The following is a 137369-nucleotide window of genomic DNA, read 5'->3' as shown; positions in this document are numbered from 1 at the left end:
CTGATTTCTGTTATCTGCACTCTGTTATAGGGCTTATATCCCTGGCTTCACCTGGAGGCTACTGCGAGGATTTTGGGAGTAAGAAACGCGTTTCGTTCAATTTTCTGTTTCTCCAACCTCAAACATCTCCACAGCCTGACATATAAATGTTTGCCACATTGAACCGATTTGACTTTACATTTTGTTATCCCCACCTTAGTGGTTGATCCCACAGAGGCATTGTCTGCCACGCTCTCTTATCTGAGTCATTCACTTTTACAGTAACTTTCCAAAGACTCAATCAGTTAAACTTGTCTTTATTAGTATTCTGAATATCAGTCACAGAGATGACCCAGTGTTTTGGCCTTTCCAAAAAAAAATGTGGAGGTTCTACTCAGTGGGCAGTTATGTTCAGAGTGACTTAGAAAGATTTCTCACTGGAAAAAATATTTTTTTTCTTGTATCTTTAAGTCAATGCTCTTATATACGTTTCTGTCATTAAGATGCCTTCTGCTCAGTATTGTTGGGAGTCTAATATTTCTATGTAAACAAAGCACATTATGCATAGTGAAGCTCTGGCTAATTTCAAAGCTGAAGGAAAACCTTACATTAAGTTTTAGTTAGTTGATTCAGTGTGGGGTTTTTTTGTTGTAATTTACATGATTTATTTTTGGCACAGATGTCAAACACTGGACTCAGATGCTGATAGGATGTGTGCTTGCTTATTAAATGCCAGAAAAAAGAGGATAGTAATTTCTAGAATCTTGTCATCAATCTCATTAGCACGGCTTTCTGCTCCATGAAATATGTCCAAACTATGTTCATTTAAAGAGATTCAAAGCAGCTTGACACAGTCCTCGTTGATGTTTGCACTCTCTGGTTAAGAGCTGTGATGTTTAAGGAATAAAGTGTCCTGGAATGTTGCTCTCTCCATCTGCAACCCATTTTGAGGTTGTATATCAGATATCCTGCATATCAGATATTACAATATTATTTATAATAGTAGCCAGTTATAGCTATGAAGTAACAGCTAAATAATTTTATGGTTGGGGTCACCATAACATGAGGAACTGTACTTAAGGGTCATAGCATTAGGAAGGTTGAGAATGGCTGGTCCAGATGCACATGGCAGTCTGATTTTGTGAATTCTTACTCTGAAGGCTTGAGGCAGAGTTTCCTCCATTTTTCTTCCATTCGCACTGTACTGCACTTGTCAATGCCCAACTTTGATGGATTGAAAACATCAATGAATAAAATGTGCAGAGATACTAAGAGTTAGTTTGTTTTTACTGTTCTTCCTTGAGCTTCTGTTTTCTTTTGAAATTATTGATGGTATTTCCCTAACATGTGTCTGACCTGGGTATTCAATATCAGGAGGAATCAACTTTATCATGTTGGTTTAATATCAAAAATCCCAATATTTATTTTTACCAGTCTTTTTTTTTAATCTACTAAACACGGTTTCATTCCATTTCACCTTTGGATCTATCAGCGGTCGCTGCATTCCTGTGCGTCTTAAATTACTCAAGAGTCTGGCCCCCTTCTGATGGCCTCCAAACTCTTCCTAACAAATCCTTTTTCATACTCCAGGCCTCATTGTTTCCTGCTCTCATGCATTGCCTTATGGAAGGGGTCAGCATAGCTCCATCCATAGAGTAAATGCTATTTGGAGGGGGGCTGAGGCGTTTTAGCCAAGTCCCTCCCTAGAAGCCAAGACAGCTGCAGATGAGCCCTCCTTGTAGACTTCACTGGCATCTAGCTATGGACGACATCTGCACTGGATTCCCTCCATCCAGGAGACTCTTTCATAAAAGTCCTAGAATCGCCCAGAGACATCTCAAGGATCCTTTGGATCTTAAACAGGATCTAAGACAGCCACCTTGACTATGTCCTAAGTTTATTCATCAGGCTTCCTTCTAATTGCTTTTTTATGGCTACCTTGTTCTCTACTCATCTCCTTTTTTCTCATCAGTTTCTCACTGATCCATTTTGCTTTATTTTTCTTTATCAGGGGAAGTTCAATCCCTACACAATATTGGAAAGGTCCTTGTATGGGTTCAAGCCATGCCAGATCTCATCTGTTTGCCCTTCCAGGATCCCAGCCTACCTGTCAGCTTCAACTTGTTCTCATTCTGTTTCTTGGACTGTAGTCACACCTTGTTTCTGCTAATGAACCAACAACATATTTTAATAACAGCAACTTTGTTTATTGGTGTCAAGTTGTGATATGATTTCTTCATATTCAGAAGTTACACAAAACTATTATTAGCACACACACACACACACACACACACACACACACACACACACACACACACACCATAATGCTTTCTGGTTCTGATCCCTTTTCGGTCTTTTTATCATATGGTACAGGTTAATGAATCATTTTCATGTATTAAATCTGTACCACACTTACTGGACAGCATATCAACAATCCCTTCACTCTGATTTGTGGCTTCATTTTCTAAAAGTAGCTTGCCCCAGTCATGGTCAAACCCCTCTCTAAGATCTGTGCCTGCTTGCTTCCCAGTGGGAACTGAGCCTTATCACCAAATCATTGTAGCAGTGTCTGTCTTCTGAGGTTCCTGTTTACACAAGGAGGACCACTGTTCTAGCCTCAAATCTCAGAGCCACCTTCGATTCTCTTTTTTTTCCAGACTCACAGCTCGACGTTCACTAAATATCACACACTTGAAGTGTGTGAGGAAAAGAACATCAACAAAGATATTGAGGCTACACGTTCCAGTTTAGCGTCTCCTCCTAATCGACTAGGGCTATATGTGGTGTCCAAGTCTATCTACCCACTTCCTTGTTTTCTTTTTGTCTTGACCATAGGTCCTGTCTTCCACCCCTGATTACCACCCCTCTCATAAGCCAGAATATTCTCCAAATACAAAGGGGAATGAGATTCTAGTGAGGGCAGACCTATACCAGACACTGTATTCTCAGTACAAGCCACAGCTTCAGTGTCAACGGTTACCATTTTGAATCCCAACATACTGTGAAGTTAAACCCGAAGTCTCTACGAGAGGAATTGCGACAAGTTCTCCCTTATTTAAAGATGAGGAAACATTACAATCTGCTGAGCTTCCAACCGAACAGAGAATCAGATCGTATACAAAGCTTGGATTTGTTCTTTCTACTTTTCCATCCTCTGACTGGGTGTTTCATGACATTTGTCTGTGTAGTTGTATGTGTCTTTGGTTTGGGTACTGAAATATTGATGGCAGGGTTATTCTCTTTCTTGATCAAGCATAGCTCCTTTGTTCATATAAGTATATTACAAAACTGTTATGGGGTAATGAATGTCTATTTTTGGTTTTTATTGAGCTTATTACCAACATGCATCAGATGGGAGGAAACTATATATTAATAAAGTACAACCGAATACATATGTGGAACTAGAAGAACACATATACTTGTGTACATATATAGAACTTCATCCATAATGTAGAACTCTCTAAGTTCTAAAATTAATGAGTTGTGAGAGACTTAACAAGATGTGTGAGTTTTTGTGTGGATCAGTTATTCCTGTTCATCTGGTTTTGCTGAACACCAATATTGATACGTTTTCAACTCTGATAGAAAAAAAAAAGTGGGTGATATGACTTATTCTGCTTAAATTACGTTTAAATAGAAGACTTTATTAAAGTGAGTTTCTGTTGCTGGCAGAACATTAAGATGTGTCTCGCTCTCTGTAGTGATCTCATTTTGAAACCGAGTATGCAAAATGACTTCTTTAAAACACCGAATACAAAATGGCAGCTTCAATTGGCCAGCTATTGGGAGCTGTTCATGGCCTGTAACTCACCAATGCATGTTGAGGCTCTGCAAAAGCCTTCGTGTGTCTGTGCACTAGCTGAACGGGTTTTCTAATAGTCAAATAAAAAAACCTTCTGAGATCAAATATATCAAACATGGCTATTTATTCCAGTGAATTTAGAATTGAAAACACACCTAATATTATAGTAACTATCTTATAAAACTTACAAGTTGGCTGCCAGACATTTGAGCTGATTTTCTCTTGGTAGATTTCAAAGCGTTTGCATTAGGAATTTGTTTTCTTATTTTTACACGCACTCTCACACTTTAGGAAATATCAATATAATATATGAAGTTTTAAGTTGAAGCTAGAATACAAAGGTATTATTATCCCAATACCACTGGTGTCTAAACTTTAAGAATTTGCTGTCTTAAGGTACTATGTAACTATTTAATAATTACAGTGCATTGGGATAGGTTTAATAAAAACTTAATAAAAATGTGTAGTTTCATAGTCAAAGGATGATAATCAGATTTAAATAGATGGAATCATTATTCAATTGACATCATGCAAATAAAAATAGAAGCTGTCTTCAGATTAATGTGTATTTTGTTTAGATAAATTACAGTGTTACTTTAGTTTTTCAGATCTCAAAAAATTTAAAGTGTAGAATTATTTTAAGTGTCCAAAGAAGAAAGGGACAGAAAGAGGATAATTCAACCAGATATTAAAGTTTGCTCTGAGGTTGTGGTAATTAAAGTGTGATATTAATTCAAACACAGTCCACAGTTCTTGTTAAATACTAGTCTAGTGATGCTGGCTTGTCCTTCATCTATTTCCCTCACCACTCCTACTAGCATTTTCTTTTCCTACTCATATGTAGTCCATTTATTATGAGAAATATAATTAATGATCATTTTGAAATTCATTTTATGGCTAGATTTGTAGTTCAGTGCTTAGAAACTTTTTGCATATTAATGTTTGATTAATATCCAATCAAAAAAGAGACAATGGATATCATCCTATATTTTGAAAATAAAATGTTTAAAATGATGTTACATTCATGATTTTATTTAATGACTGAGCTCATAAATTCCTTTTTTAAGAAATTGGATATTTTATTTACATCTTGAATGCTATCCCCTTTCTTGGTTTCCCCTCTGCAACCTCCCTATCCCATCCCCCCTTACCCTGCTTCTATGAGGGTGCTGCCCCACATACTCACCTCCTCCTCACCACACTAGCATTCCTCTACACTGGGGCATCAAGCCCTCACAGGAACAAGGGCCTCCCGTCCCATTGATGCCAGGTAAGACTCCTACAGATCCTCCAGTCCTTCCCCTAACACTTCATTGAGGTCCCCATGCTCAGTCCTATGGCTGGCTGTAAGCAACCACATCTGTATTGAGGTGCTCTGGGAGAGCCTCTCAGGAGACAGCTCTATCAGGCTCCTATCAGTAAGCTCTTCCTGGCATCAGCAATTGTATCTGGGTTTGGTGTCTGTATATGGGATGGATCCTCAAGTGGGGCAGTCCCTGGATGGCCTTTCCTTCAGTCTCTGCTCCACTCTTTGTCCCTGTATTTCTTTTAGACAGGAGCAATTCTGGGTGAAAACTTTGGAGATGGGTGGGTGGCCCCATCCTTCAATGGGGAGCCTTGCTTATCCTCTGGATATGGTCTCAACAGGTTCTTCCTCCCCTTTGTGGGGTATGCCAGCTAATGTCATCCTAGTGGGATCCTGGGAGGTTCTTGCTTTCTTGGCATTTGGGACTTTCTAGTTGCTACCCCCAGTTTCCCAAGTCCATTGCTACATACCTCTGTTCAATTTTCTGACCCTCTGTACATCTCCTCTATGCCCTGCCATACTTGATTGTGCCTCTCTTTCCCTCCTCCTCCTCCTCTTTTCCTCCCAGGTCCCTCCCACTCTCTAATTTCCTGGATTATTTTGTTCCCCTTCTCAGTAGGACTGAAGCCTCCACTCTTTGGTCTTTCTTCCTTTTGAGTTCAATCCATGCAGTCTGTGAGTTGTATTGAGGGAATTCCCAGCTATTTGCCTAATATCCACTTATCAGTGAATACACACCATGTGTGTTCTTTTTTGACAGAGTTACCTCACTCAGGATGAAGTTTTCTAGATCCATCCATTTGCCTGAAAATTTCATGAAGTCACTGTTTTTAATAGCTGAGTAGTATTCTGTTGTGTAAATGTACACAGGAATACTGTACAATATTTGGATCCATTCTTCTACTGAGGGATATTTGGGTTGTTTCCAGCTTCTGAATATTATAAATATAGTTGCTCTAAACAGAGTGGAGCATGTATCCTTGTTATATGTTGGAGCACCTTTTGGGTATATGCCCAGGAGAGGTATAGCTGTCTCCTCAGGTAGCACTATGTCCAATTTTCTGAGGAACCACCATATTGATTTCCAGAGTTGTTGTACCATCTTGCAATCCCAACAATGGAGGAGTGTTCCTTTTTCTTCACATCCTCACCAGCATCTGCTGTCACCTGAGTTTTTGATCTTAGCCATTCTGACTGGTGTGAGGTGGAATCTCAGGGCTGTTTTGATTTACAATTCCCTGATGATTAAGGATGTTGAACATTTCTTTAGGTGCTTCTCAGCCATTTGAGTTTCCTCAGTTGAGAATTCTCTGGTTAGTTCTATTCCTCATTTTTAAATAGGTCATTAGATTCTCTGGAGTGTAACTTCTTGAGTTCTTTTTATATATTGAATATTAGACCTCTCTCAGATGTAGAATTGGTAAAGTTCTTTCCCCAATCTATTCCTTGCCATTTTGTCCTTTTGAGAGTGTCCTTTGCCTTATAGAAGCTTTGCAATTTTATGAGGTCCCATTTGTCCATTCTTTTTTTTTTCTTTTTCTTTTTTTTCAGAGCTGGGAACCGAACCCAGGGCCTTGCGCTTGCTAGGCAAGTGCTCTACCACTGAGCCAAATCCCCAACCCCCCATTTGTCCATTCTTGAACATTGTTGTTTTGTTCGGGAAATTTTCCCCAGTGCCTATATGTTCAAGACTCTTCCCCACTTTTTCTTGTATTAGTTGGAGTGTATCTGGTTTTATGTGGAGGTCCTTGATCTACTTGGACTTAAGCTTTGTACAGGGCAATAAGAATTGATCAATTTTCATTCTTCTACATGCTGACTGCCAGTGAACCAGCACCAGTTGAAAATGGTATCTTCTTTCCAGAGGAAGGTTTTAGCTTCTATGTCAAGGATAAACTGACCATAGGAGTGTGGGCTCGTTTTTGGGTCCTTGATTCTATTCCATTGATCTACCTGCCTGTCTTTCTATCAATAACATACAGTTTTTATCACTATTGTTCTGTAATACAGCTTGAGGTGAAGGATGGTAATTCCCACAGAAGTTCTTTTATTGTTGAGAATAGTTTCCACTATCCTGAGTTTTTTGTTATTCCAAATGAATTTGAAAATTCTTCTTTCTAACTTTATTGAGTTGGAATTTTGACAGGGATTGCACTGAATCTGTAGATTGCTTTTAGTAAGACGGTCATTCTTACTGCATCAAACCTGCCAATCCATGAGCATGGGAGGTCTTTCCATCCTCTGAGATCTTCTTTGATTTCTTTCTTCAGAGACTTGATGTTCTTGTCATACAGATCTTTCACTTGCTTGGTTAGGGTCATACCAAGGTATTTTATATTATTTGTGATTATTTTGAAGGGTGTCATTTGCCTAATTTCTTTCTCAGTCACTTGATCCTTACTTATACCCAGCTTCTTTGCTGAAGTTGTTTATCAGGATTCGGAGTTCTACAGTGGAATTCTTGGACTCACTTAGGAATACTATCATAGTCTGGCTAAGAGTTTTCTCTCTTGTTGATTTTCTTAAAGAACTATCTCCTGGCTATTTTTTATTCTTTGTATAGTTATTTTTGTTTCTACTTGGTTGATTTCACCTCTGATTTTGATTATTTCCTGCCTTCCACTCCTTTTGGGTGAATTTGCTTCTTTTTTGTTCTAGAGCTTTCAGGTGTGCTGTCAAGATGCTAGTGTGTGCTCTCTCCAGTTTCTTTTTAGAGGCACTCAGAGCTATGAGTTTTCCTCTTAGCACAGCTTTCATTGTGTCCTATAAGTTTGGGTATGCTGTGCCTTCATTTTCATTAAATTCTAAAAAGTCTTAAATTTCTTTATTTCTTCCTTGAGCAAGTTATCATTGAGTAGAGAGTTTTTAAGCTTTCATGTGTATGTGGGCTTTCTGTCATTTTTGTTGTTATTGAAGACCAACCTTAGTCCGCGGTGATCTGATAGGATACATGGGATTATTTCAGTCTTCGTGTATCTGTTGAGGCCTGTTTTGTGACCAATTACATGGTCAGTTTTGCAAACAGTATCATGAGGTGCTGAGAACAAGGTATATTCTTTATTTTGGGATGAAATATTCTATAGATAAATCCATTTGGTTCATAACTTTTGTTAATTTCACTGTGTCTCTGCTTAGTTTCTGTTTCCATGATCTGTCCATTGATGGGAGTAGGGTGTTGAAGTCTCCCATGGTTTGAGGTGCAATGTGTGCTTTTAGCTTTAGTAAAGTTTCTTTTATGAATGTGGGTGCCCTTGAATTTGAAGCATAGACATTCAGAATTGGGAGTTCATCTTGGGGATTTTTCCTTTGATGAGTATGAAGTGTTTTTCCTTACCTATTTTTGATAACTTTTGGTTGAAAGTTGATTTTATTGGATATTAGAATGGCTACTCCAGCTTGCTTTTTCAGACCATTTGCTTACAAAAAAATTTGCCAGCCTTTTGCTCTGAGGTAGTGTCTGTCTTTGTTACTGAGGGGCATTTTCTGTATGCAGCACAATGGTAGGTCCTGTTTACACATCCAGTCTGTTAGTCTATGTCTTTTTATTGGGGAATTGAGTCCATTGACATTAAGAGATATCAAGGAATAGTGATTGTTGCTTCCTGTTATTTTTGTTGTTAGAGGTGGAATTATGTTGTGTGGTTATCTTCTTTTGAGGTAGTTGAACGAAGATTATTTTCTTGCTTTTTCTCAAGTTTAGTGTCCTTCCTTGTGTTGGAGCTTTCCATCTACATCCTTTGTAGGACTGGATTTGTGGAAAAATATTGTGTAAATTTGGTTTTGTGATGGAATATCTTGGTTTCTCCATCTATGGTAATTGAGAGTTTTGCCTCATAAAATAGCCTGGGCTGGCATTTGTGTTCTCTTAGGGTCTGTATGACATCTTCCCAGGATCTTCTGGCTTTCATAGTCTCTGGTGAAAAATCTGGTGTAATTCTAATGTAGGTTTGCCTTTATAGGTCACTTGATCTTTTCCCCTTAACACTTTTAATATTCTTTTTTTGTTGTTTTAACTATTATGTGATGGGAGGAGTTTCTTTTCTGATCCAATCTATTTGAGTTTCTGTATTTTTCTTGTAAGTTTATGGACATCTCTTTCTTTAGGTTAGAAAAGTTTTTTTTTTCTATAATTTTGTTGAAGATATGTACTGGCCCTTTAATATTGGGAATGTTTGCTCTCTTCTATGGCTATTATCCTTAGATTTGGTAATCTCATTGTGTCCTGGATTTCCTGGATGTTTTGGGTTAGGAGATGTCTGCATTTTGCATTTCTTTGACTGTTGTGTCAATGTTTTCAAAGGTATCTTCTGGACCTGAGATTCTCTCTTCTGTCTCTTGTATTCTGTAGGTGATGCTTGCATCTGTGACTCCTGATCTCTTTTCCATTTTTCTATCTCCAGAATTGTCTCCCTTTGTGATTTCTTTACTGTTTCTATTTCCATTTTTATATCCTGGATGGTTTTGTTCAATTTCCTCACCTGTTTGATTGTGTTTTCCTGTAACTCATTAAGCGACTTTTGTGTTTCCTCTTTAAGGACTTCTACCTGTTTACCCATGTTGTCCTGTTATTTATGTCCTTCTTAAAGCCCTCTATCATCATCATGGGATGTGATTTTAAGTCAGATTCTTGCTTTTCTGGTGTGTCTGTGTATCGCGGGCTCGTGTGGTGGGAGAACTGGCTTCTAATGCTTCCAAGTGGCCTTGGTTTCTGTTCTTTATGTTCTTCCTCTTGCCTCTCACCATCTGATCATCTCTGGTGTTAGCTGGCCTTGCTGTCTCTGACAGCGGCTTGTCCCTCCTGTAAGCCTGTGTGTGATCACTCCTGGGAGACCAGCTCTCTCTGGGCAGAATTTGGGTATGGCACAGGGTTATCTCTGGGTGCAGATGGAAACCAGAAGGATCTCCTGCTTGCTTTTTTATTTCTCCTCATTTCCCAGCCCACTCTATTCTTCCCCACCACTGAGATATGTTATCATGCACATTCTACCTTCTGTCATCCTTTTTTCTTAATGGTGCACATAAAATATTCTCCACTTCTAATTCATAGCACAAATCTAGATTTTTAAAAATGTCTTTTTCTTCTTAGTTCAGTATAGTGTTCAAGTGCTCTGAGAGTGCTGATGTTTTCCCTTTAATTTCACAAACTCTGTCTCCCGTTTTCTAAACTTCAATGGAAGAATGCGAATGTCACAGTGAATCTGTTCAAGTTATGTCTTACTGCTGGCTCCGCCCACAGCACTAGAAACTTGGTGACTTATTTCAGAGACAGATTTCAGAGGCAAAAGAAAAGCCAGGGAGCAAACTCAGAGCCATGGGAATGCTGTGAGAGGATAGGATCTGCAGGGTTTGCTCTGTTGATTAGTAGAAATCTGCTTTTCTTGCCAACCAGGTGTGAAATGTGGCTGGCTGGGTACTGTTGAATCCCTGAGAGAATTTATCTTCCCATAATCTAATTTTAGTTTTCTAAGACAAACATAACTAGTGCATTGATACCAGGACATATCAGCTAACAATTATTGCATTTTCTGTTTGTAAAGAATTTCGTTTTTATTTATTTTAAGTGTGTATGTGGGGGGGCCACAAGCCCACAGAGGTCAGAGGAATCACATTGCCCTGGAGTTACTGGCAGTTGTGTGCAACCTAGAATAGGAGCTAAGATTTAAACTGAGGTCTTCTGCAACAACAGTATATACTCTTAGTCACAGAACTCTCTCTAGCCCCTATTATTATTAAAACTTTCATTTAACTTTTATTACTAATTTAAATTTTTATTAAAATCTATTATTATTGTTCTTCATGTTTGGGAACAGTGTTCATAGGTGTGTGCATGTGAGCATGTGTGCAAAGAAAAATACATATATATGTATATGTGTGTGTGTGTGTGTGTGCGCGCTCGCGCCACAGCTTACACGGAGGTCAGAAGACAACTTTTGCGAGTCAATTTCCCCCTCATTGTGGGTTCTAGGAATAGAACTCAGATTTTCAGGCTTCCACTGCAAGGGTCTTTGCCCACAGAGTCATCTTACTTGCCAAGTCATAGTTAATGATAAGAGGTAAGAGACAACTCTCCCGTAGGTAAGGACCTTCTCTTTAGTTTCTATAGCAGTAGTAAGAAGGCGATATACTCCTACTGTACAGCTAAGGACAATGAATTTACAACAAGTCAAGGGAGTGAGTGTCGAATATCCTGTCATACCTAGAGTCAACCTGTGAGCTCAGAGGTGACTATTCTGTGACAATGCTGTACTTACAGCCGTTCCCATTGAATTCATTGATTTTGACCCAAATCTCCTTACCATCATCCTGGCCTTCCTTCCAGCTTCAGGCAAAGCGTCCCACTGGCGGGGTGTGTTTTTATCTTCTGTGACATGCCACTCATCCCAGAGCTGCCGCGAGTTGGAATTCTCAGTTTTCTGGCATTTGAGTTCAACTTTTGGCAAGTGCTGGAAGTCAAGGCCAGCCTTTCACATAATTTTCCTGAGAATATCCATTTGAATAATCATGTCTCTCCCATCTCCAGAAACTCACTCCTATGGCTGATGTGCACATATGGAATGGTCCCAAAGGAAGAAGGAAAGTTGCTGGCAGTTTTGAGAGACTGTGACTCCTAGAAGCTAATAGTGGTCAAAGTTTCTCCTTGGAAAACCTCTGAAGTAACACTGAAGGGATACATCTTGTCTGCAGTCTGCAAATGGGATTCTCAGAAGCCTGTCACTTTGATTACAGAATCTGTCCTTCTGTCCTAGGTCCTAGGATTTCTTCCTATGAGCTTTGTGTATGCTGACCTGTTTTCTTCATGACCGGAGTTAAGAGCACTTCCTTTAAACATCATGTCTTCTCCATAGCATTCAGTTTGGGTACAGTTCCTTCATTCCCTTTTAATCTTCAATGATTTTATTTAAAGACTCACAATACATGTTCACATTATTAGTGAAAGTCCATTTGCCACAATAAGCCTCCTCTGTCTTAAATATTTTAAAGTACATAAAGACACATTAAACAAAAAAATGTCAGGATACTTGTCTAGTCGGATTTTCAATATCAAACCTTTCAGAGAAATTGCATTTAGTCAGTGATTTTATGATTTCTAAAGAAGCAGGCAGTTCCTTGAGGGTTGATGTCATGTCTCATAACTCCTGTTCCCAAAGCTGGAGCTAGTTCTGTGATCAGAACATGCTATTAAATAAACTAGAGTGTGCTAGTCTATTATGTGTAATAATATTTTATTTTCCCGAGGTGATAAATGAACAATTTGTTCTCAAAAAATACTAGTGAAATTATGTCTTGGCAGGAAAAAAATAAAGAATAGTGATGTATCATGGGATAGGGCTGCCTTAGAATGTAGGATGTCAATAGAGAGCTAAATATGAGACTTCATGGTTGGATATCAAACATAAGGATTAATATAGTAAAAATGACCATTTTGCCAATAGCAATCTACAGATTCAATGCAATCCCCATCAAAATTCCAACTCAGTTCTTCATAGAGTTAGAAAGGGCAATTTGCAAATTCATTTGGAATAACAAAAAACCAGGATAGCTAAAACTATCCTCAACAATAAAAGAACTTCTGGGGGAATCACCATCCCTGACCTTAAGCAGCACTATGGAGCAAAAGTCATAAAAACTATATGGTATTGGTACAGAGACAGGCAGATAGACCAGCGGAATAGAATTGAAGACCCAGAAATGAACCCACATGGTCACTCGATCTTTGACAAAGGAGCTAAAATCATCCAATGGAAAAAAGATAGCGTTTTCGACAAATGGTGCTGATTCAATAGCATGTAGAAGAATGCAAAAGGTAGCAAATACATTTTTATCTCTGTGTACCAAGCTTAAGTCCAAGTGGATCAAGGACCTCCACATCAAACCAGACTCAAACTAATAGAAGAAAAAGTGGTGAAGAGTCTTGATCACATGGGCACTGGGGAAAATTTCCTGAACAAAACACCAATGGCTTTTGCTCTAAGATCAAGAATCGACAAATGGGACCTCATAAAACTACAAAGTTTCTGTAAGGCAAAGGATACTGTCGTAAGGACACAATGGCAACCAACAGATTGGGCAAAGATCTCTACCAATCCTACATCTGATAGAGGGCTAATATCCAAAATAACTCAAGAAGTTAGATTCCAGAGAGCCAAATTACTCTTTTAAAAAATGGCATAAAGAGCTAAACAAAGAATTCTCAGCTGAGGATTACTGAATGGCTGAGAAACACCTAAAGAAATGCTCAAAATCAAAACAACTTTGAGATTCCACCTCACACCAGTCAGAATGGCTAAGATCAAAAACACAGGTAACAACAAATGCTGGTGAGGATGTGGAGAAAGAGGAACACTCCTCCATTGTTGGTGGGATTGCAGACTGGTACAACCATTCTGGAAATCAGTCTGGAGGTTCCTCAGAAAATTGAACTTTACACCACACAAGGACCCAGCTATACCTCTCTTGGGCATATACCCAAAAGATGCTCTGACATACAACAAAGACACATGCTCCACTATGTTCATAGCAGCCTTATTTATAATAGCCAAAAACTGGAAAGAACCCAGATGCCCTTCAACAGAGGAATGGATACAGAAAATGTGGTACATCTACACAGCGGAATACTAGTCAGCAATCAAACCAATGACTTCATGAAATTCATAGGCAAATGGAATGAACTAGAAAATATCATCCTGAGTGAGGTAACCTAGCCACAGAAAAACACACTTGGTTTGCACTCACTGATAAGTGGATATTAACCCAAAAGATGGAATTACCCAAGATACAATCCACAGACAACATGAAGCTCAAGAAAAAGGATGACCAAAGTGAGGATGCTTCACTTCTTCTCAAAAATATTCATTGGAGGGATATGGAGGCAAAGTTTAGAGCAGAGACTGAAGGAACAGTCATTCAGAGCCTGCCCTACATGTGATATATATCAGCAAACCATTGAATTGAGGCAGGACCCCTGTTTGAGCAATTAGAGAAAGAATTGAAAGAGCTGAAAGGGCTTGGAACCCCATAAGAACAACAATGCCAACCAACCAGAGCTCCCCGGGACTAAACCACTACCAAAACACTATACATGGTCTGACCCATGGCTCCAACTGTGTATGTAGCAGAGGATGGCCTTGTTGGGCACCAATGGAAGGAGAAGCCCTTGGTCTTGCCAAGCATGGACCACAAGTGTTAGGGTGGCAGGAATGGGGGTATGGATGGGGAGGGTAACACCCTTATAGAAGAAGGGAATGGGGAGGGGATGGGGGCTTATGTTCAGGAGACTGGAATGGAATAACATATGAAATGTAAATTAAAAAATCCAATTAAAAAGGAAAGAAAATGAAATGATAAATCTAAAATATTAACTGATTGACAAAGGAGAGAGCAATGAAGAATATGGGAGCAGGTACATGTGTGCAATAGCAATGGGGACAGAAAGAGAATTGAAGAGGAGGGTATTGAAATGAAACGGTTAATGGAATCTGAGTAAGACTCAATGAACCCAACACGCAGAAAGGTTTGTGGCACAAAGGGGTGTCAAGGGAACAGAGATCATGTTGAAGTAGAAATTCGTGGCTTAGGCAGCTGGACAAACCCTTCATGTAAATACTTACAAGGGAAATTAAGAGACCAGGACTGTGGAGATGGCTGGGTGAGTAAGAGGACCTGTTGCACAAGGATGAGGACCTGAGTTCTGATCTCAGCAACTTTGTAATAACACAGGCTTACTTACATGTACCTACAACACCAGGCTGTTGTGGGTGGAGAGAGAAGGCAGGTTGTTAACCTACGTCCAGGTTCAGTGAGAGACCCTGCCTCAAAGGCATGAGATAGAGAAAGAGGTGGACATCAGTCATATACTTTTGGCCACTATGTATACATAGGCACCTGTGCGCACAGTTAAACATACACACATACATATACACTCTTTCATACGTATATGGAGAGATAACCAAAGGACAGAAAAGAGAATATCTTAGGTGACATTCTATAAAATTCTATAAAATAGAATTGCCCAATGTTCATTAATGAAGATGTACATAAAAGTAACATAATTCTGGCCATGCTGGTTACATTTAGGAATATATGTAACAATTAATGAGAAACATTCATCAAGCATCTAGAGTCTTTCTCCGGACCTACCACATTGTTCTCACAGAGTCTGACGGAGTCTGTTGGCAGCTAGCCCATTACCAGGGCCTTGGAGAACAACCGAAACAGGTTTTTATTTAAGACTATGTAGACATGGCATAGGGATGGAACTCAGTGGGAGAGTGCTTAGCTGGCTTCTATTTCTTAGTATCAGAGGAGAAAAAAAAAGATTATCTAGATCAGGAAGCAAATCTTGTTTGTGTGTCTTAATTTTAAATTGAAATAGAATTCCATCACCAGCCCCTCCCATACACCTCACTCACAAAATTATGGTCTCCTTTTAATTGGCACTTCTATACATATACATGCATATATGTATATATGTATGTTTATACATATATATTTATATAGACACAACTTGTTGAGTTGTCTTTATCATTTGCATATGTCTGGGTCCAGGGTTGACCAGTTTGCATTGGACAACCAATAAGAAGGCTCACCCCTGAGAGAGGTTAACTCTCTTCCCAGCCGTCATTAGTTACCCGTAGTTTTTTGTCTAGGCTGGGAAGAGACACAATTCTCCCTCTTCCACAATAACATGTCCAACGATACCACCCTTGTTCTGGTTTTAGGTAGCCATTTCTAGGAAAGATAGTTTCACAGGAGACCTCGTGGTAAGCCGGCTCTTACAATCTTTCCATCCCCACTTCTATGAGCCATAGGTGCAGGGGCTATGCTATAGATAAACCCATGGAGACTGGGATCCTTGTAGTCTCTTGATCTCTACACTGAGTCCAGTTTGTGATTTTTTTCTGGGAGGTCTCCATTCTCTGAAAAGAGAGACTTCTTTGAAGAGAATTGGAAGCCATACTTATCAGTAGGTATAGTGATAAGATTTAGAGTGTAGTTAGGAATTATGATGGCTCTTGTAAAGTGGTGGTGATATATTAATTTTAGAACAATTTTTCAAAGGCAAACACTCACATCTACTATCTAAACCAGCAACTTCATCCCTCATCCATGTTTGCTCTGTACCCCTTCCTTTTTTTGTTTTTAATAACCATGTTTTTCCAGGAGAGTTTTCTCAAAGCATCTTCTCTTTCTTTCTTTCTTTCTTTCTTTCTTTCTTTCTTTCTTTCTTTCTTTCTTTCTTGCTTGCTTGCTTGCTTGCTTGCTTGCTTGCTTGCTTGCTTTTTCTTCCATTTTTATTAAATTGGGTATTTCTTATTTACATTTCAAATGTTATTCCCTTTCCCAGTTCCCTGTCCATCAGCCCCTAACCCCTCCTTCTCCCCTCCTATATCTAATGCATGACTTTCTTCCTTGCTCCAACTGTTTATAAAGATAAACAGTATTCTGAGAAATCTAGAAGCTACTCTCTAATCTCATCACTATGAGCAGTGGAATGGTACTTTGCCCCCATATACCCTTCTCCATTTTCCTTCTATTCTGCATATATAAGTGTTTGACAGTCCAGTGACTTGCACCTTCTCCTCACTATCTGCCTGTGACATTTTAGCTATGAGGAAATTAAGAAAATTAACATTCCACTGGTAAAATAATCATAGACTGTTGGAGCTGAGAAGGGATTTTAGAGACCACCTAGGCTAGCACATGATGACTCATTTGTTAACAGCTCCAAGGGACTCATCCACAACAAGGAATACAAACAATTAGGGCCCCTTAAAACAATTTCATAGGAAGAAAAATTATAGGATTCCCCCAAGGAAGGAAATGAGGCTAAGTGCACTAATTTGGACAGCTGCTTAAATAGCATCTCCAACACATGCTGATGCAAATGCAGGGCTCTGCTGACTCCATACGGTCGATGGGACTTCAGATGAAATGGGATGTTTATTAAGTGCGCTATCACAATTAAGATATGCTTAAAGAATACAAGAGCCAAATATGTTTCAGAAATATGAGTGGGACTCGTTGCAGCTAGCACTGATGTCCAAAGATGTTTCTCTCCTGAATCTGTGACTTCATAGATTGGGTGCTCAATAGAAAGAAACTACATCGCTGGAGACAGCAGTCAGATGGTGTGGGACATACAGAATTATGGGAATAGGAGACTCCTTACTCCAGTATGTGCAAGTAAACAATTGGGTAGCACTCTTGGATCTTCTATTGTACTTAAGATCCACATTGACAAGGTTAGGATTGTAACGAGGCCTGTCTGAAAGTACCCCAGGCATGAGAGATGGAGAAGTGCTTGATTCAGAAGTCCTACCTTACGTTTCCTTCACTGGGTACACTTAGTTAACTCTGATCCCCAGATTGGTCATGTCACTTTAAAGTCCTTCTCCTTTCCCTTAAAGCTCCCAAGGGCCAGAAGGACAAAGGATCCCCAGAACTACAGCTGTTCCTTCTAGGACATTTCTGGAAATACATGATACAAACCTATTAAAATGGTAGCAGGCTCTGCAGGCATTTAACAGGGAGAAGAAAGTGTTAGTCAATGTTCACAGCATTTATTTACACTATTTTATGTAATGTATAAAGACTTTCTGGAAGTCCAATTAAGGTCCGATTGAAGACTGGCTTCTGAAGAATAGCCTGTAGTCTGTGACAGTGGGAATCACATATCTGAGGCACCAGAACCTGTTTCCTGAAGCACTGTGTAGGTTAGAGTTGTGGCAAGCCTGTTTGTAAAGGCAAGAGTTTTATTATGTCTTCTGCTGTAGTCAGATCTGAGTATTTTGTGCATTATATCATAATGAGTTGATTTTCATTCATCTCTTAATTATTTTACAGTTGGGATTCTTGTATTGACTTTTTCAGGATATATATATATATATATATATATTATATATATTCAAATATAATTCTCAGTTGATTTCAAGACAGAGGAGGGGATATAAAGTATTTATTATAGAAAGTGAGGACACAGTCTGATAGGAATGGGGTGGAAGGAACATGAGCTTTGAGATGAGGATGAGGTTCTAGATTCTTCTCTGTTACTTGACAGTTTGTCAAACCACATTTCCCTTATGTGCAAATGAGGAATAAGAGCAACTCTCACTCCGTGAGCCACTGTGAGGCCTCCTCACACAGGGCAGATTAGTCTCACGTCTTCTACCTTCATTCATTCATCTGGCCAATACTTACTGAGCACCTACTTTGAGCAAGCAGCAAACATTAATTTCGAATCCAGTACTCAAATCGCTGAAGTAAAAAAAATATGATAATAGAGGTTTGGTGTCTAGGAAGTTACCCTCAAGCAGAGAGGAGAGACAGTGGTTTTCCGATATTCCTATTGTTTTGATCACTTCCTATGATATCCAGTTCACGGTATATGACAGTTTGTCTGCACAAACATAGGCTTCTGAAGCGGGTGCCATTCCTGAGACTTGGAACTCAGTACCAGAAGGCACTGTGTAAGCTTCCAAGGGAAGAGGAGCTGTTGGTAGCTCTGCCCAGTTTCTAAGCCCACAGACTACAACACTGATGGCACATCCCCATTGGTGCAGGAGTGGGACTTTCTTCCTGGGGATAACCAGCAGCTGTCTGATCAGACTTAATGGCTGCTCCACAGAAGGGAATTCATGCCTGGTACTGTGACCCTAGCCAACTACCTATGACTAGTGAGATCATGGACCCCAATGGGGAATGTAATGTTTGACTGTATTCTAAATACTTATCTTTATACCCACAGATAAATGAAGCTTTAACTCATTAGAGAAGTTTCTTTTTATGCAACAGCAGAAGGAGACTGTTACAGAGATCCACAAGTGGCCAAAATGCAGAGACAAAGGAACTGTGGTGGCTCTTCCTGGTTGTCAACTTGGCCACATCTAGAACGAACCACTATCCAGAAAAGGAGGGGGATACCTGTGATCCAGATGCTGAGGCTGGAAGACCAGCCTGAACCAGATCTTAACATGGGATAGCACATGCTTTTGATACATACTGCGCATGAAAAGCTTAGACCCAGGCAAGGTAGCACAAGTCTTTAGTCCTAGGAGACTTAGGCAAGCAGATCTCTGAGTTCAAGGCCAGCCTGCAACAGAGCAAGTTCGAAATCCAGGCTTGGTAGTACACATCTACTCCAGCAAGGCCACACCTTCTACTAGTGCAAATCCCTGAGCCGTGCACAGTCAAATCACGGCACAGTGTTCTACCCAACCCCAAGTGGCACATCTGTAAAGCAGTCCTTACAACCAAGTAGAGTAAAATCATGGAGGATGGAGCAGAAAGATTGTATGAGCCAGAGGTCCAAAATGCCTGCTAGAAAGTGTCCCTTTGCTACAACATGGAGAATACATCCCTGAAAGTTCAACAATATAGTTGCCTGACCAAGACCATCAAAATCTCCTCCAGCCCTACACAATTGAAAGATGGCTCATTTGAATTTATTTTCTTCTCATTAAGACAGATTGCATGCTGTAAGTGTGTGTGCACGTGCATGTGTGCACATGTAGGTACATATGTGCATGTTCGATTTTATGATGTTTGTTTCAGAACTTTTAAGATTGTAATCATAAAGAAGGAAATAGTTTACATATATAAAAAACTGTATATATACATATACATATATATGTAATATTTATATGTATATTTGCCATTAGTATTTGCTCTTCATGAAGTTGTATGCAGGATCCTACATTCAATGACATCATTATATGTGATTTCTTCTTTGCATATTTTCCTAATTATGAAGAAATTCCCATGTACCTCTATCTTGGATACATCGTAGCAATGTATGTTGGCCCTTAATATTATTGAGTTTTTGTTTGAACTTCTTGGCAAAACATCATTACAGTTTCTTTAACAGAAAGAGAACCATGCATATGTCTGAAATTTCTTGTTTCAAAATCTCCGTTTTGCATGCAAACTATGAAACAAAGATTCTCCTCCTAGGCTTGCAGCAATTATGACTTTTACATGAAGTTGCAATATATACAATTGCAAATATAAAAATATTTGTAAATATAAAAGTAAATGTATACACACATATGTAGCCAGGTTGGTCTTTAAATATTTCTTTATCATAATGTTTATTTAATATATAAATGCATTCTTCTTCATTTACATGTGATCTCTCTTTTGATACATGCTCATAGTTTTAAGATGTTTGTTTCATTGTATGACTCACTAATACATGGAATATTAAAAGGCCAAGCATATATAAATACAGTTAAGTTATACTTTCCAGAATATTGAGGAGGGAAAGTGAAGAAAAAGCAGATATTATAAAAGCTTTAAAAGTTTCGAGAAAACAGAAGGCATAAATTTTAGAAATCTGTTGCACAAATAATGAATTGTATCTGTCAGAAATCTGGTGAACAGAATTTCCTTGTTCTCAACTTATGCAAAAATAAATATGTGAGATTATAAGTATGCTTATTTTCTTGACCTAATCATTTCATAATGTAAGCTATATAGACATTACCTTGTAATTATACACATTAGTCAATTGAAATCAAGTAAAAGGTATATATTTACATTTTTATTTTGTATACTATGTAGTATATAATATTATTGGTAATATATTTTCTGTGGACACAATTATCACTAGTACTTTGTAATGTCCTTTTTAAAGAAGTTTCTTTTAAAATAACTTTTTGCCAGTTAACTAAGTGTACTAATATAATCAGAAAACTGAATATGACTGCCATCTTAAAGGTCTTTGTCTTTAAATTTACTATTTGATTCTTAGCTGATTAATGTTATACATATTTATTCTTTCATGAGTTCAATTGATACCTGACTTTTCTCTGGTTAATGTTATCATTTAAGATACTAAGTGATAGAAGAACTCATGAATTGCTTCTATCATAACTGATAACATTCATTTATTCATTTGTTCAGTAATCAACAAAGCATACTGTGATGGTTATTCCTGGTCATCAACTTGACTCCATCTGTAATAAAATAAATATTTCTTTACCATAATGCTTATTTAACATATAAATAAATAAAGGACATCCTGTGAGCAATTTGTTTTTCTTAATTAAATCATTTGAAGTGGGAAGATATACCTTTAAACTGGGATGCACCTTCTTTTTTCTTTTTTTATTGGATATTTTATGTATTTACATTTCAAATATTATCCCCTTTCCTGGTTCCTGCACTCTCACATCCCCTCCCCCTGCTTCTATGAGTATGCTCCCCCTCCCACCTACCCACTCCCAAGTCACTGCCCTGGCATTCCCCTACACTGGGGTATCAGGCCTTCACAGGACCAAGGGCCTCTCTTCCCAATGATGCCAGGTAAGGCCATCCTCTGCTACATTTGTGCCTGGAGCCATGGGTCCCTCCAAGTGTGCTTTTTGGTTGGTGGTTTAGTCCCTGGGAGCTCTGGGGGAATCTGGTTGGGTGGTATTAATTTCTTCCTATGGGATTGCAAATCCCTTCAGCTCCTTCAGTCCTTTCTCTAACTCCTCTACTGGGGTTCCCACGCTCAGTTTTATGGTTAGCTACAAGCATCCTCATCTGTATCAGTAAGGCTCTGACAGAGTTTCTCAGGAGACATCCCTATCAGGCTCCTGTCTAAAGCAATAGTGACTGGTGGCTGCATATGGGATGGATCCTCAGATGGGGCAATCTTTGGATGGCCTTTCCTTCAGTCTCTGCTCCACTCCTTGTCCCTGTATTTCCTTTTGATGAGAGTAATTCTGGGTTAAAATTTTGAGAAGGGTGGGTGGCCCCATTCCCCAGCTGGGGACTTTGCCTAACATCTGGATCTTGTCTCCCCAGGTTCTCCCTCCCCCTTGTTGGCTGTTTCAGCTAACCTCATCCCTGTCGGTTCCTGGGAGCTGCTTCTTCTGGCAACCTTTATAAAGGATACAGAAGAATAAAGCATGCTCCCTCTGCCTGCTTGATCTCGCTTCACTAACAAGTGTATTTTTCCACTGGTATTAGAACCTATTTCTTAGGAATTTCAGAGTATAATGAGGAGCAGATGAGACTTCCAGCCTTACGAACTAAACAATTACTGGACTCTCGGGCCTTTCATTGGTAAGCAACCATTTTTGGAATACCACCTGTAATACATCCTAAATCTCTCTCTCTCTCCTTCAGTTCCTCTTTCCCCCTCAACTGTCTGTCTATCTATCAATCTATCAATCTATCAATCTATCCATCTATCTATCCATCCATCCATCCATCCATCCATCCATCCATCTATCTATCTATCTATCTATCTATCTATCTATCTATCTATCTATCTATGATGGTTTGTATATGCTTGACCCAGGGAGTGACATAATTAAGAGGTGTGGCCTTGTTGGAGTAGGTGTGGTACTGTGGGCATGGGTTTAAGACCCTCACCCTAGCTGCCTGGAAGTCAGTCTTCCACTAGCAGCTTTCAGATGAAGATGTAGAACTCTACATCATGCCTGCCTAGATGCTGCCATAGTCCCACTTTGATGATAATGGGCTGAACCTCTGAACCTGTAAGTCAGCCCCAACTTAATGTTTTCCTGTATAGGACTTGGTGTCTGGTCACAGCAGTAAAACTCTAAATAAGACACTGTCATCTGTCTCTCTGTCTGTCTCTCTATCTATCTACCATCTACCTTCTGTCTAATATGTGACTGTTCTATACGTTCTGTTCCTCTAGAAAATTCTGATACATTCATTGAGTGCCTCTTATGTTGCATGAAGAGTATTCAGCGTGCTGCATAGTTCTAAGTGTCTCAACCTCAAAGAGAAACGGACTCTGCTCCTTTATCTCATGGCAGAGATACCAATTCATAATCACACTGTGCCAGACTTCTTGGAACTCTGGGTTTTAGTCATCAACTAACTCAAGAACACAGAAAACATTGAGACTGTTCAGCCCCACATCACATGCGATTCCCATTTTCTGAACTGTTTAATTGTGAAAGCTAAAGCTGCTGTCTTTGATATTCGTTTCTTTTATTCTTAAACCATAACCCTTTCTGTCTGGTGCCTTAAATACTATCAAATTCATCTACTACTTCCTCTGTCAACTGCATCTGTCCTATCGTTTCTTTCCCCAATGCTCCTGGATTCCCTATAGATTTCAGAGGGATCTCAAAACACCCGTTTTCTTCACTTTGCTGTCAGAGTGTTTCAAAAGGAGGTAGGTTGGGGAGGAGGGGATGGAGGGCAGGCTGCAGTTGGAAGATATTGTATGAGAGAAGAATAAAAAATATGACTTGATCTTATCTATGTAAGCTCTGATACTGTCAGTAAAAGACACTTGAACCTCTATCCCTATCAATTCAAAAAACTACACTTCCCATGTACCTTTGCGTTTTACCTTTGCAGGCTTGAACACTATCCTCCACCTGTCTAGTCCCAATGACCTTCTCTGGTGTCTTACAAAGGCCAGGGTTTTACACAGCAATGTTGATGCACATAGGCCTTTCTGTTAGGACCTCTTCCCCAACACTGCTCTATCCAAAAGCCTCCTTCTTCTTAATGTATACTTATGATCACTTGTTATTCTTTGGTGAAATGTTCTCTGATTTCTGTCTCCTCCATGTTAGTCACTGTCCCTTTGTCCCGTAATTAAGCACAGTGAGCTCTTTTTTTCCCTTGTCTGTAGTATTGGATTTGAAAGTATGACTCATTGATCAGTCTCCCATGTGGCAACAGAATGCGAAATGGTTTTGACAGCCATTGCATCACCAGACTCGAACACTGTTCTTAGATACAAGACTTCAGCATATTTTTAATGAGTGCAAAGAATATCTATGACAAGTGTATTAGGAAAAAGCAACAGGGCTCATATAAAAGTTAAATGTAGCTTGCTAATGGCAACGGAAACAAAACTGAAAGAAATTATTGGCTATAAAAACATGGATTGTTGCTCTCTGTTTTGAATATGAAGAAATGAAAGAGAACATAAGTCTGTGGGGAACAATATTTCCCATCAAATAATTTTAAATCACACTTTTATAAACCAGGCCAGGCAATATGGGGGATACCATGGAAGTTATTATGTTTTTGTTGTTGTTTTTTGTTTGTTTGTTTTAACATTGAACCAGCTGACCCTCAGAAACTAGTTCTAAAAGTTGGACCTAATTGCACTTGGCATTGCACTTCATGCTTTGGTTCTCAGAGGGGGAAAAGAAGACAAAATTCACGGAAGAATATTTACATTTTTTTTTCCTATTTGCTATTGTTTAGGAAAAGTGACCATTCAAGACCATGGCAAGATGATGACATGAGATCCCAGGAGCCCAGAGATTAAATGAGCTTGAAATAGTAGGCTAAAGAAGAGAGAGAGGGATGGAAGCAATAGGAAGGGTTAGAAGAGTGTGTGCAAGCCAAAGACAATTAAATAGAAATCGTAGACGCATTGGAAGAAAGAATGGATTTCATACTTGACCCCAGGCACCTTTATCAATGAAAATTCTTAAACAGTGAAGGAAAGACACTTGGGAAAGGTGCTATGAGCTTTTCCTGAGGAATGATGCCAGAAAAACCCAGGATGCTGTTAAAAATCAAAACGATACACTTTACAAAGTATACATGGCCATTCAACAAAGCAGCTTATTTGTGACCTTGGAGAAACCCCGGGTCAGGGCATTTGCCACATGCCACTGCCGTGGTGCAAAGGTGACCAATCACTGGACAGGTGAAGTTTGGAGTCTCAGGGTCAGGTTAGCAGGGTGGCGTTCGGGCAGCGGTAGTCTAGGTTCTTCTGTGTGTTCCCCATTGCTTTGCCTTCTGTGCCGGAAGCATCATTTCAGTTTTGAAGCTGGAAAGATAAAAGTGGGAAAGCTTGGGCCCTCGGATTTGAAAAGATGCTTGCTTTACACTCAGTAAGTAGTGAGAGAAGCCCTTCAGAGAGACCGGCTGCTGCCAGAAAGAAGGCAGGGAGATCCCTACCCTGCTAAGGGGGCACTGAAGCCAATGCCCACAATGCCAAAACCATTTGTTTAAAGGCTCTTAGTGGGGCCTGGGCTCATAGCTACTCTACTAAGCATTAGAAACCTCTATTTCCACCCCATCTTGCCCCCTCCTTCTCTCTCTGTGGCCTCTTTACAAGCCTCCCACTCTCCTCAGCTGCCACAGTATCTACTGAGCACAGTTGTTCTTTTCTAAAGCCCAGAACCTTCTCTCACCTTTCTCTCCGCCAACCCTCAATACCAACACTTTTTGCAAGCTGCCTATTTTCTAGCTTCCTGGCCTCCTTCCTCCTCCCCCTACCTCTTTGTTCAATTCCTTGAATTCTCTGCATGTCTTTGAATTTGAATCTTGGGACTAGGAAGCAATAGTTCCTCTCCATGAGTCAGGAGTGGGCTGGAAGGCCAATCGCTAATGAACAAACTGGTTTATCCATCTATTTATTCTCTAGCGCGCGCTCTCTCTCTCTCTCTCTCTCTCTCTCTCTCTCTCTCTCTCTCTCTGTGTGTGTGTGTGTGTGTGTGTGTGTGTGTGTTGTGTGTTGTGTGTTTGTGCATATTTGGGTACACACATGCCAGGCCATGCATGTAGAGGTCAGAGGACCACTCTTAGGATTTGGTTCTCTTTTGCCACCTTGTGGGATCTGGTGATCTAATTCAGGTTATCGGGTCTGAATGCAAGCTCCCCCTACCCATTGAGCAGCCTTTCAATGTTAACTACACACTAGACTCATTTTCTGGGAACAAAGGAATAAGCAAACTGTTATATTCTCTATCTTCCTAAAGTCTATAGGTCACCGTGAGTGAGACAGACAGAAAAAGGTGGAAAATGGAGCCCCGACAAAGTGCTATGGACAGAAGGAATCCATGAGAAATCCGTCCTTATCACCACGTCTTCCTCTGAGCAAAGAGGAAATTGGCCTTGGATTTGAGACCCAGATAGCAAAACCACCTTGAGACTGCAGAATTGACCTTTACGCAGCCATGGCCTTTGAAAGACTCGTCAAGATCAGAAAATGATACGAAAGCTAAACAGTCCTGGGGTTTACTTAAGTTCAAAAACACATCACGAATAGGATGCTGCTCACGAACAGGCACAGACCTGCCGTCCTGTACATTTGTGTGCCCGTGTGCATATTCATATACTTCGCAATGCGTTCGTGAATAACATTTCCTTCTTATTTTGTCTCCCTCATTCCACAGTCTCATAGCCTCAGGACTCTGGAGGCTCCGAAAAATAAGTTAGACATAGGAACCTAAGACCCGTTACTAATCCCCAGCTAAGGAAAATAATGAGAAGGGAAGAGGAGGGGGAAATCAGGAAGCATATGACTCCAGAGAGAACTCCCAGCAGCACTCGGGTTCAATGGACTTTGGTACCTTCAGCAGATGGCTCTTGAGAGGTCTCAAGACACTTTTAATCACTCTCAAGTCCTTTTGGGTTCTGAGCCTGGGTGACGAGCACGTTGCAGTGTGGGAACAGTACCTCTCAGGCCAGCAGTCTCACAGCCACCAGCACACAGTGTTTGCCTTAGCAGTGTGGTGGCAAAGGCCCATTGATTTTAGCCCTCTAGGGTGGAAGGCCTGTAGGTCTCCGTGAGTTTGAGGTCAGTCTGGTCTACACTGTGTGTTTCAGGATAGCCACGCTATGTGAAGAGACCATGTCTCAAACAAAAAAAACAACAACCAAAAAACAAAACCCCAAACGTAGTTTGTCTGGCTTATTTCCTGGAGTGAACAGAGGGAGATGTCTGAGACATACTCAGAAAGATCAGGGAAGCTTCTCCATGGAGGACAAGTTTCTTTAAAATGAGAAGTCTAACCTTGTGGGTTTTGTTTGTTTGTTTTGTTTTGTTTTTCCTGTTACTGTCTCTTGAATCACAGGGCTGTTTCAGCAGACCTCTTACTTTGCTCTCGTTCTCTAAATTCCCCTGCAGTACTCGTGGTGTTATCAAACCCCTCTCGCCTTTCTCTGAACACAGCCTCACAGTTTCCCCCAAGGTTACTGTGATGTAGAAGACAAACTGTGCGACCTGTGACTCCCTACGCCACAGGATCACTCCCACATCTTTGGTAAGCCCTTCCACATAATGAAAGGGGTGTTGGAAAAGTGGACGGGTCCCATGAAACCAGAGCTCCAATATGCTTCTCCTAATTTCCCCACCGTGCCTTGCAATCAAACCAAGCTGCTCTTCATTTTGAGACTGCGGATGTAATGTTCTGGGAGACAGTGTTCTCGGTCCTGCTCCCAGTGGACGAGCCTCCAAAGATCACAAATAGCACAGCCAACGTTAACAGTTGCTTACTGCCCTGCAGCTTCTGAGACAGCCTGCAACGTTGGCAGGTGAACTCTTGGGCACGGAAGCCGCCTGTTAAATCGTCTTAAAGCTCTAAGGTCCTAGGCGGAACAGTTTTCAGAATTGCCCATGTGTCTTGGCTTTCTGAATGCGAAGTGGGTAGGATCCTATCAAATGCTGGCATGTGAAATACTGCTAAATGGACTAGTTACAAAAATAGACAGATATAACATATGAGCTCTGGGAAAAATCGCAGCCCACATGTTCATGAACATAAACACGCTGAGCCTGGCCAGTTTCCAGGGTTCTTGTGAACTTTCATTCAGTTCCTTCTTGACTTCATTGTTTCCACCTGATATGGGGCTCTTGATACTATGCACCAAACCCCGAAGACAATTTACTGAAGTAAAAAGTGAAACAAAAGAATTCTGCACACAGGGGTTGGGGGTTTAGCTCAGTGGTAGAGCGCTTGCCTAGGAAGCGCAAGGCCCTGGGTTCGGTCCCCAGCTCCAAAAAAAAGAACCAAAAAAAAAAAAAAAAAAAAAAGAATTCTGCACACAAATCACTCACATCCTTTTCCTTTTGTGAATCAACCATGACTTGGTTTTTCTGGAAGGATCTCACCCCCTGTTTCTTAGAACAGGGCTTTCAGGAACCCACTGTTGTCGGATCAAGTACTAGTCAATGTGACCTCCAGAGAAATTACAGAGATTTAATTTGATTTTTCTCCTGTGGCTCTCAAAGCACCCTGAAGAACCGAGTGGTTCGTTAAGTAAGCCAATCGCAGGAATGAATGGAACATTCTCATCCCACCAAAAATTCTCATTTTTCTAAGCAGTTCAGAATCACAGATGACATTAGCAACCTATTTTCCCAACAACTTACTTGATGATTGCTAATCTTGGAAAAGACAAATGTACTAAATGACACTATCTCCCTTTTAATGCTTGCTTTCTCCTTCTTTCAAAAGAATCACACACACACACACACACACACACACACACACACACACACACACACACATGGAGAGATTCTAGCCTGTTCATAAGAGACAGTTTGTAAATCATTACACTGCTTTTCAATTTTCTATGTTGCTGCTTATTCTTAAGATGTTGTTCAGACTCATAGGATAACATATTGATTTGATAAGTGAACAACAGCATGATATGCTGTTGATATGATATGATACCAATTCTTAGACTGAAGACTCAAAGTAATCTTGTCCCCTCCCCACCATGAGGATAGATGCCCTACACTATTGTACTGCTAGTGCAAAGACACTATAAGTAACAATTATGATTAAGAGAGCCGAGTTCCACTTAAAAGTCTTTCTACATTCTAAGTGATCGCCTAAATCCTTGACTCACATGAACATTTAATTTGCACAACCTCTATGAGGCCAAGTCATACTCAGAATGTCAGTAAGGGGCAAAGTGATGTGACTTTGAGTCATCCTACCTCAGCCTTCATAACGGTCTGCCTATCACGACAGGAAGGCAGTGGGACATGTTTTATTTAATCTCTCCCAGGAACAACCCACTATCCCATGTGCCTGGTTTCAAACTTTATTTTTATTGATGGTTCTTAAATGCTTTAACCTCCCTTTTAGCCCACCACCCACCAGAGATAGTGGAAAGGAAAGGTTAGCAGGGCAAAGAAGGAAATGGACCTGTTTAGAAAGGTTCTTTGGAGCAACTCCCATCTGTGTTGTCTGAAAATCAGTAGTTCAGTTCTCAGACAGCTGCAGCTTGATCCACTCACAGACACTTTATGGATATGGATACACCAGCAGTCCAGTTTAGTAGAGTCAAGTTAGCAAGACCTAGCAGAGTCAGCCAGGCCTCAGGCTTGGCTCGAGTCAGCAGGAAGGACCAACAGGTACACGAGGAGAAGTTTTCAGCTGTGCCTCTCTGTTGCATGGCTAGCTGTACCAGCAAGCCAAGCTCTGTCTTGGTCACACCATGGAGTTCTATGTATAACCTCCAAATATCATATGTCCTCCATGTGCCTTGCCTCAGCATGTACATCCAATCAGCCCAGCTCCTTGAAAGTGGTAACAAATTGCAGCACACCGCCAGAAGTGTTTTGGTGTTTCTATGGCGTCCCGACAAATACAGCTCAACTACACAATGAAAGGTGGACCAATACATGTGTGTTGTTAGCAAAGAATCCTTCATCATATGTTCTTTCATGTGCTTGCCTTAGCAGAACTTTGATCGTCTCTCCTGTGTCTGATTCAGCAAAATATTCCTCCAAGTGTCTGCCTTAGCCTTTCACAGCTGTGTCCACTTTAACAAATTTCACATGTTTACCCCAAACACCATCCAACTGATTTTCCAAAGAACCCTTAAGTTCTACTTCAAAAACCCCTATATATTTTATTTCACAATAAAGTTTCCAAATGGCCAAGTTCTAAATAACTATAAACCTTGTATTTTCTTCAAAGCACATGTTTTGCATTATCCACAACTCGGATATGGTGCTTACATGTCTACGTACAGTTAATGCTCATGACAGACAGGGTGAAGGTTCTAGTCACCACCATAGTTTACAGGCTTTCAGTGAGGCTAGCTCTACTCCCCATGCTTTCCCCTTTAATGAACAAGTGGTATAAACACTTCCAAATGCTTTTTAAAACATTCCTGGTTTTGTCTTCTACATCTGTTAGAGCTAATGCCTTATCAAGAAGTAACACAATCCAGGAGCTTTAAAAAAAAATTACATCAAGACACAAACCTTAGTTCTAGATCCTCTGAGAAATAAGCTATGCATAAAAACTCAAGAGCCTTGACTACTTCTTCTCAAGAGTCTTTCTTCCTCTTCACCCTGTGTTGTCGTTTGCCCTGGAGATATCTGTATTTCGATGCTAATTCTGCTGCCTCAAGGACAGCTGCCTACTTAGGACTCACATGACTTCACCTGAACCTTCTCCCCATTTAATTTGTAAAATACAGGTGAGGGCAGGTACAGGATAGAAGGAGGCCTGTCATTGGAAGAGAAGGAAGGATGGGTGGGAGAAAAGTTTGAAGGAAGAGGAGGAGACTGGAATGGAAAGAGGAAGAGAGGAGGGAGAGAAAGAGTATCCTGTAGACAACATGGAAAGTGAAGTTACGATTCCACTCTGTGTATTTACAGCTTGTTGTTAATGTTCTTAAGGGACGAATTGTACTGGGCTTTGTAAGTGGACAATTATATCTTATCAATTGGGTTAAAGGTTATTGTGTTGTGTGTTCTTTTACGTGACAGTTTTAGTGTAGGAAAGTGTGCATCGGCTGGAGACACTGGGCCGCCGCGGAGTTGGGATGTGTTTCCACCAAGATATCTAGCAGATAGATATCTTATGGCACTGTGGTGACAGACTTAGTGGGGATAAAAGACAGCATTTTTATTTTTTATATTTTTACGACAACAACCATGAGGCTTTCTCTGCCTACTTTCTCACCCAATAATAATAATACAAGTGTTTGAGGAGATCAAAACTATGATCAATTCACACCATAATTCTGATCTTTTAAAAGCCACAAAATCCCCATATTTCTCTACAAAAAGCTGGCCTTCTGGTCAAATGAAACTGCACTACTTCTGAATTTGAGTTTTCTAAAGGTGGCTCCCAAGGTTGAAGACAGCAATGGTGTTTGCTCAGCAATGCCTTCATTATCTGTTCTACACTGACAAAGAGAAAAATCATTCCCTACACCATTATTTTCCCTTTAAAATAGACTCACTGGGGAGCTCCAAGTGTGGGCTGATGATCATGAGAGGGAGTTATTGACCCTCTCATGACCCAGAGTGAATAAGGCCAACGTCTAGTTATTTGTTAAAGCCTGTGACCTACTGTGGGCAGTCAGTGACCATTTTATAACTCCTGTGTATTTATATTTATTATATGCTACATATTCTTTAATTTTTAATCCATAATAAGCTTTGATGAATTTTTATAAATACAAGAAAGTCTGATTCTGAAATTGAGTCAATTAATAGCAAGATATGGATGCTAAGCCTAGTAACTCATCTCTACAGAGACTCTTGAGCTGTTGATCATGTTCATGATTATGTCCCTTATGTCAATCCTTAGTATAAAACCACTTCAAACTCCAATCATGTGATAAATATTTCCAACTTAGTCTTTTACTTATTGAAAACTAAGACTGTCCCCCTCACAGTATGTTACTGACTGAAATGTACCTGTAAGTAGGAATCCGAAACCTGTTGATATTTTGAAGCCACAAAATGAAAAATAAAAAATACAAATATCAGATGCATGATATTATCTTGTAATAATTTAGAATAATTGTTTAATGTGTTAAAAGTTTAATGTACATTTTAATATATACTTACTCCTTAAACCTAACACCCCATGCTTAATTTTCATGTTTCTCTTATGAGATTTAAAAGTAAAATGAGTCACCCATGACTTGCATTGGAAGAAAAAACAAGTCAAAATTAATTTGTACTTATTTTGAATATTATTAATGCTCTTCTCCTAGATATCTTCATGATTCATAGAATCATTTGCTTTTGGTCTTCACCCAAAAATCACATTCTCAGCAAGACTCTTACTGGTCAACTAATATTAAAAAAAAAATAAGAAAAATTCTAGCATCATTCCAATTTATCTTCTTTCCATGATTTAGTTTCTTAGCACTTTTTTACTTTTTTGCACATGGTGGATTGTACTTTTATGAATTGTATTCATTATCACAATGAGAACAGAGGTATAGTCTGTCTTAAGGGCTATTATAATAACATTATTTGTAATAGTCTCTAAACCTTGTCAGAGAGAGGTTCACTAAAAAATTTCTGAACAAAAGAATAAGATCATCTTATAATAAATGTTTCAATTGTTCTGACCTAGGTGAAGACATTTTATACTCATATACATTCATGTGCATAGGGGTATGTCCATAGTGCCATTTGCATAGGGATATGAACATGAAGCATTACATAGAGGCACATGATACATACTATCATGGATAGGTTATATTCTTCTTACATTCTAACATTATGCAATGAGAAATGAGGCATTATTTTCATAATATACGAATTAAAGACTGCTTGTACTATGGTTTGTTTGTTTGTTTTTGTTTTTGTTTTTTTTTTTTTCAGAGCTGGGGACCGAACCCAGGGCCTTGTGCTTGCTAGGCAAACACTCTACTACTGAGCTAAATCCCCAACCCCTCTACTATGTTTTTATTATTATATATTTGAATTTTTCTTTTTCTCTTTTACCCTTGTGAAGCTAGCATACAGCTCAAAAAGAGTTCCTGAATGAATAAATGAAATATTCCAGAGGGCAGCTAACACAGATAGTGTGAGAATGAACTCTTGGGACACAGACTATTTCACTACAAATATACTCCATCCAAAGTAATTAGTAAAAGAGGAGACATCCAAGGAGACAAAGCTTAATTAAAGTGGCAATTTTTATACTTATTAAAAAATTTTAAATATATCTGTGGATTACTTTCATGTTACCAGAGGTAGCGCACGTCCATCCATCACTCCTTCGGTATTCCTGCCTGTCCTCATTCATTTTGATGTGATAATCCTAACGTTGGTTAGAGACTTTGTCCATTGTAGAGAGTAGAAGTTGTGGGACTTCTTGGAGGTAGCCATATTAGAGCTTACCGAAAGTATCAATGACACACAAGCAATCATAAGTACAAACACAGGGACTTGAAATGAAAAATGAGAGGACATGCAACAGCTGCTTGTTTACTGGGGCATGAGCCTGGAGTCACATACACAGGACACAGCACAGAGCCTAGAGACACATACACAGGGACACTGCACAGACCCTGGAGTCACATACACAGGACACAGCACAGACCCTGGAGTCACATACACAGGACACAGCACAGAGCCTGGAGACACATACACAATTTGTTCAGTTTGCTCACAAACTGAAGCAACCCCATATCCCACATCTGGGATTAAACTAAAAACATATGCACATAGCATAACTCTCTCCCTACGGGCATATGCATAGGGGCATTTGCATAGGGTTATGTGCATGAAGATCTGCGCACAGGGGCACGTGCATAGTGACATGTGCATAGCACCATTTGCATAGGGGAATGTACATACAGGCATGTACAGATTCTAGCGTGAGGGGAGGAAGTTCACACTCATCTTAAGTCACAGAATTTAACACTGATAGGAATGATGTTAGATGTCACTTTATCCTTGTTATACATTCTAAGCTGCCTGCAACATAATTCCTATTGCTCCCAGAGAAGGAGAAAGGCCTTGTGAGAACACCTAAGCTGGGGCTGTAATAAATTCCAACCTCGTTTCTATTGAAGAACTGAAACAAGAAACTATAAGAGCTGGAAACCAATGACGGTTTTGACAGGAGACTACGGGTCTACCCTGGTTCTTCCTGCCACCACCTCTTTTCCCACCCCAGCAAGACTATAGATCGATTTGAAAATAAAATTTAAGATTCTAGCTTACTATCGGCAATGACCAGATCATTTGTTTGCTGAACCAATCTACAAATCTATTTTTAAAAGGTCTCCTACAACCTGACCATCCTACTCTATCTGCTCCCAACTGGATAGGCTCAAATTCAGAGGGGGTGAATCCTTTTGGCTGCTGTTTGGTTGTTGTTTTGTTTGTAAGCAAACTACATCTCTGGCTGCCTCAGTATAAACAACTTGCATGTACTAAGTTCTCCTCAGAATTCTCCAGGAGCATTGTGAGAGGGTAATTAAAGCAGTCTGTTTCTCCAGCACGTTCTGTCTGTTTTTTTTTTCTTTTCTTTTCATTATTAGATGTGATGACACGTTTGCCTGTGTGGCTTCCCACAGATGGTGGAGGAGTTGCGTGATCAAATGGTTAAGAGTAAACCAACTGTCGCCTCTGATCACAGCTTTGCACGCACTTCCCCCTGTGCAGGAATCTCACTTTAATAAAAACGTTGGCTTCTTTTAAACACTCATTATGTACTCTGCAGAAGACTTTAGAATAAACTGGGAACATTGAAAAGGCAACCAAACATGCCAGTTTCTGGCTAGCTTTAGGCCTGCTGTCCTATGACTTTGATACAAAAGAGAATTGCTTTAAGTAAGCCCACCTTGGAATAAGTAATGAATAAAAAATAATTTAACTCAGCAATTTTGTTCATAAGAAGTAAAAGAAACAAGGATAAGAGTTTAGGGCTTTCTCGAGTGTTTATGAAATGACAAGAGTACTCTATAAACTGCCTTTGGTAGCATTTGACATTGATTCAAAACAGATTTCTATGATTTAGATACCTAAACAGTGTGTGCGCAGTGTGTGTGTGTGTGTGTGTGTGTGTGTGTGTGTGTGTGTGTGTGTGTGTCTTACTGTGTGTGCATTACTAGGGAAATTCATGAAAGTAAGACCTCCTAGAACACATAGAACTTCATCAATGTGACACGTTTTGTACTTATTAAATAAAGGCTAAAAGTGAACTTTGACCCACAGAACTAAAGGTAAGAACTTTCCATATTCATCCTATGGAATGTAGAATAAATAGCTTGAACACCGTGCCATGTTCAATGATGGCATTTGCTGAGTTAAATTATTTCTTAATCATTCCTTATTCCAAGGTGGGCTTATTTAAAGCAATTCTCTTTTGTATCAAAGTCACAGGACAACAGGCCTAAATATGCTTTTATTTTTGCCAAGACCTGACTTAGAGAGGTGAAGTGCAGCAAATAGTTGGGTTGGAATGGGTTGGGCTTGAAAAGGAATAGAAGATAAATAAAAATTTTCAAAAACATAGCTATGGAAGGCACACCAATCCTCATTAGGTAAGTGGAAATCTCAACCACAGTGAGACATCACTTATGCCCACTGGGATAAGTATGATAAAAATGCAGATAATAATAAATGCTGGCAAGACACTACAATCCTTATATACCGCTTATGGGAATATAAGATAATGTATCCACTTTGGAAAACATTTTGACAATTTCTCAAAAGGTTAAAAATAAATGTATATGGTAATCTAGCTGTTCCATTGTGTACCTACTGGAAATAAAGACATATGTCCAAATTTTTTAAAAATGCACATAAATAATATTCCTGTCTGTACCAATACCAATATCCCAAATACGAAAAACAATTTAAATGTTCAACTACTGAAGAATGGGTGAAGAAAATATACTTTGTTGAAGTTCAAAGATTTCTGGTATAGTTAATAAAAAGCAATACATTAAGAGGGATGGGGAGATTTATCAGTGGTTAAGGACACTCATGGGATGGCTCAGAACCATCCATAGCTCCACTGGCAGGAGAGTTTGCTTTCTTTTGACCTTCATGGGCAACAAGAACACATGTAGTACACATACAAACACTCAGGCAAAGCACTCATACACATAAATAAAACGACTAAATCTTTAAAAATTACACTTTGTAATACATTTATAAATAACACAGTTATAGATTTTTAATACATTTATAAATCGTAATTTTATAGATTTTAAATAAATTTACAAACCATAAATTTATAATAAAACATTTATATTGTTATAAGCCACTAGATTGGTGGTAATTCATAGTTTCTGGAGCATGTCATTAGAACATCCTTATTAGCTACAAGAGACTTATAAGAGTTAAATTTCACTAAAGAATTGCTGTGTGTTGAGGAGGACCTCCTTCTCTGGGATACATATGCACATGCATACATGTACACACACATGCTCACCTCTGCTGATTGTGCAGACTAGAGTGATTCCAAGTCACCATTTATTTTATCAGTAGGATACTCTTCTATGTTGAGAGGAATTTATAGATAGCACATAACTTGTAAGGAATTTAAAATGTAGGCTGCTTACAGGATGTTAAAGTAACCATACCTCTAAGCCTTCACAATGTTCCCTCCAGCTGCATTGGTCTTTCTGTTGAATTTTAACTCTCAAAAGCTCTGCCTAACAATATCTGCATCACATAAAATTCCTGTGGCCGTCAGGGTGGGGCTCGGGAGGAACAAGAGTAGCGTTTCTCCAGGAGGAGAAATGGGGACACCTGTGAGTCTTCAGATGGATTCCTTAGTAGCAAAAGCAAAAAAAAAAAAAATTTATTTCTGCTCATGTTTCCCGAAATAGAAGAAGAAAAGTGTCAAGAAGGGAGGAAAAAAATAGACTGGATTAGAGTTCCTTTAGAAAAAAAATTATGTAGACTACCTTGAAAGGACTTATCAGTGGTTCTGGATACAGATAACTAACAGAGTCTTGACAATAGTCTGATTGTCAAGAACTCCAGTTAGGAAGCAGGGGGATGTTATGAAATGCTAAAATTCTTTGTATCGAGTCTACAGGCAATATCCTCCAGAGTCCCCCATTAACAAGAAAATGATCCTCATTTCTCTCAAATCTGTCCTGCGTAGGGCATTTTATAAGCAAATCTGCACAAAATGTAAAGCACACTTAGACTATGTTTAGCAAACTTTTAACTGACAGGAAATCAGTTGTGAATGGGATTTATTCATCTGAAAGGGGGCCAATAAAATCACGTCTCTATAATACCTCCTCTTGATATCAGAAAATAACTGTGGTATTCACAATGATACCTGAAGGAAACTTGTACGAGAGGGATAAGAAGTCTGAGGAGTTTTTAGTCCGTTTACTCAGGATGTGACTTAGCTCTTTCCTTGCCCTGCCCTCGGACACTCCCTTATGGGTAATTAGAAGAACAGTCTCCCTGCAAAGGAGGTCAACAGAACCTTTTTCACATTGCCCATCACACACAGCGCTCACCACCACAATCCTGTCACTGTCTGATGTCTTCTGTTCACTTGGCTATGCCAAAAACTCAAAGAAAAATTACTTGCAGAATTGTAGAAAATATTTTTTATAAATATATGATATTGTTTACAAAGAGTTCTGACTTTTTAGGATGACATGGTTTTTACTTTCAGACAGTCTCCCTGTATTGCCCAGGCTTGTCTCTACGTCCTGAATTCTAGGGACCCTCCTACTTCATCCTCCCAAGTGGAGGGAGGTTATAGACACATATCACTTTCTCCAGAATAAAAAAAAAAACTTATTTTTTTAAAGTAATAAACACCATCCACATTTTTATAATTTTAAATTATACAATTTTCTGTGTTCGGCGTTTCTGTTCCCCTTATCTGTGGTGGACATGATTTATGCTGAGTGACCATCTGATGATGAGGTTTTTCCTGTCTAGCGTGTTGACATTTTTTTTTTTTACTTATTTTTCTTTTCGCAAGCGATTCTCGCGTCTAGTCAAGCCCTCTCTTATGATCACTTTAGACATCACCAAAAGACACTGATATTCCAATTATAAACATTTCTTTTTCTTTCTTCTTTTCTGGCGGCATGGCGTAACTGCGAAATGAATCTATAGATCATCCGCGGAGGGAGGGCGTGTCGTGCCTGCAGAACGAACATCCAAACAGTCCTTTCTGGTAATGGTGGGTTGCTGAGGGCTATGTCACCATGGATGCCGACTGGATAGGAGAACAGGATGGAATGAAACAGTTTCCAAATGAACAGTTGGCTTAAAACTTTTCACTGCGTTTCTATTTTTTTTTCTCTCTTACTTTTTCATTGTGCACCCAAGACTGGTTGTCTGCTGAGATCACAAACATCCAAGATAAAATAACGTTTCCTTCTTCAATCAGTAGCTTTTCCCCGTCATCTCTTTCAAATGTGTGGAGAGATGGGGAGCAGGGAGGGATACTGTTGAATTGAGGTCTTCAATATACTTGGAGATGAGATTTACAAGATAGTCTTGTGAGACCTCAACACCCCTTCGGGACAGCCCCATGGTCGTCCAGTTTCTCCTTTATGTCTGTTTACATCATTCTTCTTCATTTTTCACTTCGTTGTAAGCGTAAAAGGTGACAAGCCCCAGATACAAACTGTCAGGGCAACAAAAAAACTGTGCACAGGAGTACATTGTAAATCAAACATCTGTTCGACTAGAAAGTTTCATCTCTCTCAGAAAGATCTGGAAAGATCCAAATGATGACAGCCATCATTTCCATTCCTTGAATGCTTTCTGTTAGTCTGCTAAGTGCTCTCTACATACTATCCCCTCAACAAGCTCAGGATTCAAGGATGACACCTACCTGTTTTTACAGATTGAGACTCAGAGGCTCAGACAGCTTAAGCAATTCACTCAACGTGGTATGACTGTTGGGTCATCACTGTGTTTCTAACCAGATCTGAATGGGCTTAGCTATCTAGTAACAGAGGTCCCAGTTTCTGCCTTTACCACTAAGGTCTGATACTGCCTTGAATTATTTCAACCTGTGTTGCCATCCACAGTACAGTGCTGAGATTGGATAGGGGAAGAAACCACATCACGCAGCCTGAAGGTATGCTGGGCTCACAGACTTTTGCTCTTGTCATATCGCATGCAATGTATTACTTCTTAAAAAATGTTTCTGAAAAGTGTTTAAAGCATGAGTTTTCATACACACACACACACACACACACACACACACACACACACACACACTGAATTCCTGGCTATTCACTTAAAACTCAGAATTTGAGTCATTCTGTACCCACACCCTCTCAGAGGGAAATGATGGCAGCTAAGTGTCTCCTTTCAGAGCACTGGAGTTTCCCCAGTTCACCATTATTCGTTCCTAGCAGTTTCACTTAAGAGGGCTGTATGTTTGATTCCTATATGCATTTGATTTTCAGCTTCAAGATTAGCAGATTCCTAATAAATTTGCTTTTTATTCCAATGATCCCATATCCACACACAGTACAATCTTAATTTATTTGCAAATTAACTTTCCTATTCCCTAAATTCAGACTTTAATGGAAAATGACTGGTAGTCTCTGTGGACATTTACACAGTAGACCTAGACATAAAATCCATCCTGTATTCCACGGAGGAAATGCAAGATTCATTGTGTGCTAGTTCCTGCTATATGCTATTAAGAGTGCCTCAGAGTTAGACTGGGTGTTCCCAGTTATTTAAGTGAAAGCGAAGAGACTGCAGGAGACATTAGAGCACTGGCACATACTTTCTTATAATAGCAATACTTAAATTTCTACATAGGGAGGGTGTAAATTCATATGCAAATTCCAAATGATGGGACAAGTTGTTTTCTAAGTGAAGCTGTACTTCTGTTTCTCTCTTTGTCCATTGTGATGGCTTGAATGAGAATGGCTCCTGTAGGCTCACATATTTGAATGTTTGGTGGACTATTTAGAAAGGATTAGATGTGGACTTCTTAGAGGAAGTGTATCACTGGGGATGGACCTGAAGGTTTGAAAAGCCCAATCTATTTTTCTTTCTACCCCCAACTTAATTATGGCATAAGCTCTCAGTTACTGCTCCTGTACCATGTCTGCTCGCTTGTTGCCTTGTTCTCTGCCATGACCGTCATGGACTGATCCTTTGAAACTGTAAGCAAGCTTACAACTAACTGGTTTCTTTCATGTTTCCTTAGTCATGGGATTTCTTCACAGCAATAAAACAGTTACTAATACAGCCATAAAGATGACTGTTACTGAATATTCTCATGGAAAAATGTAATAGGATTTATTTCTTTCTTTTAAAAAATATTTCTAACTCTGTTATTTCCCATCTGGTTTCTATTTGAATATAATATATTTTAAGGAGCCAAACTAAGTACTACAATCCCTATCTATCTATCTATCTATCTATCTATCTGTATGTATGTATATATAATTTTATATATCTATATTTATATCTATATATAATTTTTGTGTTCTAGCAGGAAATAAAATTAAATACAAGAAAAAATTGCACCAGGCCAGAGCATTTGACACAACAGTCTTGTTTTCATCATATACAGAAACAAACAGCTTGTTTTAATAATCAAATATGTTTCCTAAGGGTCTTGTTAAATTGTTGAATGTAAATTGCAATTGGAATTGACTATTAAAGATCTTGGTAGAGTAGGTTAAACATCTGCTCAATTTATTACAATTTTATTTGTACTTCAGCTGTAACTGGGGCAATTAAGCCAATCAGAGCAAGCAAATCAAATCTAATTTACACTCTAATGGACTAAAAATGAATGAATAAACACAGTACTACTAGATTCAAATGATTAAACATGTCTCTAAGGATTTTCTTCTATTTTAGTATACAAAATTATAGAGAATTTATACTGTAATTAACCATTTAAGATTCATAGAAATGAGTAGAGTGTCTCTTTGTTTTTTAAATATATCTTAAATAAAATTGCTAACTAAAAACCAATCATATAATAAATTAGTATTCTTAACTGAGATAAGATTGCTCATAAAATTGTTCATTTAATCTAAGTTTATGCTTCATTTAAATGTGGGCATTCAATTGGAACATTCAGACAAAATTTTAAAATACAAATTCCTGGATGTTTTTTTGTTTTAGCCATGAGCTGTAATAAGGAAGATTAATATATTTTTGAATACTGTGAGTTAAAACCTGATCAATTTTTGCAGTGCTCATACAATTTAGGAACGGCAAGTTAACAGTGTAGAGATGAAATGCCCAGCACAGTCTTTAGGTACAACAAGCCAACATCCATCTCATTAGGATCCCAATGTCACTAAAACTACCAGGAAGTTACAAACAGGAATGGAAATCCCAGAGTACAAGTGGAGCATTACTAAGTAAACATTGTTCCAGAAATTCAGACAATCCTGAGATTGCGGGACAGACCACCACTTCGGCCTGCCTCTCTCACATTGATGGTCCAAGAGGAAACTGCATTGTGCCTCTGGATACAGGAATATAGGAGCAGCAGTCAGCAGCGGGAACCTGCTGGGTCTGGCCTGCACCCAGAACTGAACTGAACTGGTCACACAGAGGCCTGCACCCAAATCCCCTGGGGGAGATAACTGGACCCTCAGAAATACAGACACTCTTGAGAACTCAGAGGAGACTATTCAATGCCCACATTCCCGACTCAAGAGGAAATCATCTAGTGCCATATGTACCTAGATATGGGCACAGTGATCTAGGAGCAGTCACAGGCAGGACCTTTCAGGTTTCTGCATGTGCCAAGAGCTGAAAGCCCATCCCCAGGAGCACCTACACACCTGAGAGCAGAGTTCTGTGTTCCCAGATCCCGCTGAGAGAAAACAGGTCTACAGGAGTGCTGACACACATGCCTACAGGAGGGTCAAGCCACGGTCAAAGACAGCAAGAAAAGCTAACACCAGAGACAACTTGGTAAGTGCAGAAACCTAAACAACAGAAACCAAGACTTCTTGGCCTCATCAGAGCCAAGCTCTCCCACCAAAGCAAATACTGGATATCCAAACATAATGGAAAAGCAAGATTTATATATAAAATAAAAATGTATGATGATGATGATGGAGGACTTTAAGAAGGACATAAATATCTCCCTTAAAGAAATACAGGACAACATAAATAAACACGTTTCCCTTAAAGAGGAAACACAAAAATCTCTTAAAGAATTACAGGAAAACATAACCAAACAGGTGAAGGAATTCAACAAAAACACCCAGGTTCTAAAAATGGAAATAGAAACAATAAAGGAAGCAAAAAGGAAGACAGTCCTGGAGATAGAAAATGGAGGAAAGAGATCAGGAGCCATAGATGCAAGCATCACCAACAGAATACAAGAAATAGAAGAGAGAATCTCAGGGGCATAAGATATCATAGAAAACTTTGTCACAACCATCAAAGATATTGTAAAATGCAAAAAGCTCCTAGCTCAAAACATACAGGAAATCCAGGACATAAAGAGAAGATCAAACCCAAGAATAATAGGTATAGAAGAGAGTGAAGACTCCCAACTTAAAGGGTCAGTAAATATCTTCAACAAAATTATAGAACAAAAATTCCCTAACCTAAAGAAACAGATGCCCATAAACATACAAGAAGCCTACAGAACTCCAAATAGATTGGACCAAAAAATTCCTCCCGTCACATAATAGTCAAAACACCAAATGCACAAAACAAAGAAAGAATATTAAAAGCAGTAAGGGGAAAAGGTCAAGTAACATATAATGGCAGACCTATAAGAATTACACCAGAATTCTCAACAAAGACTATGAAAGTCAGAAGATCCTGGGCAGTTGTCATACAGACCCTAAGAAAACACAAACGCCAGCCCAGGCTACTATATCCAGCAAAACTCTGAATTAACATAGATGGAGAAACCAAGATACTCCATAACAAAACCAAATTTACACAATATCTTTCTACAAATACAGCCCCACAAAGTACAATAGATGGAAAACTCCAACACAAGGAGGGAAACTACACCCTAGAAAAAACAAGAAAGTAATCTCCTTCCAATGAAACCAAAAGAAGATAGATGCGCAAACATAATTTCACCTCTAACAATGAAAATAACAGGAAGCAACAACCACTATTCTTTATTATCTCTCAACATCAATGGACTCAATTCCCCAATAAAAAGACATAGACTAAAAGACTAGATACAGAAAGAGGACCCAGAATTTTGCTGCATATAGGAAACACACCTCAGAGACAGCAATCAGAAAATGAAAGGAGTTCAAACGGATACAAATTGGAAAGGAAGAAGTCAAAATATCACTATTTGCAGATGATATGAGAGTATACTTAAGTGACACCAAAAGTTCCACCAGAGAACTACTAAGCCTTATAAACAACTTCAGCAAAGTGGCTGCATATAAAATTAACTCAAACAAATCAATAGCCTTCCTCTACTCAAAGGATGAACAGGCTGAGAAAGAAATTAGGGAAATGACACCCTTCACAATAGTCCCAAATAACATAAAATACTTTGGTGTGACAGATCTGTATGACAAAAACTTCAAGTCTCTGAAGAAAGAATTTGTAGAAGATCTCAGAAGGTGAAAAGACCTCCCATGCTCATGGATTGGCAGAATTAATATAGTAAAAATAGCCCCTTTTGCCAAAAACAATCTATAGATTCAATGTAATCCCGATCATAATTCCTACGAAATTCTTCATACAGTTGGAAAGAGCAATTTCCAAATTCGTTTGGAATAACAAAATACCCAGGATAGCAAAAAGAACACTCAACAATACTCAAGGATTCTGTGGGAATCACCATCCCTGACCTCAAGCAGTATTATAGAGCAACAGTGATAAAAACTGTATGGTATTAGTACAGAGACAGGCAGATAGACCAGTGGAATAGAATTGAAGACCCAGAAATAAACCCACACACCTACAGTCACTTAAACTTTGACAAAGGAACTAAAACCATCCAATGGAAGAAAAAGATAGCATTTTCAACAAATGGTGCTGGTTCAACTGGAGGTCAGCATGTAGAAAAATGCAAATCAATCCATTTTTATCACCCTGTCCAAAGCTTAAATCCAAGTGGATCAAGGACCTCCACATAAAACCAGATACACTCAAACTAATAGAAGTAAAAGAGGGGAAGAGTCTTGATCACATAGGCACTGCGGAAAATTTTCTGAACCAAACACCAATGGCTTATGCTCTAAGATCAAGAATTGACAAATGGGACCTCATAAAATTGCTAAGCTTCTGTAAGCCAAAGGATACTTTCACTAGGACAAAATGGCAAACAACATATTGAGAAGAGATCTTTACCAATCCTACATCTGACAGAAGGCTAATATTCAAAATATACAAAGAACTCAAGAAGCTCCAGAGAGTCAAATAACCCTATTAAAAATGGGGCACAGAGCTAAACTAAGAATTCTCAACTGAAGAATATTGAATGGCTGAGAAGTACCTAAAGAAATGTTCAACATCCTCAGTGATTAGGGAAATGCAAATCAAAACAACCCTGAGTTTCCACCTCACACCAGTCAGAATGACTAAGATAAAAAACTCAGGTGACAGCAGATGGTGTCGAGGATGTGGAGAAAGAGGAACACTCCTTCGTTGTTGGTGGGATTGCAAACTGGTACAATCACTCTGGAAATCAGTCTGGAGGTTCCTCAGAAAATTGGACATTGCATTACCTGAGGACCCAGCTATATCTCTCCTGGGCATATACCCAAAAGATGCCCCAACATATAACAAAGACACGTGCTCCACTATGTTCATAGCAGCCTTATTTATAATAGCCAGAAGCTGGAAAGAACCCAGATGCCCTTCAACAGTGGAATGGATACAGAAAGTATGGTACATTTACACAATGGAGTACTACTCAGCTATCAAAAACAATGACTTCATGAAATTCATAGGCAATGGATGGAACTCATCCTGAGTGAGGTAACCCAATCACAGAAAAACACTCATGGTATGCACTCACTGATAAGTGGATATTAGCCTAAAAGGTTGAATTACCCAAGATTCAATCCACAGACTACATGAAGCTCAAGAAGAAGGATGACCAAAATGTGGATGCTTCAGTCCTTAAAATGGGGAACAAAACTATTCACAGGAGTTTTTTGCAGGCAAAGTTTGGAGCAGAGGCTGAAGGAATGGCTATTCAGAGGCTGTCCTACATGCGCTCCATACAGTCAGCAAAACTAGGTAAGATTGATGAAACTAAGAAGTGCATGCTGACAGGAACTGGCTATAGCTGTCTCCTGAGAGACACACCCAGAGCATGTCAAATACAGAGGCAATTGCTAGCAGTGAACCACTGAACTGGGAAAGGGACCCCCATTGAAGGAGTTAGAGAAAGGATTGAAAGAGCTGAAGGGGCTTGCAACCCCATAAGAACAACAGTGCCATCCAACCAAAGCTACTGGGAACTAAACCACTACCTAAAGACTATACATGGACTGACTCATGGCTCCAGCTGTATATGCTGCAGAAGATGGTCTTGTTGGGCACCAAGGGAAGGAGAAGCCCTTGGTCCTGCCAAGGTTGGACCTTCAGTATAGTGCAGTCGGCGCAGGGGGGGGGGGGGTTGGATGGGGAGGGGAAAAAAAAGAGAAAGTTAGAAGAAAGTCAGAAGAGAAAAACGGCTTGCTTTGATTTTCTGTCTTTGGACCAAATGTTCTGAACCCAGCCTTCCTTTATTTCTCAACCCATAGAGGCCACCATATGCCTTAGAAAGTTGTCCTCTTGGCTTCTTCTCTATCCTACCTGAGTACTATCACACAGAAAGCATGTCTTCATGTTTTTACCCCAGCGCCTATTTTGCCAGATTGGCATGGGGCACTTTGGCATGTTTTGCGAATCAGCAGGTCAGCCATGGCATCTCCATCACAGTTTCCATGTGTCTCAGTATAACAAAATAACATCATACTAACACAACACATAGTAGGATGGTGCATCGATGTCGCATAGTCAGTCTAAATAAGAGTCATGGTGTGAATAATTGTTTCCCAGTTTTCCTTCTTTTCTTCCCCTCATCTTTTTTCCTATATACCTTAAGTGTCTATTAACTCCAAGGCATAAAGTTACAGGTTGTTTGAAGAATCCCACAGATTGTTTATGATAACTCTTATTTGTCCCATATCCTGGACAAGATTGTTATGACTCTTGTCTGACTATGAACACTGAGAGGGGACACATCACACCTCCATGGCTTGTCTTAAGTCTTTTGTCACCAGAGTAAATAGCCTCGGTTGAGATTTAACTCGTAAACTCTGTCATCACACATGATGCTGGGGATGAAACTCAAGGTCTTGCATACCCCCAGATAAGCACTCTGCTACTAAATTACATCTACAGTCCTAAAATAATTCTGTCTTGTATACAATGTCTGCTATCATATATAAAATTAAAAACCAGCCTGCCCAGCTGCATATGTAGCAGAGGATGGCCTTGTTGGGCATCAATGGGAGGAGAAGCCCTTGGTCCTTCCAAGGCTCCATGCTCTAGTGTAGGGGAATGTTAGGGCAGGAAGGTGGGAAGGGCTGGGTGGTTGGGTGGGGTAACACCCTCATAGCAGTAGGGGGAGGCGGTTGGATAGGGGGATTTTGAGTGGGAAACCAGGAAATGGGATAACATTTGAAATATAAATTTAAAAATCCAATAAAAAGAATGAAAAAAAAAAGCATTCCACAGGCGTGAACCCATAAATCAGGCCAGGACCTGTGGCTGGGGAGCTCGTAGGCTCTAGAGGTGAGCCTAAAAATATTCTCTTGCCAAATAAACTCAGTATCAAACTACCAAAAAAAAGTGAACATTGCTTTGGACTCGGAGCTGGATCACTGGGTTTACTTCAGTGTCCCAGGGTATAGTGTCTCATTCAGCTCGACAAATATCAAACAAAACATCATTAACTGACATGAGGTAGCTTGAGTATTGGTTGGGTCGTGTTCATGTAGCAGCATAGCAGGCGAAACTTTAGTGTTCTTATATACTCCTTATCCAGAGAACTAGAAATGCCCAACGTGGGGTGAAAACTGTAGAACAACTATCGTATTATTTTGTCTAAGGTATTCCTCTTGATGCTCTCCAAATGGTCCTTTCGTGAGTTCACTGGAAATATTTGCTTAATTTAACTGAGGACCAGAGGGCTTAGCAGAAGCCACCTGCTTTATTCTTTTATGTCCAATATATGATGAATGTCAGCCCAAAAACATCTACTTCCTCAAAGGGAGGCTCAGACAATGGCTTCTGGTCATGTTTCTTACAGTACTTTGAGTTTGGAAGATGTCAGCTATATCCACCAAACCAGAAAAGCCACAGTCAGCTTTGACGTTCATTGCTATGTCATATATGTGCCCCCTTTATCTTTCTGATGTGCCTTTTCTTAATATGGTCACCATGTTCCTCTGTTACACAACTATTACTGCCTTCTTTCCATGATCTGTGAATGAAGCACCAACTCCATAACAAGAAGCACTTTGTCTTCCTTGAATAATTTTGAGATGGAACCAGGTGTTATCTAGGCCCCAAGAAGGTAATGATAAAGGATGGTAGGCTACCCTCTCGCCTGTAGACAGTACATGTCTGTTGGGGGATAAACACAATCAAAGTTTACACAATGGAGGTGAAAAACAAAACCGGTAGAATTCTGGTCAAGACGTGAAGAAGACAGAACACACAGAAGACTTGTACGAGATTTGTGATGGTGATGGCTCTTTGATGACTTATCTCTTAGACTGATATTTAATGTTGGAAGGAAGACAAGAAGACGAAATTTGGGGCAGAAGAGATGGATCTGGATAGTTGGTCGGGTCTACAGAGGTCTAAGGGGTGAACTAAAAATTCTCAGAATGGGTCCAGAGGGTGGGCAGTGTTTAGACGAATTTTGAAAGAATTTTTTTAATGTTAATGGTACAAAGAAGCAAAATTCATTCTTCTCTACAGAGGTATATTAGTTAGGGTTTCTACTGCTGCAATAAAATACCATGACCAAAATCAACTTGAGGAGGAAAAGGTTCATTTTATCTTATACTGCTAGTTAATAGTCAACTGAAGGAAGTCAAGGCAAGAACTCAGGCAGGACAGAAACCTGGAGGCAGGAGCTGATGCAGAGGCCATGGAGGGGTGCTGCTTACTGGCTTGCTCCTCACGACTTGCTCAGCCTATTTTCTTATAGCAGCCAAGACCACCAGTCCAGTGTGTCGCTGCCTGTGACGGGCTGGCTCCTCTTTTCATCCTTCACCAGTCAACATCCGCAATCAATCAACATACCACAGTCTTGCCCAATCGACTGAGACTCCCTCTTCCAAAATGACTCTAGCTACTATAAACCTAATATAAAACGAGCCAGCACAAATGGAGAGTTTGTGCTAAATGAGGGCAATATCTAGTTTGATGAGATAGGCAGAGGTTGTAGGATCCAGATGCAAGAAGATGCTGCATCTGTTAGGGTGGTGTGATAAGAGACAGAGCTGACTTGGGGGTGGGGCAGACACAATAGAGATAGAGTTTGAGGCCAGTCTGGGCCAGTAGCTTGGGGTGTATAATGACATAGTGAAACACTAGCAAAGAAAAAAATAGGGCTGGAGAGAGGGCTCAGTGGTTAAGAGCACTGACTTCTGTTCCAGAGGTCCTGAGTTCAATTCCCAGCACCCACATGGTGGCTCACAACCATCTGTAATGGGGATCCAATGCTCTCTTCTGGTGTGTCTAAAGACAGCTACATTGTACTCATGTACATAAAATAAATAAATCTTTTTAAAAAGAGAGAAATGTGCGTAGATTCGAGAACATATTTACTGGTATTGACTATTACGTTTTCGGCTCATATACCACTTATATGTAACTTTATCTCCTATTAAAAAGTTTCCCAAACAAAATTCCTCTCTTCTTTTTCATCTTCTCTATCTTTATTACATTTTGCTATACAGTGGAATTCAAATTGAGGAAAAGAGCCTAAACAAAATATTTCAATTATGATGCTTCCTTCCATTTAAATGCTCCATTTTCTCCCCCAGGTGCTGGCTGAGCATCTCAGGAGCTGTGGCATGTGGAGAGATGAGAAGTTAAAGAACACATTTGGAACATATTCCAGACATCTTTATCTTTATTGAGTCCTGATGAAGTTTGGCTATTATAAATCCTGATTGAGTGCCATGATGTTTTCCAAGCAAATGGGACCACTTTGTAAAAAGCAAAAGCAGCCTGTCACCATGTGCAAGAGGAGGAGGTGTCAATGGAGTGCAGCCACCAGCATTTGCAGAAAGCGACATGATGTAACAGCCCCTCTACACCGCCTCATTTGTGCTGGAAATTTTTAAATAGAGAAAAATAATCCTGTACCATTAGCATAGCAACAAGTATGTTCTTCGCATAATAAACTTGGTTCCAGGGAGGCGTTGGGCTCCATTTTGTTTGCCCTTCTGTCTCACCTTTCATTGCCAATGCTATCGCTGTCCTAATGGAAAGACAGCCTTTGAGAGAACCCTGCTGATTTCTTGGCTGCCTGTTGGCAACAGAGGAGAATAGGAGGACGGGAATATACATTTGTAAAGTTCCATTATTTATCTTACTCAGGGACAGCATTTTCTCCTTTCAAGCTCATCTCCTAGCCACTGTAATTAGGCTTTCCAGAAACATCTTGCTGCTGTCTTGACATCACAATAGCATTTTGATAAGCTTGGACGGTAACCAGCTCCGAAGTCTGGCAAAACATTACTGCACAGACAAAGAATTCTCTGTACCTTGGTAGAAGCCATGAGTTCTCAGAAGGGGGAAGATAGATGTTTTTATAACAATATTTAAAGAAGCTATTCAGGAAGCAGGCTTACAATATCAAAACTTTTGTCTCCAATCCTAGCAACAAGTTTTCTCATACTGGGTCATTTGCTTACAGGTCTTAAATGATGGCAGAATTCTTTCATTAATGAGTGGGAAAGAAAGAGAAGGTACTAAAATGGAATCAGGGTAAAGAGAGGTGCTCAGACAAAAGGGTGAGGAAAAGAGAAGGGAGAGGTGCTTTAATGGGAAAGTTTCTCAGGAAAGGTTCCAGTTTCAGTGTGGATCATGTTTTGAGTGGGATGGTACAAATTGTCTTGTTGATGCGGTGACAGCTAGGAACTGGTCCTCACTCAAAGCTGAGTGTCCTAGGATTTGAAGTCAGATCTAACAACTCCATCAGATACTGACGGTATATTCTATATGAAGGCGTCGCAGATTCAACAGTCCCACTGGAATGATGGCCTCATGTTTTCAGGAGATCCTTTAGCTGGAACAATAACCTCCCTCATGGGTATGGGGGCATTCTGTGCCCTGACACCAATGCACAGGAAGTATGGCTACTGCAGCTAGTGTTCCAAAGTTTAATTATTTCAGTTCCATTTGGTATGGTTATCGTTAGACAGTACCTCTGTCCTCTGTCGTTATTGATATAGTATTAGACCCCAAGAGATGAAATTCAACATTTCTACAAAATAGAGACATACTTCTTACCAGCTTAACTCTGCTCCATGAACTTCAAACCTACAAAGTGTCAGAAAACGACATCAAAGGGATATTGCAGTTCTCAAGTCCTTGGGATAAAGTCATGACCTGTGCTGGTCATGGTTTTATGCTATCCCCCCCTTTATTTTTTACAATCAATGCAAATATTTCTGGCATTAAAATATAAGAATAACTGCTCTTTTGATTGGCATCTAGGACTGCACCCAGCAGAAAGCCCAGATGAGAAGCCTGATTAAGCAGGCTGTTGTGTGTTCTGGAAGGGAATCTTCGAATATCCTTGAAGCATGGCCACATTTGCTACAAAATATGAATTCCAACGGTTTTAAGAGAGAAAGTATGTCTTCCTTTTCCATTGGCAATGGCTTGATTGCCTTTTGCAACCCTTTTGCTTGCTGTGAGACCTTCAATTGAACAATAAACATATTATGCTTTTCAGAGCATTTTGAGCTGGCTTGTTGACCCATTGAAGCATTCATGAACAGGAAAGCAGATACTCTGGGGTCAGGCTCAGGCTCTGGCACTGGTTTCAATGAGGCAAATGGGGGAGGCAGCATTTGGCCCAATGATTTCAGTGCAGCTGCTCCATCAAGCATGCCAACGTGAATCTGAGCCACTAATTGGAAGTGGAATAAACTAAAGAAATCTTGGTTCAAATGGCAGCTATATTTTTTCAAAGCGAAGATTTCAGTTGAAATGCCAAAGGAGACAGTTAGCCAAAACATTTGTCTATGGAGATTTCTCTTCTCAATTTTTCTCAGATCTACAGCTGGGTGCTAAGCGAGGCATGTCTCGAGAACACATGCCATGGATAAACCAAGATGCTTGTTTTCATCAATACCATGTCTGACTGAACTCACAACAAATAGTTCAATTACCACGAGTACTAATAGGCTAATTAATTTGGATGATAATAAATAAAAGAGACTGTGGAAGAACCGAGCTCCCAGGAAATGGTAATGGTGTTAGATCAGGAGATGGGCTAGGCAGCACCATGAACTCTCAGTTTGGAGAACATAAGAGTGAGAAAGTAAGATACAAGCAAGCAAACAAAACATGTTTGGAGCTGAGGAGATGGCCCAGTGGATAAATCACTTGCATTACAATTGTGAGGACTGGACTTTAGATTTCCAGCATTGACATGATGTCTAGAATCCACAGAGATGTTTAGAAACTACATAAATGCTTAATGGGCATGGAAGTTTCCCGATAGTGGCAGTGGACGGAAGTTAAAGACAGGGGAAATCCTCTGTGCAACCTAGCAAGCTGTCTAGTCCAGTCAGAGAGTTCTAGGTTCTCTTGAGAGACTCCACATCAGTGAATAAAGGTTGAAAGCAATGGACAATCAACATCAACCCCAGGCCTCCACACACGTGCCCATATGCTCACATGTGTACAAACACATACAAAAACCCACTGTAATGATCTTCCTCAAACACATATACAAACTCTTGTAAAGCTGTTTTCTACCCAAGACTTTGTACAGGGTATGTTTTTGAGATTCACACAGCATTCACTGGCCACGTTCAACGTTCTTCTTAAATTTTTGTGTCAGAAAACTACTTGGCTCTCCTTCGAGCTGCTATAATTCTTTACACCTGTCAGAAATAGCGCTCTATCTCATTTTATTGCCCCTCTGCCCTGGATCTCTAAAAGCTTAAAACTACTGGCTTTCATTATTGCCTTTGGCTTCCATTCTCCCCAGTTCCCACCTGGTTGGGAACAGGCTCCAAAGACATTAGAAGCCAGTGGGAATTTTAGTTTTTTTCCTTTCTTTCTGAACCTGAATCTACTTGTCTGTGAAATGGGGTCATAATTCTTATTTCCTAAGAGGTTGGTTGTAGTGCTGGCCCACAGAAAATCCTCAAACCCTGCAATCATTAAATATAAAAGCATCCATTTGGTTTGAAACATTGCAAATCATTGTAAAGCATTTCTGAGTATGACAATGAGGTGATCTATATAGTTTGGGAGTAGCTATTGGAAGAACTTAACAAGGATATCACATGAACCCTGCTTTCTGTTGACAGTTTCTTCTAGGAGTAAAATATGCATCAGCAAAATGTGCAAATCTCACATAGACAAGTCAGTGAATTTTGACAGGTAGATATATTTATGCAACTCTGGATCCTCCTAAAATGTATACTATATCCATTACCTAAGCCACCTTCTTTGGGGACCCTCCAACTTAACCCCTGCCTTGCTGGAGATGGCTTTTTTGGGTCATGTCACTGTGAGTTCCTTTTTATCGTAGAATTCTACAAACATAAGAGAGGGTGTGTGTGTGTGTGTGTGTGTGTGTGTGTGTGTGTGTGTGTGTTTATCTGAATCATTTTGTTCCCAGCTTTCTGACACTCACTTGCATTCATCAGAGTATAAATGGCTCACCTCTTGTAAGTATAAGGTGATTTGTGATATGCAGATATCATGTACTTCATTCATTTATTCCTCAAGGGCATTTGGACGTCTTCATCCACTGGCTAAAATGGGGGAAAGTGTTCTGAACATCCTTAAAGAAAGCCCTTGACAGGGTTGGGGATTTAGCTCAGTGGTAGAGCGCTTGCCTAGCAAGCGTAAGGCCCTGGGTTCGGTCCCCAGCTCCAAAAAAAGAAAAAAGAAAAAGGAAAAAAGAAAGCCCTTGACGTTAATCGGGTTTGTGTTACTTCAAGAAAACATATGAGAAGAACTACAGTGTGAAGCAGTAGTTCGACCTTACATTGCCATCAGCGATGTGTCCCTCGCCGAGACCAGTTGTGACTAGACATTCCTTGAAGCAACGCAGAAACAGAGCTTGCGTTATTGAGAGGAGCGTAATTGGTTATGTGCATTTTAGATAATATTCTAATTTGGGCACATTTTACTTTCCTTTAAAACCCATTTTTAAAGGAAAAAATTTCGAGGTCTACATCTTCATCTGAAGGAAGCTAGAAGACTGGCTTCCAGTGTTTTAAAGCCACACCCCCAGTGGCACACCTTTTTCAAGAAAGCCACACCCACTCTAACAAGGCCACACCTACTCTAACAAGGCCACACCTACTCTAACAAGGCCACACCTCCTAATAGTGCCACTCCCTGGACCAAGCATATACAGGCCATCATACTACGATAGACCAGCTTGGTTAAAATTTGTTAATCAATGACAAAGCAATTATTGCCTTGGGGTTACAATGAACTTGTGGAGAGAAAGACAAATAGGAAATGTTTGATTAGGTATGAGTTTTTAAAAGAAGAATATATAATCAATAAACATGCTGCAATTTCTTTTGGTGTAGTGATTTTAATGTGTTGAAGAATATGTTCTTGTGGTGATTGTCTTTTATGTAACTTGTGGCTATGAGGAAATCTTTTTTCTTACATAGAGAATTTTTGTCTTAGGTGGTATAAAAAGGCAAGAGAAGAAATAAAATGGTTGGAGATTGAAAAAAAATTTCTTACAATAGATTATGATCAAGATTTTCCCTTCCCCAACTCCTTCCGGGTCCTCCCCACCTCCTTAGCTCCACCTCTACAAATCCTATCTCTTTTCCCCTTTCTTTTTAGAAGACAAGCAGGCAAATGATAAAGCGAACAGAACCAGAATAAAGTAAACAGGAAAAAAGTAGAAACAGAACCCACACGTTCAACCCATAAAAACCTCAGAATCAGAAATCGTAATACAAAAGCTACAGACCACTAAGTTAAAAAACTCAAATAAATCATTTCATGTTCACGTTGGCCAGCTATTGCCGGACATGGCCTTCCCATAAGTGAGGTTTGCATAACCAGTGAGATTCAATTGGAGAAAACGAATTGTTCTCCAAGTAAATGTTACTTGGAGTAAGCTTCTGGGCTGGGCATGGGAGCTTGTGGTCCACTTTCCTTCTCAGTGATGGGATCTCATCTAGCTTGGACATGTGCAGGCCCTGTGTATGCCACTACAATAGGTTACTGGTCACCCATCCATTTACCTGTAAATTTCATGGTGAGTAAACTTCGCAAGTGAATTAACATGGGTTTGTTTTTTAAATTGCTATTATTCAGATACATATTTATCCCTGTGAGTTGGGGTAGTTTGTGTCGCTCTGAGAATTTGTCAATTCATCTATTTTAAGTTTGTGGCCAGGAAATCCTCCTGGTTTTCTTTGTTTTCCTTCTAATGTCTCTGGGTTCTATGGTGATGCCTCATTTTCTCACAGCAAACCTCTTGTGTCACCTTTCTGTATGCTAGAATTACAGGATTATTAAGCTAGAATTACAGGATTATTAAGCATGCCTGGTGATTTTTCTTTGTCCATTTCCTGTTGCTCATCTCTTTGTTTAGAATGAATGTCTTATTGATAACAGAGTTGCATCTATTCTTTTTAAAGGGTTATTATCTTTTACTTTGTGTATTTTTGCATTCATACTTATAGTGATAATCAATACATTGAATTAGTCATGCTCATCATTACTTTATGTTCATTTGGTTTCTTTATTTGAGATCATGGGGAAATGTGTTGTATACCCACTTAGTGAATGCCTGTGCTTGTTTTTTTTGTTGTTGTTGTTGTTTGTTTGTTTGAATATACAGCTTTGTATCTACAAGGCAATTGTTCTATGAATGTATTATTGCCTATGGATCAATAATACTTTTTTTTAAATGCCTTTCCAGTTTAGAATTGTTGGTTTGCTAGTCTAGATTTACCTTTAAGCTATACCCTTCTGCTTAAGAACAATACAGGAGCAATACAGAGTGGAACACCCCTACTTTCTCCTTAATAATTTTCAAAATATATCTGTCCTCAGTTCCAGTATCGATTGTCTCTAGTAGCCCAATATATAGTTATAACGATTGCATTAAACAGAGTTCACATCAATCGATGAAATGAAAGGTTCTCTTTTATCTTTTCCTCGTTATATTTGTATTTCCATTGTCTTATCCTCCCCCCAACCAAGAACAAAACCTTTTTCATTTCTTCCATGGTATGCCTCCTTGTGAATTCTTTCAGCTTCTCACCATCTGATAAACAAATCTTGCTCTCCCCTCAATTTTTAACTTCGTCAGACTTTGAGTTTAGCATCGTTTTTGTTTAAAATAATGTTTAATGGAAGCATTATACTGTGGGTGGGGAATGTATACTCTTACGGCTACTTCCAAGAAGGACGTCTTTAGTGGACTGCAAGTTTTAAAATTATTACTTGTTTTGTTTATGTCTTTTTAATCTGCGGATTATTGTTAAAAATTATATTTTGGAAATTCTTCAGTTGTTACACACTTCTTGAGTCCTGTTTTTCTCTTATTTCCTCTTTCTGTCTTTTATCCTGTTTCTTTGTAGCATTCGAAGTTTCTATTGACCTATCTTTGAGGTCAATAGTTTTTGCAGCCTTTTAAGACTTTCATAGATCCTGTCAAATTCACTCATCTGAGCTTCGTGTCAGTATTTTCTTAGCTTCTTTCTTAGAATTTTCATCTCTGCTAATATCACCTGCTTGGTTTATTTCTTATGTCTGCCTTTCAAATTAGAGTAATAAGCATATCAAATGTAAGTATTTCTCTTTCTGTCCGATGATTCCACTTTTTTTTTTCTTTTTTCTTTTTTTCGGAGCTGGGGACCAAACCCAGGGCCTTGTGCTTGCTAGGCAAGCGCTCTACCACTGAGCCAAATCCCCAACCCTTGTCCGATGATTCCAAAATATGTCATATCTGAGTTACTTGGTGCTTCTTTTATTCTTCTTGCTTTTTAGAATGTCTTTGATTATCAGTTAGAGTGGGACATATACTGTGTAATAGAAACTGTGTTGAGAGGGCTTCTAGTATGATTTTTATGTTCGTGTGGCTTCCAGTTGACTTTCTTTCAAGCTTTCGATAGCTGTATTACCAGACAGTGTAAAGTCCTCTCTCTTCTGAGCATTGAGTATCCCTAATCCCCTCCCATGAAAATGAATTTGCATCCTGTAATTCTTGTGTTTCTAACACACTAGAACGGTACTTGAACCTAATCGTTGTTGGAAAACCTGGGATAAAAGGGTTATTCTATAATATTCTCATTAAATCTCACCATTACAATAAACCACTGTCTTTGTGTCTCCACAAATGGTGCTTTTGCTTGGTTACATAGCGAAGTGCAACAGAGACAGTTGAGAATGAAGTGTCTGCAAGGGTTCTTTCTTTGTAAAGCCTGTTTCCTTGTCTTATAGATGTAGTGTGTGTGTGTGTGTGTGTGTGTGTGTGTGTGTGTGTGTATGTGTGTGTGTGTGTGTCTTCCAAAAAATAAAAATTGTTTCGAGTTAGAGCTCAACCTAATGAGTTTATTTTAAATTAACCACTTAAAAGACCCTGTCTCAAAATGCAGTTGCACCCCAAGGTTCAGGATTAGGAGACTGGGATACAAAGTTTAAAAGGACATGGTCCAACCTACAGAAGGCAAGTGGCCCTTTCTCTTTCTCTGCAACAGGAGTGATACAGGGGACTAATGTGAAGGGAATACCCTTAACAAAGTCCTAGTATATCTCTTTCATGATGGAAAGGGGCAGCATTTTGAGAACCGATAAAGGCTCCTTTGTCACCATCTTGTAAGATTTTTGAGCAATGACTGTGGAAATGTAGGTCCCCCTAACACTTCTCCCATGAATCCAGAGTTCCTTGTCATGAGTTTTCTGACTTCTGGAAGTTTGTCAGCAGTACCATGTAAGTCTTTCTACCTACTCAGCTCCAATGATACCTGGTCCCATTAGAAAGGTCTCAGATCTCTAGATCCAGAGTCTCTCTAGAATTCAAAGTATTCATGTGTCCTGCAAATGAAATTCTCTGATGGGTTCAAAAATTCGCTGTAATTTTTCAGTTTGTCTCTATCTTGTTGCAAGAAAAATGGAATTGATTTATTTTATGCTGCAATGACAATTGAAATCTACCAAACATTATTCTATGTAAGGTAATTTTAGCTGATAATAGGATATAAATCATCAGGCTGAATAAACAGATGTCTCTTGATAAGCAAGTGAACATCATGCCATCAGTTTTATTGAACAAAAGCATTAAGAAGGCCAACCTTCTCCACAATTTGAGAAATCTTTCCCTTTTCATTACTGTCCTCCAATCTTACTTCCGTTTTCTTTGCTGTGACAAAGTTCCTGGCAAAGGCAACTTAAGAGAGAAGGGTTTATTTGGCTCACAGATCAATGTTACAGTTCACCTTTGCAGGGCAAAGTGGCAAGGACTTGAAGCTGTGAACAACCTAACTTTCCCACGTAATATAGTAGAGTGCAGTTAATGACTGCATGCAAGTACTCAGCTTGTTTCCCTATCTTATTTAATCCAGGGCTTGGCCCATGAAATAGTACTGCTCCTGGGTCCCCAGCTTACCAAGTCAAACCACCAATCAATTTCTTAGCATACATGACTACGTAAGCCAATTTTTAGAATACATATCAATCATTCTCCCTCATCTGTAACTCTCTTTCTACCACCCCTCACACACGGGCATACAACACCCGCACCCACACCCACACGCTCACACATGCTCTCACAAGCTCACACACATGCCCACATGTACACACACAGGTAGTGCTTCTTCTCTGGAGGACCCTAATACAAGAAAGTCTTGTATGTATTAGAGGTGAAAGAGGGAATCTTGGCTATATTTGTAAGTCAATTTTCTTTATATAAAATTAAAAATGCAAGGGCTGGAGAGAGGGCTCAGCAGTTAAGAGCACTGGCTCACTGGCTACCCTTCCACAGAATCTGGGTCCTGCTCTCAGCACTCACGTTGAAGCTACGAGGCACCTGTAATTCCAGTCCAAGGAACGCCCCCTTCTGGCTTTCACAGGCATTGCATGTGTATGGTACACAGACATGCATGCAGGCAAAACACCCATTACATAAAATTAAAATCTCACACATCCTACACCTACTACAAATAGATCTCTCTCCATCCCTGTCCCTCTTGCGTTCATTCCCTTCTCTCTCTCTCTCTCTCTCTCTCTCTCTCTCTCTCTCTCTCTCTCTCTCTCTCTCTCATGTGATATGAGGAATTCCAAATGCCATTCTATTTCTCTTTTCCTCTTTCTACTATTTTCATTGATTCACATTGTGAATTTAGCACTGTTGAATTAGATGTATTATATTTTTGGACATGAATCTGCTTGTCAAATTGCAGCATCATTGCACTGTTACAATTATTTGGATTCGACTCTTAAGTTTTACACATTGTATCATCTACCTCACCTTTTATACAGTGGTTTATGAATATATTTGGGTTGATGTCTCAGACAGCTGAAATATATCTGTCTACATATTCAGGGAAAAATTCATGTAAAGCATAGTTTGTAAGTTTTTTAAGTTCTTGAATGACTAAAAACATCCAACTAGTTTCACATGCATTTTCCAATTGATATGTCCATAAAAAACTTATATTCAGTCCTTCTTTAGGACTCTGTGAACTTTGCCCTTTTGAACTTTGCAATTTAGTTCACAAAAGAACTTAAGGCTCTATAAGGTTTGCCTTTCTTTGTAGGTAGTATCTGGATTGATCTATTTTTATTATCTTAAATTTTTAAAAAACGTATACAGATATGTCTAGATGCTGCGTTCTCTCCCATGGATTTTGCTTGTAACACCAGAACCCTTTTATTTTATTTACTTTTTATTTTGCCCAAGTTTTTGAATTGGCCAAATAATGCTTCTCACTGTACTCTCTTAATAACTTAACACCTGAGGTGTCTGAATTCACGCCTATTTTTATAATTGAATTATGTGTTGTAGATTTTCTCTACTTTGAACACAACTAGTTAGCTGCAATAGTAAATGTTTCACAATCCTATTTTATACTTTGGTTGCTTATGTCAGTTCAGGATCATTTTCTATTAATGTTTCTTCTCCTTTTAATCTTTTTTAAAAACAAAGATTTAGTTATTTATCTTAGTATGAGCACACTGTTGCTGACACAGCAGAGAAGGGCATTGGATCCAGTTATAGATGGTTGTGAGCCACCACGTGGTTCCTGGGAATTGAACTCATGACCTCTGGAAGAGCAGCCAGTGCGCTTAACCCCTGAGCCATCTCTCCAGCCCCACATTTCTTCTTATAGACCACATTTCCCATTTCTCTGCTTCTTTCCATACCTGATCATCCTAAATTAGATGCCAAATTTGAAAAGCTTTCACTTGCTGATACTTATATTTTTTGCAATATGTATAATTTGATGCATAAGTGTTTCTGACATTGATCTGGGACACGGGAAGTCCCTTGAAGACTTGAGCCTTCCTTTGAAGGCTTCTTAGAGCACATTGCCGTAACTCATGAAGTCTTGCGCTAACCTCTAGCTACTGATGCAGTTCTTCCGTGAGTATCATGCCCAGTGCTTAATCAGCTATGTGAGATTCAGGTCTGGCAGGCAGAATCTGGCACCAGACCAATGGTGTCTCCACTGAATTCTGGCTACTCTTCCTTCTAATCTTTGTGAATGTTTATGGTCCCCACACTTCAGGATTGTCCCTTCCTGTGTGTTAATATTCCAGTGGTGCCCTAAACAGAATTCCTTGTTCTTGTGTCTTTTTGTCCCCTTTTAATCTGCTCTGCAAGCTTGGGCTGCCTCGGTTTCCTTGGCTTTTCAGCTATCATGTGTCATGTCTGATGGGTTATAGCAGGGTTGGTTGCCTTACCATCCATTTTGAAATCTTGAAGTAGGAGTTGGAACAATGGGAGTGCTTTCTTCCTTTGTTTCCTATTGTACAGGGATCTGCCCTCAACTGACTTGCATCCAGCACCTCCAGAATTATTTGATTTAAACACAGTTTTTATTTTCTGTGGGATGGAGAAGTGGTTCTCACATTTTGTTTTGGATTGAACCATTAAATGTCCCTTGAACTTAAAAAAAAATGGATTGTCCTTACTTTTGAGATTTGACAGTTCTTTATGCATTCCGGATGGAGTTCTTTCATCATAACTGCAATTTGCAAATACTTTCTCTGATGTTAGGTTATCTTTTCATTATTTTAACCCTTAGAAGAAGGATTAAATAATAAGGTCAAAATTACTCAGTCTGCTATTAAAGACAGCTCTATGACTAAAATCCTTTGCTAATCTCAAAGGCATAAATATTTTCTCTGAAATTTTCCTCTGTAAGTATTAACTCTATGTTTTATAATTGGCCAATTTAAAGTTAATTATCGTGCAGTGCATGACTGCATGTAATTTTTAAACATTTTTTTTGCTGTCATTTGTTCAAAAGACTACTATCTCTTCATCAAATTTCTTTCTCCTCTCTGTCAAAAGTCAGTTTGCAGTATGGGTTGGTGCATTTCTGGACTCACTAACCTGATGCCCTGGCCTGTGTCTCTGTAGTTTCTGATATTGCAAAGCCTCAGTGGTCAGTCTACGAGGCTTTGTGCAGCAATGTACAGTTTTTCTAATAAGTCTTAAATCAGGTAGTGTGACCTTCCACTTTATATTTCTAACCCGTTTGATATTTCTGCTTCCCTTTTAATATAAACTTTGGACTCGTGTCTTGTCTATGCAAATTGTTACTGGTTTTCAGGGGGATCACCTCAAATCTATACACCTATTCAGGGAGATTTCACTCCTTAACAATATGAAGACTCCATAGAGAGAGAGAGAGAGAGAGAGAGAGAGAGAGAGAGAGAGAGAGAGAGAGAAGAAAAAGCTGTAACTCTTTACTTTGGCCTTCAATTTCTTTGCCTTTATAGTTTCAACTGTATACACCACACACACAGTTCATCATATTTATACCTGGGATTTTTCTGACATTTAAATAAGACTTTTACATTTTTCTGATGCCATTTCTCATTACCAGTATACAATGTCACAATGGATTTGTATGATGCTTACATTTTATCTGCAGAACTTGCTGAATCATTTATTCATTCTAGCAGCTCTTTTGTAGGCTGAGATGAAGACGTTCTTATTGTCTCCTCTCCAAGGATTCTTATCCTATTCTGCTGCTCTGGTTAGCACTTTCCATACAATATTAGGCAAGCATGGGGACATAGAACATACCCACTTGTTCTCCTATTATGAGAACATATAGACTCATACTATTAAGTGACATTACTTCTCCTCCCGCTTCCCTTCCTTCCCGTTCCACTTCTACCTCTTCATCTCATCTCTCTCCCGTCCTCTGATTTAAACTCTGAATACTTATCAGGTCGAGTAATTTCTATTCTTATGTTGCCAGTGATTTATTATTATCATTATTACTACTAAAAGGATATTGTTGATTGTTATCTTGTCTAATGTCCCTTTTGCATCCTTCGATATACTGGTCCCTTTTTCTCCTTTAATCTGGAAACATGGTGGAAAATATTGATTTTCAAATATCCAGTATCGTTTTAATTTTGTTCTTGGAGCTTCCTGGACCTTCAGGGAAGTAGAGTTCTGAAGATGGACCCTTTGAAACTCGGCAGCAATCGCAGCTTCTTCTTCTTGAATCTCTGTCATGAACAGATTCCTCTTTTCACAATGAATGCATTTTTTCCTGAAAGTAAAAGCCTTTTATGGTGCCTGGCAATACCTGGGAATAAGGTGCAGGTTTCTGTTCTGTAAGAGTCCAGTGCCACATAAACCACCGTTGCCACATTATTATTGATTTTTTGTTGTTGTTTTGTTGTTGTTGTTGCTGCTGCTGTTGTTTTGTTTTGTTGTTACATTTTCTCTTGAGAACTTGAAACTGTTTCCAATGTCCTTCATCACTCAGACCTAACCATCTAGGCTGCCCTCCACAAATGGAAAGGAGGTGATATTTTTATTGAATATTTTCTTTAATTACCTTTCAAATATTATCCCCCTTCCTGGTTTCCCTTCCTGAAACCCCCTATCCACTCTCCCCTCCCCCTGCTTCTAGGAGGGTGTTCCCCCACCTACCCACCCACTCCCTTCTGCCTCCCTGCCCTGGCATTCCACTATACTGGGACATCAAGCCTTCACAGGACAAAGGGGTCTCTCCTCCCATTGATGCCCAACAAGGCTATCCTCTGTTCCAAATGTGGCTGGAGTCATAAGTCACCCCATGTTTACTCTTTGGTTGGTGGTGTATTCCCTGGGAGCTCTGGGGTGTTTGGTTGGTTGATATTGTTCTTCCTTTGGGGTTGCAAACCCCTTCAGCTACTTCAGTCTTTTTTCTAATTCCTCCATTAGGGACCTGATTCTCAATCCAATGGTTGGCTTCGAGCATCCTCCTTTGTATTTGTCAGGCTCTGGCAGAGCCTCTCAGGAGACAGCTACATCAGGCTCCTGTCAGCATGCACTTCTTGGCATTAGCAATAGTGTTTGGATTTGGTGGCTGTATATGAGATGAATACCCAGGTGGGGCAGACTCTGGATGGCCTTTCCTTCAGTCTCTGCTCTACAGTTTGTCTACATATTTGCTCCTGTGAGTATACTGTTTCCCCTTCTAAAAAGAACTAAAGCATCTATATTTTTAGTCTTCCTTCTTCTTGAGCTTCATGTGGTCTGTGAATTGTATCTTGGATATTCTGAGCTTTTGGGCAAAGATTCACTTATGAGTGACTGCATATCGTGTGTGTTTTTCTGTGATTGGGTTACCTCACTCAGGATGATATTTTCTAGTTCCATTAACGAGGTCATTGTTTTTTTAAAGCTGAGTAGTACTCCATTGTGCATATGTGTCATATATTTTGTATCCATTCCTCTGTTGAAGAACATCTGGGCTCTTTTCAGCTTCTGGCTATTATAAATAAGGCTGCTATGAACATAGTAGAGTGGTTGTATCAGCTTGTAATTGCACCAGCAGTGGAGGAGTGTTCTTCTTTCTTCACATCCTCACCAACATCTGCTGTCGCCTGAGTTTTTAATTTAGCCTTTCTGACTGGTGTGAGGTGAAAACTTGCAGTTGTTTGATTTGCATTTTCCTGATGACTAAGATTGTTGAACATTTCTTTAGATGCTTCATGACCATTTAATATTCCTCAGTTGAGAATTCTTTGTTTAGCTCTGTATCCCATTTTTACTAGGGTTATTTGATTCTCTGCAGTCTAACTTTTTGAGTTCTTTATATATATTGGATATTAGCCCTCTATTGGATGTAAGATTGGTATAGATCTTTTCCCAATGTGTTGGTTGCCAATTTGTCCTATTGACAGTGCCCTTTCTCTACAGACGCTTTGTAATTTTATGAGGTCCCATTTGTTGATTCTTGATCTTAGAGCATAAGCCATTGGTGTTTTGTTCAGGAAATTTTCCCCTGTGCTGTTTTCAAGGCTCTTGCCCACTTTTCTTCTGTTAGTTTGAGTGTATCTGGTTTTATGTGGTGGTCCTTGATCTATTTGAACTTGAGCTTTGTACAAAGTTATAATAATGTGTCAATGAGGGTGCAGAGGGTATGTGGAAGAGAAAGGGGGACAAGAGATGCAAAGAAGGACACCAAAACAAGAGTCTGATCAAGGTGACAATTTTATTTTTTCCCAAGGCTGAATTTATACCATAACAGGGGTAACAGAGGGAGGAGGGGGGAATGTGAAACATTTACACAGGCCAAGGACACAGTATTCATGTGGTCAGCTGATGTCAACAGGATGTCAGAAAGGTCACAGGTTTGTCATATCTATTGGTCAGCAGGATGTTGGTTTTTTCAGAAAGGTTACAGGTCATCACATTGGGCATCTTGACGTCAGATGTATTTCTCAGCAAGGTCACAACTTTACCATATAATTATTCATTCTGACCACCAGATTTGTATTAGTCTTCTGCAGCTGGCTGGGGATTTTCCATGAACCCGGTCATTCTTAACTCTAACCATAACATTAACATCAACAGTGGAGGGTTTCAAGGGCATTGCTCCCAACAATAATGGATTAATTTGCATTCTTCTACATGCCAACCTCCAGTTGAACCAGAACCATTTGTTGAAAATGCTATCTTTTTTCCACTGGATGGTTTTAGCTCCTTTGTCAAAGATCAACTATATAAACAAATTTAAATTAAAAAAAAACCCACATGATCATCTCATTAGATGCTGAGAAAACATTTGACAAAATCCAACACACCTTGGTAAAAGTCTTGGAAAAAATCAGAAACTCAAGGCCCATACCTAAACATAAGAAAGGCAATATCCAGCAAACCAGGAGCCAGCATCAAAATAAATGGAGAGAAGCTTGAAGCAATCCCACTAAAATCAGAGACTACACAAGGCTGCCCACTCTCTCCCTACCTATTCAATATAGTATTTGAAATCCTAGCCAGAGCTATTAGACAACAAAAGGAGGTCAAAGGGATACAAATTGTAAAGGAAGAACTCAAAATATCACTATTTGCATATGATTTGATAGTATACTTAAGTGACCCCAAAAGTTCCACCCGAGAACTACTAAGACTAATAAACAACTTCAGCAAAGTGGCTGGGTATAAAATTAACTCAAACAAATCAGTAGCCTTCCTCTGCTCAAAGGATAAACAGGCTTAGAAAGAAATTAGGGAAATGACACCCTTCACAATAGTCATAAATAATATAAAATAACTTGGTGTGACTCTAACCAAGCAAGTGAAAAAATCTGTATGACAAGAACTTCAAGTCTCTGAAGAAAGAAATTGAAAAAGATCTCAGAAGATGGAAAGATCTCCCATGCTCATGGGTTGGCAGGATTAATAGAGTAAAAATGTCCATCTTGCCAAAAGCAATCTACAGATTCAATGCAATCCCCTTCAAAATTCCAACTCAATTCTTCATAGAGTTAGAAAGATCAATTTGCAAATTCATTTGGAATAACAAAAAGCCCAGGATAGTGAAAACTCTACTCAACAATAAGAGAACTTCTGGGGGAATTACCACCCTTCACCTCAAGCTGGTTTGCAGAGCAGTCGTGATAAAAACTGCATGGTATCGGTACAAAGACAGGCAGGTAGATCAGTGGAATAGAATTGAAGACCCAGAAATGAACCCATACACCTAGGAGGTGATTTTTTTAATTCTTGAATTCATTTCGTTGAATCATTAGTATTGTGACAAGGCTCCTTGTGGCTCTTTCCCAGACATTTGCCATTTTGCTGGTTTTCATTTGGGTACTTTTTTGAGAAGATTTAAATCCCCAAACTGGCAAAACCATTTATTCCGCCTTATTGATTTTTATGGCTTAATTTTAACATGTAGCTCTATAGAACAATAGGTGTTTTTTCAGGAGTAATACACATGCTTAGTTTACTTTAACAGTTTCTACCACATTGTCCTTTCTAACACCCTTCTCTTTATTGAAACTCCCCTATTCCTAAGAAGTCTGTGACCAACTTTGATGTCCCTAGGTGCTGTGTGGTCCAGTGAACTTGATCATGGTCAGAAATCATTTACTGGAGTCTGGGCTAATGGTGGGAACACTGCTGCTGAGAAGAACCTGAGGACATCTATTTTTGGACTGATCAATTCATCAATAGTTTCTGTGTCATTACAATACATAGACCTCTCCCTTTGTTTTATCAGTCTCTGCCCTGAATCTTCTGTTGATTCCAGTCAGTCTCTTCTGCTGAGCTTAAAACATTCACTGGAATAGTCAAGTATCTCATTAGAAACTATCTTCAGCCCTCCTTTGAGACTCAGGGCTTTTGAATCATCCATGACCAAGGGCATGTACCTAAAAAGCCGAAATTCTCAAAGGGACCAACTTTGCCTTAAGGATAATTTTATTTTGTTAAATATATTTTTCACTTTTTTGAGAATATTATACATGTGCACAATACATCTTGATCATAACTCCCCAGTTACCCACCCCAACTCTGTCAGAAGCCATTTAGGAAAGACTATGGCATACAAGTGAGTTTCTGGAGATGGTCCACCCTTTTGCACATCTACAGTGAGGATACTCTAAGATGCAGGGTGCTCAGAGAATTTATCCCAGGATTGCTTCTTACTGCTGATAATAACTTTTCTGCTACTATTACATAGCCTAATGATTCCCAGGCATCGGGAATTTGAACAGATTTCCCACAGAATAAATATAAAGATGTACTTTCATGTACTAGTGCTATGTGAATGAGTTGATGATTTCATAATTCCTGATAATGATTTTATAAAATCTTAAATTGACACAAATAATCTCGGGCCCCCTGTAGAAAAGTGTTTGCACATAGAACTCTGTAAATCTTTATATGCAATGGGTTAATTGCATGAAGAAAGGAAATTAGGCTGGGAACAAATTTATTTTTTTTATTTAGATTTTTTAAATTACATTTCAAATGTTATTCCCTTTCCCAGTTTCCTGGGCATAAGTTCCCTATACCATCCCACATCCCTTCTTCTATAAGGCTGTTCCCTCCTCAACCAACCACCATTCCTGCCTCCCCGACATTCCCCTACAATGGGGAGGGGGGTCCAACCTTGGCAGGACCAAGGGCTGCTCCTTCCATTGGTGTCAAAGAAGGCCATCCTCTGCTACATATATAGGTAGAGCCATGGGTCAGTCCATGTACAGTCTTTGGGTAGTGGTTTAGTCCCTGGGAACTCTGGTTGGTTGACATTGCTGTTCTTAAGGGGTTGCAAGCTCCTTCAGCTCTTTCAGTCCTTCCTCTAATTCCCCCAAAGGGGGTCCTGTTCTCAGTTCAGTGGTTTGCTGCTAACATTGACCTATGTATTTGACATGATCTGGCTGCATCTCTCAGGAGAGATCTATACCCAGTCCCTTTCAGCATGTGCTTTTCAGCTTCATCAATCTTATCTAGTTTTGGTGGCTGTATACATATATATGGGCTACATGGGCCACATGTGGGTCAGGCTCTGAATGGCCATTCCTTCAGCTGCTGCTCTAAACTCAGTTCCATATCTTCTCCTATGGATACTTTTTCCCCCTTTAAGAAGGAGTGGGAGCATCCACATTTCAGTTATCCTTCTTCTTGTGCTTCCTGTGGTCTGTGGATTGCATCTTGGATAATTTGAGCTTTTTGGCTAATATCCACTTATCAATGAGTGCATACCAAGTATGTTTTTCTGTGATTGGGTTACCTCACTCAGGATGATATTTTCTAGTTCATTCCATTGGCCTATGAATTTCATGATGTCATTGTTTTTGATAGCTGAGTAATATTCTATTGTGTAGATGTACCACATTTTCTGTACCCATTCCTCTGTTGAAAGGCATCTGGATTCTTTCCAGCTTCTTGCTATTATAAATAAAGCTGCTAAGAACATAGTGGAGCATGTGTCTTTATTGTATGTTGGAGTATCTTTTGGGTATATGCCCAAGAGAGGTATAGCTGGGTCCTCAGGCAGTTCAATGTCCAATTTTCTGAGGAACCTCCAGATTTATTTCCAGAATGGTTGTACCAGTTTGCAATCCCACCAACAATGGAGGAGTGTTCCTCTTTCTCCATTGGTTGCCGTTTTGTCCTAATGACAGTGTCTTTTGCCTTACAGAAGCTTTGCAGTTTTATGAGTTCCCATTTGTCAATTCTTTATATTAGAGCATAAGCCATTGGTGTTTTGTTCAGGAAATTGTCCACAGTGCCCATGTGTTGAAGACACTTCCCCACTTTTTCTTCTATTAGTTTGAGTGTATCTGGTTCGATGTGGAGGTCCTTGATCCACTTGGACTTAAGCTTTGTACAGGGTGATAAGCACGGATCGATCTGCATTCTTCTACATGTTGACCTCCAGTTGAACCAGCACCATTTGCTGAAAATGCTAACTTTCTTCCATTGGATGGCTTTAGCTCCTTTGTCAAAGATCAAGTGACCATAGGTGTGTGGGTTCATTTCTGGGTCTTCAGTTCTGCCTTTCTCTGTACCAGTATCATACAGTTTTTAATCACTATTGCTCTGTAATACTGCTTGAAGTCAGAGATGGTGGTTCCCCCAGAAGTTCTTTTATTGTTGAGTATAGTTTTCGTTATCCTGGGATTTTTGTTATTCCAAATGAATTTGCAAATTACTCTATCTATCTCTATAAAGAATTGTGTAGGACTTTTGATGGGGATTTCCTTGAATCTATAGATTACTTTTGGCAAAATGGCCGTCTTTACTATATTATTCCTGCTAATCCATGAGCTTGGGAGATCTTTCCATCTTCTGAGATCTTCCTCAATTTCTTTCTTCAAAGACTTGAAGTTCTTGTCATACAGATCTTTCACTTGCTTGGTTAAAGTCACACCAACATATTTTATATTATTTGGGACTATTGTGAAGGGTGTCATTTTGAAGAATTAAGTTTCATAGGCACAAGAAACAAAGCTATAAGAACAAGGTTCTGAGAATACAGAAACAAGGTTTTCCTGGTCATAGTGACCAGGCTTAAGTTAAGACCAGCCAAAACAAACAAAGCTGCTCTAGGACAAAGACCCCCTACCTCTCCCTGTAGTAAATTCTGAGAAAAACCACCAGATGTGTCAGCCTCACCTTATCTGACCTCCCAGTTCTCCCCACTCCTCTCCCAGGAACTTTCCTGCTTGGCCCTTTCCCATGGACTTTTTGAGGCCAGGTGCAGAGCAGGATGAGGAAATTGCCTAATTAAGCCAAAAAACAGTCCCTTCAGTGAACCAACCAATGCCTGAAGAGATCCTTTGTCCTGTGTTCCACCAATCAGAGTAAGCCAGCTAGTCCTGTTGCTGATGTCTGCCCTCTGTAAAGTATAGAAGATGTGTGCTTTGAGTTTGAGGTTGACTCTCCCTGTGAGGATGAGCAACCCCATGCACATGGATCAATAAACCTCTTGCCATTGCATTGGTCCACCGTCATATTGTGTTCTGTGAGTCACGCTCCTGAGCTAGGACCACTTTGGGGCCTTACAACATTTTTGGTGCATTGGCCAGGAAACGTGCTTCCCTAGATTCACGATTGGTGAAGAGATAGGAGGTAAGCTGGAGCAGTCTGTGTTCTGTGTTCTGTGTTACTTTCTGCTTTGTATTGTCCACGGCTGCTATCTATGTTCGAGTGTTTCTGAGGGGTTCGAGTCCCTTCATGAGTGTTTCCAAGGGGTTCAAGTCCCTTCGTAAGTGTGTGTGAGGGGTTCAAGTTCTTTCATGAGTGTTTCCGAGGGGTTCGAGTCCCTTCATGGGTGGTCGCTGTAATCACAGTGAGGGGCTTGCAGCCAGGACAGGTAGACGTGCCAGGTTATCACAGGCCACAAGACCCTGGAGCATTCAGGAGGAGGGAAACTGGAGAACGCTCTAGACCCGTTGGGAGGTAGGATCAGAAGCGGTCCACCTCTCCCCGGAAGCAGCAAAGGCTCAGCTGCAGTTCCAGCCAGGTGCTGAAAGTGTCAGGCATTTGTAGAAATCGCATAAAGGATGCCCTGTTTTAGTCCTGTTTGTCTTGTTTGTTTTCTGTGGTGTTGTTGTAGCATTCTACTTGGGCGAGACAATGGGACAGGCAACTTCCACTCCCTTGACTTCAGATTCAAGTCTGTTGAGAGTTTAAGGAGAAGACTATCCTAACACCTGAGGACCCAGATTTACTTCTCTTAGATCCCCCTCCTCCTTACCCTCCTACTCTGCCCCCAGAAGTAGCTCCACAGGCAGGGACAGTTGCCTTGGAACCAATGCCCCCCTTGGCTCCGAGACCTCCGCAAGAGTCGGGGTTAGGCATGACCAGAGAAGGGGTCCCAGTAACTGGAATGCGGAATGGGTGGGCAGGGACCCCTCTTATCCCTCTACCATCTTATCCCTCCAGGCCTGTGGCCCCCAAAAGGTTTAGGGAAACCAACCCCTTCAGTATTGGCCATTTACATCAGCTGACTTGTATAATTGGAAGACACATAACCCCTCCTTTTCTGAAAGCCCTCAGGCTCTAATTGATCTCCTAGATTCTATCCTGTTTTCTCACCAGCCGACTTGGGGTAACTGCCAACAGCTGCTGCAGACTCTACTCAAGACTGAGGAGAGGCAACAGATCCTGCTAGAGACTAGGAAAAATGTGCCTGGAGCAGACAGGAGACCTACTCTTCTGATCAATGAGAAAGATGCTGGGTTTCCCCTTGCTAGGCCTTCATGGAACTACAACACCCCGGAAGGTAGGGAGCGCATGAAGGTCTATCGCCAGCCTCTTATGGCGGGTCTCTGAGAGGTGGTACGATGTCCCACTAATTTGCCAAGGTAAGGGAAATGGTCCAAGGGCTGACTGAATCCCCCTCAGCGTTCCTAGAATGCTTGATGGAGGCGTTCCGCCAATTTACACCCTATGACTCCACGGCAGAGGAGCATAAGGCTACCGTCACGGCATGGCAAAAGGAAAAGGGGGAAATGAAGAAATAAGTTTCATAGATACAAGAAACAAAGCTGTAAGAACAAGGTTCTGGGAATATAGAAACAAGGTTTTGTGGTCAGAGTGACCAGGCTTAAGTTGAGACCAACCAAACTAAATAGAGCTGTTTTTGGAAAAAGACCCCCTACCCCTCCCTGTGGTAAATTCTTAGAAAAACCACCAGATGTATCAGCCTGACCTTATCTGACCACCCAGCTCCCTCTGTCCCCTCCCAGGGACTTTCTGAGGCTAGGTGCAGAGGGGAATGAGTAAATTGGCTAATTAAGCTAAAAACAGCCCTGTGTTCCACCAATCAGAGTAAACCAGCTAGCCCTGTTGCTGATGTCTGCACTCTGTAAAGTATAAAAGATGTGTGCTTTTTGAGTTTGAGGTTGACTCTTCCTGTGAGGATGAGCAACCCCACACACATGGATCAATAAACCTCTTGCCATTGCATCAGTCTGTTGTCATATTGTGTTCTGTGGGTCGCACTCCTGAGCTAAGACCACTTTGGGGTCTTAAAACAATTTCCCTAATTTCTTTCTCAGCCTCTATATCCTTTGAGTAAAGGAAGGCTACTGATTTGTTTGAGTTAATTTTATACCCCGACACTTTGCTGAAGTTGTTTGTCAGGTTAAGTAATTCTTTGGTGGAACTTTTGTGGTCACTTAAGTATACTATCATATCATCTGCACATAGGGATATTTCTTCCCTTCCAATTTGTATCCCTTTGACCTCCTTTTGTTGTCTGATTTCTCTGGCTAGGACTTCAAGTACTATATTGAATAAGCAGGGAGAGAGTGGGCAGCTTGTCTAGTTCCTGATTTTAGTGGGATTCCTCAAGTTTCTCTCCATTTAGTTTGATGTTAGCTATTAATTTGCTGTATATTGCTTTTACTATGTTGAGATATGGGCCTTGAATTCCTGATCTTTCTAGGACTTTTATAATGAAGGGGTGTTGAATTTTGTCAAATGCTTTCTCAGCATCTAATGAAATGATGCTGTGGTTCTTATCTTTGAGTTTGTTTAAATAGTGGATTACGTTATTGGATATCCATATATTAAACTGTCCCTGCATCCCTAGGATGAAGCATATTTGATCATGATGGATGATTGTTTTGGTGTGTTCTTGGATTCGGTTTGCATGAATTTTATTGCATATTTTTGTGTCAATATTCAGAAAGGAAATTGTTCTGAAGTTCTCTTTCTTTGTTGGGTCTTTGTGTGGTTTCAGTCTAAGAATAATTGTAGCATCATAGAAGGAATTCAGTAGTGCTCCATCTGTTTCTATTTTGTGGAATAGTTTGGACAGTATTGGTATGAGCTCTTCTATGATGGTCTGATAGAATTCTGCATTAAACCTATCTGGTCCTGGGCTCTTTTTGGTTGGGAGACTTTTAATAACTGCTTCTATTTCTTTAGGAGTTATGGGGTTGTTTAGATGATTTATTTGTTCCTGATTTAACTTTGGTTCCTGGTATCTGTCTAGAAAATTGTCCTTTTCCTCCAGATTTTCAAGTTTTGTTGAATATAGGCTTTTGTAGTAGGATCTGATGATTTTTTTAATTTCCTCAGATTCTTTTGTTATGCCTCCCTTTTCGTTTCTGATTTTGTTCGTTTAGATACTGTCTCTGTGCCCTCTGGTTAGTTTGGCTAAGAGTTTATCTATCTTGATGATTTTCTCAAAGAACCAGCTCCTGGTTTTGTTGATTCTTTGTAAAGTCCTTTCTAGTTGGTTGATTTCAGCTATGAGTTTGATTATTTCCTACCTTCTACTCCTCTTGGGTTTATTTATTTTTTGCTCTAGAGCTTTTAGGTGTGCTGTCAAGCTGCTGACATATGCTCTCTCCTGTTTCTTTTTGCCGGCACTCAGAGCTATGAGTTTTCCTCTTAGCACAGCTTTCATTGTGTCCCATACATTTGGGTATGTTGTGTCTTAATTTTCATTAAATTCTAAGAAGTCTTTAATTTCTTTCTTTATTTCTTCTTTGACTAAGTTGTCATTGAGTAGAGCATTGTTCAACTTCCATGTATATGTGGGCTTTCTCTTGTTATTGTTGTTATTAAAGACCAACCTTAATCTGTGGTGAGCTGATAGGATGCATGGGATTATTTCTATCTTCCTGTATCTGTTGAAGCCTGTTTTGTGACTGATTATTTGGTCAGTTTTGGAGAAGATACCATGTGATGCTGAGAAGAAGGTATATCCTTTTGTTTTAGGATGGAGTGTTCTATAGATATCTGTTAAATCCTTTTGGTTCATAACTTCTGTTAGTTTCTCTATATCTCTATTTAATTTCTGTTTTCATGATCTGTCCATTGATGAGAGTGGGTTGTTGAAATCTCCTACTATTATTGTGTGAGGTGTAATGTGTGCTTTGAGCTTTAGCAAGGTTTCTTTTATGAATGTATGTGCACTTGCATTTGGAGCATAGATATTTAGGATTGAGAATTCATGTTGGTGTATTTTTCCTTTGATGAATATGAAGTGTCTTTCTTATCTTTTTTAATGAGTCTTGGTTGAAAGTCCATGAGTCTTGGTTGAAAGTCAATTTTATTTGACATTAGAATGGCAACTCCAGCTTGTTTCTTTGGGCCATTTCCTTGGAGAGTTGTTTTCCAGCCATTTACTCTGAGGTACTGTCTGTATTTGTCTCTGAGGTGTGTTTCCTGCATGCAACAAAATGCTGGATCCTCTCTACATAGTCAGTCTGTTAGTCTATGTCCCTTTATTGGGGAATTGAGTCTGTTGATGTTGAGAGATATTAAGGAATAGTAATTGTCGCTTCCTGTTATTTTCTTTGTTAGAGGTGGAATTATTTTTGTGTGTCTCTCTTTTGGTTTTCTTTTTTTTTTTTTTCTTTTTTCTTTTTCTTTCTTTTTTTTTTTTTTTTTTGGTTCTTTTTTTCGGAGCTGGGGACCGAACCCAGGGCCTTGTGCTTCCTAGGCAAGTGCTCTACCACTGAGCTAAATCCCCAACCCCTCTTTTGGTTTTCTTGCCAGGAGAGTATATTCTTCTTTTCTGTTCGGTGTAGTTTCTCTCCTTGTTTTGGAGTTTTCCACTATTATCCTTTGTAGGACTGGATTTGTCGAAAGACATTGTGTAAATTTGGTTTTGTCATGAAATACCTTGGTTTCTCCATCTATGTTAATTCAGAGTTTTGCTGGATCTAGTAGCCTGGACTGGTATTTGTGCTCTCTTAGGGTCTGTATGACATCTACCCAGGTTCTTCTGGCTTTCATAGTCTTTGTTGAGAAGTCTGGTGTAGTTCTGATAGGTCTGCCTTTACATTTTAATTGACTTTTTCCCTTACTGCTTTTAATATTCTTTCTTTGTTTTGTTCTATTTGATATTAGAATGTGCTGTTTTTACTATTATATGATGGGAGGGTTTTTTTTCTGGTCCAATATATTTGGATTTTTGTAGGCTTCTTGTATGTTTATGGGCATCTGTTCCTTTAGGTTAGGGAAGTTTTCTTCTATGATTTTGTCAAGATATTTATTGGCTCTTTAACTTGGGAGTCTTCATTCTCTTCTATATCTATTATCCTTACATTTGATCTTCTCTTTGTGTCCTGGATTTCCTGGATGTTTTGGGTTAGGAGCATTTTATGTTTTGCATTATCGTTGATTGTTGTGTCAATGTTTTCTATGGTATCTTCTGCCCCTGAGATTCTCTCTTCTATCTCTTATATTCTATACGTGATGCTTGCATCTATGACTCCTAATCTCTTTCCTAGGTTTTCTATCCCCAGGGTTGTCCCCCTTTGTGATTTCTTTATTGTTTCTATTTCCATTTTTAAATCCTGGACAGTTTTGTTGAATTCCTTCACCTGTTTGATTGTGTTTTCCTGTAATTTAAGGGTTTTTTGTGTTTCTTCTTTAAGGGCTTCTACTCATTTGCTTGTGCTGTCCTGTATTTCTTTAGGGGAGTTATTTATGTCCTTTTTAAAGTCCTCTATCACCATCATACATTGTGATTTTTAAATCCAAACCTTGCTTTTCCAGTGTATTTGAATATCCAGTATTTGCTTTGGTTGGAGAACTGGGCTGTGATGATGCCAAATGACCTTGGTTACTGTTGCTTACGTTACTGAGCTTGCCTCTTGACATCAGATTGTCTTTGATGTTAGCTTGTGTTTCTGTCTCTGACAGTGAGTTTATCCTCTTATAAGCCTGTGTATCAGTACTACTGTAGACATGTTTTCTTTCAGCCTGGTCTGGGAACAGTGATCTACTCCTGGGTTTGTGTGACCTGAAACCTCCTGGCGGGTTACTTGGCACAGAAGACTTTGACTTACCTCTGCTCTCAGGTGTGTTGGTGCTCCTTGTAACTGGCTTTCAGCTCTCAGAGCAGTCAGAAACCCAAAAGGTCCTACCACTGACTGTAGGTCTCTGTGCCCAGAGGGCACAGATGGCACTAGGCAGTTTCCTCTTAGGTCAGGAATTGTCTCCTCTGAGTTCTCAAGATTGTCCCCACTTTTGATGGTTCAGCTCTTTCCCCCATTTGATTTGGGTGCAGAGAGCTGTGGGACAGGTTCAGTTCAATTCTGGGCACAGGCAGAAACCAGTAGGTTCCTGCTGTTGACTGCTCCTATATTCCTCTATCCAGAGGTCACTATGCAAGTTCCTCTTGGGCCAGGAATGTGAGCAGTAATGGTGGTCTCCCCTGAGATCTCACAATTGTCCACACTTCTGGGAATTTATCTCTCTCCCTCAAAGGATTGTAGGGTGCTTTGGGACCTGTTCAGTTCAGTTCTGGGCACAGCCAGAAACCAGAAGTGTCCTGTCCCAGACAACTTCTGCCTTTGTGTGTCCTGAGACCACCAGGTGGGTCGCTTGGAGTAGCAAAATTGGTCTTAACCTCTGCTCTCAGGTGTGTAAGTGCTCCTGGTGTCTGGCTTTTATCTCTTAGTGAGACAGAAACCTGAAGGGTCCTGCCCCTTACTGCTCTTAGGTCCTTGTACCCAGAGGGCACAGATGGCACTAGGCTGTTTCCTCTTGGGTCAGGAATGTGGGAAGAAAGTAGTTATCTCCTCTGAGTTCTCAGGATTGTTCACACTTTTGAGGGTCCAGATCTCTCCCCCAAGTGATTTGGGTACAACGTGTTTTGGGACTGGTTCAGTTCAGGTCCAGGCACAGGCAGAAACCAGCAGGTTCCTGCCACTTTTCGCTCCTATATTCTTCTACCCAGAGGCCACTATGGAGGTTCCTCTTGGGCCAGGAATGTGAGTAAAAGTAGGGGTCTCCCCTGAGATCTCAGGGTTGTAGGCACTAATTTATGAGCAAGGAAAATATTCTTTCTATGTTAAGAATGAGTCTACTATCTGGTAACAAAATGACATAAACTTGGTATGAACAGTTTATTTAGGTGCAAGGACAGAAAATATATGAAGGACTAATCTGTCTATACAAGACTTTAGAATAATGAGACACAAGGTAGATGACTTGTCTCTTGATAAAACCATGCTAACTTATGATATAAAAATTAGTGCTTTATGAAACTAGTAACAGATAATAAATGTTTAGTCAGATATTAGTCTTAATGGAAAGGCATTTAAACAATATTGCTGTAATTTCTTGTTTTATCAATCTATGACATGAACTATTATCTTAAACTTACTATGAACTTTGGAATGTAAGAGTGCTTAGAAAACTGTGATCAATTATCTTGAGATAGTATAAAGACTGTTAACAATAAATGGTGGTGCAGTGTTCTTTAGCTTTATCCAGTGTGTGTTTCTGTGCCTGAACTTTCTCTCTTTCCTTTCCTTTCCTTTCCTTTCCTTTCCTTTCCTTTCCTTTCCTTTCCTTTCCTAACTGACTCCTGAAGAGTTAAGGAACTCCAAGCCACTTGCCTAGCCTGCAAAAGGCCTGAAGTCAAAGAGAAAAGAACTCAAATAACTAAGTTTTTTTCTTAATCCCCTGTTTCTATCAGCAGGAGTCAATTGCTAGAAGCCAGTAGCAGCTTTGAGTCACAAAATAGCAAAGAGTTAAAAAGAGAGAGTTAATCACCAAATGTCATAAACTTTTGGCCCTGGATCACCAACTCCACCCTTTGCTGTCTGCCTCAGTTTATCCGGTGATGCTAGGCTATACCCCAACACAACTCCTCTAGGTCTTCCTTGGTCAAAACTTACTATGTCCTATTCCCAACTTTATGTTCTTTCATTTTACATTTAAAAATAACCTATTGAGTCTAATCAGTTTTTCCCATGTGCCCTTAGATGTACGGCCACTGGAGCATGTTAATCCATAAAGAGATATCCTTGAAAAAAATTTTATCTCCCTTGGTAGCCACTAACTTTCAGTATCTGCTCTGTCAGAACTGGGGCCTCATGAGCCTCTCTCCAGTTCATGCTGGCATTAAATAGTTGTGTCTGCCCAGGTATTGTGCAGATAATCACAGCTACCATGAGATAATGATTCCAATATCCACATCCTGTCCTGAGGACTCTTTTGCAGCAGTTCTTCTGAACTTTTGGCTCTTACAATATTTTTACCTCCTTTCCATGTTGGTCCTTGAACCTTGGTAGAGTAAGGTCTGATATAGACATCCCATGTGGGGCTGAATTCCCTAAAACAGCGTTTTGTGCTTATTGGGACTATAAGATCGTGAGTTTCAAAAGAGGAATATGTCTGATTTTCACCATATCCCCAGTTATTGCAATCTCACCAAGCTCAAGGAATGTGAGTTGAGAGGGCAGTGGATATGCTTGATGTTGGATGGAATAATTTGCTTCCTCTGACTCCTCAGCATCTGCTCCCTGGTTCTAACCTAGAAGGTGTTTACCATCCAGTATTTCTAGTCCACGTGTAGGTCACTTAATTTAAATCAACTTAGTTTCATGTGTAGGTTCTTGGATTTTTGTTACACTCTCAACTGTTAGCAATTGAAAGATGGAATGAGTGTTGCTAGGTAAGCCCACCAGACACCATCACATGAACACCCTTGTTGGTATAATTTTTTAAAGCTATTTTCCTGGGTTCTTATATCTACCCTTACTCCTCCCTAATTCCTTCCAATCCCCAAACACTAGGTAGGAAAGAAAGAAGGTTAGAGGGGAAAGTGTGTGAATCTCTTTTAGAATACTTCTGCTGATTAGGGTTGAAGGGTTCCTCGGGGCGAGTTCAGTCTTCATTGTCAGACTATCCATCAATCCAGCAAATGCAACACCAAATGCAGCAGGAACCAGCAGGGATCAGCCGCATTGGGAGCAGCAGCTACCACAGACCCTCTCAGGGTTCTCCCATTTATACCCAGAGTTAACCAATCTGTAGCTGGCAAAAACATGCCCCTGCTACTGCATGAGGCAAATCATAATCACCTGCTGTGAAGTAGCCTGTTAATCCCATCCCTTGGATTAAAACAAAAACACATTCACATAACATAACCAGGATTTTAGAGAAACCAAATTCTCACTACACACTTTTAAAGTAAAAAGGAAAGTCTTCAGTGCTCATCAGTAGCTGTACAGGAAACTTGCCCAAGTCATGCAGCCCCAATCCTTGAGCATTGCAGCTTTTAGTCTTTCATACACCCAAACCAATCTTGATTGCCACACTTCAGTCAGCAAAAAGTGGAGCTACAGAAGCCAAAAAGCAAAGTTAGTACATTTAGGACTTCTTACTTGGGAACTACTTGGAACTATGGAGTAGGTCTTTGTTCCCATTTTGGCACGTGTTGGGGCCTGTTACATCATATGCCTTATGTAGAACGACCCCACCATCAATAGTGAAATCATTATTGTTTCTTTGGTGTGATTTTTCTGTTGCTCTTTCTCTCAGCTGGAAGATGGTTCTTGCAACACATTAGAATCCCACATACTTTCTTCATGTTGATCTACTTATACTCATATCATTTCACTGTTGCTGTTATGTTTCTTTGGCTTCCAAAAATAATACTGCCATTTTATATCTAATTCACAGTGCTGCTTTAATATTATACATTCTTCTGTTTCTTGCCTTTTTCTTCTGATTATATTCATTTGATTGTTTTCTTTAGACAGAATTTCACTATATAGACTGGCTGGGTCTTGAACTTTTAGAGATTTTCTTGCCTCAGCTTCTAGAGTGTTGGGATGGCATGTGCCATCACATTCAACTTCTGAGTTGTAAAAAACTCAGCGATTGTGTCTTTGTTTATTTTGTATTGTTCCTTATTTTAAAGTATTTGCATAGTTAACATGTAATAGTACTATTAACTAATTAATACATATAAATTTTCTCCTGGTTTGAAGTAAACTCACAAGTAAAATGCACAATAGCCCTATGAGGTAAATCCTAGTATCACCCATTTCACAAGTTTCCTCAGGTTTTCCCTGGGGAGGGAGGAAGAAAAGAAAACAAGAAAAGAAAAATGATTAAATCATCCTCTTGTTTCCTGCAGTGGCCATCACCTATAAGAATGGATGCTAGTGAAGATATCCATATAGATTCCTTGGATGTGCTCTTAGAATGTTCATACCTTTCCACATAGCCTATCCAACCCCATCAATCATTTTAGCCATGTTGTGAACCAAATTGACTTTACTTTCAGATACAGACCCTGTTGTTCAAATACTTCAAACATAGTTCACTAAATGTAGCTGAAGGCCCTGGATCTTATGATGTTAAGATGTTCCAAATAGTTACTACAGGAACTTGTAGGAAAGTGAGTAAGGCTGCCATGAGGTCTCATATAGCAGCTCTCGCTCATGAAATGCATTTTTCCTTTTCTATTTTCAACATAGTAGCTGCCAATCTTTGTCCATTCTGCTCTACTCTTTCAGGCCTCTAAGCTTCTAGTAGGAGTTATTATTGCCAATGAGAATTGAGTGTTTATCACTCCCTGTCCCTGATAAAACATATACTCCGGTGCCTGATACCTTTTCCTCAGATCTGACAAGACAAAAGGTGCTGGCTAGTTTATGTCAACTTTATACAAACTACAGAAAGAAGTCCAGATAAGAAAATGAAGATTAGGTTGTAGGCAAACCTAGAGGACATTTCCTTAATTAGCAACTGATGTGGGAGGGCCTAGCTCATTACAGATGGGGACACTCCTATGCTGGTGATCCTGGGTATTTAATAAAGCAGACTAAGCAAGCCACAAAGAGCAAGGCAGTAAGAAGCATTCTTTCATGACTTCTGCATAAGCTCCTGCCTCCAGATTCCTGCCCAGTTTGATATCTTGCCTTGAATCTTCACCATGAATCTGGATATATAGGCCAAATATACTCTTTCCTCCCCATGTAGCTTTGGGCAATGGTGTTTCATCAAAGCAGTAAAAACCCTAAGACACCAAGAGAAAGATCAGAATTTGCTTGCTTAGCTTCTTCTGTCTGACCAACTTAAGGGCTTCTAACTTTGCACATAAGCAATCTGTGACCAGATGGCCCCAGGCCCCCATACTGCTCTATTTGCATAAGTTTCTCGAACTTTCTTTGCAGATCTAGAGTGTCTAGGACCAAGCATATGAGATAGTTTTGTCTTCTTTTTAAACATTCCATTTTAAGATGATTTGAGAAAAGTTGTGTCTAGGAGATGTAGACACATTTATTCAAATTTGCTGTCTTACCCGGAATTCAAAGTACCAAATTACAAGCCACCAAATGGAGAAAACCATAACACATAATTTTCCAGATACAATGTTGTCAACTGCCATGATATTGTTGCATCTAGGTAATGAGAATGGATTTGGAGTTTTGGCAAGGCTGTTCATGGAGAGTCCATCAATTCAAAAGTAGACATTATTAGAGGAACTTGAAGGAGCAAATAAGGGGATGCGGGTCTTAGCAGAAATATATGAGGGGAAAACTAGCTTGAATTATCTATAAACCATCTTCATTGATATCACTTCTTTGGGATGAGCAATTCTGTTTAGAATGACGACTGCTCATCTTTCTACCCGGAGAATCATTTGACAGAAACATCAAGAAGCAGATGTAATATTTTAAATGATACTCTGCTTTTTGAACTCTGAGCGCTTCCAAACACTCACACTATTCCCAGTGAACTCCAGAGCTAAAGCAACAATCACCTTGACATTCTTACTTGATCTGAAGACCTAAAGAACATTGAACACCTGGCTTGTACCAAAAAGGAGCCCTGAGAGCCAAGAAGCATGAAAATTGGAATTCTTGCTTCCTCTGTTGTCTTCCACAGTGTCTCTTGCCTCTTTGCTAAATATCAAAGATATTTATGCTTAAACAAATGTCTTCCTCTTAAGCATCCTCTCCTTCTGGCAAATAAGTCATCCTACTGAATTGGAGGCACTTTCCATAGCAACAGACCGTGATGTCAGAAGCAGCGTGCCAAGCAATTAGATCTTGTAGGTGCCACAGTAGGAAATACTCATCTCTGAGGATGATAGCACGGCAGAGCTGCTGTAAACCAGAAGGAAACTCAGCAGTCCACGTGTCTAATGCTTTCTCCAAAAGGCCCAATGGCCGGAGACGGTGGGAAGCAAAGGCAGCTGGGTATGAGTGAAAGAGGGTTGTTTTTGAGACAAGATTGTAAAGGGGAGGTGCACTGAAGAAGGAGATTTGAAGAGGGCCACGGCCAGATGGCTGGCAGTCTGCCGAGATCCGTAGCTTTGATGCTTTGCAGGTGTTTTCTGAGGTGTTGAAGAGGAAAACTCCAGAGACTCGCTGTCTCATTGAGAGAGACAAGGAGTCAGGACCTGGGGAAGAACAGTCTGCTCTCCCACATTGTGCAGCAGAAGTGTGGGGACTTTGGCAGTTACACTGCTTTCAAGGAAAGAGCACCTTGACGACGCCCACTGAGACCCAAGATCTGAGGAAGCTCTACGGGGTTGATTCAAGAGGAGGCAATAGATTTCATCTCCTACTGTTGGCTGACGTGAACAAAGGACCTGGGAGTATAAGACAAACAAAACAAAACAAAATCCTGGCCAATGTTTTGCAGGTCTTTATCAAATATACAAGAGTTTGAAACCCATACCTGTGAAACATCAAGAGAAGTTTTTAAATACACAGAGCAGTAATACAGTATGGATAAATTTGGACCACATATGGCTTCTTATGTAAAGGAAAATTTCTTCTCCTTTTAGTAACACATTGTCTGCTGCCTGTGATCAGCACCTCCTGCCATATGTTCCTTAAACAAGCTGCTGCAATGCAAGAAGCAACACTGGTAATTAAGATCAAATGAGCCAGATGAAGAGAAGGAGCCGAGTGAACCACATGCAGGCACAAACCAGTCTTTTCATCTTCAAACAGGACAAGACAGACAGATAGACAGATGACAGGCACAGAAGAAAGAGAAGTCTCAAGTGTTTGCTCAGAGACATGTTGCAGGGTTTAAATGCAGTCCACCATCTTTGGATTGTCTCCAGCATTCATGCATTTGTTTTTAGTTGTTCCCAGCTCCCTTGATTGGTTCTATTGAAGAACGTGATGTTGCGGGTCAGAGCACTCCTATGGCCCACGGTTTATTTTTCAAAAACAACTTGAAACCCTGTCGCAAAATAATTTGGATTGAGCCTGAAATTATTTTGAAGATTCTTTAGCCTGTAATATTCACATTGTAAACAGAAATGTTGTAACATCCATGTTGTAAACAGGGGCGTTGAGGTACAGAGAGTGGATAACTTTAAGTGGACAACTTTCTCCTGGTTGCCGAATTAGAGTAGGAACTCAGATTACAATCTGAGGTCTCTGAATCACTCCATAATTCCAAAAGTCTCTGGAGGAGGTCACTAGGCATAGTATCAGACTGCAGTCTCCACTAGTTGTAAAGCAAAGGAATGAGGGTTGCAAGTTCAAGGCCAGCCTGAGAGATGTAATAAAACCTTGCCTCAAAATACAAAATATAGGGGCCAGATAAATCACTCAGTGGTGAAGACTGGAAATACTCCTGCAGAGAGCCCAGGCTTTGTTTCTCACCCTCACTTCAGGCAGCTAATGAAGACCTCTAACTCCAGGTCCAGAGGCATCCAATGCCATCTCCTGGCCTCTGCAAACACCTACACATGTGGGAGCACATACAAGCAGACACATAATTAACAATTCTCTCTCTCTCTCTCTCTCTCTCTCTCTCTCTCTCTCTCTCTCTCTGCGTGTGTGTGTGTGTGTGTGTGTGTGTGTGTGTGTGTGTGTGTGTACATGAAAGGATTGGTAATGTATCTCAGTGGGAAATTGTTTGCCAGGAATTTGCAAAGCTGTAGGTTCAGTCCCCAGTACCAACAACACAAAACCCCAAGCAAATGAGAACATGGAGGGCATCTTAACGGGCACCAGAAAGAGACTTCAAACACTCATTCCCACTGATATGATGGTCAAACTTACTGTGAGACAGGGAGCATGAGAGGTGGAATTCCAACCTCTGGTTTAGATAGGCTACATTCTACAGAAGTTGTAATAGGAATCCACGGGTTGCCATGGTGATGGCTCAAAGAAAGTCAGTTGTGCATGATAAAGCTATCTGAAGAACCAGGTGAAAGAAATACACCAAAGAGGTCCAGGCAGCAAGTGCCGTAGCGGCCTGTTTGGCTTGCTACCAATCATGGAGAAAACGCAGTGGGGATTTTATTCCTTTGCCTGGTGCTCCCTGTATTACCAGCTTCATCCATTGATATGCAACCTGTTGATTGAGTGAGAGCAGAAAGAAGTCAGCACACACTTACTGACCTGGTGTGTGGGAAAGCCTCAGTCAGTATGAATTTGCCCTGTTTTTCCAAGGGATCCACAAATTGAACTCCAGAACTTGAGCAGTGTGGAGAACTGGAAGATCAGGACCAGGGTCAGCTACAAAGCTAGTTCAAGGCCAAGTCTCTACCTGAGATCTCATCTCAACAAAACTAAAAGAAAAACCACTCATAACTTAGAATGTCATTCATTTCAATCATGCATGCTTTTAAAGGTTTTTCTTAAGGAATATAACTGAAATACCCAATAGTGAAATGGTAATCAGGCACGAATATACAAACCATAGGAGAATAAATCTGTAAGGTTGAAGAAATCTTTTACTAGGGAAATGCAAATTCAAGCACTCAGGTCCGACATTTTGCCTACCATTTTTGCAAAACTTGAAAAACTGAGAAAATGTTCTAGATGTTTATAAAGGTAGCCTTTTGTGCTCTTTGGGAGAAATTAGAGGCATTTGGAATCTAAGTTTAGAAAACAATGTCATTAACAATATGGACTGAACGTCATCCATTTGTTTACAACTTTGAACTGAGTGTTCCTGTTCTGTAAGTCAATTCTAAATCAGCAATAACAATAAGAGCAACGACAAAATTTGTTTAAGAGGATTTGTCATCTTAGTATTTATATAAGTACTTATAAATACAACATAAATACTCAAACATATAAAACAAATAGTTCAGAAGTTTCTCTTTAAAAGATAACCCAAGGGGTTGGGGATTTAGCTCAGTGGTAGAGCGCTTGCCTAGCAAGAGCAAAGCCCTGGGTTCAGTCCCCAGCTCCGAAAAAAAGAAAAGAAAAGAAAAAAAAAGATAGCCCAAAAGTACATTACTATAACACTCAAAATTTCCACTTCTGGATATATAATCAGTGACATCAAAATTGGTATGGATAAGAGACATTCATATTTATTTAAGCACTATTTAAAATAACCAAGATGTGGGGAAAACCTAAGCATTCATTAAAATTAGTAAGGAAAACTATAAATGGACAGTGGGATATTTCACATAGATAGATAGATAGATAGATAGATAGATAGATAGATAGATAGATAGATCAATCAGATCCTACTACAAAAGCCTATATTCAAAAAAAACCTGGAAAATCTGGAGAAAATGGACAATTTTCTAGACAGATACCAGGTACCAAAGTTAAATCAGGAACAAATAAACCATCTAAACAGCCCCATAACTCCTAAAGAAATAGGAGCAGTTATTAAAAGTTTCCCAACCAAAAAGAGCCCAGGCCCAAATGGGTTCAGTACAGAACCTTCATAGGAGACCTCATACCAATATTGTCCAAACTATTCCACAAAATTGAAACAGATGGAGCACTACCGAGTTCCTTCTATGAAGCCACAATTACTCTTATACCGAAAACACACAAAGGCACAACAAAGAAAGAGAACTTCAGACCAATTTCCTTTATGAATATTGACACAAAAATACTCAATAAAATTCTTGCAAACCGAATCCAAGAACAAATCAAAACGATCATCCATCACGATCAAGTAGGCTTCATCCCAGGGATGCAGGAATGGTTTAATACACGAAAATCCTTCAATGTAATCCACTATATAAACAAACTCCAAGATAAGAACCACATGACCATTTCACTAGATGCTGAGAAAGCATTTGACAAAATTTAACAAAATTTGACAAAATTTTTAATAAAAATCCTGGAAAAACCAGGAATTCAAAGTCCATATCTAAACATAGTAAAAGCAATATACAGCAAACCAGTAGCTAACATCAAACTAGAGAGAAACTTTAAGCAATCCCACTAAAATCAATGACTAGACAAGACTGCCGACTTTCTCCCTACTTATTCAATATAGTACTCTAAGTCCTAGCCAGAGCAATCAGACAGCGAAAGGAGGTCAAAGGGATACAAATTGGAAGGGAAGAAGTCAAAATATCACTGTTTGCAGATGATATGATAGTATACTTAAGTGACCCCAAAAGTTCCACCAGATAACTACTTAACACGATAAACAACATCAGCGAAGTGTCGGGGTATAAAATTAACTCAAACAAATCATTAGCCTTCCTCTACTCAAAGGACAAACAGACAGAGAAAGAAATTAAGGAAATGACACCTTTCACAATAGTCCCAAAATAATATAAAATAACTTGGTGTGACTCTAACCAAGCAAGTGAAAGATCTGTATGACAAGAACTTCAAGTCTCTGAAGAAAGAAATTGAGGAAGATCTGAGATGGAAAGATCTTCCATGCTCATGGATTGGCAGGATTAATATAGTAAAGATGGCCATTTTGCCAAAAGCAATCTACAGATTGAATGCAATCCCCATCAAAAGTCCTACTCAATTCTTTATAGAAATAGAAAGGGCAATTTGCAAATTCATTTGGAATAACATAAAAACCAGGATAGCAAAAACTATACTCAACAATAAAAACTTCTGGGAGGAATCACCATTCCTGATTTCAAGCAGTATTACAGAGCAACGGTCATAAAAACTGTATGGTATTGGTACAGAGACAGGCAGATAGATCATTGGAACAGAATTGAAGACCCAGAAATGAACCCACACAGCATGGTCACTTGATCGTTGACAAAGGAGCTAAAACCATCCAATAGAAGAAAGTTAGCATTTTTAACAAATGGTGCTGGTTCAACTGGAGGTCAGCATGTAGAAGAATGCATACCAATCCATTCTTATGACCATGTACAAAGCTTAAGTCCAACTGGATCAAGGACCTCCACATCAAACCAGATATACTCAAACTAATAGAAGAAATAGTGGGGTAGAGTCTTGACTACATGGGCACTGTGGAAAATTTTCCTGAACAAAACACCAATAAAGAATTGACAAATGGGACCTCATACAACTGCAAAGCTTCTGTAAGGCAAAAGACACTGTCATTAGGACAAAATGGAAACCAACAGATTGGAAAAAGATCTTTACCAATCCTACATCTGATAGAGGGCTAATATCCAAAATATACAAAGAACTCAAGAAGATATTCTCCAGAGAGCAAAAAAAAAAAAACCCTATTAAAAATGGGGTACAGGTTGGGGATTTAGCTCAGTGGTAGAGTGCTTGCCTAGCAAGTGCAAGGCCCTGGGTTCGGTCCCCAGCTCTGAAAAAAAATGGGGTACAGAGCTAAACAAAACATTCTTAGCTAAGGAATATTGAATGGCCAAAAGGCACCTAAAGAAATGTTCAACATCCTTAGTCATAATGGAAATGCAAATCAAAACAACCCTGAGATTCCACCTCATACCAGTCAGAATGGCTAAGATAAAAACTCAGGTGACAGCAGATGCTGGTGAGGAAGTGGAGAAAGAACACTCCTCCATTGTTGGTGGGATTGCAAACTGGTACAACCACTCTGAAAATCAGTCTGGAGCTTCCTCAAAAAATTGGACATTGCACTACCTGAGGACCCAGCTATACCTCTCTTGGGCATATACCCAAAAGATGCTCCAACATACAACAAAGATACATGCTCCACTATGTACATAGCAGCCTTATTTATAATAGCCAGAAGCTGGAAAGAACCCAGATGCACTTCAACAGAGGAATGGATACAGAAAATGTGGTACATCTACACAGCGGAATACTAGTCAGCAATCAAACCAATGACTTCATAAATTTCATAGGCAAATGGAATGAACTAGAAAAATATCATCCTGAGTGAGGTAACTCAGTCACAGAAACACTTGCTATGCACTCATTGATAAGTGGATATTAGCCCAAAAGGCTCAAATTACCCAAGATGCAATCCACAGACCACACAACCTCAAAAGGAAGGATGACCAACATTCGGATGCGCCCACTCCTTAAAAGGGAAAAAAAATCCATAGGAGGGGATATGGAAGAAAAGTTTAGAGCAGCCACTGAAGGGGTGGCCATTTAGAGCCTGACCCAAATGTGGCCCATATGTGTACAGTCACCAAAACTAGATAAGATTGATGAAGTTTAAAAGTGCATGCTGAAATGGACCAGATAGAGATCTCTCCTGAGAGACACATCCAGAGCATGTCCAATAGAGAGGTCAATGCTAGCAGCAAACCACTGAACTGAGAATAGGACCCTCTTGGGGGGAATTAGAGGAAGTGTTGAAAGAGTTGAAGGAACTTGCAACCCCATAAGAACAACAATGCCAACCAACCAGAGCTTCCAGGGACTAAACCACTACCGAAAGACTATACATGGACTGACCCAGGGCTCCAACTGCATATGTAGCAGAGAATAGCCTTGTTGGGGCACCAGTGGAAGGGGAAACCCTTGGTCCTGCCAAGGTTGCCAGTGCAGGGGAATATAGGGAGGGGGCAGTAAGGGGGATGTATGGGGGAATACCCGTATGGGGTAGGGGTAGGGGAGGGATATGGGCTTATGGACAGGAAATAGGGAAGAGGAAATAACATTTGAAATGTAAGTAAAGAAATAAACCTAATAAAAAATTTAAAAAAGATTGATAAATAAAATGAATTCAATTAATGCATAGTGAAGTCATAGCCTGGCCACCAAATGCAGACAAACTGTCTTAGGGCTTCTGTAGATGTGAAGAGACACCATGACCATTGCAACTCTTATTTAAAAAAAAAAAAACAACAAAAACTCAAAACCACCATCACCACCACCACCACCACCACCACCGCCACCAAAACCATACAGGATACCCATACTACAAATTCCCAAACCCAAAGAAGCTAAAAAACAAGGCAGGCTCAAGGAAGGACACTTGAATCAGAAGGGGAAATAAAATAGTCCTCGGAGGTGGATGGAGGGAAGGAACTGAGTGGGCAATGGAATGGTGAAGGGAAGTGGGGAGCTGGCAGGTGTAGGGAGAGCCTGGGAGAGAGGAACAGGAGAGTGAATGGAAATAAATCAAACAGGAGGGCACATCTCCAGGACATGCCAGAGACCTGGAATGGGGAAGGCTGCAGGGAGTCTATGAGGGTGACTCTAGCCGAGACTCCTAGCAGTGTGGATGTGGAACGTAAAGTGGCCACCTCCTGTGACTAGAACTCCCAGTGGAAGGATAAGGGACCAGCCCACCAAACCTTCAACCCAAAACTTGCCCTGCCTATAAGAAGTCCAGGGACAAATAAAGGGTAGAGACTGAGGGAATGGCTAACCAATGACTAGCCCAGCTTGAGATCCAACCCATGGTCAAGAACAAATCCATGACACTATTAATGATACTACGTTATGCTTGCAGACAGGGGCCTAGCGTAATTCCTCTGAGAGGCTCCACACAGCAGCTGAGCCAAATGTTAGACGAAGCTCTTGTGGAAAAGTTGGAGAAAGGATTGAGGAACCTGGAGGGGATAGGGACTCTACATTAAAACCAACAGAATCAACTAACCTGGACCCTTCGGGCTTCCAGAAACTGAACCACCAACCCCAGGGCAAGCATGAGTTGAACATAGTCCCGATGCACGTATGTAACAGATGTGGAGTGGGGTCTTTGTATGGTTCCCAACAACTGGAGTAGGTGCTTACCTTGACTCTATGGATCCTGTTCTCCTACCTAGGCTGTCTTGTTTGACCTCAGTGGGAGAGGACATGGCTAGTCTTACTTGAGGTTTCATGATGGGTTGGTACCCAGGAAGAGCCCTCCCCATTCTCAGAGATAAGTGGGGGGGGGTGGGGAAAGGGCCTTGTGGAGGGGACTGAGAGAAGAGAGGGGGCTAGAATGGGAATGTAAAATGAAATTAATAATAAATAAATTTGAAAATTTTAATTGGGGCTGGCTTACAGTTGAGAGGTTTTAGTCTATCGTCATCATCGTAGGAATTGTATCAGGATGGGGACAGACGCGGTGCTGGAGAAGCAGCTGCGAGTTCTACACCCAGATTGGCAGGCAGCATGAATAGATAACATTGGGTCTGATTTGAGCTCCTGAAACCTCAAAACCAGAGACACACTTCCTCCAGCAAGACCATAGCCACTCCAACAAGGACACAACTCTTAACAGTGCTACTCCTTATGGGCACACGGGGGCCATTCTCATTCAAATCACTACATGAACATGTTCTTTTTCGTTATAAAATAATGCATGGTAATTAAGAAGAGAAAGGTAAATGAAATCCATATTTTAATTTCAAATAGCTTTGAAAATAACTAAAAATGTCAAGAATAAACTCATAAAATAATCCTCGAGAATCTAATAGTCGTATACTTATCAGACACTAGAGCATATACAATAGTGATTACAGCAGTTTGTTTATAAAAATTATGTTGGAATACAGAGAAGAGATAGTAAGTTTCTCTTGAAACTTTAATGAAATAACAGACCAGAGGAAAGTTTTTAAAAAAGAGAATAAATGTAAGTCAACAATGAGCTCATGGACCTTAGAAAAGAATCTACTACAATCACTTTATTTACATAACCCCTTGCTACCTTCTAAATCTTAAATCCTTGTAAAATAACTGTGGTTACTACCCCTCATCAAAGAAGCCTCTCTCTATAGCAAATGAACACCATCATGGAGAACCACAATTGATACAACACAGGCATAGGGATTGTGGGGATCCAGTCCTAGATAAGTTTCATCTACAGTCAAAGCTCCTTCATCTGTGGTTCAGGAATCACTGAGGAAGAGAGGCATAGAAAGACGGTAAGAGTCAGTACCAGGAAGTTGTCTAGGAACCATCTGTCCTAGAAATAGCTGCATAAGCAGAACTAGAACAATAATAATGTCAATGGACAGGTTAATGTAGAAGCAGAAGGATTTCTCAGGATTCCCTCCCAGACAAGAATTACAAGTAACTAATGACTGTTGGGAGAAGGAGAATCAGCCTCTCCCAGAGATCAGCCTCCTTATTGGTTGTCCAATAAGGAGTGGTCAACTCTAAAACCACATATAAGCAGACAACAAAAAAGGGACTTGCTGTGTGTGTGTGTGTGTGTGTGTGTGTGTGTGTGTGTGTGTGTGTGTGTTTATACAAGTACATATATACTTATACTTACATATATGTACATTTATATAATAATCAAAGAAAAAAGGCTATCAACTTGAGAGGAGTAATGGGAGGGGCTCTAGGGAGGAAAAAGAGGAGGGAAGTGATGTAACTTTTATTTCAATTAAAAATGTGTTTTTAGAAAAGTTAACAGTAACCATAATTATGGAATAAGTAGATGGATCAAAGTAGGTACAACGGTAGAACAGACAGATGGAGAATTGGATGATGGGTCAAGAGAATACATTAAGAATAAACACTAGAAAGGTGAGAGGGTTGATCATAACATACGGTGCATATTCAGGGGTCACAGAGAGAGTAATATATGTACACATTTCTAGGAGAGAAAAGAATAGGAAGGACATTTCAAGATACAATAACTGAGAATTTTCTAAACCTGATAGGAACATCGAGCCACAGAATCAAGCAGCTAATTAATAACCATGTGGTGTTTTATAAACATAAATTAGTAGTTTAGGAAAAGATATAATCACTTTGAAGAAAATTAGATTATTTCAACCTAATTATGATATCTTTTAGTACATTATGAGTAAAAGTGATTTTTAAATTGATTTTAAATTATTAAAAATTAACAAAAGAATCATTTTTATCAGAAAACAACTCATTAAAATAAAGTCATTTGGTGGTATCCTAAGGAAGAGAAGGAGGAGAAAAAAGATGACAAAGGAAAAATATCTTATCATTTGTGAACACAATGCTTATCCAAACAGAAAATGGAGAGAAGTGTGTACAGTGCTAAAAGCTAATATTCGAATGTATAAAAATATGATATAGATATTCTAAAACTGTTAAGCTCAAAAGCAATGGTCAAAATGACACAATGATGCAGAATAATTTGATTTCTAATAGCAGTGGATGTCAGAAGTCCCTTAGAAATAATATAACAACGTGTGCACATGACCTTTACAAAAGATATTAAAAACTTGGCCAAAGAGATTTAATTAAAATGATTGATTCAGCCATGCTTACCTCTAAGAGGTCCAAATATAATAAAGATGACTACCAGTCAGAAGTTAATTTTTGAGTTAAATGAAATTCAAAAGTCATAGTTGTTAACCTGGGCACAGGAAACTTGAGGATTCAACGTCAGTGTTTCCATCCTATGGAAATGTGGAAGTCGTAAGCTGTCTTCCGTTTCACACTGTTTGTCTTTTTCACTTTAAGTTGATAGTGTTTCTTTTTCAAACAGCATTCTGAGCATTTTTGTGGGTCTTTTACATCTGTTATGGGGAGCTAAGCAATCAGGCAAGATCCTTCCTGGTTAATGCAATCTTGCGTTCAATTCTTTTCTGAGACGTTTAAATAATCAATGAGTTACATGCCTGATCTCTTTACCATTATCCAAAGTTAATCTACAACACGTTTTATCTTCCTTTTAGACTGTGTCTCCCTAACAATAAATTTCATAGTTTTCCAGATTTAGCCACACAGGTGACCAGCCCAGCAGCTGTGTGCTCAAGGCACTCTAGTCCATTCACGATGGCACTAGAACTTGGTGCCATTAGAACCTTGTGGTGCTGATTTTGCAAGCATGTGAGAGTGATGGGGGTCATTGGGGCTTGTATCAGTGTTCTAGAAACAAGTCAGTGTAGTAGGAAATGCATATCTAGAGGGGTCAGATTACCTGAATGGAACTTTTTAGTGCAGTGTGCAGGAAAGTGTGAAGGAGAAACTTAAGGGGCTATCTCAGAGTATCAAAGACACCGGGAACATGGAAAACAGGCAGAGAAAAGCTGCAGACATTGAAAGGTGTCCCAAAAAGGACGGAGTGTTCTGCCAAGTCCATTGTGACTTAGGGAATGCCACTTTGTCTTACAGATGCTACAGCGTTTTAAGATTTCTCCTGCTTTGTTTCCTTGCTAACTTCATACTCCTCCCCTTTGGAGCGAGACTGTGCATTCTGTGCCATTGTATATGGGAATGTTGTAACATATACTTTTACAGTTCGAGAGCTTACAGTTAATACTTTGTCTGTTGATGGTGACTGTTCTGACAGGACTCCTGAAGGTGAACTGAATTCATTTTGCATTATGAGTGTCCTGTGGGGGAACAGGATGTGGCTTTAGTCTAAAATATGTTCTTCATTTTTGTCTGTATCTGGCAGTGCTGTTTTAGGCAGTTGGAGAATTGCTTGTGGGAGAGACTGGCTTGGAAAGGGTTTGGAAAGGTATATGAACTTGCAGTTCTGCAAGTTCTTTTTGCACTCACTAATCCTGATGTGAAGAGCATCAACCCTAGCCTCCTGCTGTTATGGATAGAGTTGAGTCTCCCACCATACTTTCCCTTCCATGAGCGCCTATATTCATTGAAACCATAAGCCAAAATGTACCTCTGTCCCCTTAAGCTGCTCCAGTCAAGTAATTCTGCTATATTAATCAGAAAATATACATTATTTGTAAGAATGGCTTTGGTAATAGCAAATAGAAGAATTATTCTTTCACAGTTCTAGGGGCCAGAAAAGGATCCTTCAGATTAAAACACAATGCTGATAGGGTCATGCTCCTTCTGAAGCTATAGAAAAGAATCTACTATTTTAGCCTACCCCCATTCTTTGGCATGTGTTACTCTAATCTCTGCGTCTTTTCACAACATATTCATGTGTGTCCCTGTGTGTGTGTGTGTGTGTTCACGCACACATATGTGTATGCATGCACATATGTTTTCAAAATACGGTCTCCCATTCCTCCTATAATACATATATAATTTCATTAAGGGCTCTTCCAGAAGCGCTGGGTTCATATCTCCATCTCACAAAACTATTTTAATACATCCACATAGTCTTTTTTTCTAAATAAGGGAATATTTATAATTTCTATGAATTATGATGGATATATGGGGTATCACTTTATATCCATATCCCAAAAATATTTCATTGAAATTCATCCATGGATCCTAAAATTGATATGTAAATACAGAGTGTAAAGAGTTGCTGAAACAATTTTGAAAAAAAAAATGAAAGTCACATGATATCCCAAAACCTCTAGAGAACAGAAGAAATGAGACATTTTGTTCAGAGAAGGCACAAAAAGATAAACTATCTTGTTGGAACAGACAGATCGTAAGGTGGTCCACAAAGATACAGGATTAGGTAAGCCACAGAGTTAGCACTGCATATCAAAGTGCAAAACATGGATTATTCAATATGTGATATTTGGACAATTAGCTATCCAGATGGGAGGAAGGAAGATGAGATCCCTACCCAATGTGATATACAATAACTTCCATATGGATTAAAGAGCTTCATGTTAAGTAGTGAATTTTTAATCTTTACATGAAAATATCTTGTTACCTTGATGCAGGAAATAATTCCTTAATTAAGGAATGAAATCACATTCTATAAAAGAAATGATGTGCATGACTATATTAAATTATTAATTTCTTTTATTCAAACAAAAATTGCTCATTAAAAATGTCATAAGCCATACACATTTGAGGGAGTGTAGAATTTACAAAATATATAGGTAACAAGTGACTAGCAAGAACTGTAGAGGATTTGGGAATACTTAAGGAATGCCAAAAATTTAATAACACTAAACAGAGGAAACACTATGGATCCTAAAACCAGGAAAACTTGCTGAGTCATCCAGTCACATCTATTATTATGAAAAAGTAAAACTTTGATGGTGCGAGTACAAGTGAAGATGGCTTTCAATTAGAAACTGTTTCATCAGCATGCACTGATGGTACAGGGATGCACTTAATAAAGACAGTATTATACTAATGTATCATATGCTTTGACCATATTCTTCCCCTTCAACCTCCCCTTTCCCCCTATTTCTATGCATCTATACAATGTCTGTGATCTACAAATTACAAAAACATAGCATTAATTTTTCTCAATATGTCAGTGAGTTTTTTTGTCATTAGTAACTCCAATGATGTTCATATTCTGTGAATAGGAATTTCTTTTACTGGATTTATTTCATTGAGGAGTACGGTTCTAAATAATATCTTACCGGAGTTGGGGATATGCTATATGTATCTCTTCCTAGGCAACAGTGAGGACCCAAAACCATGTAAATACCAGACCAGCTCATATCTGTAACACAGTCCGGCTCCAAGACAGACAGACCCAAGGGCTGATATTGCCAGCCAGTCTAGCTGAAACAACTAATTCTCTAAACTGGTAAGAGACCTTGTCTTAGAAAGTAAGAGGGACCTGTCAGCAAGCACTTCTTGGCATCTGCCATAGTGTCTGGGTTTGGTGTCTGTATATGGGATGGATCCCTAGGTGGGGCAGTCTCTGGATGGCCTTTCCTTCAGTATTTGCTCCATACTTTGTCTCCGGATTTCCTCCCTTGAATATTTTGTTTCCCCTTCTAAGAAGGATTGAAACATCCAACTTTGGTCTTCCTTCTTCTTGAGCTTCATGTGGTCTGTGAATTTGTACCTTAGCTATTTCAAGCCTTTGGGCTAATATCCGATTATCAGTGAGTGCATACCATGTGTGTTCTTTTGTGACTAGGTTACCTTACTCAGGATGATATTTCCTAGTTCCATTCAGTTGCCTAAGAATTTCATGAAGTCATTGTTTTTAATAGCTAAGTAATGCTTCGTTGTGTAAATGTACCACATTTTCTGTATCCATTCCTCCACTGAAGGACATCTGGGTTCTTTCCAGCTTCTGACTCTTATAAATAAGGCTGCTATGAACATAGTGGGGCATGTGTCCTTGTTATATGTTGGAGCATCTTTTGGGTATATGCCCAGGAGTGGTATAGTTGTGTCCTCAGGTAGTACAATGTCCAATTTTCTCAGGAACCACAAGAATGATTTCCAGAATGGTTGCACCAGCTTGCAATCCCACCAACAATGGAGGAGTGTTCCTCTTTCTCCACATCCTTGCCAGCATCTGCTGTCACCTGAGTTTTTGATCTTAGCTATTCTGACTGGTATGAGGTAGAATCTCAGGGTTGTTTTGATTTGCATTTTCCTCATGACTAAGGACATTGTACATTTCTTTAGGTGCCTCTTAACCATTCAGTATTTGAAGTGCTTGCAGACAGGAGCCTGATATAGCTGTCTCCTGAGAGGCTATGCCAGAGCCTGACAAATACAGAGGCAGATGCTCACAGCCAACCATTGGACTGAGCATGGGGTCCCCAATGGATGAGTTAAAGAAAGGACTGAAGTAACTGAAGTAGAAGGAAGAAGAACAATATCAACCAACCAGAGACCCCAAGGCTCTCAGGGACTAAACCACCAACCAAAGAGTACACATGTGGGACCCATGGCTCTAGCCACACATGTAGCTGAGGATGGCCTTGTCGGGTATCAGTGGGAGGAGAGGCCCTTGGTCCTGGGAAGGGTGGATGTCCCAGTGTAGGGGAATGCCAGGATGGGGAGGCAGGAGTGGGTGGGTGGGTGGGGAAGCACCCTCATAGAAGCAGGGGGGGAGAGGATGGGATAGGGGGTTTCCAGATGGGAAACCAGGAAAGGGATTAACATTTGAAATGTAAATAAATAAAATATGCAATAACATAAGAAAGTAAGAGGGAGGAGAGTGATGGAGGAGATAAACAAGGAGGGCAAGAAGGAGGAATGGAGGGAGAAAGGGAAGGAGGGAGGAAGTGAAGGAAGAAGGGAGGTAGGGAAGGAAGGAGGGAGGAAGGGAGAGAGAAAAAATTGATGAGTCAGGTGTTTGGTTGGAAGATGCCCTCTTTTTAGAAAAGCCAAACAGAACAAAACTTTTTAAAAGTTAAGGAACTACATGTTTGGGGTTTTAAAATGTGTTTCTTTCTGTGTTAACAACAAATGGAAGCGTCTTCATTCATTTTCTACTCTGTTGGAATCTTAAATACCAAACGCAAGAATGTTTCCATGATGAGATTCTTTGAAACCTTGGTATGGTCCTGACATTCACGTCTCTTCTGCTCACACATGTCACAGAGCTGTCTCTAGAGATCCAGGTTTCTGTGTTTATTTTTGGAGATAAGGTCTCATGTAGCCCAGGCTGGTCATGAATGCCTAATCTTTCTTTTTCTACCTTCCATGTACTGGGATGACAGACCTGTCTCACTATGCCTACCCTATGTGCTAATAGAGATGATGAAACTCAGGGCTTTGTGTGCTAGGTAATCAGTCTACCAAGAGACATGTTTTATAGGGACAAGAACAATAAGATTTATTTTGATATACAGAATGGTCGATGCCAGCTGTCTTGTCACACATGAGTCAGAGGAAGGTAACTTTGTGTTCTGTGTCATGGACCAAACTTCCTAGGCAGGATCAGATCCTACTACCCAGCCATCATTCCCTTTTCAAGTCCCCCTGTCTTATTCACTAATAAGGACCTGCTTCCTGCAAAGAGATCAAGTAATTCATGACAATTTTTTCCTCATTTGACTTGCTAAATGTCTCATACTGTCATACTAAACTGGTGTCTACTTTCTTCAATTAAAGGAATTTTTAAATTTTCAATTGTTTTCAAACTCTCTGTTTGGTTCATGTTAAATTAATTCATGAGATTGTGAAGTCTTCAAGAGAGGTATTTATTTCAGGCTCTCCAGAGTAGTTTAACTATAAACCCAGGACTACTTTATAGTAGGGAAACAGTCAGCACTGTTCCTTTCTGCCTCTGAAACTCACAGTGGTCTCCCACAGTATCCACAAGCAATTGTTTAATGCACTTTTGATATCATGGATGGAAGAACACACTTGTTCGTCCATAGTCCAGGCAGAAGTGTATTCACAATCCTATTCATTCCTTAACAACGACACAACATCCATCATGTTAATCCAGTATATGATAATAGAAAAAAGTACTTCAGTTGGAAGTCTCAGGTTTCTCTCCCCTAGATCATATAGAACAGCTTCGTATGTGCTGGGACCACAAATGAGTCACGAATGGGGATTCCAACCTCTAAGGATATGGAGAGAAGAATCTCTCAGCGGAAGTTCTGATCCAGACCCTGAGTGCTCTTCCTTTAGGCCAAGCTTCTACTCAACAGAAATAGAGTCATGTGACGTCTTCTCAGTTGTCATAAATGTTAATTGCTTCAGTAGCTGGGAAGGCATGCAGGGCTGGATTCTACATTCTTTTCATAGGTAGTGAGGGTCTGCAATGGCTGTTCCAACAGGAGTCTTTTTGGCTTGAGCAACAGTGTACTCTGCTGCCTTTGCTTATCCATCTTATCACAGCCTCACCTAATGCCTTCACTCCCATCAGTCACCAAATCCTGTCAGCTTATCATGTATGTGCATGCTAAGTAAGACCTAGAACTTACAGATGTCTGTTATTAGAGGAAGGTCATGAGCACAAACTTATGAGGACCGTCACAAGCTGGGAAGGAATCACGAGACAGGATCTAGTTCTTCTGTTACTATGGATATAGTCAGAAGCAGATGATTTAGCTCTGTTAACCCCTTTGGTTTGTTAAATGCCGGAGGTGAGGCAGATGTCATCTAGGCATGGGGGCGAAGCACAGAACAGGTCTGAGTAATGCCATGCTTCAGGAAGGGGCTTTTGTGGCCTGTGTGAGTCTTACATCCTGCATTGACAGCCACCCATGTAGTACTTCAGTTATTCAGAGAAAAGAAAACTTCCCAAGTTATTTCCAGGCGCATGGGCCCTGTTCTTTCAGATTACTCAGAGATCGCAAAAGTGCCTTGACAATGAAAAATGACTTTGGATGACTCAGTTCCCCCTTTACTGTGAATGCTGAAGGAAATGAGACACATTAGTAGGTAGCCACCTCCCAACACACACACACACACACACACACACACACACACACACACACACACACACACACAAGGTCTGTAATTAATGTTTGATTCCATAAAGGCTGCTGAACGATAACCCGAAGTTGACATTTTTGTTCCCACAGCTCTAAGGGAAGAACTTGCAGTTAGGTGGGAAATGGCAATAGCTCAATCCCCTTTCTCAGCAAAGGCCTTGCTGTGGTTTGAAATCTTGTTGGCTGCCTGAAGGCGAGATGTGGTAAGAGGGTAAAGTACCTGAAGTAGAGAGGGAAGTGTGTGAAGGCTGGAAAGCTTATTTGCCTGGATGCAGCTTTACCTGTGGAATCCATATTCATATCTTTATATTCTATATTAGATGCTGGGGAGATGGGTAGGTATTTGAGTGGTGCAAGTGTGAGCTATAGGCTCAAATATGAGCAAGGAGCAGGATAATCTAAGACCATTACTGAATTACAAATGTAAGGCCTTAGAGAGAGGCAGAGGGGTCAATTATATTCAGAGAGCAGAGCATATGCCAATAAAAGAGAAAATTGAAAAAAATAAAAAGAAAAAAAATCAATGAGTCCAAAAAGATGGTTCTTTGTGACATCGATAACATTGGTAAAGTGATGTATTAGATGTATCCGAGTCTTTGGAAATGAATTGAAGGTCCTTGTGTCAATTTATCTTTGCCAATTACCCAAGCAACTCTATTACTCATCTCAATAATTAAGAACTCCTTTGAGAAATGAAAAGCAAAAAGTCAAGCACAGTGTGCATGCCTCTAATCCCAGTCTTGTGGAGGCTGAGGCAGAAGTACCATGATCCAGAGGTCAGCCTGCCCTATGTGTGGAGTTCTGGGCCAGCCAGGCTGGAGTACTCAGTGAGACCCTGTTTCCTAGATACCCTCCTCCAAAAATAGAGAAGAAAATGGGAAAAGAAAAATTGAAAGGAATAAAATAACAGCTATTAATGTGTTATGATTCAACTGTTCAGCGAGTTCTAATGTGAGAAATGGCACACAAAAATTAGGTAAGTTGGGGAAAGGACAGCATTTGGGGGGGAGCTTCAAAAGATTCATCACTATCAGTTTAGTCAGAGATAGAGTCAAAGCAATTGTGTCTTATTCCTAAAGAACGATTTTGGTTGTATTTACAGAACTTTATCCTTTAGACATTTGTACAGATATATGCAGATTTAAGTGTGATGTTGACACATAATATTTTTATCTTCATCTGCAGTGCATGAGAAGACATAAAAGGACTTACTTTCTACAGCTGGAAGGGAGAGAGATGGTAGAGGGATGGAGAGGTAAGGCTACTACTTGAGACAGGCACGTGATGCTGCATGTGCATACAGGAAACACACTCATCTGCAGAATACAATGGATGTCTCATTCTGTGGGTAAATTTGAAAGAGCCTAGGGATGCCTAGACAGTTAGGCAAGAACAAATATTTAAGGGGTTTTTTTTCCTTTTTGACTGGAGACAATGAACAATAGAGTCAGTAGACAAAGTAAGGATCATCTTCACAATGTTTAGTGCATGTATGGAAATCATTCTATCCTTCCAGTGCCCATATAGAATGTTCTTCCTGTTCTACTGCAATTCTAAAAGCTATCTTTATACCAACGGATAAGTATAGTTCACCTCTAATCCAAAAAGTATCTCTTGGTAGCATAGGGACACCATTACAGAAGACCACAGCTGGTTCTAGTGCAGAGATCAAAGGATTGTGTGAGGATGCCAGCTCCAATGCCTAAGTCAATGGGCAAGCTAAGGCTCAGATCATCATGGAGGAGGGGTAGAAAAAAACGTAAGGGCCAGAGGACAGTATGTCTGCAGTGAGATTGCTTCTCCCAGAAATGACAGGGAAGTTACCCCAGGATACCTCAACAATAGGGTTGCCTAAATAAGACCTGTACAGTGATAGCCTCAAAAGACATGATGGTGCTGAAGAGGGAAATCTCACAGGGCCCTGTCCCCTAAGCAAAGCACTATAGGTAACTAAGGATGGCTAAGAAAGGGAGAATTTATCTCTCCCTGGGGTGATTCCCCCAAACTGATTACTCAACACCAAGTGCTCAACTCTGAATATACAGGCAACAAAATGGATTAAACATGTTTCAATTATATATCTATGGATATATATATATATATGGCAATAAAAATCAAAGACAAAGATAGCATTCATTTGAGAAGAGGGGGAATATAAGAAGAGCTGAAAGGAGGAAAGGAAAGGTGGAAAAGAATAGATGAAAGTCACTGATGGGCACCCAGCATGCGGGCAGCAGACACTAACAATGTGTGCCTCCCATGGCACCATGGCCCTTGGTGATTTTTTTTTCTTTTAGGTCAGTAGGGATTGGCTAATCCAGTGGTTCTCAACCTGTGGGTCATGACCCTTTTGGGGGGTTAACAAATAACCTTTCACAACAGTCACATATCAGTTATCCTGCATGTCAGATAATTACCATTCACAACAGTAGCAAAAGTATAATTATGATGTAGCCACAAAATAATTTGTATGGTTGGGGTCATCATAACATAGGAACTCTTTTAAAGGGTCACAGCATTAGGAAGGTTGAGAACCACCACAGTAGACCATTTCCATTATGGAAGGGAACGTGTTTTGTCCTTTCAAAAATAGACTTTTGCTCTACAAAAGCCACTATTTGTGAGTTTCTGTGATTCCTTATTTACTATTACACCATAAATCACTATTGCAATACTCCGTTACATAGAATACTGCTTGAGCCAAGAAACAGGTTCGCAATAGAAGTATAGTAATAGACTCATTCCCGTGGAATTCACTGGTGACACCATATTCCTCTAGCCATGAAATAGCTGCTTTGGTGGCTGACTTGAATGGCAATCTGAAGCCATTACTCCGATAGCTAAGTGCCAATACTTCGAGAGGCTGGGGCAAGGTCTCTCAAGGGCTTTTATGACTTGAATGATCTCTTCCAACCATGACTCATAGGTCCTGGAATCAAGAAACAGAAATGAAAAATCAAGCCATTCAGTATTATCCCTAGCAAACTGTGTGCTTCCTGTTCCCATGACTTTCTGCTCTGATGAAACTTTGATGGGTCTGGGTGGAGAGTGCTTTTGCCAGAGGACACGCCTACATTGTGCAGAGCTGGAATTCCACCTTGCCACTCAGCTCCTCATTCAGAGACAGCAGGTTTAAAGGGAAAGTGCCATGTTCTTGGGGTGACTGATCTAGATTAGAATAAGGGAATTGCACACGGCCCCACAATGGGGATCAAGAACATGGATGAGGTACAGAGGAACCTTAAGGCACCCCTCATTGCTACCATCCCATCCTGATCATCAAGAACACTGGAAAACTGCAAAGACCCGATTCGTGTAGCCTTATCAATAGCCCCGACACTTCAGAAGTTTTAGGTTTCTACGCCAGGTGAAGAATTGTGGCAAGCTGTGATATTAGCTTGGATAGTAGAGAAAGGCAATTTAAATCTCAGCTATAATTGCATCACTGGTTACAGAAATGAAAATAGAATCTGATTATTTATTAGGTATATACATAAATATATTCTTAATCAAATATTAATCAAAGATCTTGCTTTTTTTTTTTTTTTTGCTTTCTTCCCTACACTGATGACAAGGCCCTTGGTGACCATGAGCAAAAATATTTCTAGTTCAGTGATGAGCAGAAAGGGTGGCTCACAGGACTCCAGTAAGAGACTATGTGAGAAGGACAGGAATGCAAACTCAAACTACTAACAATCTTGGAAGAAAAGACAAAACATGAAAGTTCAAAATTGTAGTGTTTCTCCATAAACCAAAAGAGTTTAGGCTTTTTTCAATGTTGAAAGGAGCAGGAAATGCTGAAACAACTAGGTATGTGTGTCTGTCTGTCTCTCTGTGTGCGTGTGTGTGTGTGTGTGTGTGTGTGTGTGTGTGTGAGAGAGAGAGAGAGAGAGAGAGAGAGAGAGAGAGAAGGCAGACAGACAGAGAGACAGAGAGACAGAGAGAAAGAGAGACAGAGAGAGTCAACGGGTGTATCTATAAGGAGAGGGCAAAGGAAGGGGAGATTGACTTCTACAGGGCTGAACATCTCCCATGTAAGAAGCCTAAGAGAAAGCTCTAGAGAGGAAAAATGGACAGCAGATGAATAAGAGACAGTGGCTGGGTGATGGGAGACTGACAGAATGATTGGAATTACCATTTCTTCTGTGCATACCACATTAAAAGTGTCCCAGCACAAGGAATGGGGTGTGCGAGAAAGGCAGATTGAACACCAATGAATGGTTTTTTGCAAAACAGCATTTAAAGAGAGCAGATAAACGTTCACAAACATTTACTGATATGGCATCGTTTTACTACTTGCTAATTAATTCACTAAGATTGATGAGGATTAAATTGGGATAGTGAGCTACTAGATAGAAAATTTTATTTCCTGATCCTACGCACTCACACTCAATAGGAGCCGAAGCCCTGGTTGTCAATGGTTACACCACTGTGATTCAGAAGAAACCTGTTCCACATTAGTAAATTAGATAAAAAAAAACCACATTGTTACTTTCAACATTAGCAAAAGCCGCGTGGTATGTTGCAACATAGCAGAAAGATTTGTGAGCATAAAATCTTTCCCTGCTAGGCCAGGTTGTCCAGATGACAACTCTCACACCCCAGGGTTGCAACAGTCACCCTTGCTTTAAAAGTTGATTAAATCCGGAGAAATGGAGTAAAGGCGTTAGGGAACATGAGAGTAGATGAAGCAGGGAAATAAAGCACAGACTTCAGTCTGATTGAAGTTTAAAGACACGTGCAATATGACCTTGTTGTCATTAGCATCTGACTCTAGAATCACAGATTTCAGCAGAGAACTCAGCAGTATTTCCTGACAAGGGGCTAGCATGGGGGTGTAGGGAAACAAAAGCAAGAGCAGAGTTGGAGATCCGGAGAACACCACATGTATTCCACAGGGAAACAAGGATTCATTTTCTTTTAAATTGGCTGCACCAAAGGTCCTGACTTACCCAGTGGATGCACCAAATATAAACTTTTTGATTTTAGTCTGGAGGTTTGGCCCAGTTGACAAAGTGCTTGCCAGACATAAAGGGGGACCTGAGTTAGATGCCCACAATCATGTTAAACTATGTTGGTTGTGGCTGAGCATGGTGGAACACCCCTTTAATCTCAGTTCTCCAGAGGGGAAGGCAGGCTTTACTCCTGTGTGTTTGAGGCCAGCCTGGTCTACATAGTGAGTTCTGAACAATCGGGGCTCCTTAGCGGGACCCTGCCTTAAACAGATCACTTTAATTGGAAGAGAAAAGCTGGTCAGAGTGGCAGGTGAATATTATTCCAGAAATGTGGAGGTGGGAACTGGTGGATCCTGGGGTTTATTGTTCCAAATAAACAGAGCGACAGCGTCTGAAGAACCATACCTGAGTTTGACCGCCAGCCTCCACATACGCCCTCATGCACAGCACCTGTATGTACACATACACCCAAGAGATGGGGAAAAAAATAATAACTTCATTCAGACTCTTGGCAGGCATCACATCAGGAAAGAAGCCAAGATTGGTTCTCTCATGAACTTGGGAGAGATGATGTGTCAAAAGGAGACACAGATCAGTCATGAAAAGAAACCGGTCGCCCCTGTGGTAACAGGAGACATCAGGAGGTACTGACAATGATAAATATTTGTATTTACGCAGATTGCAATGTATATGTTTCCTGGCTTTGGTGGTCGAGGGTTTATTTTTAATCCATACACTCTATAGCTTTCTAATGTCAATTCCCAATAAAAAGGAACCAAGTATCCTTGCAGAAATGACTGATTCTAGGATTTGTGGGGGGCGGTGGTGTGTGTGTGTGCAAGACGAGCCCAGAGCATCTGCTAGAGGTCTGTAGTGCCAAGTGCAAAAAATAAATTAATAGATGAAATGGAAAGAAAACAGGAAGAAGCAAGCAAACGAAGAAACAAAGTAAAAGAAATCCCGCAGACTCGGGGGAATGGGGGAAGGGGCTGTTGCCGAAGTGACATAGTAACATGGTAACCAAATAAACACTTCCTGGAGTCTGGGAAGTGGCTCTCTGGGTAAAGTCCATGCTGTGATGGTGTGAGAAGTGGACCCCAGGCTCTGGTGAACAAGCTGGGAGGTCAGGAAACCTGCCTATAATTCTAGTGCTTCAGAGGCGACATGGGGTATCCCCAAAGCAAGATGGCTAAGTCAGCTAACCAAACTGGCAAACTCCGAGCTGAAGAGAGACCCTGTCTCATGCATAAGGTAGAGGGCAATAGAAAAGGGCACAAGTCAAACTCCACACACAGGCACACACATGTATGCACACTCTGACATGCACCTCCACATAATACCCACTAGCTACACGCACGCACCCACACACCCACACACACACACATGCATGCATGCACGCACACACACGCGCACACACATGTGTACACACACACACACCTGTCTCCTACACCTAATTCTAAGATAACTGGAGCTAAATGCATCAGTATCATGGGATCATAACTCAAGTATAAAATTAATATCTACGAATCCAAACCGATGTTAATAATCAGGTAAGAAAACAAGTGAACAAAGAGACCAATAGGCTATGCAGAATAATTTTAAGCAATGGATGAAGATACATGGTCCTCAAGAAAGAGAGCATAACTACCCAATCCTTGAATACAGGCTTGGTGTCCTGGGATTTTTGCTAAGATTGTAGTGTGGGATGCGTTGGTGAGGAGATATCACAATCCACCTATTCTGTCCACTCATCCAGGTTACTACGGAAAGGATTTAACCAGTGCGGGCTCTCCATGCTATTGAGAGGCATTGGAAGTTTTCATCTCTTGAATAATGGTTTATTTGCATAAGTGTGGCCCCAGCCCTTTATTCTTTACCTTAGAGGTTGATTCGCTAAACTGGTGAAGACCATTTATCATCACAGAGCGTTCACAGGAAATCCTGGCAGATACCAAAGAGAAGCATCAAGCCCCACTGACCTTGTTTGTGGGCAGGTCTCTTGTCTTAGAAGACTTTTTCTCATCTGAGTGAAAAAAATGGAGAAAAGATCATAGACCGTTTATAACACAGAAAATAAAAATGAATATGTGTCGGATGGTTAAAAGTTTCAAGATGACTAAGCAGAAGGAAACAAGTCTGCAGCAGCATGCAAGTCAGAAGCCTAGGAAAATGCTGCAGACGCTCCCAACACAGAACCAGTCTGCAAAGACTGGATGGCCTCACCTTTCCTTTCCCTCTCCCCTTCCCATCCCCACATCTTCCCCTCCCTCCTCTCTGCTTCCCTCCCTACCCTTTACCCCTCACTCCTTCATTCTCCTCCCTCAGCCATTCACTCTCCTGCCCACCCCTTCACTCTCCCTCATCCCTTCACTCTCCTCCCCCACCCCTTCACTCTCCTCCCCCACCCCTTCACTCTCCTCCCCCACCCCTTCACTCTCCTGCCCCACCCCTTCACTCTCCTGCCCACCCCTTCACTCTCCTGCCCACCCCTTCACTCTCCCTCATCCCTTCACTCTCCTCCCCCACCCCTTCACTCTCCTCCCCCACCCCTTCACTCTCCTGTCCCACCCCTTCACTCTCCTCCCCCACCCCTTCACTCTCCTCCCCCACCCCTTCACTCTCCTGTCCCACCCCTTCACTCTCCTGCCCACCCCTTCACTCTCCCTCATCCCTTCACTCTCCTCCCCCACCCCTTCACTCTCCTGCCCACCCCTTGACTCTCCTTCCCCACCCCTTTACTCTCCTCCCTTACCCTTTCACTCCCCTTCCCCTCCTTTTCCCTCCAGCCTTCTTCCTTTTCCCTCCCCTCCCCTTCCTTTTACTGCCCCTCCCATTTGTACATTATCTCTTCTCCCTTTGTTTCCTCACCTTTCCTTCTCCCCATCCTGTCATTTATTTCGCTTGAAATACCCAAGTAAGACAAGATAGTGCATGAGACCCAGCCTTCCTCCAAAGCCTGTGGCGCCCCCTCACACAAACAGTGCATGGATCATGGGGGCACCATGTGTAGTGGGCTCAATGCAGGAACAAATTAAAAGGATGTGGTGCCGTGACCAATTGGAGTCATTGCTGTGGAAAACAAGGGCGATCCAAATATAAAAATCCATCAGTATGATATGCCAAACTAACAGAATGTAGGAGGAAAGCTCCAGAATCATTCCAATTAATGGAGAAAAAGCAGTTAAAAGTTGTATATGCTTCTATAACCAAAACCGCACTATATTACAGATAAAAAGAAATGCTTTCCATGTTGCAATATATCCATTATATATGAAAATAATTATGTATGACAAGGCTTTCATATATTTTAATATGTGTATGAAATATTATTTCATATATAAGAAAACACTTTTCATTCCTATTAATAGGAAAACTAAAGATTTTTCCATTCGATTCATGAATTACACAAGAATGTCAATTTCATCATTCCTGTTTAAAATGGTCCTGAAATTTGTACCCAGAACAGTTGGATGAGAGGAGGAAGAAGAGATATTCACTCTGGAGAGAGAAGCAGGGTGACTTTCATGTATTCATGGTCTTATATGCAGAAGACCCTAAAGGTTTCACAGAATGTTAGAGACAATACACGATTTTACAAAGTAGCAGATTTCCAAACAAGCTCTATAGTCCATCTTTATTTCCATACTAACAGTAAATAAGCAAAAGAGAAAACTTAGAAAACAATTTCAAATACAATAGCATAAAGAGAAAGAAATATTTAGAAATTAATTTGACTAAGAAGGTGAAACAATTGTACACTGAAAACTATCAAACATTGCTAAACAAACTTAAAGCCATAGACCAATGGGAAGAACCAGAAATTCAAATCCAAGCTCGGAAACCCAATCAGGGGATGAAAGCCAAGCCACATGCAATGCCATATGAGCCCTCAAGGGTCCTAAATAACCAACGTGGTGTGGAAAGAAGAGAGCAAGATGGTGGATGAACATTTTCCGATTTCAAAATTTACTAAAAAGCTGTAGAAACAGCACGCTATTAACAGAGACTTTTAGATCAATCAGTAGAATGGAACAGATATCTCATCTTTCAATATAGGAAGGCAATATTGAGTAAGAATGCCAAGACTAATATAAAATATAAATCTGCTTGGAAACAGAGACATTTGTGAACAACAGTGCTCTGTCTCAGAGAGCCTCCATTCAAGATAGAGAAAGATGTGGGTATGGACCCAGGGATTATAACGTGTAAGATGTGTAGTACATCCTTAGCGGGCCTTGTGTACTGTTCTTTTCTTGGTTAATTGTGGGTCACAGGCCTAGAATGAATGAGAAAGATGTCAGACAGCCAGTCTGTGTTCAGTCCATGTTCATAGAACAGCACATCTGTCCTGCAGAGGAAGGGAAGTCTATGGGCTGGAGAGAGGCTTCGTGTGTTAAGAACCAAGTGCTGCTCTTGCCGAGGATCCATGCTTTATTTCTAGCGCCAATGACAGGTGGCTCACAACCTCCTCTCACTCTAGGTTTAGGAGATCAGATGACATCTTCTGCCTTTATAAGCCCCTGAACATGTGTGCATATAAACGCATACACATACATAAAATTAAAATGCTTTTTGTTAAAAAGGAAGAAAGAATACTTTGTGTGTTGGAGATTTCACAAGTAAGCAAATTATTAGAGAAACTGCCATTCTATATGTCTCTTCCATAAGATAAGGACCCCAGGCAAACACCACACCCTTATTTCTTCACAAGGAAATCCATAGACATGCAGATGACTCGCAATACTTCCTTTCTGTCTCTCTTTCAGCTATTACCAGGTAGGAGGGGTTGATGCTGCTGTGCTTTCTGTGATCTAATTGTAGCGACCTAGACATGCCTGGAAATACCTGAACATCAGGGCTGCTCCAAAGTACAAGATGAAGGCCAAAGGCAAGCATCTGAAGGCCTTGTGTGTCTCGTGGTGGCATTCTGAATAGCAACTGTGAAATTCAAGTTAAGAGTTTAATTTTATTTAAAACTGATAGTGAAAAATCTTAGAGTGTCCGAGTAGGCACTTTATCATCACCTCATTTGTTCTAAACTCTTTGCTTCTTTTTTCTTTTACTTTTTTTTCTGTATATGAGTATGTTTTGAATGTATGTGTGCATAACTGTAGACACATGTGAAGGACAGAAGAGGGCATCGTGTCCTGTTCTACCATTCTCCACGCTATTCCTTTGAGACAAAGTCCCACGCTGAACCCAGAGTTAGACTGGCAGCCCGCAAGTCCCAAAGTTCCTTCTGTCTCCATCATCAGAGGCTGAGAGTACAGGCGTATGTCACTGTGCCAGGTTATTACACAGGACACAGAATCCAAACTAGACCTGTGCAGAAAACACTCACACCCACTAAAGCCTTCTCACTCCCTTAGCTTCCAACATCCCTTCTTTAAGGTTTGATTTGTAACTCCTGAAATGCCACCAGGACCAGAATCAACTTATAAATGAAGGACATTTGTGTGTGTGTAGATGTTTTCAACAAGCAGATTTTATTAAATTATAATCTCATAACTCATAAGCAAGGAGGTGAATTAAGTTATTAACAAGATAATTATTAAACAAGTCAACCATGAATTCTACAATGAAAGGTTATTTGGGATGATGTGTTCTGACTAGTTCCAACCAGTGTAGACAGGTTGTGATCTCTATACCTGATCATCATGTCTATATAAGTCTATAGAAATTACTTGATTGCTTGTGTTATTTTAGCACCAAGATTTCTTGGAATTATTCTATGGATTTAAACATCAATTCTTTCATTTTTAAAAACACATGAGGCAGGCAAGATGGGTTCATCAGTAAAAAATCTTGCCATGATGACCCAAGGTCAGATGGTCATTCCCAGCACCCACATCAAAAGCTAGGTATACGTTTGGAATCCCAGCACTGGGTAAGAGGAGAGAGAAGGACCTTTGAGGCTTGGCGGTTAGATATTCTATACAAATGGGAGAGCTTCAGGTTCAGCGAGAGTCCTTGTCTCAAAAACTAAAGCGGAGAGCAGCCGAGGAAGATACCTGATGTCTTCAGACTTCCAGATATACACACAAACATTTGTACACACAAATTCATAAAAACATATACAAAGCAAACAAAATATTTGGAAACTTAATGGTACCACCACATAAAATTATTTGTGTTATCCCAAACATTTCAATGAGAGCTTATTTCTTGGTCAAATTGGCATTCTAAAATAGAAATGAGTATAATATTTCTGTGAGCCCCCAGGGGTATAGATTAAAGTCTTGGCTTTGAATTACCCAGCTGTCAGCTTGCTTGTGGAGTCCTGCAGAGATGGAGTATTGCTAACCAAGGATCAAGGGGAGGGTAGTAACTAGAAGACAGTGGCATGGAAGGAAAGCTCTGTCCACGACCAATATTTTCATTTGAATATTTGGATTCATAAATTTTGAAAAATAGACTTCTACTCACATGGACAAACCCTGTGTGAATTTTCACTAGTTATGAAGAAACCATTTATGCATTTTTACTACTTATGAACATTTATATTAAAAAAAGACATTTATATTATCTGTGGCTATTGGGAAGGATGTTGTCTCCCTAACTAATCTGTTGCCTGACAGTGAATTCTGTTCCACTAACTGGGTTGCCTTGTCTTGCCGCTGTGGGACAAAACATGCCTAGTCCTGCAGTGACTTGAGGTGTCAGAGTAAGGAGATACCTGGTGGGGGGGTCTCCCCTTCTCAAAGGAGAAGGGGAATGGTTGGAGGAAGAAGCTATGTCAGATAGGGACTAGGAGCTGGGGGTGGTGACATTGAGATATAATTGAATGACTGACTGAATAAATAAATAAATAAATAAATAAATAAATAAATAAATAAATAAATAGAAAACAATAAAATAAGTCCTTTACAAGCAAAAAAAGAAAAAACATTTAACAAGCTTGAGAGATAGCTCAGTGGCTAAAGCAATTATCTCATGACTGTGGAGACTCAGGGTTGGATCACTGGGACTCACGTACTAGCCAAGCAGTGTAGAGAATGTGCATGCATTTGTAGTGTTCCTATGGTAAGATGGACAGAAGAATAGATGGGAGAATCCCCAGAAGCTCATGGGCAAGCTAGCCCAGGCTATGCACCAACATAAACAAAGAGATGTTGTCTTGAACAAAGAGCCCGACAAAGAGTGAGATCCAAGAGTGTTTTCTGGCTTCCACATATGGGTCTTGGCATGTATGTGCCTACATCATTGTCATCACACACACACATGTACACACATACACAGAATTCTTTTAAAAATATCATTTAAGTGATCAATTGATATACCATTCTATGCTAGATGTAGAGACCCCAAAATACAGAGTGAGGTAATTAATGTCTATTTCCTTTTCTGATATTAGTTACATGAATGGTCATCAGAACCATTCTTGGAGGACAGTATCACAACTCAGGGAAGACATGAGGAGATTACCAGAGATTTGAAGGGAATCTTTCCCTTTGAATGCTATTGGAGAAAGAATGCCATATTTAAAATCCACCAGGATGGAGATCCTTGTGGTAAAATATATGTGAAGTCTTGTTAGTTTCAGAATTATGATTTTTATTATAATAAATCTCAATGTTTTTACACCTTCTTGGAGGTTAAATTAAGTCATTAGTGTGTCTTTCCTGGCAGGTAAATTGCTTTTATCTGTCTCAATTATGAGTGGGTTTAAAAATACATTTATTGTTGAGGTTAGATAAATTGTCTTTTCCTTATTAAAAGGATTAATTTTCTAAGCATTCTGTAATCTCATTGTATAATAAAAATTGAACAAGGTTATAGTTATCCTCTGATTAGCCATGCTAATTAGTGTCCACCTTCACAATGCCTTTGATCTGGATGCTTTCTAAAGAATATATTCTTTTCCATTGTAGACAAACCCTTAATGAAGTCGGATGTACTCATATGCTTAAAAATGCTAAGATATAGAAACTTTATGAATAATAAGATGAAAATTTATGAAAGAAATAAATTCAATGTTCATTAAAATTAATACAACCTTGTATTATTAAGCACCCTCAGCAATAATGCACCGTCATTACTTCCTCTAACTTGTTGACTGTAGACTCCTACATAGATGAACGGGAAAACCTGTTCATCAAAGCTATTTGTCAAATAATTTAAAAATGACACTATTTGGCAATCATATCAATATAGATGAAATATGATGAATATAGATAGATTGTTAGATAGACAGACAAATAGGTAGATAGATGTTAGATGATAGAAGAGATAGATAGATAGATAGATAGATAGATAGATAGATAGATAGATAGATAGATAGATGCAGATAGATGGGTATGACTCAGCACATCAAAAATGAGAATTCAAAAGATACATGCTTGGGAAGTTGCCCTGGTGAATTTTGATTGTTGAATTGATTAGGTTGGAAAAGCTCTAGGAGAATAATAATTGCACAAGTATGATATCTGTGAGGGTGGCTCTAGAAATTAAGGTTGGCTTGTTGTGAGAGCTTTAGTGACATCATAGATGGACTAATTCTCTGATGGAGTCATAATATGATATCAGTGTCAAGAAGTGATGAAAGCAGCTAGAGGACACAGTTGACTGGGGTAGACCTAGAGCACGTTGTGAGGTTATATCTCCTTGTCTCTTCATGTATCCCTCCCTGTTTCCTACACAGCATGAAGTTAGCAGCCTCTTTCTCTATAAAATGCCAACATCATTATGCTCTGCTTCACAATACATTCAGAATCAAGTAAACATTCTGTTGTATCCAAAGGAGACCTATTTGCATGCATAATCAACCCCATGATCTGGATAAGTTGGTTTGCAGCAAGCAGTAAGTTAATACATTGATTTAAGGTTTTATCGTCCTTGAGTTAATTGTCAAATCATGTTGACTCAGGTGGCCCCAGTTCTTCATGCCCAAAGATATGTCACACTGCAGCCATATTCCAACACTCTCCTGTCCTTAATATCAAGCATGCAACCTTTAATGGCTCCTTGAAGTGAGAGATGCCAAATACGTACTAATGTTGCACTTCTAGTCCTCATTCAGATTTCCACAGCAGAATTTTCTCCCACAGAAGAGCAGAAGAGCTAAGAATACATTGGAACATGGAGGGTGCCAATTGTCTGCTTCTCCCAGCTGTCAAGCTGCTGTTTTGTTAACAAGAAGTTTAGTGGGATATTCATTCTCTGCAGCACCATATCCCAGCCCGAACAGAACACGGAAATACCTAGGCAGATGTTTAGCCCCATAGTGAAGAACTTCACAGGATGCCAGCTCCAGTGAAACCAGAGTTCAATCACTCTGTTCTAATGATCCTAGAGGAAACAGGGAAATGGATGGAGAAGCCAGAGGGGATGGTGGGGGTTGGACCTCCTACGGTTTGAAATATAGCATCAAAGTGAATTTTCTCTGTTCAAGATTTAGCAATGCAGGGATCCTTATTAAATAAAGGTAAAGTTATAATTCAAAATGTGAGCTCCCAGGAGCAAAAGGACACACTAGTCCTGCCACTGACATGAAAATCACCTAGCAGAGGGACCATCCTTGTTGAAGCTATACAGGTTTGTAGAGAGGTGGCTTAGAGTCCAAAGTCAGTAACAAGAAAAATAAAACTGGGTATAGAATGCTTGTAAGAAACCATTACGGAACACACAGAGAAAGGGGAGGGATTAAGAAATCGTGAAGCCACTTCAGGGCATGGGTTTATTTCATTTCTATTGAAATTCATATTCTACTTTTAAATGTCATGGCTCCTCACCTTGAACTCTACCACTCCCAACCTGTTCCACCCCAAAGTCACCCTTCCTTCCTCACTAGAAGTAGAGGTGCTCACCTGCTATTTCCAAAACTACTATTAATAGAGCCCCCAAACACTCCTGTCTGCTGAACAAGTCACCAAAAATAGCAGCACATTGCAATCTGCTGTTGAAACTTGTCAATTAAAATAATGGATCTTTAGTTGCAATCGTTATCACAGTTTGACTTAAAAGTGAGTAGATGAATTATGCTGAGGGTAAAGGAAGGACGAAGGCAAAGATAAATTTGTCAAATGATCTCCGAAGTGGCTTGGTTTTCAAAAAGGAGTAGGGACGTAGGAAGGTAATGTAGGCTACTGTCTTATTGGCTCTAGACTGGGCATTGCCTCCTAGGACAGAATGGGAGGCTCGTAGGTATTAATTTTAAATGTATGTTTGGATTTTAAATGTATATCCATCATATACAATGGGAACAAACCGAAAATTCTGCATTAAAATTTAAGCTATGACGAGAAGGCCAGCAAGTTGATTCCGGCATTTGTCATTAAGCTTGAACACCTAAGGTTGACCTGGGGACCCACATAGTGACTCCTTCATGCCATTGTTCTTCGACCTCTCTCTATATATGCACACTGAGACATGTGTGCACCTGTCCCCACTAAAAAGAAAATGTAAAAGGATAAAATAATCTTAAAATAGCCCATGTGAGCCAATGTCTAAAGAATCGAGATGCAGAAACAGTACCCCAGCACCACACGTTTGCCGTTCCCAGTACAAAGGCTTGACATTTCATTGAAGGATAAAAATGTCTTCATGTGCATCATGTGAGTATACATGTGACGACCATTTATGAGACAATTACTTCTTGACAAAATAACCAGGATTAAGCAACAGAATAGTAAAGGGATCTAGAAGCATCTAGTTTTCTCTCTTCACTGACAGCTGAGCCCAAAGTGATCCAGTTTCCTGTATTTGTTTCTCCAACGTTATTGTTCCTTAGTTTCCTGATTCACATACACAGAAGAGCATTGTGTTTGTCTTTTTTGCCATTTCCAGAAATCTTCCAAGTCTTCATTGCTGGTTCAGACTGCTCAAACACCCAGCTTCAAAATGTGAGCACTGCTGGGCTCTCAGCCTCTACAATGTGCCGACAACCCATCATCCTACATCCCAGTGCGCATCCCATAAGTCTGCACATCCCATAAGACTGCACATCCCATAAGTGTGCACATCCCATAAGTGTGCGCATCCCATAAGTCTGCCTAGTAACTCTCCTTGTATTTTGATGGGAATGAATGACCATTTAAAGGGATTTCAAATTGTTTATGGAAAAAATTTAAAGTTCTGTTTTAGGCATAAATATGAAAGTGTTTTTAATTGAGCCTCCTTAATATGATGAGAACTAGCTTGTGTTTGGCAACTAAACACTGCCTCTTAGTGAGACATTTTTTAATGAACAGTTAGAACAAATCTTTGGATGACATTGCCAAGATCAGGAAACGGACACCTCAGGACTAAGGAATTTTCACTGTCCCTATTTCTCTATGCTTACTTTAATATTTCCAATTAGTTTCATGTTTTTGTAATATCTCACTTAAACTATCTCATTAGATACTCAAAAAAAGTATCGAACTCCGGCTTTTAGTGAGACAAGCTCTACCGTAGCTCCTATCTTTTGGTCACTTCTGATTTGTGTGACTGCTCTGTTAGGGCGCTGAAGCATTGTCCCATACATTGCTCATGCTATGTCATACATTGCCATGCTATGACTACAAGTCTTCAAGGACCCATTTCACATGGCCGCTTATTTCCAAGCACCTGAGCATCCCACACAAATAGCCCTCCACCAAATGCTTGGATTCTCCATAACACAGAGTCCCACTGCTTCCTGTGTCCTCACACTGGAAGTCCAATATTCGAAGCATTAGCCACTTTCCCCCTCTGTCCCTCTTCCTCGTGATAACGGGATGTGAGTTGACTCCATGCTCTGAAAAAGGCTTTCTCCTGTGAGGTTTTTAAAAGTCAATTGCCCTTTCCTTTCCTTGAGACTGTCCACAGAGGGTAACCTCTGACCCGGAGGCACACCGTCCTGTCTCCTGCACGGTGACTCTAGCGGCTTCTCATTGCACTCTCTGATTTGCATCGTGACTAATGTAAAGGTAAGATGCCTGTGTTTGCAGCTACAGGAATAGCAAATGCAGAGGTGTTGAACATGCTGTCATTGTAGTCTGCAGAGGGCTCTGTCAGCGATTTTTTTTTCCAGAAGGAAACAGCAGGGGCTTTCTATAATGTAACTTTAATTACAATGGCCAAGTACCCTGGCATGGTTCGAGGAGCTGCTTATGATACACCTGCCATGAATAATCTGAAATGCCTCAAGACATGGCAAGTGGGGCCACCCTCCAGGTGCCGACCAACAGTTCTGTCTCACCTGCCTCGCTCTCCCCGGCATGTTATTGGCCCAGCACCGAAACAGAATGAGCAGCCACAGCCCATGATGTCAGGTGACCAAAACCGCGCAGTAAAAGCACCAGGCCCGGGACACACCCAAATGCTTCCGGTTTTCAGCTGTGATGTAGAAGTCCAAATTGATGAAATAAAATGGAGTGGCCGTTGCCTGTTTCTATCAGGAAGCTAGTCCTTGGAGGTGTCTATTTCAAACTCGACCTTCAAAGGCCCAGTCAGATAATGAATCTCAAAACACAGCCAGCAGATGGCAACACCAAGACTAGCCTGGGGTTCTTTGCTCTGTGTGGTGGGGGAAGTCAAAGGCACAATAAAAAAATTCAGATATGGTTTATAATCTGGTTTACCCAGAGGCTAAATCGAGGGTGAGGAAGTATGTACATTAGACAACAAAAGCAAGCAAATCCTACTTGTTGATGCTTCTTATCACAGTTGAAGGTAAATTAAAGGCTCTAATCATCAGATAATGTATATAATAGCAACAATCACCAGGACTTCCATATTTTCCGTCTTCTTAATATAACCCATGGAATGTGGTTGAGCAACAAAATAGAAGACTCCTTAAACTCTCGGGGTCGGTTGTTTTATGGATAAGCACAGTCATGCAAGTAAAGTTATGACACACTGTGGACATTTGGATAATATAAAATGCTCACACAACAGGTCTAAAGCAGATCGTGTGATGTGTGTGTGTGTGTGTGTGTGTGTGTGTGTGTGCGCGCGCGTTCACCAGTGTATGCACCTGTGTGTGTGTGCATGTGTGTGCATGGGCATGTGCATTTGCATGTGTGTTTGTGTGTGTGTGTATGCACCTGTGTGTGTATGCACCTGTGTGTGTATGTGTGTGTGCATGTGCATTTGCGTGTGTGTTTGTGTATGTGTATCCACTTGTGTGTGTATGCACCTGTGTGTGTATGCACTTGTGTGTGTATGTGTGTATGTTTATGCACGTGTGTGTGTTTGTGTATGCACGTGTGTGTGTATGTGTATGCACCTGTGTGTGTGTGTGTGTGTGTGTGTGTGTGCGCGCGCGCGCGCGCACGTGCATTGTACATTTGCGTAGAGGGTGGGAGGAGGAGGTTGCTTGAAGCAGAGTCTCACTAGCCCAGGCTGGCTAAATTTTGGGATTGTAGGCCTGAACCACTCACTATGCCTGGGCGGAATTACAATTCCTATCTGTTATAAACACAGTTTTTCCTCTCAAACTTAACATTTGAGGGCCTCAACCCCTTGATCACTATTGCTCCATTCAACTGAGTGGGAGTCTGAGGCAGACAGATTTCCCTGGTGTCTGTCTCCCCACAGGACATGGAAATTACTGACCCAGGGCTAGATGTCATGTGGCAACGTCATCAAATGGTGGCAGACCTGTTACAGGTTGAACACTATTAACCCAAAAGTCCCACATAGAGCACTGTTCTCAAATCCAGTTTTACTTCTCATATTGATGGGTATCATGAGAGGAAAATTCTACCTCTAAGCTCATCATTCATTTCTGCACTACTCATTAAAATGCAGACACAGTAATAATATAAAATAAACAACTATGCAGTTAAGGTATACATAAAGCATAAATGATTTTCCTCTTTAAAATGCTCCTCCAAAAGATCTATGTACATGAAAATCTTCAGATATATGGGACTATCTGGACTTCAAATATTCTGGATAAGGGACAACCACTTTAATATCAATTATCAACCAGTCACAAGAAATCTAATACAAAAGATCATTATAGCTTTGCTTCTCCTCCTTATGTGTCCTGCCAACTCGTGCATGGTAGGGAAGCAAGAGGACATTAGAATCAGTAGCAGACGAATGATGGATGAGTCATCCATTGGACTGAGTGTTGGCTTATTTAATTAGTTTATTAGAGTTTCTCTGGAAACCGGCACTGTGTAAAACTAATATATACAAGAATATTTATCCATCCAATTAGGAAAACATAAATTAGTCACATCATCTATTCTGTAAAAGCCACAACTGCCAAAGGGAATTAAACAAACGGATGGCTAATAAGAATAAATGTTGTGCAGAGCCGGCTGGATGTCCTGCATACAAGGTTAGCGAGCAGTGGAGCAAGTACCCTAAACTGATTAAATGACAACGTCCTCAGAACGCATCGGAATAACACCACTCAGAATAATCCAACTATGTATTTACTTCAAGTGTACATGTTGGGTTATACGATCTTTTCAGCAGTGGAGCAAATGGAATTTTCTTAGCTTTTAATTTGTTATTTATAATTACCTTAGAGCTGAGACTTTTAAGGATTATCCTTTTCTGACATATCTTTGAGAGGACGTGCATTCTGCTTGAGTTAATCAGAGTTAAGAGAATCAACCACCTGTTGAACAAGGACAGCCATTGTATTGAACAGGCCTTGAAGGTCTGGGAAAACTTGCACCAGACCCACCGTATCAGAGCCCCATAGATTCTGAAAGGGGCTCACCCAATTGCGAAGAATCCCTTTGACCTTTGTTTTTTACCAGTAAATGACTGACCATTAAAATCATAGAACGTGGGCTATAAGAAAAAAAAACAGATAATGTAATCCTACATCTCTCTATAACCTGTGTGTGCTTAACTGTTTTAAAAGCATGCAGTCCGTGATAATTTTAGTGAACGTTAAAGTTGAAATGGGTATCCCTGTCTGGGAAAAGGCTGTAGATTTGAGTATAATCTTTGCCTCCAATTACCTCTGCATCTTGAATAACGGACTGTTGGTTATCGTATATAATTTCAGGACCCCTATAATTTCAGAGCACTGGAAATGTCTGTCACTGGTCACACCACCTTGGTAGACAGAGCATGCGTAAAGCAGAGCAGGAAGACTGGTGGATTTAATGAAAATAGTGTCAGGCATTCATGAACCTTTGGTGGATCACATACATACATACACACACAAATGCACATGCATGCATGAACACCCACATGCATGCATGCATAAACACACACACACACACACACATACACATGCACACATGTACATGTGCACACACTGAGTGGGTGGCTGAAAGACCTAAGCATGCAGTGATATCAAAAGCAACATTTAATTCTGCGGTCAGTTCATGGAAACCTCAGGAATGCCTGCCTGTTGATCTACACATGAGTAATAGCAGTAGCCAACTGACATTTTTATTTCTTCTTTTCAGAACTACCTGTTCAAATCAGTGTCCATTTTCCTATTAGACATTATATTTAATTTTGTTTAATTTTGTTTTATTTATGTTTAATTTTTTTTGAGTTCTGATTTTCCGCACCTGCTCTAGGATGTTGTCTTCATGTTGGAGATTGGTTCCTTTGACATACAGGAAAAAAAAGCTTTTTAGTTTCTTGAAAATTCTCTTGTGAATTCCTGCTCCTGTTTTCTGTGCAACAGAGGTTTTCTTTTGTTTTGTTTTGTTGTTTGCTGTTTTTGTAAATCATTGTCCATGGCTACATCTTGAAATGATTGCCTATATTTACATCCAATAGTTTTAGAGAATCAGGTCTGATAATAAGGCCTTTGATTCACTCTAAGTCGATTTTTGGGCAGGGTGAGAGATATGGATCTAGTTTTATTCATTTACATCTGGATATCCAGTTTTGCCAACACCATGTTGAAGAGGCTCACTTTTGTTTTAGTGTAGACTTTTACATCTTTGTCAAAAGTTCGGAGGATGAGATTTTTCTCTGGTGTGGCTGCTTTGGATCTCCTTCCTTTATGTAACCTCTTATTCATATAAATCAAATCTCATTGGTTTCTTGCTGTTGTTACTGTTCTATCACTGTAAAGAGTCACCGGGAACAAGTCAACTCTTACTCTAAAAAAAAAGCTTTTAACTGTGAACTTGCTCATAGTGTTCGAGGGTTAGTCCATAATCAAGTCTGGAAGCAAACAGGCCTGGTGCTCAAGCAGTATCTGAGACCCTTAGAACCTGATCCGTGTGCCGGATGAGAGAGACAGAGAGACACTGGGGCTGGAGATTTTAAAACCTCAAAGGCCACCACAATGACACACTTTCTTCAACGAGGCCACACCCCCTAATCCTTCCCAAACAGTCCCACTTCAAGGTGACTAAACATTTAAATATATGAGTCAAGAGGGAACAGTGTCATTCAAAATTACCACGTTCCCCAAATTAGACTTGAGTGGAATTGGACGTTACTTTGTCATTGATGTCATATAAAGAGGAGAACATGTTTCCCCTCAAGGAAAGAGTTCCCATAACAACCGCTTGTGAAGGCAGTAATGCGCTTCTTAAAGAGCACCTTCATCAGAAACTTAGAGACCTAGGTTCAATGTTCTGTTTCTACTGTTTGCAGCCAGTACATTTTAGGCTAAATGTCCTCGTGTATGAATACTAACAATACTAAACTTAAATTCTATAGTTGTTATAAGAGTGAATTATAATATGTATATTTTGCACATTGTGGAAACATTACATGGGGTTGGAGAGATGTCTCATCAGTTAAGAGCACTGAATGTTCTTCTAGAGGTCCTGAGTTCAATTCCCAGCAACCACACAGTGGCTCACAACCATCTGTAATGGGATCTGATGCCCTCTTCTGGTGTCTGAAGACAGCTACAGTGTGCTCAGACATAAAATAAATAAATAAATCTTTTTAAAAATTGCATGTTATACAGTTATGTGAAAATCAGTGATAATAAAGTTCTCTAAGAACTGTGTTGAGAGTTCTGTTGGAGCCATTTAGCCATATTTCTTTTAAAATACCTTTTAAAGGTATTTCTGATGAAAATATAATGGTTATAGTTCTTTGTCATTTTCAGTGTGGTGTCCTATTTCATTTACAAGATGTCTACTGGTTGAATAACACACTAGATGTTCGTTTCTTTTACCAATTGTAAAGTAATTTGAGAGGACTCTATAATGTTAGGAATTAATGAATACAGATATCTGTTAGCTTGTTTCCCAAAGCAGAACACTGACAGTGTCAGCAATAGAATGAGGGCAAGAGCAGCAAAAATTAACAGTACAGCTGAGATTTCAGCCCACCCCAACACACGTGCAGATAGATAACATTTCTTAGAAACTCCAAGAATCTCTTAAAAATCTAACCTCATCCTTCCTGAGCAACTAGATTCTTCACAAATCTCATGTGATTACATGTGATGTTTTTCTCCCTGGACCTGCTGACTATTGTAAATGATCACAATAAGGGGCTAGTTAAAAAATTAAATGAGTTTAAATTAAATACTATTAAAGTTTGGCCTGGTAAGGTGGCTCGAGAATGAAAACACTTTCCATGGAAGCCGGAGAATCTGAGTTTGGACTCAGAGTGGAGGGAAAGAACCAGCTCCTAAAAGTGTTTATCTGACTTTCGCATGTGCACAGTGATGCATGTGTGCCTGAATTCATAGACATGTAACAGACACACCACACACCCACGCACACACGCACGCATGCACTAAATAAAATAAAATAGTTTCCTAGAATGTCAGGTCCATTTCAAATGCTTGTTTTCTTCCTTTGCCCAGGGACGGCCAAGGAACAGCATAGACACTAGAACGTCTCGCCTGTGACAGGAGGCCCTTTGGACAGAACTGCTCTAGAAGGCTTTTAAATTGCAGAGACTCATCCTAGGCTTTGTCTTTTCCCATTGCCATTCAGACTCACAACAGACCCTTTTAGCTCATGCAGCCTGCCTTTAGCCATCAGCTGCAGCTGAGGAAAAGACTCCAGTCTTGCTGTCTTTGTCCCTTGTGTGCCCTGTGCTTTGGGTAAGTGAATGGAGTCCTGTTCCCCTCCCCTAACTAGAAGGTGGACATCCATCCTCTCCTGGCACATCCAACGTTGTTTCAGATCAGGATGACTCAGTGCCTAAAAATAAGCTAAAGGGCAGACGGAATGAAAGTGTATCGAGATCTCATTTGCCTACCAGCAAAGCGGTGTAGCCGCTCACCGCTCACCGCTGTTGGCCGAACCCTGGAATTCACAAGGATTTCCTGAAGCCTTAAGGTCCACACTTTTCTTACTTACAAAGAAGGAAGGGGCTTTCATTAATACACATTTATCTTAGTTTTCAAGAGCTGGTTAACAGGGAAACACACTTGTAATAAATACTCTAGAACATAGCAACTGCTGGGTAAGGATCATCAGACCCTTTATTTTATTGACTCTGTGACTCCTTATCTCCTGGAGCCTGAGTTTAAAGGGGTATGGGCCGTGTGTGTGTGTGTGTGTGTGTGTGTGTGTGTGTGTGTGTGTTCCTGTGGGTATGTATGTATGTATGTAAGTATGTATGTATGTATATAAGTATGTATGCATGTATGTATGTATGTATGTATGTATGTATGTATGTCAGAAGTCAACATGAGCATCTTCCACAATTTTTCTGCAGCTATCTTTTTTTTTTTTTTGGAAACAGTATCTTTCTCTGAATGAAAAGCTCTCAGTTTGAAGAACTTTAGGTGTCCATCTGCCTCCTTACGCAGGACTGAGTCCGGGTGCATGTGCTCTTGTGCCTTTTCCCTTCTCCTTTCATATATTACATCCTGACTGCAGCTTCTCACCTTCCTCCCCTCACAGCCCTCCCACTCCACCAGATCTACTTCTCTTTCATTTTCCTTCAAAAAAAAAAGGGGGGGCAGGCCTTCCAGGGATAGCCACCAAATTCATCCCATCAAGATGCATTAAGTCTAGGCTGATCCCATAGTATTAAGGCTGTACGAGGCAACCTAGTTAGAGGACAGGCGTTCCAAAAAGCAGGTAAAAGAGTCAGAAGCAGCCCAGGCTCCCACCGTTTGGGTAACTTGGACTCCTTTGTGCTTTTTGTATGGATGCTGGAGATTTAAACTCAAGTTCTCATGGTCGAATTGCAAACAGTCTATCAACTTAGCCACCTTGCCCCTGTTGATTTTGAGTTAAAAAAAAAAAAAACACCGCCACCAAAGGATTATATCTGCCAATTTCTGAATAATACTTGCAAAACTCCAAAACAATTGGAAATGAGGCAATACACTTTTAAATGCTTCGAGAGGGAAAAATATTTCAAAAAAAAATTTTAAGAGCAACATCAAATTTTGTAGGAAAAATAGTATAATAATTTTTTGTCTAGAACTATTTTTTCATAACTATGGTAAGTACGTCACCACCATCATCATCACCACCACCATCATCATTGTCATTGTCGTCATTGTTGTCCCAGAACTGGGGTAATGTATCCTGTAAAAAAAGAAGAGAATTCAGTGGAGAAAGAATAACATTTTTTATAAAAAACAGCTGGTACATCTGATTATCGACCTGGGAAAAGACATAACTCATCATTGATGGTAAATTGAAATGTAAAATATAAGACTGCAGAGCTTCTAGGAGACGGCACGTGGGGCAGACCAGCTGACACCAGCTTTCATGCTTCCTGAGAGAACCTAGGAACTGAGTTCAGATCCCTAGAACCCATGCAGAAGCCAGGCTGATGGTGAGTAGCTATAGCCCAATACCACAGCCAGTATGGCCAAGGTGGAAGCTTCAGACTGAGGGAGAAACCCGGACTCAAGAAATAATATGGAGAGAAATGTACAAGGAAAGCCACCCTCTGACCTTCCTATGTATATACGCACCGCTAAGTGTGCTCCCATACAAACCTCACTTCACCTCCCCCCACCACATATACCCCTCTCTCACAGCACACCTCTCTGTCTCTCACACACAGCATACCCCTCTTATACACATGGCATGTCTCTCTCTCTCTCTCTCTCTCTCTCTCTCTCTCTCTCTCCTCCCCCCCCTCTCTCTCACACACACATATAACACAATTAATAGAGAGAATGGCTAAAGTTTAAAATGTAAGCAAGAAAAGATGGAGACTTGTGTGTTGTTGCTGCTGGAGGGACAAAGGAAGGGTAGTTACTTTAGAAGATAATTTAACAATGCCTTAGGAATCTATAGATAGTCTTATGTCACCCTATAACTGTTCTTCTTGGCGTGAACAGGTGAACGGAAATGTGTTCCTTCATACAAACCTGCACAACTATATTCATACCAGATTTGTCTGCAGTTGCTCTGGATAGAACCAAATGATGGCGTTTGGTGAATGGATAAACCAATGATATTATGGCAAGCCAATACAACAGGATGCTATACACTCATAAGAATATGGTTTATAATCTACGAAAAAGATGTGGAAGGACTTCAGATGAAGATTGCTAAGACAAACTACACAGACTTTAAAAATTGTTGTCGAGGTTAGGAGGGATGCTCATGAAGAGGTACAGTGTGCGCATAGTAGGGCTGTGGTATGATTCTGTCTATGCTCCATTAGTAAATATGTAGGAGCACATCAGCATTAAAACTTGTAGAATTGGACAATGCACCTGATTTACACTGTGGACATTACTTGCTGAAATAATTCGTGTATAATTTTGATTCAGCCTTTCTAAAGCAAAGTGCTGGTAATAGCGGGAGACTGTGGCGGAGAGCTGCGTTCGATTAGCATACTGAGAGCCCTCTTTACTGTGTGCAACGTTTAATGGTCTTGAATGGCTACAAGAGTTCCCCACTAGTCTTTTCTAAATACTAATGCAATGACTGATTAGCAGAACAATTTAAGTTGTTTTCATGATGTGACTTTGGGACAGAAGCTATGATGGTCACATTTGGGAAGTTGTATATGAGTGTGCTGTCATCCTGACAAATGTCCTAGTCACTTGTAAGAACTGACGGCAGCTTCAAAGGATGTCGGACTCACAGTTGGGACCTGAGTCTCCATCTCAGATATTATTTCCTATGTCGTCCTATCTTGTCTATCTGGCATATGACTAATGGTTAATGCACTTGAAGATGTCGTCATTCTTGCATTTACCGAGACTTTGAATCTAAACAGAAGTCTTATTGTTTCATATCCGACGGTATCACTGCAAAATGTCGGAATTAAAAAGAAATGTATTATCAAATCTCCAAGAAAATGTTATTGTGTCAGTAACGATGCACTGAAGTGCGTGTGCACCCCAAATTCAACCTGTTCCTTTCCCAAAATAGTAAAAGATATTCACACACAGCTGTCAGCACAAACAAAACTGAGCCCTGTGCGTCACGTAAAGAGGGTTTGTAAGACTAAGCCAGGGGCAGAGCTGAGTTGGTTCCCACTCAGGTTAACAGGTTATCCATTCTGTGTGACTCAGTGTAGTTCAGGCAGCCTGAGCAATGTGAGCTGGGAAACGTGTGGTGAAGAGGTGGCAGTTGGAACCGACATCTAGGATGTTGCCAACCACACTTAGTTAGGTTGAAAACTTCCCTGGTATCAACTGGCTTCGCCTGGCAACATTGTATACCTGTGGATCCCAAGAGATCATGCTCTGTACCTTAAATATCTACAATAAGAAACATTCTTAAATGAAAAAGGTGCAGTATCAGCACATTATTAAAGACAGCACACATGTCAACCCTGTTGGGGCAGGAAGGAATGTTCTCGGCTATAGTTGTTTAAACCACCACACCCAAGGCCTGAAAGCTCACAGACAGTGGGGTTTTAGATCCGTGAGTTATTTAAATATTTCTGTGCTTCCCCGAAGTTTGATTAAATGAGTGGGGTCTCTGATTTGTGACACATCGTGCTCATCTGGGCACTGACAAATGTTTGAAAGCCAGAAGCCACCGACTAGCCACCCTCTTTTCCACATTCCTGTCATTTCCCATAAAGCTGGAGGGTGCTGGTTCAAAGATCATCCACCAACACTCACAAAGTACGTGGGCACAGACCAACATTTGGGCATGCGACAAGGCAACTGGTAGAATGGCACAGTTGCAAAAGTCAGGACTTACATGAGGTTACAGCTGGGCCTGCTGAACCCTTTCTGGTTAGGCACAACTTAGACAGCCTGTTTTCCAAGATAGTCTGTTTTGCTTGAGCAAACAGTTCAAGGAAGAAGAGACCACAGGCTCATCCATACCCCCTAGAATGACATCTTGTCCATTCCCACACCTATATAAGCTTGAAACATTCCCACACCTATATAAGCTTGAAACATGCCCCTCACTCCGTGAAGATCCTACATTGTCGTCTGAGAGAAGCCGACCTTTCCAGTGTGCTCTAATGAATAGTTTCTTCTGTTGAGGTCAGATGCTGGTGTCTTTCCTGACCTCTGTTTCTGTGTTCTGAGGTCTAAATCTAACAGTGATTCTGCCATTGGCAATGGGGATACAAGAGCAAGGGGCAGGTGTGGGTCTCAGGTTCTAAAATTCTTCTGAGGTATACAATCCGAGTGACCTCACCGACTACCCTTTCCCAGGTCCCGCCTTTTCCTGTCTCCACACAAGAGCCTGTGTGGACCATCGGCATAAAGCCACAGCAGATACGAAGCTGTCTGTCTCTCTGTACCCAAACATTTCCAGAGTAAGAGGACTGACTGTATAGGATAGATTTTTGTCTAATGTCCTCGCTCTTCCCATCTAAGGCTTAGAAAAACAATGCCTCTTTCGAGAGTTTCCAAAATGTAAAAGTTTAGCAGCTTGAAAAGTATAAAATTTAGGTACCCATCATTATGAAAAATAATATAAAAATACTATTATAAAATTATGAGCAAAGTTAACAATTGTTTTAGATTTAAAATTGCCAAAAAAGGTCAAAAATACTATAAAATTCAGGAAAATTGTATGTTTTTTTCCTCCATGTTTTTTCTGTCCTATCTATCTATCTATCTATCTGTCTGTCTGTCTGTCTGTCTGTCTGTCTATCTATATTTCTATATCGATCAACACACACACTCACACATACACACACACACACACACACACACATATATATATATACACATATATGGTTCTGTCATTTAGTAACCATTTATTCTTTTCCTAGAAACATTATACTACCTAAACTATATACTACAAAACTTAATAATCCAAGCAGAGAAGCAGAGTGGTTTTGCAGTAAAAACAGAAACGTAGATTAAAGGATCAAAAGTGAGAGCCTGAAGTAAACTCACTATCTTGAGCCATGAATGACTCGTCTCTGCAGGGATCACAGATAAAATAAACACCAATAGTGAATTGTTTACGTGCATAACTGTGAATATTCTGGGGAGCTACTCTTGATTGCTAATTATAGCTCGTGAGCCTAGCAAATACAAGGGAAGCATCCAGATACACGAGGTAACCCAACTGAACAAGACTAGGTCAAGTAAAAGTTACTCAAATATTTTTTAGGACTAATAAAAAACATTAGGTATACCGGATGAAACCCAAGATAAATTTGTACATGATTTCTTTATAGTCTGTGGGTTATATATAAATTAGTTTGAAACTACGATCAAATCAGATAAACAGTTCATGATAATTTTTTTTTATTTATTTTTTTTTTTATTAACTTGAGTATTTCTTATATACATTTCGAGTGTTATTCCCTTTCCCGGTTTCCGGGCAAACATCCCCCTCCCCCCTCCCCTTCCTTATGGGTGTTCCCCTCCCAACCCTCCCCCCATTGCCGCCCTCCCCCCATAGACTAGTTCACTGTGGGTTCAGTCTTAGCAGGACCCAGGGCTTCCCCTTCCACTGGTGCTCTTACTAGGATATTCATTGCTACCTATGGGGTCATGATAATTTTTAACCTGTAAAAGGTCCTCTACATAGTGGCTTAGGCCAATCATCTCAGCATTCAGAGGCCGAGACAGGTGGATTGCCACAAAAATAAAGGCCTTTGTGGAAAATTCCAGGCTACCCTATGGTAGAATCATTTTTATATATGTATATGAAAATTGCACCATTACAGAATTATTCTGTCCAGTATAGCACTGAATTATTTAATATTTTAAAAGGTTGTGTATCTTCTACCTTGTTACTAAAATATAAAATTACATTCTAACGAACAGCCAATTATCTCATGGTGGTAGATTTTGTCACAAAGTGCTAAGGTACAATTATAATATTTCAATATACTTACGCTGCTCTCCTAGGTTTTAAAAATGTAGATGTGTTCTCATGCACGTGTATACATAAGAAGTAAAATATCTATATATCTAGGGAGATATCTTACATCTTAGTTCAAAAATAAATTATATTTCTAACAAGAAAATACGTTTGCTCACAATAGGTTGAGACACAAGAAAAATCTGTTTTCATATTTTTATTAATTTGTGGTGAGGTGGAGAGTAAGTCATCCCAGATATTTTAATGTTAAAGGTTTTTTGTCATGACGGGCATATTCCAGCTGAAAAGTTAACTCAGCTTTTTTTTTTTTTCAGAAAGTTGGGTTGAGCTGATCGTAAATAAAGAACTAAATTGGTTTATTGGCTCATATACTAACTACTTTCCACAAATGGAGAGTACTGTCCGTGGTATAAGATCTTAATCACAAACTTACTCAAGCATATGATTAAATAAAGCTACTTAATCTAAAATATCACCACAGCTAACATGTGCTGAGGTAATCGATGTTTTGATTCTTCCGTTTCTCTCTGAATCTATCTGGTTATGAATAGCATCCTAAGCAGGCATAATTAGTTGACGTTTGATAAATCTTAATGGAGTCTTGAAGTTTGTTTCCTGAAAGTTGAAAGAGTCTATTGACAAATCGGGTCATTTCTAATTCTCTCCTTTTGAAACATGTGAAAGAGGATCTAATCAAGCAGTCAGCTCATACATCATTGAAAATAACTTTGAGCGTACATCATTTTATGATACTTGGCATGCACCTCAAGAAGAATTTGAAGAATTAGATGACATTGGACAAAATTCTTTCCAGTCTCGTGGAATCGTTAACGTGGTCAAGTTATCTCAGGCATTTCAACAATAGTCATCATTAAATGAAATTTATGTAGTACCACCATGTGATAAAAATAAATAATATTCACGGATGAATATACAGACTACTTGCTATTCCCATGTAATAATCATCTCTTTAATCTTTGCTCTGCATTGATTACTTTCCAATTCTGCAATCTTGTTTTATTTTATTAATTAAATTACAAATATAAAAGTAAATAGAATAAGGATAAAAAATATTTCAGAAAATGCAAATATGGGATGGGGAAGGGTAAATGGAGTAGGATTTCAAGGACAGTAAGGAATGATGTACTTTTTCTAATAAAGTATGAATGGAATTTGCAAGTTTAAAGTCTAAATGTTAAACTATTAAGCTGTTGTGAGCTCATCACGTGTATTATTTGATTATGTCGTGCAGCTGTCCTCTTGATAACTTTGTAGGTGTTCAGCATTACTAACCAGAGTCACAATATTTTATATCAAATACCTGGAATATAATTATCTTAATTAGCTTTAACTGTCAACCAAAAGGTACCTGAGAAAGGACTCTCGGTTGAAGGGGTTGCTCAGATTGGCAATGGGTATGTGTGAGTTGTCTTGACTATTAATTGGTTTAGGGGGGCCAGGTACACTGTGGGCAGCACCATTCCCTGAGCAGAGAGTTGTGGCCTTTATAGAAATGCTAGCTGAGAATGGACCTGCAAGTCAGTCAGCAAGAAGCATTTTTTCATGGTCCTGACTTTAGTTCCCACTCGGTCTCCTGCCCTGACTTCCCTCGAGGCTGGACTGTGACCAGGAAGAGTAAGCCAAAACCAACCTACCTTCCCCTAACTTGCTTTGAGACACAGCGTTTTATTACAGCAACAGGAAGGAAATTCTATGTACGGTGGTCAGCTGCTATCCACGTCTGGCCATCCCAGCCCCTGGCCACCTCCACTCTTCTAGGAACCTGTTTTAGATGCTGCCTCTATGTGAAATCATATGATTATATGTCATTCTATGATTGTCCCACTCGGGACAAGGTCTGCGTGATTTACCAATGTATGGCACATAGTAAAAGTCCCCTTTCCTCTAAAACTGAATAGTATTTCATTTTATACATAACCTACATTTTCCTTTTCCGTTTCCATACATACCGTATTGTCTACGAACAGTGCTATGGTAGACAAGGAAGTGCCACTTTTTGTTTACACCCTGATTTCAAACCTATTAAATAAATATCTAAAAGGCAATAGTGAAGTCTCACAACTTCATTTTTAGTATTATTGCATAGCGCTATTTTATATTCTTATCAACAAATCAGAAGGATTTCAATCATTCTATCACCTAACTAGTGGTTTTTTTTTCAACCATGTCTACTTTGTTTTGCTTTCAGTAACACATGTGAAGTAGTAGCTCACTGTTTGCTATTTTAATCTGCATTTCCTGATGGCTGCTGTCTTTTTGTTTACCTGCTTGTTCATATATGCATAAGAAAAATATTTGCATGCTAGTTTTGATTTTAAATGGTGGTGTTATAACATGCATTAATTTCCAAAATTAGGAAATCGTGACCATTTTTCAACGTCTACTTACAGATACACCAAAAGAAGTTAGAGTTTCACAATAAGTTTAGAGTATTTAAAAAAACAAACAAACAACCTAAAGACTACTTACTACCGAGCTAGAAAAAGTGTCATAATGACTACAGTCCCCCCCTGAGACAATCATATTTATTCTTAAAGAAATATGTCTTAAAATAAACTAATAGTAACAACAGTTCGTAATGAGAAGGAACTCAACTCTGTCTTCTGTGCCCGGTGAAGTGTACTGTACCAGCTGTTGGGAGAAAAAGTGTCTTCCTACACGACAACCTCAGCAGCTCCATTCCGTGGTGTCTGTGGTGGCTTTCACACTGTAAAGACGTGTGTATATGCAATGGAGCCATGAAACACCCATGGTTGGGATCCCCACTTTCAGTACGTGATGTCTCATTATCAAATTACATTCCTCTGAAGTGAAAATCAAAACTCTTTTAGCTGTTTTTTTTTGGGGGGGGGGATCTTTAACTCTGTATTGTAAATGTCACACAGATAGCTGCTATCTTACATTAGCAAACACACACACAGCATGCTCTAAATAGAAATACAAACAGTTCTCTTTTACTTAAATCCATATCCAGGGTGCTAAAATGTTATTGTGACAATGTAATTAGTGCTAACAGCTGAAGCATTTCACTTATTTCCTGTACGGTCTTTTGATTTTTTTTCCCCTCAAGTTAAAATTACCTTAACGTGTGCATCACAAAATGAAAGAATCCTCAAATTTACTTAGCATTTAGAGCTTGAAGAACTGTGCCCATGCACGCTTAGTGTGGGCCAAGGGTGCAAGGGTTAAGCATGCAGCTGAATAAAATTGTAGCAAATGTGTTGCATCTGTGAAGACACAGAGCCGTGCCTGCAGTGTGCCAAGCTCCCCTCCCCTCCGGTCCGATCACCGTAGCCTCAACATAAACCACCATCTTGACATCTGCCACTACACTCCTTAGACTTGACCTTAATGTAAGAGGAATCAGGGAACACTCACTGCTGTGTCTCTCTATCATGTTTGACACGGTATGGCATGTACCATGAAGCTTTCACTTATATGAACGATGTCATGTAAATATATTATAATTTACTTAGCTAATCTACCATTAATGGGTATGTGGGCTGTTTCTAGTTTGGGAGATTTAGAAACAATGCTATCCTAAATTTTTGGCTGACTGTATATATGTATATACAGTATATATGTATATATGTATATGTGTGTGTGTACATATATGTATATATATATGTGTGTGTGTGTGTATGTGTATATGTATATACTTTTTTGGGTATATACTTAAAAGCAGGAATATTTGGGAATGTATATACAATTGCATATATATTATATATTGTGTATATATTGTATATATTATACATATTGTGCATATGTAATATATATGTAGAAAAATTTTAGGATAGATATACATATATTGGGTATATATGTCACATGTATATGTATATATGCATACATATATAAACCAAATGTGTTTTATTTATTACATACATACATGCATATATACATATATATAACATATACATTTAAAAGAATATGAGTGTTCATGCCTGTTGACCGGTCTTGTACTACTGATCTCTCCTTCTCCCTTGAGACAGGGTCTCTCAGTGAGTATGAAGCCTCCCGATTCACCATAGATGGCCAATGAACTCCAAGGGTTCTGTCTGTCTCCACTTCCTGGAATGGTGGTCAGACAGACATCTGCCCTCACATGCCATGCGTGGTCCTAACGCTTGCAGAGGACACATCTTTCTAATTGAAGCATCTCTTCACTACATTCTCTCAATTTCTACCACACAGCAGCCTCTTGTGACATGCTATCCTCTGAACTGATAGTAATGTGTCCTTATGGTTTAATTAGCATTTCTGTGTCTGGGTTCTATCCTGTGCATGTTGTTCTCATTGAATGCATGCATTTCAGGCTTTTAATAATGTCTTCCAAACATGAAGATTTCTGTTTTGTTGTTTGTGTATTTGATTGATTGATATTTGTTATTAGTGGGACTAAGCATATATCCTCAAGCACGATATTCAAGTGCTCTTTCTATGATCCATATCTTAGTCCTCCAGTTCTTAATGTTAATAAAATACAGTTTATCACACTTTCCCTTTATGGTAACTCTCCTTGTGTATCTTCTTTAAGACACCCTCTCTTCTCTTAGATCCATGAAGGTATTTTCATGCTTTTAGTGCTTGTTTCTTCTACTTCTAAAGGGTTGGATGAAAATTAATTATTTTGGTAGAGATTATGATGTCATTTCCTCACAGCTCTCCAGAGGATCCAATTCCATTTGCTGAAGTTACTCACTCTTTTTGCTCTACAGCATTTCCTTTACCTCACAGAGCCAAGTGGGTCATAGGTCTACCTCTTTACTTTCTATTTGAGTTGTTGGTCTATTTTCTTTAAGCAAATAGCGTAGTAACAGAAACAACTGTTACTGTTTTACAGAATGCTGGAGAACATTTCTTTCTTCTTAATTCTTTTAATTTTTGCTATCTATGATTTTAAATTCATACATGCACATACACACATTTATGTCCCTATATATAAACATGGCTTAGTCTTCCGTTTCTACTTGAAGTTTAGAAGAGACAGAGCCTTGTAGGACATAATCTTGTCCTTGGGAAACACGTTCTTGGGCAAATTTTCTGGATCTTCAGGTGCTAACATTCGCATAGAGCTGTATGATCAGCAACTACTGAACACCAAGTGGTAAATGCAGGATCCGAACTCCATCTCCAGCCACTTGTCAGGGTCCTGGAGTGAACCCATGAGTCCACAGGAGCCCCACCAAATAGGGTCTTTGGACATTTCCCCTCTCTCTTTTCATGCGCTACAGTCTGGAGTCTTCTTACTAACCAATTTTCCAGGACAGCACTCTCCTGCATCTAACATGGCACTCCAACCCACCTTGAAAACTGATCCTTGGTTTATTCAATATACTTTTTAACATCTAGGATTTCCATGCTACTGTTTTTATTAAGATACATTATCAATCACTTCTCAAAGTTTATCTTGTGTTTTCTTAATTGTATTTGTACTGAACAATTAATTTCTTGGACTTACGAATGTATGTTCATTTTACATTTTGCTGTTTTCAAGTCCTTGTTTCTATCTTTAATGTAACTAGTAAAATTTTTTTATTTTAAAAGGCTCCATCCTAGAGTAATACTGTGATACTGAGAGAGATTGTATATCTCACAGTTGGCTTTCTAGTCCCAGATTGTAGATTAATAGGGAAACAGCCACACATGCATAATATCATTCATGGTTCCCCCAATCTGATTCCTTTGTAATAAATATTTGTATATAATTACAGCCAAGTGGTGGCTCATAGATAGTAGGTTCAGAAATCACCTTACTTAAGGACAGAAAAAGTGTGTGTGTGTGTGTGTGTGTGTGTGTGTGTGTGTGTGTGTGTGTCCTGTATGGTGCGTGCATGTGTTCGTGGTTTATGTGGCCTGTATGGTGTGTGCATGTATGCATGCATGTGGGGGGCAGAACTGGAAACTGGGTGTCTTGTACAATTGTTCCCACCTTCTGTTTTTAGGTGAGGTCTCTCACTGAGCCTGAGGCTAGGCTGGCAGCCAATGAGCGACAGGAATGTGCGCATCTCCATCCCTCCCCCCTCCCTGAGACTGCAGAAGCACCTGCTGTTCCTGACTTGGGCTGGACATCCTATCTCACGTCTTCATGCTTGCAAAACAAGCGTCACCCATTCAGCCGTCTCTCCAGCCCAGAAAATGCTTTAGGAAAGAACATATTTTTTCTGCTTTTCTGCTTAGCATGCAAAACTCCCTCCTCATAACGTAGCAGAATTATCTAGTCCAAAAATATGTCGGTTTTTTTTCCCTCCCCTTCTTAATCTGTTTTAGGGATGTGTACCTATCCCTCATGTCAATAGGATTCAAATCCAGAGATAGAACCAATTATCAGTCATCTAACAGTTAATTTAATATGGATTATAGTCAACTCAGTATTGGAAAATGGAAACTCGAATAGGCCATACTCGGTGTTACAGAACGGTAGCTGCAGAATCAACTATGCCTCTAGAATTAGAAGAGAAAAAAGACCTCAAGCAGCTAAAAACGTGTAGCTAAGAGGTAAGGCCAAATGGGAATGATGCTTGGGCCTTCAAAATCATTGTTACCTGTCTGGCACTTCTTTTCAAGCATGGCGATCCTGGTTCTGGAAACATTATAAGACTTTGCCCGTAGGAATCAGTGCTTCATTTACAAATGGGGTTTTTCTTTATTAAAAAGCTTCCCTGGTTCTCATTTGTGAACAGTTTGCAAAATTGTTCTGAAAGTAGACCACATGTGCATGAGTCTGCAAGGAGCACCGATTTAGGGAACAACAAGTGCTCTACCAGTGACCTTGAGAAACAGTGTTGCCAATTGATGGGAAGAACAAAGAGAACGAAGAAATCTCCCGTGCCAGCTTCTGCCTTCCAATCTCCCCCTTGGTCACTCTTAAGAGGAGGCATCCAGGAAAGAAACAGTAACGCCCTACATCCCCCTACTCGGGATGCACATTCAGTTGACATTTAAGCATATTTGAAATTGGCACGAAAAAGATGGCATGCCGTAAGTTCAAGGGGGTGACGTTTCCCTCCCCCGATGCCACATAAAACCACGTGCTTCTATTAACATTTGTTCGCCTTTCTGAAATACAGTGTGTTTAAAAGCATAAATGATTTCCATAAGCAAACATTCTGACCCCAGTAATGATTGTTTTTCTCCTCTATGTTCTCGCGTGCATCTGTTAAATAGTTTTACAGTTTGAAGAGGTCTAGTGTTAATTTTTATGATTTTTAGTTTCTGCACTGTTTCCTCTTTTAAAAGTTTGGTTTCACTTCCTTTTAGCTGATACATATGGACATAAAAATCACAAAGATTAGTGGGGCACTATTTATCCAGTTTCTTCCACTCTCCCAGTTCTAGAATTAAGTTCTTCTCTGTTGAACCTTCTCTGAGTAAACATTATCAGCATATGTGTTTCAGGGTTCGCGCACTGGTGGTGGCCACACCCATAGATACATCCCTTTTGTTTCCTGGGATGGAAGCCAGCTGGTTATGAAAACCATTCTTAGAGAAAGAACTTAAAAGTCCCAGTTCGTTGTTAATAGCAGTTTTTGTTGTTGTTGTTGTTATTGCTGTCCTCAATGGGACTATTGACCTTCAGGATTGGTGAAAACTTATGTTTATTCCAAGTTTCAACTCTGACCCCAAGAAAGAGAATCCGCAGTTTGAAGGGAATCTTTCCTGAAAGAGTTGAAGTGGTGTTTAGAATAAACTGTATGTCTGCCTTAGAGGGTACGACAGAAGTGTGGTATCAAAGGCTCAAAATGACAAGTGGCATTACTCTGGTGACCTGTGGAAGCCCCATCAGACTTTATTCCAGCAGAGAATAAAGAAGTACAATATGTCCCCCAATCTCCTCAAGTCCCAGGAAGAGCAGCGCAGTCAGGCTTCAACTGGGAAAGCCAAGCAAATCAAAGGAGGAGATAATTCCTCTCTTCCCATCAAAGGCATTCCTGGTATTGTTGATGGACAAATGCGTATGAATAAATGCAGCAGAAATACATGAACATTTCTGTTTGTAAAGTGTTATATCCTCTAGAACGCTACTTTGCTACTTCTTTGCCTCAACTTTTTTTGGAGCATTTAATATTTCAGAATAATTGCAAGCATATAACTTATTGTGGGAGAGATCACATTATGCACTTTTTAAATTTGAGTTGTTATATCTGAACACACACACAGAGAAGGAGAAAGAGAAAGAGAGAGAGAAAGAGAGAGAGAGAGAGAGAGAGAGAGAGAGAGAGAGAGAGAATGAATAGAGTCTCGTATTATAGCACTATTAGAGATAAGCAATGTTACCATACAGAATAGGGAACTTTTTGTAATTTATTGTTGGGCTTACTTAGCCACTTTTGTTAATAAATTTTTCCAGACCCAAGATTTTTGTTTCCAAATCCCCTCACCCAGCCAAAAATATCATTTTGCATATTTTATAATTTCTGTATTAATGAATCTAACAGTTTAATCATAATTATGCTAAATATTACATAGGTTGTCGTAGATAATATCACTTTCAACCACATTTCATCTCCCATTGCCTATAGCATAAACTTAGACCATAGATTTAGGTCTATTTTTATTAGATATTTTTAAATCACAATCGGAAAAAAACTCCCTCCCAGATTTAGTAGTATGCTATTATCATTTATTAAGATATTATGAGTATATGAGTCAGTTAGATTTTGATTGCTTAAGTCTAGATTTGACTGGAGTCAACACAAGGCTCACCTGCCTGTTTTTCATCCTCTAGAGGAAGAAGCTTTTCTCACAGCAAAGGCCAAAGTGTAGAAGCCATTCCCTCTGTACAAACACATTGAAAGAGTTTTCCTGGAATATGTTTGTTACTATCCCATTACCAAAGAAAACTCAATGGTCAAGGGGACAGTCTGCCTTTGGGGGAAAAGGTGTACACTTATTTAGTAATCCCCAAACCACCCTAGAGGTCAACCATAAGGAAACATAGAAATTCTCTCAGATGAATCTTCCAGGTGGTTTGATCTTTTAGTTTCTGTCATTAAATAAATGCTAGTCTCTTTTCTGTTTACAGTTTTGGGGTATGCTTTAGGCAAAGTCATTCAAGCAAGAGTCTTCAGTTATGGTACATCCTTTAATGGCCTGTAACATGGAGAACAGTCTGTCCATTGTACAAAGGGCTAAATACATAGGTTAAAGCCATAGACTCCAATGTGACTTTATTTGAATATGGGGAGAAGGAAATTATGGTCCAATGGTATCGTAAGTGTAACATCCTAATATGGATGAATCGACCCTTAAAAGAAGGGATACAGCAATGGGTTCTTTCCATGAGCATAGACTACAGGCCATGTGAAGACAAGCCATGAAAGTGGACCCCCATGCCAGGAAGACTGTACTGGCAGCAATCTGGATTTATCAGCCTCTTGAACATGGACTTCTCATCATCAGGACCATAAGACAATAAATGTCAGTTGTCAAAGTTTCCGAGCTGTAACATTTCACTACAGAAACTTAGGAGAATGTCAAAGAAGTGTAATTAGTGAATGGAATGTTTGGTTCAAGAACAGACATGGGGGCTCACAAATTGATGACAGGTAGATACCAAACATGGAGAGTGGTGTGGGCACATCCACCTGTGAATGAGTGTGGAGTGAGAAAGGAGAGTGAGGAGAAGCTGAGGTAAATGGGAGTGGTAATGGCGCATGCTTTGGTTGGGCTTCTGCGTGTAACGGTATTATAATCTGAAATAAGCTATAGTTTATTGTTGCAGCAAGGCAGCCTGTACCCAGGACTCTAGAGTCTCTCTATATTCTTGGGTGTCAGAACTCTTCGAAGGGCTTCCATTGAATGATAGATAAGAGATGGCTCTGTCTTTGAAGGATAAGCTTACAACCAAAAAGAGAAAAAAGAAGAAAAGGAAAAAAGAAAAAAAAAAAACAATCAAGGCACAAAAAAAAAAAAATAGGTTGGGGATTTAGCTCAGCGGTAGAGCGCTTGCCTAGCAAGCGCAAGGCCCTGGGTTCGGTCCCCAGCTCCGAAAAAAAAAGAAAAAAAATAAAATAAAAAATAGAACAAAGCAAGCCCCTCAAAAAACAATGATAATACAAAAAAAAAACAAAACAAAAAACAAAAAACAAAAAACCAAGTACTCCTAACTTTCTGTGCTACTTTACTGGGTTCTTTTATCCGTCACCCTTCCAACCCTTATTCTACCCTAATTCCTCCCAATCCCCAACACTAGGTAGGAGAGAAGAAAGGTTAGGGGGTAAAGGGGTGTGGGTCTCTTCCAGATGCCAAATTAGACTACTTCCTGCTGACCCGGGGCATTGGGTTCCCTAGGGAAAGTCTGGACTTTGTTGTCAGGATGTCTACAACTTCTTCTCGTCAGAGGACAACAAGAGCAACCAGGAGCGGCAGGGGGAGCACCTTCCCCGGCCTGCCAGGGCTCTCCTTTATCCCCTCCCAGAGTCCCCAGAATTCAGCTATTGGCAGCTGGCTAAGAACACACTGTGTTGCCGGCGCACTGGGGGCGGGGCGGGGGGAATGATAACCACCTGCTGTGACGCGGCCTCTTACCCCACGCCTGGGATTAAATAAAAAAACACATTCGCACAACATAACTGGGTTTTTAAAGAAACCAAAATCCCTCAGTACAACTCCTTAGAATGGAATGAATATATATATAGGTCCTAGAGGTCCTTTTCTCCTTCATCCCTTTCGTGTCCATTCTGAAGCAACAGTTTTGGCTAGGTTTCTGTGCTGGAAATGGAAATAAGGAATTGAAGGAATTTTTTTTTTAAAAAAAGGTTAGAAATCAGCATTATATAGAAAAATGGGAAGTTTTATGTAGTATATGGAAAAAGAGAACCTACGCATGTAATCAGGGATCTGATCTA

General features: G+C 40.0%; 1 long non-coding RNA gene across 1 annotated transcript; it reads right to left on the bottom strand.

The window, feature by feature from the left end:
* Positions 1-24515: 24515 nt before the first annotated feature.
* LOC102548534 (uncharacterized) lies at positions 24516-110805 on the bottom strand. Its single transcript, XR_596865.4, has 4 exons — positions 110442-110805; positions 107291-107383; positions 104323-104468; positions 24516-24852 (listed from the first exon to the last, which is right to left on the bottom strand). It is a non-coding gene; the product is annotated as an uncharacterized LOC102548534 (long non-coding RNA).
* Between the last annotated feature and the right edge of the window lie 26564 nt (positions 110806-137369).

This window comes from Rattus norvegicus, chromosome 17, assembly GCF_036323735.1.
Source record: "Rattus norvegicus strain BN/NHsdMcwi chromosome 17, GRCr8, whole genome shotgun sequence".
Taxonomy (NCBI): domain Eukaryota; kingdom Metazoa; phylum Chordata; class Mammalia; order Rodentia; family Muridae; genus Rattus; species Rattus norvegicus.
Note: the sequence above shows the minus strand (reverse complement) of the source record. Positions and strands in the feature narration are given on the sequence as shown.